Source organism: Aedes aegypti, chromosome 3 (genome assembly GCF_002204515.2).
Source record: "Aedes aegypti strain LVP_AGWG chromosome 3, AaegL5.0 Primary Assembly, whole genome shotgun sequence".
Classification (NCBI taxonomy): Eukaryota; Metazoa; Arthropoda; class Insecta; order Diptera; family Culicidae; genus Aedes; species Aedes aegypti.
Window position 1 is genome coordinate 114,446,881 of NC_035109.1, and position 129,414 is coordinate 114,576,294.

The 129,414-nt window shown below is 38.8% G+C and overlaps 1 protein-coding gene across 1 annotated transcript; it reads right to left on the reverse strand.

The window, feature by feature from the left end:
* Window positions 1-47,932: 47,932 nt before the first annotated feature.
* Window positions 47,933-112,831, reverse strand: LOC5567058 (odorant receptor coreceptor). Its single transcript, XM_021851217.1, has 9 exons — window positions 112,256-112,831; window positions 97,466-97,904; window positions 96,156-96,316; window positions 83,049-83,147; window positions 82,254-82,371; window positions 81,086-81,293; window positions 49,397-49,601; window positions 48,958-49,113; window positions 47,933-48,233 (listed from the first exon to the last, which is right to left on the reverse strand). The coding sequence occupies exons 2-9, from the start codon at window positions 97,902-97,904 to the stop codon at window positions 48,183-48,185; spliced, it is 1,437 nt and encodes a 478-aa protein (XP_021706909.1). The 5' UTR covers window positions 112,256-112,831; the 3' UTR covers window positions 47,933-48,182.
* Between the last annotated feature and the right edge of the window lie 16,583 nt (window positions 112,832-129,414).

Genomic DNA, 129,414 nt, shown 5'->3' on the forward strand with positions numbered 1-129,414 from the left:
ATTTTCAATATTGAAAACAAAACGGTACTTTGTGGACACTCCACACATTAGAATGGTACCCAATATTGTGGGTTGAAAAACCTTACGATCACACCTCACAGCTCCGTGAGTTGTAACATAAGGTATAATGATCGATGGAAATTCCCCTCCATGCTTGCCTTCATTTCTCATTTGTAGCTACTGTTGGAGGAAAACAATTTTTTCTGCTTGTTCGTTGTCCGTGGTTAAGTTTCCTGCACCTGTGGTAGCGCCACGGTCCACAGAGGTCCAGTTTTTCAGAAAGCTGGTCTAACGCTTTTTCATTTGGTCAATAACTTATGTTTACCTAGATTTAACATTTGCATACATAAATTTATTTTCAAGTGTCGTTAATTTTATTGAATTAACATTTATTATTGTATGTATATCCTAAAATTTAAAAATGGCTTCTTTGAAAGATATCTTGCTCAAGTACACTTTCAAGACTAATCAACACAACCACTTTTCATTGTAAAATATAGTAAAATATTAAAAATGTCGTATTTTTGCCATGTTTTATTTAAAAACGGACCACTAGGTGGTGCAATCATTGCCTTACTTACCCTCGCAAAATCCACTGGCATACATAGAGCCAAGCGTAACTTTGTGCGCAGCACTCAAATTGCAATGCGTGTTACGAAACCGGGTCATTTTTCGGCTTTTATTATATTTCTGTTTTACTATCACGGCACCACACCGTAATTAAAGTTGGTTTATGGTGATGTATTTCTTCGTTAACATCACCTGCGAAGACATAAGTAATACCCAGCAAGTGTGGGGAGTACTATTTGACGTTGAATTTAGCAATTGAAATTTGTGGAATTTATGAATAAATCAAAATGTAACCTCTTCAGCAACAGACAGCTCGTTAAAATCTGCAACTGAAATTGTTGAAAATCCAGCTCCAAATGCACTTTCACGTGCACTTGCCCAAAGAAGAGCACACGTGCCACAGCCGGCCAGTTTATTAAAATTCCAGCTCTGATTCCAGCACGTCAGAGAGATAGAGAAGAAAAAAAAGCGCAATCCCCAATATGGACCGATGAACGGCGAAAACGCAAAGTGCAACCACAGAAAGCCTGATGGTGTGTAATAAGGGAGGAAAATTGAGCTCCATTGCAATTCCAATAACATGCCAGCAAAAATCGGAAGCATCAACCCCCTCACCCGTTTATGCGCAGCAGGGTGGCCGAAAATTGCACATTTTCAGAAAATTGTAGGCTCAACCTGCAAATAGTAAATACAGAAGTGACAATAATGCTTTTGTATGGAGAAACTCTGAGAAATGAAGGCGGCAAAGGATGAACCACGAGCTTGTCCAGCTCTTCGACAAACCCAGTATCTAGAAGGTACCCAAAGCTGAAAGGATACGATGGGTAGGGCATGTTGCGAGAAAGCCGGAAAGCAACCCTGCAAAGATGGTGTTCGCTTCGGATCCGGTTGGTTCATGAAGGTGTGGAGCGCAGCGAGCTAGGTGGGCGGATCAAGTGCGTATCGATTTGGCGAGCGTGGGGCAGAACCAAGGATAGAGAGATGCGGCCACCAACCGAGAATTGTGGCATAAAATTGTTGATTCGGTGTTATCTGTCTAGATGTTTGCTAAACAAATTAAATTAAGTATTCAAAAAACCACTTTGTAAGATTGTTGTGAAAACACAGTGAATAGTTTTTCTCCATAGTTCCACACTAATTTATGTGTTTCAGGTTGATCCCCAAGTTATCCGACAAAGCGAAACTGTGAGACACCCTAACGTGTAGGTACCACAATGCACAATAAATGATTCGTTCCGATTGAATGGTTCAACGTTATTCTCGCTGTTGGCTTACCTACCAAACCATCCCGATAGTGTATTGTGCATACACCACCCGTACGGTCGTGACGAGCAACCACGGCTGATGATACAGAAAGCTCTTCAAGGAAAATAATGCAGCCACATTCGGGCTCCAACTGATGCACTTCGACCATTCGATCGGTTTTATTGCCAGCGCTTGTTATGGGCAGATTGAAAAATAATTGTTGCTGAAATGTTCACTTTACGTGCGTAGGAAGACATCAGTGCATATTATTCGAAGTTCAGTACAGTGCGTATCCGTCTGGTTAATTGATTTCTTAACTATCGTCAGAAAATATTTAATCGAAGCATAGTGTAAAGTGGGCAAAAGTAAGAATGGGGTATTAGTTTATTTTCAAGATTTCTAGCTCAATTAAAAACATTTATTATAAATGGCATGGTGGTTCAAATGCCTTTTAAGTAAGAAACTTGCACTCAAAATATTGTAGAAATCGAGTGAGGTTTGGAAAAGTGATGGCTATTTGTTGTTTTTATACGTGTAAATTGTAATTTTCGGTTGAACTTTCGTTGAATGGAACAAAATAATAATGAAATTATATTAGATTTTGTATGTACCGGCGTTTATAATAAGGATGCTTTACGCCGTATAAGTTTTTGCATAAAGGCTCCCCCAGATCTACGCGACTTTTTACGGCGACAGCGACAAAAAATCGTTGCGATTTCGTTGTTGTGTCGCTGCAAGCACTCTTCTATAGAACCATATTGGCTGACACGACGCGAGTCGCTGCGAAATCGCGTCGCTGTGGCTTAGACGCGCTCATCAAACAGTGCATGCAGCGAAACATCAGCGAAATCGCGACGATTTTTTGTCGCTGTCGCCGTAAAAAGTCGCTTAGATCTGGGGGAGCCTTAAATGCTTGGAAACCTTTTTTATCCCATAGTGGGGCAATAGTTCGGGCCATACCGTTAAGTCACCAGTCACTGTGCGGCCTCTATTTACGCTGCACATGTACAAATTCCTTCAGAATATTCATACAATTTTCACAAATTATTCTTTCGTCAGCAAAATGAGATAAAACTGAGGAAATGAAGTAGTTCTTTTCACAAAGCATATTATAAAACCTAGTTTATGTAGTCAAAATCATGTGAATTTTGTTTAATAATGGGATTTTTTAAATCTTTTAGTAGAAACGCCAAATAATCACATTTTTCATTTTAATGTTAGAGTATCAAGTTTTTCATAATTTCAGTAAGTATTCGCTGTAGATATTTTTAGTAAGATGTATTTCATCGTATGAAACATGAGATTTTGTGCAAATTAGATTTTTTATTGTGTATCAGTCGAAACAAAAATGCACGGTGAATGGACCCTTGTCAATATTTATGGTTCCTATTACCGTGCATTAGTTTAAAAGGCTTGAAATTATTGGGTAATATTGGATTTATTGTTATGTCGTGATTTAATTACTCCATGTTTAGTTTTTGAGTAAAATGGCTTGGACAATACAGTCAAACCTCCTATAACGATTTTAATGAACAAATAATGATTTAGCCATTTAATCAACACTCTATGGCTTTTATTGTAAAATAAGATTTGAATACCCTTAAAGAGTGCGCACACTAGTAGCAAAATAGTTGCTTCACCAACAACGTTTTTTCAAGATACAAAATTACATCATGACGGCAACTAAACGCACGGTAAATGGTGATATAGAACGGTACGAGGCGACCTTAACATGACATTTTTGAGTAATTTTTTGTGAGTAGTGTTTGATCCTTCGACCTTGTTGCTTGCTCCTGCGGGGGCGGGCGACGAGTGCAGGATCGAACATGTCGCGCGTCGTTCGCGTAGTAGTGGATAAGTGTCGCGAGTGTCAATAGTGTTTGATCTATTGATAGCGTCGCTTGCTCTTTAAGGGTGTCCACGATGAAATTGCCACACTATGAAATCGCTCTAACTTTTTAACCGTTGGGTAGAATTTAATGAAAATTTGGGTGGATTTAGTTCATAGTGCATTATTTACATCCTGCAAGTTTTAAAGTCCTGTGATCAAAACTCGCGGAAATGGAGTCGAAAGAACAGCTCGTGCGTGATAAAATCTTGCTCATTCATCACGAGAACAAGGATCTCTCGCATCGTTCCATCGCTAAATTGTTGGGAATCGTGAATTCTACGGTGTCTCGAGTGATTAAGCGGTTCGAGGAAGGATTGACCACCGATCGGAAGCCCAGAAGTGAAGGAAAAAGTGTTCCGTACAACACCAAAAATCACAACCGCGTAGTTGGGGCCTTCAACCGAAACCCGAACGCCTCCGATCGGGATGTGGCTAAGAACCTGCACCTGCACCTTGTCCAGAAGGCCAAAACTAAGGCTGGGCTTCGAACGTTCTAGGTACAAAAGGCCCCTAATCGCGACGAGAAGCAGAAAAAGTCCGCCAAAACTCGTGCCAGCAAGTTGTACCTCAACATGCTGACGAAAGTTGAATGCTGCATCATGGACGACGAAACATATGTGAAGGCCGACTTCAAACAGATCCCCGGCAACCTGTTTTTCACGGCCAAGGATAAGTTCAGCGTTCCGGAGCATGTCCGCACTCAGAAGATGTCCAAATTTTCGAAGAAATTCCTGGTTTGGCAAGCCATCTGCACGTGCGAGAAGCGGAGTGCACCTTTCGTGACCCAGGACACGATGAACGGACAGGTGTACATGAAAGAGTGCCTCCAGAAGCGGCTGCTTCCTCTCCTGAAGGCCCACAACGTCCCAACAATCTTCTGGTCGTATTTGGCCTCATGCCACTACTCCAAGGACGTGATATGCGGACAATAAGATCAATATCGTGCCGAAAATGATCAACCCTCCCAACACTCCGGAGCTCCGCCCCATCGAGAAGTACTGGGCGATTATGAAGCAGCACCTTCTTAAACGACCTAAGATAGTGAAGACAGTTGAAGAACTGAAGAAAGTATGGGTTCACATGCAAAAAACGGTTGATTCACAGGTTGTGCAGAATCTTATGGCTGGGGTTAAGGCCAAGGTGCGGGCATTTGCGTATGGACTGTAAATAAATTACGAATAAAATGGTAAAATTAAGTTTAATAGTTATTTTTCAATCTCTGAAAATTTGATGGCAATCGGATGAAAACTCGAATTTTGCGAATCAATTTTGTGTGTGGCAATTTCATCGTGGACACCCTTTACGGGGGCGAGTGATGAACACTTGTTCGGCGTACAATGCGATGCAGAGGTGTTCTCGGTCTCTAGTAACAACGGTTGTCTAACTAACATTCCTTTCCGCCCCCGATGACCGTATGGACGTGGCTGGTGCCGTAATTGACTTTAAAATTTTGAGAATGGTAAGCTAATCCCAAGCCCCATTCATTAAATCTCTGTGCAACTTCGATTGTTCTGGTCAATCACGGAGTAGCAACTACGAATTGCACGGTCATCTATGCTAATGCGCATGCTCATAATTTTTGAGTAATTTTTCGTTATGCATCACTAATTTAAAATCTTATCCTGAATAATGGTCTTGGAATGGCACGCTTCGTAGTACTATTCTAGTTTGCTTTTAATAATTTGGAAAAAAAATTAAATTGTTTGAAGTGTAGATTTTTTTAAATGCACGGAAAATGGTAGCTTGACGGTACAATGATGTTATCTCGATGAAAATTTTTTTTAGTTTATACTAAGTTTTTTTGAAAAACTGCTATTTATAAGTACACTACAATTTCAGGCAATTTGTGGATGAGAATTTAGTGTGCATATTTCTGGAAACATACGTTTATCATAAGTTTAAATAAGTTTATAAGTTCAAACTCTTGCTCCACATCAGATTTGAATTCTTGTTCCACCGGTTGGACAAAATTCCGTTCGAGACTATCCATTTTAAAACTGCTAGGTCGTTTTCCCCGGTGCTCAATTTTTTTGGTCCAAATGTACAATAGTTCCAAAATAATAGACCAATTAAAAATAGAACAAATTTTATCCTTTCTCCAGATGATTCTTCAGGAATTTCTCAAGGATCACTAGGGACATATTGCCAGGAAATAATTCAAAGATATTTTTAAAAACTTCTTTGGGTACTCCAGTGCTTCCTTGAAAGATTTCTTAAAAGATTTCAACAAGTAAAAATTAAGATATTTTCCACAAATACCTCCAAGAATACACGCAGAAACTCTTCACAGTTTCGACCAGAAAACTCATTTTTTCAAGAGACTCTTCCAAGGGTTCCTCTCAAAATCCTCTAGATTTTTTCCAAGGATTCCCTCAGGAATTTCACCATAAGCTACCTAATATATTTCTCACGGAATTTCTCTGAAATCATTTCGACAAGGAATAAGAGATATTTTTGAAAACTTCTTCCACATGGATTCCAGTATTCCTTTCGAGAATTTCTTTAAAGATTCCGCCAGGTATTTCTTCAGGAAACACTCCATTATACCTCCAGAAAATTACTTGAATGATTCCTGAAGAGAATGGTCTTGCTCAGAGTTTCTCCATGCTTTTTTAAAAAATTCTTCTAGGACTTCCTTCTCCAAGGATTTAATCAGATATTGCTTAAGGAATTTCACTCAAATCTTGCCATATAATTCCGCTAAAAATTGTATGAACTGTTGGCCACCAGTGATAACTTTAGTAACCCCACCAATAACCTCAGAAACTCCAATATAAGTTATTCCAGCAATTTCATCACGGATTCTTACAAAAATAACAAATGGAGTTTCTTTCAGAAACTCTATCAACAAAAACTCCATTAGTGCTGCTAGTAATTTCTCCAGGAATTCCGCTAAAATCTGTTCGAGAAAATTCGTCAGTAATTCCTTCAGCTATTCTTCCAGGAAAATTGCCAGACATTTCTGCACGAATCCCGCAAGGCATTCTTCCAGGAAGTCACTCAAAGATTCCTACAGTAATTCACACAAGGATTTCACTGTCAATTGTGTCAGGGATTCCTGCAGAAGTTTCACCAGATATTCCTGAAGAAATTCTACCAGGTTTTGCTCTAAAAATTAAACCAGAGATTACTTAAGATATTTTTCAGGAAATTTGTCAAGGTTTTCTTCAGTAAGTCTGCCATGGATTGGTCCAGTAGTTTTACCTGGGATCGCTTCAAGAATTCCATCAGTGATTTTTTTTTATTATTTATTCCCTGGTTTCCACAGGAGTTCCACAAAGGATTGTAACAGGAATTTTTCCATTGATTTTTTTTTGAAAATTCCAATAGGCATTGCTGCAGGAACAGCACCAGGGAGTCGTCCAGGGATGCGGCAAATGATTCCTTCGGAAATTTTACCATAAATGCTTCCAAGGGTTTCCACAAAATAGTTCTGTTAAGATTTTTCCAGTAATTGATTCCCTTCATATACCGCTCCTGGATATCTTCAACGGTCTTTACCAGAAATCTATCTTTGAATTTTTCAGGATTTTTCACAGCAACTTCTCTATGAATACCTTCAGCAATACTTTCAAGGGTACCTTCAGAACGTCATCTAAATTCTCTTCCTACTTTAATTCTTCGAGGGATTTCTATAGGCATTACTAATGGATTTTATCAGCATTTACCCCAAACATTCCTCCATAAATCCTCTACAGATTCCTACAGAAAATGTTCCACGCATTCTTCCAAGGACTTTCCAAAGTTTTCCTCTAGTTATTCATCTTGAGATTTTTTTCCAGAAATCTGTCCAGTTTGCTCCAGGCAATCCATCATGATTTCTTCAAAAGGATCTTAAACTACAGACTACATACCCGAGCAGACGTATATCAAAGTATCAGCATTTAAGATTAATAATTTACCATTTGGAACCCGGTGTTTACCAAGTGTTTAACTTAAAAGATTCTGCCAGCAAATCTTCAAGCTGTTACTTCTATAATCCTTCAAAAGTGTCTTCAAATTATTCTCCAAGTACTCCTTGTGAAATGAATTCCTGTAGAAAAATATTCGGGTATTTTCCAAGTTATTGTATTTCTAATCCAATCTAATCTAAGCGCTTGCACAGCCAATATTGAAAAGCATCCTGAAAATACTTAGATATGTTAAGGTTTTTTCTTGTCAGCATTTATATTTGCAGAATATCTGTGATATTATACAAATATTAAAATGGCCAGGCCCACTATGCAGACTTTGGGATTGGAGACAACTGAAAAATTAAGACGATCAGGTTATTCATGAATGAATAACATGATAGGCGAAAAATTTCAAGGAACAAACGGGGACAACCGTACCAACCGTTTCGATTCAGGGTTATAGGTAAGATCGTTGGGAGTGGCGTTGCTAATAAGCTTAATGCGCACTCTATTTTTGTATGTTCTCCTGTGACGGGACACAGGTATTTTCTCCTCATGTCCTGGCTCTAGAGCCTTGGCTTAAGCGCCTTTACTCGCTCTCTGAAACGGGAGGAAAACTTATTTCGACCCCATCTCGCTATACAATAACCGAAGCAGTTTGCTGTTAAAATTATCATAAATAACGAACATGATTTGAAACATCATGGTATACAGGGTAATTATAATAAATAAATCAAGAATAACGGGAATATGAATACATGGTTTAGCTCACCAAGTATGAGACCATGTGTGCAATGTGATCAAAAATTATAATATTGATGATTTGAAACGATCTTACTAAATTTCAGTTGTGTACCAACGATTGTATGTTTGTTCTCCTGGATCATGAATTCTGGTGAGTGGTTGTATGTTACACTTGAAGCAATAAACGGTAGCTTTACGGTGGCCAGTAAAGAACAAAATTTTCTTCCGTTTCTGGGAACCAATGGTGTAATTCTTCGTTTGCTTCCGTGCAATGGACCCGACAGTGCTTCGTCCCTTGGACAAAAGTCAAAAAATCAACTTTCATATTCGTCCGAATCAAGTAGGCCATGACGTTAACATATGTTTTGAGCGTGTAGTACAGATATTAGAAAGTTCGTGCAGTTTTCAGAACAAACCAAAACACCGCGTGTTGACAAGTTGTTTCATCGTTCTATATTATTCATTGTTTTCGTGTCAATCCAGTCCCTCTACAATTCGCTTTATTCCCATCCTTAATATATTTTCGAAATGAAAATCGTTATGAACCGTATTAAAACAAGTAAGTAGGAGTCATTCCATTCAATTTTCTGTGATATATTTTAACAATTGTTGAAAAAGATGCTTCTGAGCTACATGCTTTTCAATACAGAAGAAAATTAAAACACTTATCTTCTTTTTGCCCATACAAAAAAAAAGTACCTCAAAGTACCTTTCTGAAATCCACTTTAAAATATAATTTGGAGTATTTTTTATATTCTGGAAGTGATTCCAGCTGCATATGTTTGCCAATTATATTTCATCTTATGATTTTTAGGATATGCTGCCACAACCATCAATAAAGATTGTTTCGAGCAGTAGTTTTCCGCCGCTCCACCCAATCGGAAAAATCATGTTCTGAATTTCATGTACAGTTGTAATGGCACTGATTCTTTCTCCAAGGTATTTGAGAACGAGCTAAAGACGTTTTGCAAATTTTATTTTTGCAAAATAAACCAAAATTTTTGTGAAGCAAAACTTCGACTGGTTAGCAAAACCAGTTCAGCTCCCGCGCAATCAGGAAACTGGCGATGCAGATATTTCCAGCTCGGCTGCAAATGCTGGCATAGGGCCTCGCAAACCGTTCAATGAATGTTCAAGAAAAACTAAAAAAGGCCGTGTGGCAGATCTTATCAAAGAAAAGCTCGCATTCGCTGACAAATTATCAAATTCTTCGAGTGGGGTTCAAGTACAGGTCATGACTGCAGCACAGGCATAAGCTTTGAACATCGATTTAGATCTGTCGGAACGAAAGTACAATTTGCTTCGAACCACTTTGAACGAATTACATCCGAACTTGCTTCCTAGCCTTTATGCGTTAAAGCAAAAGAAACAAAAAATAATTCCGAAACCGATTTCTGCATCAGAAACAGCTGCTACAGTCGATCTACAACAGCTCATGAATTGTACTGCATCCAGTATCATGAAGGATTTCTCGTTGGAAGCTTCTACTACTGTAAATTTGGTTTTCAAGTGTGGCTTAAATGGAAGTTCAGGACACAGCATGTACAAACAAACATTTTCGGAAGCAGGAAAATCGGATGAAAGTTTGCTGACCGGAACCATTGCGTCGTTCCGTTGAAAATGATCGTAATAAAAGAAAATAAAACCCTCTGGTGAAACGACATTTCAATTTTCTTTTGTAGCATTAATTGAATTCTCGGATGATTAATAGCTCGTAAATAAATTGTGTTGCTAATAAAAAGAAACTTTATTCAACCTATGTATTTATTGGATTTCATTTTCTTCATTGGAATAATCCGTACTTCAATATTTTCATAAAAAGTTGGTTATTGAGACACTTTTATGGTTACGCATGCCACATACATCGTTCATGCAAACGACTCAAGTACTTTTTCATGCATTTTTATTTTGAACATTTTTTCCAAGCGAGCACTGTTCTATGGTGTCAAATGTAATATTTGACGTACAAGCCACTCATGCCATTACTGATGTAATATGTGTCATTTATGGCAATAATGAGTTTTTTTTGTGTATAACGAGATCCTTCTCAACATCGTAGGGCAAAACCGCATAAAACATCCCGTTATGACTTTTGTCCCCAAGGGCTAAAATATTAACGTCCCATAAAAAAATATAAAATTTCCATAAAAAATGCAAAATTTGCCAGCAAAGAAACAAGGGTAAAATCAACAGGAAAATTAAAAATTTACATAAAAAAATAAAGAAGTGCATAGAAAAAACAAAATTTTCCATAAATATAAAAATTTTGAGCAATAAATAGATTCAAAAGTGCAGTAGAACCGACAATAATCTCACTAAAAAATATCGAATTTACCATTTAAAAACCTCAAAATGTCCCTATTTTCTTCACAAAAAACAAGAAATAATTATAAATTTCCACAAAAAAAGCCAAAATTTGCAATAAATAAATAATAATTCGCCCACAATAAATCCAAAATTTCCATTCAAAAAATCAAAAAGAGCAATAGCAGTAAATGCAAAGTTGCAATAAACAAACCCAACTGAGCAATACAAAATGACAATCAATACATGAAAATGTTGTAGAAATTTCCAATATTTAAGTAAAACTTTCCATACAAAAAATCATCATTTTTTTTTATTTTACCCTTGTTTCTTTACTGGAAAATTTTGCATTTTTTATGGAAATTTTATATTTTTTTATGGAACGATTAATTGTCTGCCTGTCCCTAAGTGCCATACGTTCGAAGCACTATGCGACGCCTCCATGTACGGGTATTTTCCAAGTTATTGTATTTGTTCAGGAAGTCTTCCAGAAAGTTTTCCAGGAGTGAGGGGTTTCACATAGTTCCTCCTCTTGGGATGTCTTTAGCAAATCCGTCAAATTCTTTGAAAAATTTCCCTTAAGATTCTTTCAAGAATTCGTACAGTGATTTCTCTAGCATAGCTTAATGATTTCTTCCAGGTATTCTTTTTCATCGTTCAATTTTTTCCATTAGGAGTATAAAATTATCCAGAATTTTCTTTCGGTATTTTTCCAAAAATTACTCCTTGGATTCATTCAAGAATTTTCCAAATTATTTCGATTTTGTTTTAAAATATGTTTGAAAGATTATTTCCAGCAGTTTTTCTAGTAATAATGACAACGTATTAGATAAATATGCACATTAGGGGAATTCAAATTTTAAAGACGTTTGAAAATCCAATCTCCCATATGGGGATTTTTTTTATTTCCGTACGGGTTTGGGGCGAAAGGTCTCAGATTTTCATGAAATTTTTTCCACAGGCAGGGCTCATCAATATATGAATAAAAAAAATTAAGAAAAATTCAGGGTCGCCTATTTTTCCGGAAAACTCAGTTGGAAATGTTTTGTTTTCCCCTGACACTACTTTCTTCGAAAAATCATAACTCAAGAACGAAGCATCGTAGAAACAAAGTTTTTTTTTATGAAAATGAAAGCAAATTTTCTCAGGAATAAAAATATTAACTTTAAACAGTTTTCCACAAAATTTTCCACCGTAGAGAAAAGCCGGAAAAACTATGTTCCAATTAGTGGAAAACTTTCTAAAATATTTTTTTGAGAAGGTACCAATTCAAAAAAGATTGGGAATTTATCTATGCAACTGAAAATGACTATTCAGAGGCTGAAAAATTTCTTCAGGAAAGATTTTCTAACGTTGTTCCAATTCCAGGAACAACAAAATATCACTCATTTATACCAAAAGACGAACGAAGCATTTTTGCTAGTGAATTTTCAGATGCACATGAAAACCAAGCATGCTCTGTTCTTAATAATACAAAGAAACGAAAATCTTCTGGTGTTAGCAACCAAAGACAATCTTCCCGGTTGAAAAAATAGATAGTATTAAGATGAAAATGTAAGTTATATACTGAATAATTGAATAACTAAAATTGAAAAATAATAATAATAATCTTATTTGTTCCATAGAAAAGAAAGAATCCCTTTTCAGTGTAATGAAAAATTGAAGCAGAAACAGTTTTTTTTTTTCAGTTTTTCTTAGCGATGTAATTTTTTATGAAAAATATCATCCATTTCGACTTATACTTCATTTAAACCAATCCCATATTTTTTTTAGATGTTTTAGAAAATTTGCAATTGCTTTGATAAAAAATCTTTGTTCTTCCGATGCTTCGATTGAAATATGGGTTTTCAAAGAAAAGGCTTATATGGTCATTTTCCACAAAATTGGCCATAACTCAAAAACGAAAAAAAAGTACATTTCAAAAATTTCAGCGCTTAAAGCTTATGAAATAACCTTCTCAAAAATATATTTTTGAAAGTTTTCCACTAATTGGAACATATTTTTTCCGGCTTTTCTTTACGATTTTTTTCAACGGTGAAAAATGTTGTCGAAAACTGTTTCCAGTTAATATTTTTTTTTATTCCTGAGAAAATTTGCTTTCATTTTCATAAAAAAAACTTTGTTTCTACGATGTATAAAAAAAACTTTGTTTCTAGTAAGTAGTGTCAGGGGAAAACAAAAAAATTCTAACTGAGTATTCCTGGAAAATAAGCGACCCTGAATTTTTATCATTTTTTTTTTTTTGAAGAGCCCTGCCTGTGGAAAAAGTTTCATGAAAATCTGAGACACTTCGGCCCACTTTGTACAGAAATAAAAAAAATCCCCATACCCTTACCGTCTTTACCATAAAAATAGTGTTCTGTAAAATTTTCAGCTTTCTAGTGGTGATTCAAAGGTTATTTAAATTACTTTTGAGTAATTTTGAGAACTGTTCCAAATACGCTAGTACTGCAATGTAAGTAGCAACTTATCATCTATATTGAAAAAAAAAATCTTCAAACTTTAATGAAGGATGTTGCTGAACAAACAAATCCCTTTTGAGCTAATTCTGTTTGGGATTTTTGGGCATAATTGCAGGGCTATAATTCCATATTATGCTAAATTATAACTAACTAACTCACTAATATCTCTTCTGCTATCGGATTAAATTGCTCTCTTCAGCAAATTTCTTTATTGTAATTTGAAGAATGAATTTTTACTATGGGATAATAAGTTTGTACTAACGTGCTTGGAGCATATCAGAAAATTTCTTCATAGTTATCTCCATATAAACCTACATTGTCTTTGGGCCACCTTTAAATCACCACCTAGAAAGCTGAAAATTTCACAGAACACTATTTTTATGGTAAGGATGGCAAGGAACATAGACTGGATTCTCAAACATTTTTTAATTTTGAACCGCCCTAATGCACATCCGTTCGAGAAATTATAAATATTATGATGCAGAATTTTCTAAAGGAAACCTAGGAATAATCAACAACGGGAAACCCTGAAAAACCATAGGAAAAATTATTGATAAATTCCTGGAAATCACTAAGAAATCATTGGAAAAAAAATATTAAAAACAATGAACAAATATTTGTACAAGGAAAACATGAAGAAGACCCAGGAAAACTCTCTAGATGAGTCCCTAGAGGAGTTCTCCGAACAATCATTCCAAAGACAATTACAGAAAGAATGTATGTAGTCATCGTTACATAATTTCTTTGTGCAATCCGGAGAAAAAAATGAATAAATCACGAGAAGAATCTCTGCAGGATCTTCTTAAGTAAAATTCAAAAGTGATTTTTTGGAGAGAGTTTTGCGGCACTCTCCTGAAATTTTCTGGAGATATTAAATGAGATTTCTAGTTGAAACTCCCGGAGTAATTGCTGGAGGAATTTACGGGGGAATCCACAAAGGAGTTCTCTGAAGTTTTTCTAGTTGAAACTGAAAATTCTCACGTCATGCCCTTCTGGAACTGGTTTTGAAACATTCCGGAAATAAAATTCCTTGACTTCCCTGGGCATAGAGTATCAGAAGAAAGCTCTCAGTTAATATTTGTGGAAATGCTCATTGATCACTAAGCTGAGTAGCAGGCTCTGTTCCAGTGGGGACGTAATGTCACGGAGAAGAAGAAGAACACGGCATGATTGAAATATGCACCAACAAAGCTAGCGGCCACAACGTAACGGCCACACTTGCTGATCAAGCAGAATTTTTCGAATTACAGCACCCTGACTCAGCAACGAAATTGTTCGATTAGCAGCAATTAAGAGCGCCACTTTTTGAAGCTTCGTGAGAAACTCGAATAAAACTCATTCATTCGTGTCATTCATATCTTGACTCATACCAACTATTGCAGTTTGATAGAAGTGAATTTATTTTCACCCATCTCTTTTCATTGGATGTTTCTGGTGCATCTTTCGCTTTTTGCGACGCTCAGTCTCGAATCATTTCTTTTTGAATGAAAACAGGTGGAAAATCTGCACCACCAGTGATCCAATAAGCTCGATGAAATTTTATCATTTCGTGCCAACAATTATGTCGGTTCGGATGGCGTGTAGAGAGATGGGCTTTCACTTCGACGCGTTTTGGACGCCAGCAGTCGAGTCCAGCTTTGCTTTGTAAAAATTTTACACTTTGCGACTCCGAGCTCAATCAGCGGGATAAATGTTTATTGATTCGCATAAATTTTCGCCATCGCCTGAACAAACAGAGTGCCTAGCTAGAGCACTGAAAAGTTTTCGGTGTGAGTTATTTAAGGTGGATTGGGGCGTGGAATATCAGGCGATACTCATACGCCGGAACATGCATCGATACATAAACAAACTAAAACGCAATTCACAAAGTTAATTTTCTACCCTAACAAAAAGTTACTAATTGTGATTTTATTTTCTCAATTTGAAGCATTTTTTAAATTCACATACCATGCTCATTTCGAGGCCATCTGAAGCCTAGTAGTAATTTTCGCGGCTACAAAAAAAGCCATCTTGAAGGTGACTGAGTAAGATTCCCCCGTAAGTCCAAGATTTTTTTTAATCGGAAATTTCCTTGGCTTCCCAGGGCATAAAGTATCTTCGTGTCTACCATACGATATTCGAACACGTAAATGACAAATTTTGCAAAGAAAGCTATCAGCTAATTATTGTGGAAGTGCTTTGTCCCTGTAAGGATGAAATGCCAAGAAGAAGAATCAGAAGAACCATGCTTATTTGGAAGTTTATATAAAAGAGTAACATTCCTAATATCAGTCAAATCCGTGAATTTTGAGTATAATAGTATCATTAGCGGCTATTTCAAATTTTTGTGTACAAGGGAAGCCTTTTGAACAAAAATCTAAAATTTTGCGAAATATCCATTTTACATAGAAGAACAAACTATTACAATTTCAGGTCGATCGGAGAACACTTATACAGCTTGGTGTTGTGACTCTCGTGAACTGGCTATTAAGCTGTTTTTGAATGATACAATACAATATTTTATTGAAGGCATAAAAAGTTCTTCTTCTTTCTGGCGTTACGTCCCCACTGGGACAAAGCCTGCTTCTCAGCTTAGTGTTCTTATGAGCACTTCCACAGTTATTAACTGAGAGCTTACTTTGCCAATGACCATTTTTTACATGTGTATATCGTGTGGCAGGTACGAAGATACTCTATGCCCTGGGAAGTCGAGAAAATTTCCAACCCGAAAAGATCCTCGACCGGTGGGATTCGAACCCACGACCCTCAGCTTGGTCTTGCTGAATAGCTGCGCGTTTACCGCTACGGCTATCTGGGCATAAAAAGTTACAACTATTATTTATATCAATATATACATATCACAAAGCATCGCTCGTATCAAAATCAACATCCATTGCTGCAATTTTGAGTTGGAAACCTAAAATTTTCATAACCAACATTAGTCCATGTACCACAAGCCTCGCGTGATGAGCAGCATTGAAAATGTACCCCATAATTCATGTGATTGCCTGAGCGAGCACCAATTCCAAGGATGCTTTTTATTGCATTTCACTGAGAAAGCCAGCCAGTCTGCGCCGACCCGATATAGCTACGCACAACTCTTGCCGAGCGAGTCGTCGATACATATGTGGGTATCTACGCGCCACTAGTATCGTAGAGCGGGGTAACATTGATCGTAATGATATGAAGTTCATAATTTTTCGTTGAAATATCTTCAATGTATGAATGACGCTTCTATTTCTTATATCGCTAAGATCATACAAATTGAGGTTTTAACAAAATGTAGGAATAAATTTTTCAACTTTTTTAAACAATGATTTGAGTGATTTTGGATGACACTACCGAAGATTCATATCTCACATGAGTTATGTTCTTGTTAAAAAATATAAACTTACAAAATTTGTCAAATTGATTGATTATTTTTAAGAATTAAAAAAAACTTATTAATGTCACCCTGCATTACGGTAGTCACTTTTCAATTCGACACACGGTAGCTTATTCACGTGAATTTTACGCTCTTCCTCCGACTCGGCGTGGACGAATGCAACCACGCCACGCAGCCACCACAACACCGATCGCCATCGGGCTCGTTATGTTCATCCTGTTAATGAGATAATTATTGATACCAGAGTACCAGAGGCATTTGCTACGGTCTGCCAGATTTATGCCACGCGCCATGCCGCCCCAAGTGCTGTTTTCTGAGTTTTGCCGTTTCCAACGAGAGCGGCCAATTTCTCTGCGGTTTCGTCCATATGTGCGAAGAAGCATCTCTGCGTTTCCTTGCTCACCGATTGTTGTAGCTTGGTATATGCTGTTGTAGAAAGAGATCAACTCCACAACGTAATTTTGAAGTTTTTTAGGATCATCATTAACACTTTTGTTCAGAGAGTCTCACATATTCGTAGTAAGTGCAGTCGCTACCATATACGTAGTTAGTAGTCGTTACCTACGACACAGATTTGGGACTTATCTCTGACGCTTAGACTAGTTTGACACATCCTCCAAATATCGAGAGCTGCTCTGGTACATCCTAGCATGACTGGGGATAGCAAACTCTACAACCTCTCATCATGGGTGTAAATATCAAGCAGACCAAGGGAAGAGCCCAATTATCTAATGAATTTTATTCGAAACGCTTGTAGGATAGAAATGAGCTTTTTGTTAGTTGCTTCCATAATGCATGTACTTAATCATTTCAAGAATCTTATTTTTACTTTAACAAATATACAATGTTGCTCATATTGGCAACATGCATCACATGAACTAGAAAAATCAAAGGCCGATTTTTTAACTTTAACATAATCAACGTGCACACTCAGGAAGCACTGGCAATGACAAGGACGAATTTTACGTGCACCTCGAACGCGAGTACAACCGTTGCGCAAACCACGATGTCAAGAACATCGTAGGAGATTTGAACGCCCAGGTTGGCCAGGAGGAGGAGTTCAGACCGCTGTCAGCGCTCTCCGGTTGACGAATGAGAACGGCCTAAGACTCATAGATTTCACCGCCTCCAAGCTTATGACCATTCGTAGCACTTATTTCCAGCACAGCCTTCCGTATCGATACACCTGGTAAACACTTCAGCAGACAGAATCGCAAATCGCCAAGTTTTGGTCGATGGACTGCACTTCTCCGATATAACGTCGGATACGTGGAACTGAGCAACGCATGCCTCGAGCTGAAATGTGCTGGGATAAGGATGGGAGCATCATGACAGACGGACGCAAGGTAATCGAAAAGTGGAAGCAGCACTTCGATGAACGCTTGAATGGAGCAGAGAAGTGGACAGTGAAAACCAAGCAGCTCTCTCGATGGGGATGGCTCCAGAAGAAACTACGGATAAGAAAGATTCATCCCTACACCAAATGCACGATGAAAAAAAAAAAAAAAAATGCTCATTAGACTGGAAGTCTTCTACGGGCTATGCTCGAAGAGGACCTGCAAGCACTTGTGGTTTTCGAACGCCGAGTGCTTAGTACGATCTTCGGCGGCGTGCAGAAGAACGGTGTGTGGCGGCGAAGAATGAACCATGAGTTCGCTCAGCTCTACGGCGTACCCAGCATCCACAAGGTGGCCAAAGCTGGAAGGATACGCTGGGCAGGGCATGTTGCAAGAATGCCTGACAACAACCCTGCAGACATGGTGTTCGCTTCAAATCTGGTCGGAACAAGAAGGCCAAACTTTTCTTTGGCTTTGGATTCCCAAACTTTTTGGACTTTTGTCTCCTCGGAGCCAATATATTTGGAATCGCCTGGAATGGCTTAGAACGGTTCGAAATGACTTGAAAGGGCTTAAGCTACTTACAAGGCTTATAGCAACTTATTACGGCTAAACATGGCTCAAAATGGATTAAAACGACTTAAAACGTCTTAAAACGGCTTAATAAAGGCTTATAATGGCTTAGATAAGATCAAACAGCTTAGCCCTCTAATACCCAACCCCGCCTTTAGACAGGGTACGATTTTATTTTTGGCTTAAGCCTTAGCTTGTACCACACATATAAAAAAAATGTTTTATGACTTTTGCACTTTTTATGTATTTTTTTAAATATTTGAAAAATTGTACAAATGCCTGGGGTTCATTTAACGTGTTATACAAAAAATCATACCTCTTATATTTTTCTACAAATAACCTATCACAGAAAAAGAGCCTGGTGGTATTAAAATAATTTCAAACTTGTTTTTCCGGATGTTTGATTGTCCAGATCCGTGCTCTTGAAAATTTGAAGTTTGGCTTCGATTCGACTTCACCTTAAAATGGCTTAAAAGGGCTTAACACGACATAAAAGGGCTTGGCACGAATTGAAACGGATGAAAAATACTTAAAATGGATTAAACTGTCTTTAAATGACTTAAAATGGCTTTAAACGGCTTAATACAGCTTAAAATGACTTGAAAGGGCTTAAAAATGGCTTTAATGACTTAAAATACCACAAAACGGTTTAAATTGCCTTAAAACGGCTTAAGACAGTTTGAAATGGCTTGAAATAACTTTAAACGGCTAAAAACAAAATGGGTTCAAATAGCTTCAAGTGACTTAAGATGGCTTAAAATATCTCGAAAGGGCATGGGTTGAAATGGGTTAAAATTAATTAAATGGGTTAAAATGGCCTTAAATGGCTTCAAATGACTTCAAACGGCTTAAAATGGCTTAAAACAGCCTAACTTCCTTTTCCGGTAACGGTTGATTCAATTGGTTAAGAATTGACACTACGGCCTGCCTGTTCCGGTGGTAAAAACCCACCGCACCTAATTAATGTGATGCTGCTACATGCTTACCGTGCCCAGGATTAAGTGGTTAAGAGGAATCTAAATAAAACCTAACCACAAACGGAGCCTGTGGAAAACCAGGGCGCCCTTCACAGCATTGTGCCCTTCCTGTGCTTCACAGAGCAATGGTGCAGGTTTCTCTAGTCTTATTACAAGATATGAAGCAGAATGTTATTTGATTGGCTAATAGGATATATTCTAAATTTCTTCGATACAATGCAGTTTTCTCGTAATACTTCGTTATTTATTTTTGAAAAACTTTTGAACCTAAGTTGACATTTTGATCCATCTGGCAGGATCAAACATGTCGCGCGTCGGTCGATCAGTAGTGAAAAAAGTGCCGGGAAAGTTAGTTGTGTTTGATTCTTCGACCTTGACGCTTGCTCCTGCGAGGGCGGGCGATTGGGGCAGGATTAAACAAGTCGCGTGTTGTTCGCGTAATGAAATGAAAAAGCGCCGGATCGGATCGTTACTAGTGTTTGATCTATTGATCGCGTCGCTTGCTCTTGCGTGGGCGAGTAACAAACACTTGTTCGGCGTACAATGCGATTATCGAATTGTATCGCGAATCCGATTAAGCGTAATTATATCATGGATCGTATCACCAACTATTGGTGACTCCCAGATCTTTACCTCATCCCACTAACCCAATATCCTTTCCATGACAACTGTGGAGATGCAGAGGTGATCTCGGTCTCTAGTAACAACGGTTGTCGAACTAACATTCCTTCCCTTCCCCGATGACCGCAAGGACGTGGCCGGCGCCGTTATTGACATTCAAAATTTGAGCTCTCGATTTGTGCACATTGAAGAATGGTAAGCTAATCCCAAGCCCCATTCATTAATTCCCTGTGTAACTTCGATTCTTCTGGTCAATCACGGAGTAGCAACTGGGGATTTTTTTTATTTCCGTACAAAGTGGGCCGAAGGGTCTCAGATTTTCATGAAACTTTTTTTTCCACAGGCAGGGCTCATCAATATATTAATAAAAAAAATTGAGAAACATTCAGGGTCGCTTATTTTCCCGGAAAACTCAGTTGGAATTTATTTGTTTTTCTCTGACACTACTTAGTTTGAAAAATCATAACTCAAAAACGAAGCATCGTAGAAACAAAGTTTTTTTTTTATGAAAATGAAAGCAAATTTTCTCAGGAATAAAAAAAATAACTGGAAAAAGATTTCCACAAAATTTTCCACCGTTGAAAAAATTCGTAAAGACAAGCCGGAAAAACTATGCTCCAACTCGTGAAAAATTTTCAAACAAATAGATAATTTCATAAGCTTTAATCGCTGAAGTTTTTGAAATGGTATTTTTTTTTCGTTTTTGAGTTATGGCCAATTTTGTGGAAAATGACCATATAAGCCTTTTCTTTGAAAACCCATAATTCAATCGAGGCATCGAAAAAACAAAGATTTTTTATCAAAGCAATTGCAAATTTTCTAAAACATCTGAAAAAAAATATGGGATTGTTTTTAATGAAGTATAAGTCGGAATGGAAGGCATTTTTCATGAAAAATTACACCGCTAAGAAAAACTGAAAAAAAAAACTGTTTCTGCCTCAATTTTTCATTACACTGAAAAGGGATTCTTTCTTTTCTATGAAACAAATAAAGTTATTATTTTTTTTTTAATTTAATTTATTCAATTATTCAGTAGATAACTTACATTTCTGGTTAATCATAATCATGCACTTCATGCAGATTTTCATCTTTTCCGTAATCCACCGAAATCCATTCGAATGAAACTTGGTCATGGCTAATGGAGCGTAAATTTGTCCTTACTGATTTGTGGCCGTCCAGTCCGAAGGAGTTACAGCATAAATAATTGTATTCATAGTTTTGAACTTTGTCCATTTCAACAGTTTCGGTAATAACGAGAAATATACAGCTGACAACACTTGCACTTTCTCACTGCTTTTTGTTAGTTTTTTGGTGAACTTATGATTCTCAAGCCATTTCAACGCTTTAAACCAGAATTGGTAAATACCTTATTGCCATATTGTCTACCCATTGATTTAACTGTCAATTTTGTAGTTATCTAACAGGTAGCTGGAAAAAATTCCTACATTATGATTGAAGAAATCTTTTTTTCTATGCTGTTTCGTTCTTAAGTAGTTTTGTTAATAAACTTATAAATTTTAAAATAAGCTTTATAAACTTCTATATGTATAAAATTGTGAACAGCTCATCTTGGCAATATTTGATCATGTTTTAGGAACGAAAAATGAGCGTTTTTAAAAAATGTTTAGGATTGGATCTTATTGATCGCTCTTTTCAAATATACTTTGTTTGTAAGCTAGAATAGCCAATCGAGTTATCATTATTTATTTTCCTAATGGTGAAAAATGTCCTGGAAAACTTATTCCATTTCAAAAAATCTCAAAGTTTTGAGAAAATTTGATTCCGATTTGACAAAAAAAATATTTCTGTGACGCTTTTATCTTCAGTTATGATTTTCGAACGAAAAGACTTGTACGAGAAATCTGGGCATTTTTCACAAAACTATGACCAAACGCAGGAATTAAAAAGTAGTACATCTTAAAAATTTCAGTGATTGGAATTTATAAAATTCTGTTCTCAAAAATATTTCTTTGATAATCTTACACGAGTTGGAACATAGTTTTCCCGGCTTTTCTTTACAAATTTTCTCAACGATGGAAAATTTTGTGGAAAACTTTTTTCAGTTAACATTTTTTTCTATTCCTTAGAAAATTTGCTTTCATTTTCATAAAAAAAACTTTGTTTCTACGATGCTTCTTTCTTGAGCTATGATTTTTCAAAGAAAAGGCTCAAAATGGCACATTTGCACATTTTTTTTACAAAATTGGCCATAACTCAAAAACGAAAATAAATACCATTTCAAAAATTTCAGCGATTAAAGCTTATGAAATTACCTTTTAAAAAATATTTTTTTGAAAATTTTCCACGAGTTAGAGCATAGTTTTTCCGGCTTTTCTTTACGAATTTTCTCAACGGTGGAGAGTTTTGTGGAAAACTTTTTCCAGTTATTTTTTTTATTCCTGAGAAAATTTGCTTTCATTTTCATAAAAAAAACTTTGTTTCTACGATGCTTCTTTCTTGAGTTATGATTTTTAAAAGAAAAAGGTCCAAAATGGCACATTTACACATGTTTTACAAAATTGGCCATAACTCAACCTTTCAAGACAACTTTGAACAATCGTTCAGATTTGTCGTCATAACTAAAAAATTAGTGCATCTTCTCTTCAAGATGTTTGAGAAGAAGTTCGCGATCTTTAAGAGTTTCCGGCAAAACACGACAGCCTTCTTTCTTTGCGATTTGGAAGGAAACCTTGATTCCCCTAATGGAACTCAAGATCTCCTGCCTAAATCTCCCAAATTCGGAACAACTGACCACGATAGGCGGCACTCTTTGCTTCCTCACTTGAATCTAAGAGCCTAGGCTAGAGGCTGCTTCGATTTGGTGTTCGGAAAATTACTGATTGCTCATTTCGATACAATTATTCATTTCACCCTTGGCAGAAAGTTCGCATTCCGGAGAAACGTCCTCTCTTCCATTCTTGCCACATTTAGTGACAGTTTTAAATCCCACTTTTTTGGAAGGAAGTTGTGAATTCAGAGATTCATCCTTCCTTGTGTATGTTGTTGATACCATGTTTAGTGAATAAACGAAAGAAGACGTGACCTCCTAAGAGTTTTTTTTCCCAAGACGGAGTCCAAGAAGGATTACCACCGCTAGCTTTCGCCAACGGGTCCAACGAAAAATCGAAGGCACGGGTCCAAACAAGGATCGTAAAGGGATCAAAAGTAGAAAAAAAAGTACTGTTTTAGTAGCACTGAAACGTACCGTTTTTAATTTTAGCACTGAAAAGTACTGTTTTATTGCTTTAGGTAGTTTTTAAGAAAACTTCCAAGGGCAGAGAGAATTCGTGTACGCACAGCACGGAGGTACGATGCGCACTGAATTGCAAAACTAGTTTCTTACGAATATTTGACAAAGCTGCTAAGCCGCGAATTTGTGCCAAAAACAAATATTTCGTACAGTGAGTGAAATTATGTTGTACATTCGAAATCTTGGTTTACAAAATGGATATGAGAAGAAATTCAAAAATCTGTTTTTACTGAAAATAAAAGTAAAGGATTGTCATTTTTAGTGGAATTGCTTCAAATAAAATTGTAGAAAGAGCTGAAGTTCTGAAATCATAGATTCATTAAGAATAAAAAGCAATGTCGTCAAGTGGCCCTACTTTTCTCGACATATACCAGCCTCTAGTGCCTTGTTACATAAATATACAAACAAAACTTCATCAGTTAAGATTTGTGGCCACTAACAAAGACTTATTACTTAATGTAAGCTACAACATAAACCCATTTATTCCTAACCATCAAATACATCAGGAGGTATGAAAATCCACGCGTAGATAAATCGACCGCTTCGTAACGCTTCTCTGACGGTGGCCTCCGATGATGACTCATTGCGATAAGATGAGTTACGATACGCCGTGGGTGAGTCTACCTCTAACATCAAATGGAATCGATTGGATATGTATAATTATCTCCATTACTCCATGGCATGTGGCTTAGCTTTCGATTTTTGAGCGAAAAGTTGCGTAAAGAAATGAACCACAGCTGCTCAGATTGATTGATTGAGATGTAAACAGTTGTTTCTTCTTTCACCAAATTATATCTATACGTGTATATAAAATGTAAGTTGATTTGCAGAAGTAGACGTTGATGAGTTGGATAATTTTGATTATTCTCTATATACTTTATAAATGCATACATACTGACTTAGATTCGTACATTTAATCTGAAAAACAGTTTGTATAGATTAAGTTGCAGTTGTAGTTTGTATAGTTTCTGATAGAACCAATTAACAAATTCCATCTTGCAACTTGATAACAGTGTTCATAGCACTGGAGAATCCTTCAAAGTTGGAATGCTGTGCTCACGGGAAGTTTTACTGACTAAAGCCTGAATGAATCATTCATGCCCTATGGAAGACTGTTATTTTTGCGTTGTCTACCCAAATAAAATAATCAGTTTAATGCACACAACTTTCCAAAATTATAAATGCACTGCGAGAGGTCAGTGCATCCGATATCTCAGGCCCGTTGCAGCCCATCATCAATTAAGTAGAAATCTGAAAATTTCCCAATTGCTCAAAAGACTCGACCACTTTGCTGTGCAAAAAAGTTATCGAGCCGGAAACCTGCACCAAGCGCACCGTTCGTTGCGCTGCACAGTGGACCGCCTGTAGAAACAAACTACTACCAGTTCGTTTATTCAAGGCTCAATAGGATTTAACGTTATATGGAGCCGAAATTCATTTCTTGTTTAGTTTATGCAATTCATTAACCTTTTCAGTGTATAATTATTACGAGATACAGCCAGGGTACTCGTGGCAAATCAGGTTTAGCGGTTACAACTTTTTAAGGAAGGACATTATAGGGATTGGGATCAGGATTCTCTGTGGCTCATCCGGGAGTATAACAAGGTATCTGGGTTATTGTGTTATGGAATTAGTACCAGTTTCTTGCCAAATTTCGTCTGCCTGATGACCAGGATTACAATTTCTTACATTATTTTATTGTCAAATATAGCAAAGAGTGATTTTTGACCACTTCATAGAACAAATGGAACCATTGTGCACTATTGGCTGCTGGCTAGCCGGCTGCTAGTTGGCCTGCGTCTGGCCCCGCTATGACATGACGATTGTGACGTAAAGCTTGCGTCAGTGGCATCGTAGAGTGCATTTTCCATTCCACCCCGGCAGCAGGCAGTCTGGGCGATCATCACACCATCGCCATACAGTACAGTGCGCGAACGCGTATATCATTGTTACCGTCGCGTCGTTACTGAGTCAAATTCGCTGCTTTGGGTGAACCGATGACGGATGGATTTGATCCTCACGGTTTGATATGTTACACCACGCAGTGTTACAGTTTCGAACCATATTGTATCATCGAAATCGAGAGAAGGGAACTTCATCGTTCAAAAGTTCATTGGTGAAGCTGAAATTGAACATGGAATTATTTTTTAAATTTTTAACGTATTTTTTAAAGTAGAACGATCTCCTGAACATTTACCTATGGACAGGTAAATGTTCAGGTGGTCGTTCTACTTGCGTCCATAAAAACCAAAGTTACTACTCCTTGGTTGATCAAAACAATTGAAACTGCAAAAAATATTACAGGCGAAGCATAGGCGTATCACATTCAAATTACACTTTCAAAGGTTTTGAACCTTGTGGTGGTCACGTCCTTGGATTAGCAACAACGAGGCCTACATGCCCGTATTTGAGGGGAATCAGAGGTGGCATATGCCATGGGCCCCGATCAAAAGCGCCCCCGAGGATTCAGAGTCTACAATATTTTTTTTAAATAGCTCTAAATGTAAAAGTGACCCCACAAAGATGAACAATCATAAGTTCTATTCCTAGTTTGTGAATCACACAGTGTGGTTGTGATTAATTTGCTTTAAAAATCAAGAACATTATATCAAATCCTTTAGAATACTACTCTGATTTGATTTCACATACTATTGTAACTTTCTAGAGAAGAAGGGTTATCAATCTTACTACAAAACCTGTAGGGTACTGCCTGATTTATGAAATTTATTGGTTTTCCTATCAGAAATCTGGAATCCCTACCAAAAGTAATTGCAAAAAAGTCCATTAGCAAGAAACTTTCGCAGGAGTGTTCAATTCTTTTCTGCTGCAGCAGCGGCCATTCTATTTGCTCTGTGTAATAAAGCTGGCAGCACAATTTCATGCGTTATTATCAGTGACTCTGCCAGCGAGTTACAAGCATTAGAACAGTGGTCATCAAACTACGGGCCGCATTTGACCGTCAGAGAGGTTTAACGTTAGTGAAATGTGGCCCACATGATGTGATTTTGTAGTTTAAAGCAGCATGTCATTGAAATCATGACATAATATTACAAGAATGTTCTGTTTTTATCAACACGATCGTCGATTATCAGTTGACAGAAAAGGAACCGTGATAAAAAAGGAAACAAAAATTCAAGACAAAATATTTTACAAATCTGAATATAATCTGAATAATATAATTTATATAATCTGAATGCTAAAACTGTCAGCAGGAAAGTAAACATTTTGGTCAAATACTTGCATAGTATTGATATTTAGGGGCTGTGAGGATCCTTTCGATTGCTCATTCGTATAGTTTCGTAATGGAATTTGATTGCAATCTACAATCAATAAGTGTGATTTTGCGTTAAATCCTTAACAATTATAGTTTTACTTTTCGTCAGAATGTCAATAGATGTACCATTAGATGTTAAAACGATAATCACATAAATGTACTATGTACTGTACTTTGAGATTAGTTATATTTGTATAAATGACGAACGCTAAAGTGTGTCAAGCTGATCATTCTGATCATTATTTATTGTAAAGATAAGTCTTTACTTTTTATTTTTATTACTTTCATCGTCTTCTTCATAGCATTACATCCCAACTGGGAAGTCTTGCTTTACAGCTAATTGTTCTTTTAAATACTTGAAAGATTAACTGAGATGTTTCATTTCCACATGTACATTTGTTTGAATCTGAAAACATTCTCGCTTGGCCGCGATTTGAAACCCCCACTCAACGAGTAATACCTTAACCGATAACACAGCGGAACATTTTTTTCTCAAAAATTCTATTTGAATGTTTTTGGATGCTAATGATTGAGTATCAATGAAGTTTGTAATACTTTCGTGATACCACAAAAGGTACTCTTTGATTTTTTAGAAGACTGTAGTAACTGTCATTTAAAAGAAACAACTTATTTTGTATGTAATTGATATTAATTACGGCAATTTCGATCAAATTATGTCTTACACTAAAGTTTGGATCCTATTTTGCAAGCTCGATGGATTTAATTACAAAACAATTGAAAGAAAAAATCATAATTTAAATTTCATTGAAACATCAATAAAATCAGGATTTTCTATAACTTTGACAACCTGTAGCGAAAATTTGTGGCGTGCTATTAAATTTCTGTGAGTGGCATAAGATTTAACATTCTTAAATTTATTGGAAATAATTTGATCTTTGAGACACACGAAAAGGATATTTTGACTGTATATGTATATTTGAAAACTACTGAAAAACTAAACATTACATATACAGTCGACTCTCCACATCTCGATGTTCTACATTTTGATATCTCTCCCTATGTCCTTCATTCTACATACATTTTCACTCTCTATATCTCGATATCCTCCTTATCTCGATATCTCCCTATCTCGATGTGATTTTCGTTCCCAACTTTCTCTCTATATGTCGATATGCCTATTATCAAAGGTTACTAGACCCGATTTTAGAGATTCAGAACAATTTGCGAAGACGAAATGACATCTGTTTGTTTTCAATTTTCTTGGTAACGGAGTGATTTCCAATCTAGTATTCGTTAAAAAATTGTTCTACAGTTGTGTTCAGAATAATAGTAGTGAAAGCCGATTTTCATACAAAATGCTCAACTTTGGCATGCTGTAACTTTGTTTCCATACGAGCAATCGGCATGAAATTTTGGTAGTGAACTACAAATATGCTCAATTTCATGATCAAAAAATTTGAAAATTTTCACACTACCGGCTAAAAAGTTAAGCACCAGGTGAAATCGCTCAAAATAATAGTAGTTTTAATAATTTAAATATCTGCTGTATTTTGAGTTTTTGAATTTTTCTTTACACATCGTGTCAACCATTTCCACCCAAGCTTTAAATGTATAGGCAATACAATTTTTTACTAAATTGTTGCTGAACAAAAATTTACAAAAGAAAAACTACTATTATTTTGAGCGATTTCATCTGGTGCTTAACTTTTTAGCCGGTAGTGTGAAAATTTTCAAATTTTTTGATAATAAAATTGAGCATATTTGTAGTTCACTACCAAAATTTCATGCCGATTGCTCGTATGAAAACAAAGTTACAGCATGCCAAAGTTGAGCATTTTGTATGAAAATCGGCTTTCACTACTATTATTTTGAACACAACTGTATGTCTCGATCTCTCCCTATCTCGATGGTCCCTTCGATATCGAAATGTGGAGAGGCGACTGTACTTTGCAATCGGATTAAATGGACAAATTGATGTAAAGTTTGCGAAAAAGTTACATGTCTTCTAGGTGAGAATCGAACTCACGACTCCCTGTTTTCAAGAGGTTACCCCTACGCCACGAGGGGACTCATGGACGCAGAAGTTAAAGTGACACAGTTTGGAATCAACTTCTAAGATTGCACTGAAACTTCAAAGGCACAAATCTCACGAAGAAAGCATCCAACAACAGTGAACTTTTTATTTTGGCTTTGTGCACAAGCAGAAAGCTTAAAAAAAAGAAGATCAGAAACGTTTGCAAACTATTTCTCCAGTTTTGTGCCCTTGAAAACGTGAGTAGGGGCACAAGTCGGCCATTGTGACGGCCATCTTTGGAGTCCGAGATGTTTCACCTTAACCTGAATTCTATTTCAGCTCAATAATCACGTGGTCCTTTTTCGCAAAGCGCACCTCTTTCGGAAGAATTATATGCCCATCCAAACACAACGCTTTCTATAAATATCCAATGCCTAGCCCGAGAGCGCATTATTTTTAAGGTATTGAAATACCATACCACACTCGCCAACGACGTGCTGGCTGTGATTTCTATTGTGTGGGCTTCCAATGGGTCGCGACGTTCTCAAACGACCGGTTACGGAACATGAGTCCGCTGCTCGATAAATACTTATTTTAATAAATTGTTATTCAATTTATGCGTCCATGAGTTCTCTCGTGGCGGAGGGGTAACGCGCCTTATCTAGAGAAAAGGGAGTCATGAGTTCGATTGTCACCGAGAAAACGAGTAACTTTTTCGCAAACTTCACATCAATTTGTCCATTTAATCCGATTGCAAAGTATACACTCTTAAATTTACGGCTTCTTGGATGCACATAAAAGAAGCGCAACATTTGATATAAAATAAATAATTTGAAAATTTCAAATCACTTACCTTTATGTTGCGTTTGACTTAGAACTATAAAACATTGGCAACGGGCACCACATGCACGTTTTGTGGACTCTTGAATTCTTCGCTAGAGTAATGAAGTTTTGAAGTAGTTAAGTTTTTTTTTAGTTTTAGTTTGAAAGACGATTCTTAAATTATGGTGACAACTTCATTGTAAAATCATTAGCACTATTAATCACTGCACTGCTGGATGAAACTTGTAAACCTCCACATTCTCAAAGACACTCGAAAATTCTAGCTAACAATCGGCCGGCACATTTGAATAAAACACTTTTCCATATCCGTGCCAAATAATTCACAAAGTTCCTGAACACAAATGCACTTTCCGACAGAATCGAGCGATTGGTAAGATTATCGGTTGTTGAATTGGTAGGAAAACTTCAATTTACCTTTAACTAATTGGTATTGTTTTCTCGCTCAAAAACAGAAAAGAAATCTCGCGACGTTCACTCCGGCCATGTTTGAAAACAAACTCAAAGAATCGCATGATGCCGACACAAAGGCCTTCACCAAAGTCAAAGATCATGCAAATGTACGTCTTTTAAAATAGAAATCGCAGTTCAACGTTCATGTTTTACGGTTTGTAGTATGTGAGATTAGGAAAATGACACAAACGTTGTATGTTCTTGTAAAAATATACTGTTGGACGTAATTTTCGATTTCGTTTTAAGATTGTGTGTAGGTTGGCGATTTTGAACTATAAATCAAAAGAAACATAAAATTGCGTTGTAATTGCGATTGCGTCACAAAATATTGAAGTTCAAATTGAATAAGGTCAAATGTAAATTTGATTTTTTTTTCAAGAGTGTATGTAATGTTTAGTTTTTTGGTAGTTGTCAAACTTCCACTCGGCTGGTTAGCCGTAAACCACGAATCATTATTAATTCAGACATGTATTTTTGAACTAAAAACTTAACTAAAGTTCTTGTTGTTCATTCAGTAAAACTAATGTTGAATAGATTCATCGAAAATATAGAAATGCACATGCTCAGCAACAAGCATCCCTACATTGAAGCTTTTTGGTTCGAAAATGTTTTGTTAATAGTTTCAATAAATTAGTTGCATGAATAAGCCTATGCCAGCTCATATAGACTCCTCATAAATCTCTTGATTTCCAAGTAGAGAAGAGATGAGTGTCTACTAGAAGATCAGGATCCCAACCAATTTGGAATATGAACGAGTGTTATGTGGTAACGTCAGGTATCAACAACTCCTTAAATTTTCGATCAATTCAGCCCTATCCCCTCTTCCTCGATTTAAACTTATAGCATGGAGATTCCAAAAGTTTCAATAGATTGATATATTTATACTGATTATTATTTTGCAGGCTTCAAATTTATCCCTATCATTTATCATTATCACGTCTATCTTTTGATACTATCAAATGATACTATCCCTATGGGTAGTGATAGGGATACTATCACTTGTTGAAAAATGATGGATAGAAGATAGTCTATATTATCTCTATCAATTGATAGACGGATGGAGATACTATCAGCATTTTTCCATCACTGATGGATCAAGCATATCTTTATCATCTATCTTTGGGGAAAAAGATACTATCAGCAAATTTCCATAGCTATCCCTATCTATCCTATCATTGAAACAAACAGCGAAACCAAAATCTTGCGCATAATGGGAAAAAGCTAATAGAAATAACTCAAAGTATGTTCTCATGGGTATTTTCGGAACGGGCACGACGAGGGGATGACGGAAATCGATGTCCGACGCCATTTTGAAATCCAAGATGGCGGCCTCCGGATTAGTAAAATCATTGCAAACCCATGCAATATGGGTATTTTCGGAACGGGCACGATGAGGGGATAACGAAAATCGATGTCCGGCGCCATTTTGAAATCCAAGATGGCGGCCTCCGGATTAGTGAAATCATTGCAAACCCATGCAATATGGGTATTTTCGGAACGGGCACGATGAGGGGATGACGAAAATCGATGTCCGGCGCCATTTTGAAATCCAATATGGCAGCCTCCGGATTAGTGAAATCATTGCAAACCCATGCAATATGGGTATTTTCGGAACGGGCACTTCGAGGGGATGACGAAAATCGATGTCCGACGCCATTTTGAAATCCAAGATGGCGGCCTCCGGATAAGTAAAATCATTGAAAACCCATGCAATATGGGTATTTTCGGAACGGGCGCGTCGAGAAGATGACGAAAATCGATGTCCGACGCCATTTTGAAATCCAAGATGGCGGCCTCCGGATTAGTGAAATCATTGGAAACCCATGCAATATGGGTATTTTCGGAACGGGCACTTTGAGGGGATGACGAAAATCGATGTCCGACGCCATTTTGAAATCCAAGATGGCGGCCTGCGGATTAGTGAAATCATTGGAAACCCATGCAATATGGGTATTTTCGGAACGGGCACTTTGAGGGGATGACGAAAATCGATGTCCGACGCCATTTTGAAATCCAAGATGGCGGCCTCCGGATAAGTAAAATCATTGAAAACCCATGCAATATGGGTATTTTCGGAACGGGCGCGACGAGAAGATGACGAAAATCGATGTCCGACGCCATTTTGAAATCCAAGATGGCGGCCTCCGGATTAGTGAAATCATTGGAAACCCATGCAATATGGGTATTTTCGGAACGGGCACTTTGAGGGGATGACGAAAATCGATGTCCGACGCCATTTTGAAATCCAAGATGGCGGCCTGCGGATTAGTGAAATCATTGGAAACCCATGCAATATGGGTATTTTCGGAACGGGCACGATGAGGGGATGACGAAAATCGATGTCCGGCGCCATTTTGAAATCCAAGATGGCGGCCTCCGGATTAGTGAAATCATTGGAAACCCATGCAATATGGGTGTTTTCGGAACGGGCACGATGAGGGGATGACGGAAATCGATGTCCGACGCCATTTTGAAATCCAAGATGGCGGCCTCCGGATTAGTGAAATCATTGCAAACCCATGCAATATGGGTATTTTCAGAACGGGCACTTTGAGGGGATGACGAAAATCGATGTCCGACGCCATTTTGAAATCCAAGATGGCGGCCTCCGGATAAGTAAAATCATTGAAAACCCATGCAATATGGGTATTTTCGGAACGGGCGCGACGAGAAGATGACGAAAATCGATGTCCGACGCCATTTTGAAATCCAAGATGGCGGCCTCCGGATTAGTGAAATCATTGGAAACCCATGCAATATGGGTATTTTCGGAACGGACACGACGAGGGGATGACGAAAACCGATGTCCGACGCCATTTTGAAATCCAAGATGGCGGCCTGCGGATTAGTGAAATCATTGGAAACCCATGCAATTTGGGTATTTTCGGAACGGGCACAACGAGGGGACAACGAAAACCGATGTCCGACGCCATTTTGAAATCCAAGATGGCGGCCTGCGGATTAGTGAAATCATTGGAAACCCATGCAATATGGGTATTTTCGGAACGGGCGCGACGAGGGGATGACGAAAATCGATGTCCGACGCCATTTTGAAATCCAAGATGGCGGCCTGCGGATTAGTGAAATCATTGGAAACCCATGCAATATGGGTATTTTCGGAACGGGCACGATGAGGGGATGACGAAAATCGATGTCCGGCGCCATTTTGAAATCCAAGATGGCGGCCTCCGGATTAGTGAAATCATTGGAAACCCATGCAATATGGGTGTTTTCGGAACGGGCACGATGAGGGGATGACGGAAATCGATGTCCGACGCCATTTTGAAATCCAAGATGGCGGCCTCCGGATTAGTGAAATCATTGCAAACCCATGCAATATGGGTATTTTCAGAACGGGCACTTTGAGGGGATGACGAAAATCGATGTCCGACGCCATTTTGAAATCCAAGATGGCGGCCTCCGGATAAGTAAAATCATTGAAAACCCATGCAATATGGGTATTTTCGGAACGGGCGCGACGAGAAGATGACGAAAATCGATGTCCGACGCCATTTTGAAATCCAAGATGGCGGCCTCCGGATTAGTGAAATCATTGGAAACCCATGCAATATGGGTATTTTCGGAACGGACACGACGAGGGGATGACGAAAACCGATGTCCGACGCCATTTTGAAATCCAAGATGGCGGCCTGCGGATTAGTGAAATCATTGGAAACCCATGCAATTTGGGTATTTTCGGAACGGGCACAACGAGGGGACAACGAAAACCGATGTCCGACGCCATTTTGAAATCCAAGATGGCGGCCTGCGGATTAGTGAAATCATTGGAAACCCATGCAATATGGGTATTTTCGGAACGGGCGCGACGAGGGGATGACGAAAATCGATGTCCGACGCCATTTTGAAATCCAAGATGGTGGCCTCTGGATAAGTGAAATCATTGGAAACCCATGCAATATGAGTACAGTGGGATTCCGTTTTTGGCATGCTCCATTTTATGCTCCCCCCGATTTGTGCAACAAAATGGATCCGTTTTTGGCAACATTTTTAAATACCACTGAAATTTGTATTTTTTTGTAAATATCATTGTGTCTGTTGCTTTAGTCATTTGAAAAGCAAGTCAACTACTCACTGACTACATTCCAGAGCTCAATTTTCTCGATATTCCCCCAAATCTTACTAACCACTAAGGGCTCTCGTACGCGCCTATTTACTTCGGGATGGTCATTGGTCATGTATTCGCAGCGTTTTATGAGGCCATAACCCAAGTAACATTAGTAGCTGAACAATAGTTTATTAAACTGAAATTAGCTTAAGAGTGATCTGTTCAACTCTTATTCAGCAAAAATGTTTGTTGGGAAATCTCCACAAGTATCTCAATTAGAGAACAGTTATTTTTTCTTAGGCATTTATACTGAGTGACCAGCCTACTTGAGTCTGCCAGTAAGTCATACACTTATTAAAACCGCTTTGCTTCAGTTTTGGATCAGCTTGTTTGAACAAAGCATAAGCACTGACAAAAGAGCCACAGAAAGTCTATGACTCATACAGAGCTATAAATTTCGTCTCACCTTCCTAGTTCACTATTGTTATTATTATGGAATTGCATACATTGCGTATATAAAAACACCACTGTAAGAGAAACAAATAAAACAAAATGTCGTGTATCATAAGTTTCAAGGAATTTCATGAAATAAATTGCGTTATTCTAAAGAATTGCAAAAGTGTCAACATAAAATCCAAAAAAACCGTCTACATATTTTACTAAATTGTATTTCATTTTTCAAGAATTACAATGTGCCTTTTAATATTGCTGTGTGCGTTTGAAATGCAAATATCAAATGCGGGAACACCAAATGCGGTAAGATTTTTCACAAGAAATGCGATGTCAAAGATATATTTTTCTTGCTTGGGCGGTGGTGATTTATACAATCGTTGCTGGGTGTCCTTTGATTGTTTCGTGTTACCGCATTTGGAGGACGTTTAGTCAGGATTTGCATCTCAAATTCAAACAGCAATACCATTGCCATGATGACAAATGCGACCACAGTGCAAACAACACTTTATTCTGAATACAGTGAAACCTCCATGAGTCGATGCTCCATGACTCGATATCGACTCATGGAACCATACTGAAAACAAAATTTCATGGTTACTATGATGGTCCCCTCAATCAGCTTTCCAAAGCATTTGTTTCTACTTCTCGATATTTCCATGAGTCGATAGTCCCTACAGATATCGAATCATGGAGGTTTCACTGTATTATCACTAAACCGTGCGATAAATACGCTTGAGATTGTTTAAACTTTGTCTGTGGTATTAGTGTGTAAATTGATCTTTCTGCGTCAGCTATCTAGAACTACTTTCCCGCTTTGTTAGGAATTCTGTAAGACGTTAGATTGGTTAAAAGACGATCCAACATTGTATACAAGTTTTTTTGATCAAGGATATGGGCCTCATAAGATAATCATTATGTTTTAACGAGCTGGGTCAATAAGTTTCGTAACTATACTCCGAAGAATCCGGAGATTCGTGGTTTTAGGGGACTTCTCAGATATTTCAACGTATTCTTGAGGATTTCTGCAAATTCTTATCGGAAACTGAGGGTTTCTTGCAGGATCTTGAGATTGTATAAATGATTATTGGATATAATGTCCAAAATATGGTGATTCCTAACAAACTCTTAAGATTTCTAAAGCTTCCTGTGAATTCCTAGTACGATAATGTGGATTTCTAGTGGCATTTTGAGTATTTATTGCGAAATTTTGAGGATTTTTAAAAGGTTTCCAGAGAAATTTGGACAGTGCAATTGCTAAAATTATAAGCTTTCAAAATTTTCAATCAGAGAATTTAAGAATTTTCAGCAATATAGCATTAAAATCTTAAGCGAGATCCTGAGAATTTTAGGCGGAATCCTGCGGATTCCTCGCAAGATGCTTCAGAGTTCAAACGTGATCCTGTAGATTCCTTACGAGCACCCGAAGATTCTTATCAGGCTGTTCAGGTTTCATAGCAGGATTCTGTGGATTCTCGTTGATTTCATACGGTAGTTTCATAACATATATCATGCTCAATCAAAACTTATATCAAATAAACATGATAATTTGCTTGTTTGTGTATTCTGCAAAATTACATGCCTTATTTTGTTAAATTTTGCGCTAGGGCCTAAAAAATGAACAGTTTTTCAAAGTTCATTAAATAAAAAAATCATTCAGTTTTGTAATAGTCAGCGACATTGTTTTATAAGTACGTCTCTGTAAAAATATTAAAATACATTTCATTTATAGTATTCTTACACAGTTTTAAGGAAATGTACAGTTAATACAGAATAAAGGTCATTTATGCGATTATTGATTTTACATGACCCTCACATACAAATAGTGTGCACAAAGCTACTAAAATAATAATTGAAGAAATTTACGTGGTAAAAAGTATGTAGGACGTTTGTCACATTTAACATTACAGGGATTCATTACATAGTCCTTCTCAACGGAAATATGCTTCGAAATGAACCGTTCCGAAGTCTCGATGCCGTATGGTTCCATAAGGATGATGTAATAACACTTTAATGATGTTTTCAAAACAAAGAACTAAAAACTAAAATAAAAAAAATGGGTTTCGATTTTGGAACGATTTCCTTTTAAGCAACTGAAAATTTTGACTTCGTAGCCAAAACGGAATCCCACTGTACTTTCGGAACGGGCGCGACGAAGGGATGACGAAAATCGTCGGACATCGATTTTCGTCATTCCCTCGTCGCGCGTTCCGAAAATACCCATATTGCATGGGTTCCGAAAATAACCATATTGCATGGGTATCTTATGATTTTACTAACCCGGAGGCCGCCATCTTGGATTTCAAAATGGCGTAGGGCATCGATTTTCGTCATACCCTCGTTGTGCCCGTTCCGAAAATACCCATATTGCATGGGTTTGCAATGATTTCACTAATCCGGAGGCCGCCATCTTGGATTTCAAAATGGCGTCGGACATCGATTTTCGTCATCCCCTCGTCGTGCCCGTTCCGAAAATACCCATATTGCATGGGTTTCCAATGATTTCACTAATCCGGAGGCCGCCATCTTGGATTTCAAAATGGCGTCGGACATCGATTTTCGTCATCCCCTCGTCGTGCCCGTTCCGAAAATACCCATATTGCATGGGTTTCCAATGATTTCACTAATCCGGAGGCCGCCATCTTGGATTTCAAAATGGCGTCGGACATCGGTTTTCGTCATCCCCTCGTCGTGCCCGTTCCGAAAATACCCATATTGCATGGGTTTCCAATGATTTCACTAATCCGGAGGCCGCCATCTTGGATTTCAAAATGGCGCCGGACATCGATTTTCGTCATCCCCTCATCGTGCCCGTTCCGAAAATACCCATATTGCATGGGTTTCCAATGATTTCACTAATCCGGAGGCCGCCATCTTGGATTTCAAAATGGCGTCGGACATCGGTTTTCGTCATCCCCTCGTCGTGCCCGTTCCGAAAATACCCATATTGCATGGGTTTCCAATGATTTCACTAATCCGGAGGCCGCCATCTTGGATTTCAAAATGGCGTCGGACATCGATTTTCGTCATCCTCTCGTCGCGCCTGTTCCGAAAATACTCATATTGCATGGGATTCCAACAATTCTTACACTCCTGAAGCCGCTAAATATGGAATTTAGTTAATTTTCTATGCCCATAGTCCAACAATTTTTATTCTATTATATTATCAATTGATAGAGATAGAACCTCTATCATTATTAATTGAGAGATGTTTTACTGATAGTATCATGATGAGAAATTTTTGGGATAGGGATACTATCTCTCTATCCTCTATCTCTGATAGAAACCGTTCTCTCAGTGATACTATCAGAGATAGACAAGAAGTGATAGTATCATCTGGCTGAACTGATAGTATCAGTTGTCTATCAGATAGATGATAGTATCATCGTCTATCTGATAATTTTGATGCCTGTTATTTTGTATCTTTATTAAGGTGGTTTTCCGCTCTTGGCGAGTTAGCCACACTAAAATTCTACTGATTCACTTCCTATCCCCCTTGAAACATAACTCTTGCTAATATCTGTGAAATTCTTTCATGTTTGAAACAAAAAAGATAAAAGTTATGAAATTTTCTATGTCTACAATATAACGGGTCGATAACTAGTATTTTCAAATACGAAATAAACTCGATCTTGTACCGTATGCCGTTACCCAACCATTTATGGCACGTGAGATACTTGAGCAAAAGCGAAGTGTTTGAAAAAGTGTCAAACTAGGGTAACGAATTCAGTACTACAACAGGTACTCAGTTTGAGCTTCATTACAACGTCCTTGGGGTCTATTTTATAATTCGAGCAGATTCATGTGACTTATCTGAAGTACCGTTTTGCACCGAATTCCCGGACACTACGAAAGCCGGACGCCATGCACATTAAAAGCTTTTTCTGATAACTTGGAAGCCTTTTAGACGGTATGTAAATATTTGAGTTGATAGCAATAACTAAATACTTCACATAAAATATAAATGCAGCATAGTAGATGAATGAACTTAAGTAAAATAAATCTGAAACAAACACACGTTAAGAACAACAGTATTTTTAGCAGTTTTTAAATCGCATCGTAGGACTCAGCAGATCGACAGTTTTCAGTTCTTTTCTTCCCTGGAGCAATTGCAAATACATTTTTATGTGCCAAATGCAAGAATTGGCCTTTTTTATGTTGTGATACAGTGAAGAAAAACTTACAAAACTGTTGTTTTAATCGGAAAATGTTCATGTCCGGATTTCGAAGCACTGGTTCACGTTGGACATGTTGGAAACAAGTTATAAAATCTAATAAAAAGATTAAATGTGCGGCAAATATTTATAGAAGGAAGCTAACATGAGTGAGCATGGTGAATATTCGAGCTGTGTACGTATAAAACCACGAGAATCTCTTCCTTGGCTGATAAATGCCTTGTGGATACCAGTGATATTCTTGCACGATTGCTTCCCAAAACCCTTATGCGGTTATTCGTTTATAATAGCATGTATGTAATTAAAGAAATAAGTGGTAAATACCTAACAGAATAATGTATATAGGTAATTTCACGTTTGCTCGTTATCTTCGTACAAATTTGTCGAACCCTAGTCTCATGACGCACCGGAGTAGTTTGATCTACTATGCAACAAGCTGACGAGCAATTCATTGCTGGTCAATGAGATGGACAGCTTATTTTTTGAAAAAGTTACCTGTTTATAAATTTTAGCAAACATAACAAAAAAGTATATAAAATACAATACGTCACGAAAAATAGAACAAATTTAAATACTATGCTAAAACATTTAACACCGATAGCGATACCCCTTCACATTGAAATCTACCTTGGTGGTTTCCATTACTCAATCTTGAGCCAAATAGTCATGATGTTTTAATGTTTATTCTGGCCTTTCATTAAATAAAATAAGTTTTAATAGATAATCTCCTGAGATTTGATTTAAAATTCACATAAAACAATTTTCAAATGAGGAAATATTGATAAAATTAAAGTGTCCGGCTTTTGAAACAAAAGTGTCCGGAATTCGAAGCAGTATTAACTCTGTGTCTGGATTTCGCAGCAAGACATGTGTTGATTTTTTATTAAATTCGAACATTTTTGGCTTTAAATTCTGCAATTTACGATGCACTACAAGGAACGGAACACATTGATTGAAAGAGCAACGTACATAATATTTGAAAAATGTGCAAAATGTCATTGAAAGTAATGATTTCAAATATTTCAAGTGCTTAAGTGTCCGGATTTCGAAGCAAAACGGTAATTGTCGATCAAAGTAAGCATACATATTTCAGATGTCAACCGTCGACTCCCATAGTAATCCAGTAACATTGAATGATAACTATCAAAAACCTCAAGTGACAGAGCCGAGTCGAGCTAATGTTTTGGTCCACAGTGACTCCAGCTCGATTCGAATTGTAAAATAAGGCCCTTTATTTCGTCTTTGGTCTAGGGTTACAGCTTCTACTTCTATGACAGAATATTTTGAGTTCATTCCCTGGTCCATCCCATATAACGAAGAATTGAACAATGTCTGATCGAATATGTCTTTTACATTTCCATCGAACATTCTATGATGCCATGTCTTATAAGAAAAAGAAGGATATCTGCAGCTATTTTGGTACAAAACTTATATGGAATACGTATTTAATTGAACTACTGGGTCGTCCATAAACCACGTGATCATTATGGAAAGGAGGGAGTCTGGTCAACGACCACGGTTCATACAATTTTTTTTTTAATTTTTGTATGGACAAAAGACCACGAACGGGAAGGGGTCTGAATATCCAAAAAAAATGACATGTCGTTTATGGTAGGGGTCGTTTAATCAATCACACAATCTTCAACCCCAAAACCCTTATGCGGCTGTTGAAGGATGTGCCAATGTTGTCTAGCAGCTTTGCTTAAACACTTTGTTTGGGTAACGGTCGACAAGGAGGCAACCTTTATTGAATGGTATAGGACTTCTCAACACTCAACCCTGAAGCATTTGAAAAACATTTGGCTTGTTTCAAAATGAGACTTATAACTTTATGCTAAGTATTCAAAAATATAAAAATTTTCAATATATTTGTGTTGATAAAAACGGAATAATTTGTTGAAGAAATCGGAACGTGACAAACACGGAGCTTGACAGAAACGGAACATACCTGTACTGTCCATAAAGGCATAACTGTCCCATATGGAAAAAGTAGGCATTGAGAAAATAAAGCTTAAAGTTCGAAGTTTGTCTTCTCATACAAATGTTCATAATTTTCTAGTACATTTTTCATTTTCATTTAATACAACCGCATAGATATTTTATTTTGCTTCTATCAATAAGCAAAATATAAACTTGAACTCAATTCACGTTTAACAGTTGTTATTTGGGTTCAAAGTTCATATAGAGACTTTTTTTTTTAATTTGGGACTGCACCAACTTCATATTTTTTCACAACATTTTCAAACAAAGCGTGTTAATATTTATATGCATAGTATACATTAAAACATGGCTGTTGCGATGAAAAAAAGTGTTGGTTAGAAAATCCATATGGGACAGTTATGTTTTTATGAGCAGTGTATTAGCAATCCTACATGTTGAATAATTGAATGATTATCAGAAATCTATATCAAATTTTCTGTATTTGCTCAACTCTCAATTCCGTCTGTCTCAGAACTCCGTAGGATAGAATTCTTCTGAGCGTTAAAAAAATCATAATGTTTAAAAAATCGTCAATCAAAGCACATTTTACACATTTTACGAATCTAGTTAATCGATAGCAAATAAGTAATATTGAAATGCCATTCTTGATATCAAGTTGATTTAAAATGTTGTGTGTTCTTTGAAATTCTTGATTTAAACGCGTTTTGAGTACAGCCGACATTAAGCTCAAACGACAAAACTGGCGTTCAGAATCTTAATCTATCTTCAGATCATACCGATTTATTATCTACGAGATCACAAAAAGGAAGGGACAAAAGGTCGAAAATCTTTTTTCAAAGAAGGAAAAAATTCCCTCCAAAAAAATCATTCTCGACCTTTTGTCTTTCGACCTTTTGTCCTTTCGACGTTTTGTCTTTCGACTTTTTGTCCATAAACCGCTAATGTCATACTTCCCCGTGGAAAAAGTCATTGGAAAATATTTTTCTCGGTGACCTTTTCCGAATCACTATCGGATTGTTATATTTGCTGATGCTATATTTCGCATGGAAAGGTACTATAAGCTATTGAATTTTAAAAAAAAATGACATTTAACAGCACTGGTAACAAGTACCGTTTTATCTCAAATTCCGAACAGACTCATTCCGAACACTCGCTTTTTGTATAGCGATTTGATTGAAATATTTCGCTGAAATATGCCACCAAAATATCAGAAAATGGCAGTCATTTTCAACTCAATTTCAATGTACAGTTACCCCATAGTTATGGATCAACCTAGGATCGTTTTTCTGAATAAAATATGATTAAAAAACATGGTGAAGCTGTACAAAACAAAATTACCTCCCTGGCACTGCGGAATATGGTTGTTTTAGAGGACACCTCAAAAAACCCGATTATTTACGAAAAAGAATCGATTTCGATACAAATTGCAAACGATGTCCACCCCACAGAGGGGGGCCCAGATAGCCGTAGCGGTAAACGCGCAGCTATTCAGCAAGACCAAGCTGAGGGTCTTGCTGAATAGCTGAGGGTCGTGGGTTCGAATCCCATTGGTCGAGGATCTTTTCGGGTTGGAAATTTTCTCGACTTCCCAGTACATAGAGTATCTTCGTACCTGCCACACGATATACGCATGCAAAAATGGTCATTGGCATAGTAAGCTCTCAGTTATAACTGTGGAAGTGCTCATAATAAGAAGAAGAAGTCCACCCCACAGATGTGGATCAATGAGGGAGGAGGATCCGTATCATGGATCAAATCGGCTCGTATTATGGATCAAAACACTATAACAGCAATTTATCTGCGAGATAAACGAATGGTGTGCTAGTGAAAGCATACGTTTTGGCGTTTGTTTCGGAATCGTCTTATCTTTGATTCATAACTGTGGTATCGGTTTCAATGCCCCACAGTTATGAATCAACGCTTTTGGAAAAACGATTGACATTTAATTTCCTACGGACGGAAAAAATATGGTTAAGCATGTTACAATTGATTGCGATGCTGTACAGATTTATGGTTCACGTAGGTAAATTGTATTCTGCGTACTTGCAACTCCATTTGATGAGATATTCCCGTTTTAATTCAACTCTGATCCATATATGTGTGCTATCCATAACTGTGGGGTGACTGTATTCAAATCTATTTTATACCTCGGGAGTAGTGATGATTCTCTCTTTCGAGGTTAGTAAAACTGACTCAAATGAATTTATTTGCGAAAGTATTAAGTTGATTAAGTTGAATCTACTACGACAAAATTACAAATTCCTTCCACAGGTCCAGTGAAATCGATGTGCAGACGCTGCCGGGGTCCCTCAGCGCGTGCCCGTGGTTGTGTCTGAGCATGTGGCGCTGATTTAGCGGCGCTTGCGCAGCTGGAGCACCACCGAACGTAATCTGCTATATCGTTGTCCATTGTAGGCCAGAAAGCGATGGCACGAGCAATTGCTTTTTCTCGTTCGATGCCTGAATGCCCCTCGTGGATTTGCTTGAGCACCCGCTTCCGGTAACATACCGGAACTACGATACGATCCATCATCATAATGCAACCGTTGATAATGGAGTAGGAATTCTAACGGCCGAAGAACGTGCGGACCTCTACGTCGTCAATGCTTGCACAGCGTGCCGGCCAGGTGTCTTGAATGAACGAAATTACCTTCTGTAGCACGGTATCCTTCCGGGTGGCTATCTTCAGCATATCGTAGGTTTGTAGGTGACTGGCAAGTGTTGGAAATAGTCGTGGAAGCCGAAAATGACATCTTCTTCAACCCGTACCGCTGTGATGACTGCTTCTTCGTCGGGCGTCTGGTGGTTGCTGAATAAACGGGACAGCAAGTCGGCGTAACCAAAGTCTTGCGTGGCGACGTACTCGATGTTGAAGTCATATCCCAAAAGCGTTAATGCCCATCGCTGGAGTCGATTTGCGGAATGGACAGGAATGCCTTCTTGGAGCCGAACACTCGGACGGTTGATGGTCCGTTTGCAGTGTGAAACGTCGGCCCCACAGCATGCGATGAAACGTCGTGCAAGCAAAACCCAGTGCCAGTCCTTTTCGATCTGGCTGTAGTTCTGCTCTGCTGGGGACAACGATCGTGATACCGCCGATGCCAGTCTTGGAAGCGTCTCCCGTCACGATGATGAAATGCTCTGGGTTGTAGTGAGTGAGCAAAAGACCTGATTTCAGCACGCGCTGACACTCTTGGCGCCAGACGAATTTGGTATCCTTTTTGAGGAGGTTGTCTAACGGATGACGAACCTGATGCATCTCTCGAACGTACTTCCCGTAGAAGTTGACTGCACCCAGGAATGAGCGCAACGTCGGCATTTTTGATATTGCTGCAATTTTGACTGGATCCGGTTGGATACCTCATGCGCTAATGATGTTACCAAGGTACTTGAGCTCGTCTTGATAGAATCGGCATTTTTCCAATCGCAAATGGAAACCATACTCTTGCGTCTTGCTGTGCACCAGAATGTCGTCGAGAAAAACTTCCACGCCACGGATTCCGAATACCATTTTCGCCATTATCTGCTGGATCGTCCTGGGTGCTGACTTGATTCCCGGAGCAAATCGGTTGAATCGGAAAAGCCACAGCGGGTGTTGATTGTCAACAACTTTTTTCGATTCGTCGTCGACCTGCAGGTAGGCATCCGACAGATCGATGATGCTTGTTTGTTTGTTTGTTTAATTAACGACACTTTTCACGTTGAATGTGCATTCGTGTCGGATGTTTTTTAAAAATTCAATAATTGATTATTCTAAATACCTAATTCACAAATCATATGCAATTAAATTCAATCGTTAATTTTTCTACACTGCCTAGATCTCGTAACTCTCCAGCCTAAATCAGGAGACTCTTTTCTATCCCATTCATTGGCAGATTCTTGGATCGCACCGCATGTTTGTGTTCTTTCTTTCTCTTCGCTCGATGTTCTAGTCGACAGCCGCCGTTTCGTGATGGTTTCCAGTTCACTGTCTCATTCAATTTCGTCATTGGCGTAATCGATGATGCTGAAAACTCGACTACCAGACAGCCTGCTGAAAATCTCCTCCGGTGTTGGAAGAGGATGGTTCTTCGATTTGAGTGCCGCATTCAGCCCAGTGGATAATCGGCACAGATACGTACGCTTCTGCCACGTTTCTTGACTACGACGCACCCATCGTCGGAGAAATCCACCGTCGAGATGATGCCCGAATGTTCGAGCCGATCGTGCTCCTCGTCCACTTTTTGAATGGCGTGAAATCAAAGACAAATTAAAGACCTCCATGTCCCTTGCAGTTGCCTAAAATTTTATGGCTCACATGGTAATCTAGAATGCCGTGAAAAGTGTACTGTGATCTGTCAAACGTGGGTACCTTTTGCACTGCCGAGGGACCAAATGCAGTACTAGAAGTGGTACCCAAGCTGAGCCCGAGTGCGACGGACCTGGTGAAATGGAACCGGACGCTTCGGCCGGAACACTAGCTTGGATTGGAGCTTCAGCGACAGCGAAATCTTGGTTTTGGTGCAGTGACCCAAACTGTCCTGAAATACTTCGGGTCGTAAAATTGGAGTGATTCACCTGTTTCCAGTAGACATTAAGCGGCTTCGACCACATGTCGAATGCGTCCATCCAGTCCAGACCGATGATGTTCAGATGTCCAACGGATGTGATGTAACAGAACGTCACTTTCGTGTTGTTCCCGTTGGTCATCGGGCAGGTGAATTCGCCAATCATCTCGAATGGTTTCCCTGATGCTGTTGATGCTTCCAAACTAGTAACCCTTGCTGAAGGTTCTCCGATGCTTGCCCATGTTTGACGGCTGATGATGGTGATGTCAGAACCACAATCCAATTGCAGCTCAGCCGGTGTTTGATCGAAGATGACGGTAATGAACCGCCGCTGACAGCGGACCTGCTGCATGGTTTGAATGACCTTCGAGCTATACGGATTATTCTTCTTTCCCCCTGATTTCCTGTCGCCACTGGAATTCGTGGCTGGTGTTTTAGCGAAGCAACCACAGTAGCCTGTTTTTCCGCACTGCTCGCAGGTGTGCTTGGAAAAATGACAGTTCTTCACGAAATGCATCGCTCCACACTGCCAACAGGGAGATGGGGTGTCTTACTGTAAGCTGAAGATTTCACCTGGATGTTCGGGTGCTTCTTGGAGTCCCGAATCGCTTGGACCGATGAAGATGTCAGTTTCTTCTCAACCAACGCCGTGTCGTGCTTGAGATTCGACAGTCATTGGCACTCGGTGACCAGCCCCTCAAAGTTGATGTTTTCTGCTTGATCGGACTCGAGCTTCGATAGAAGTCGCGTCCTAACGTCGGCGTCCTTCGCTGCTTTGAGACCGCAGATGAACACCAGACTCTTGAATTGGTCGGTATTGAGTTTCTGTAGTTCAAAATCCTCGCATTGCCGGTTGACGACTCCTTCGTACGAAACAAAGTCGTCGGCTTCGCTCTTCTCGAGCTGGAGTCGGTCGTGTTGAACAAAGATTTCTGTTGACCGGAAATCTTCGTCAGCTTGGCCACAACCTCGTCGAAAGTGAAATCGCGTGGGTGAGATGGCAGCAGGTAGTTGAGAAATTTCTCGTGCACCAGGACGCTGGGACTGCGCAGCAAGAGCCTTACTTTCGCTGCATCGTCAAAATCTCTGCCATCCTGCCGGAATAGATCTTCATACTTGGAAAACCAGCGGTCGAACGTTAGCCTGTTTTCCGTGTCGAAATGGAACTCCTTGATGTTGGAAGCGAGCGATTCGAGAATCTTCTCTGGAGCGCTTCGCTGGGGTGGTGCCTCACGATTTCCGGTGAATTGTTCCAGAAGCATCATCAAACGGTTTTTCTGCTGAGCCATTTGACGCATCACCTCCGAAAGCGAAATTTCTCCTCCAACTACTCCATCCTCGGATTCGATTTGATTTGATCGGGCCATTCGGATCTTCAGGCTTGAAACTCTTCGCCAATATGTTACCTTCTCGAATATTCTTGAGGAATGAAAAGAGCTTGATGATTGAACGTATTTATTACTCGGAAGGTAAAACTGGAATCCAATAACTATCAAGTTTTTTTCACAGTTTTTCGGCATGGATACTACGATTGGTAACGATATGGTAACAAAAACAATACTAAACAAGTTTCAACATACAATTTTAACGGTACACCCAACAGCTAACAGTTAGACTTTGCAAAGAAATTAAAATATACAAGAATATCAGCATTTGAAGTCACCGTTGGCCTGAAGTGTTCGGAATATGAGTCAAAACGGTACGACGATACTCTACATTACGAAAAGTTCCTGGACCGACTGGGAATCAAATTCAGACACCTTCAGCATGATCTTGCTTTGTAGCCGCGGACTCTAACCACTCGGCTAAGGAAGTCCTCTGAAATAACGCGCTTTTTTGATTTTCCACCTACACTCCCGTGCATAAGTTTGGGTTCACCCCCTAAAAAACATGCAAAAGTGTTCTGGCCATATCTCTGTGATTACACGTCCAATTGAAACTCTCTAAGCCGCATTCGAAAGGCAAAGAGTTATTCTTACTTCGTATGTATTTTTCCAAAAACATTCTTTGAACTTTGTATACTAAATTTGTACTTAAAGTTGGGACATTTTTCAAAAAACACACTGAAAAATCATATCTAATTTCCTCAGCATTCAATTGACCAAAATTTTAAAACAAGGTGTCATTAGAATCGTAATCTTATATACTTTGAAGAGCACTCATTAAATTTTGGCGGAAAAATCTGAGAAGTATTCAAAATCAATAAAACAGTCAGTCAAGTCATCGTGCAAAAGTTTGGGTTCACCCCTCAGTGTATGGTGTATCGTGCAAAAATTTGGGTTCACCTGAACTTACTTAAATCTGTGAAATCTCAGACCAATCATGTACACGCCATTATTTGCGCTCAAAAAAGCTTTAAACTATTAAAATCGGTTGAAAAATGGCCGAGATATTGACAAAAATTATGTGCGTGCGGATCAGGTGAACCCAAACTTTTGCACGATTTGCATCATACTGAGAGATGAACCCAAACTTTTGCACGATGACTTGACTGACTGTTTCATTGATTTTGAATACTTTCCAGATTTGTCCGCCGAAATTTCGTGGTGTCTCTTCAAGGAATATAAGATTACGATTCTAATGACACTTTGATTTGAAATTTTGGTCAACCCAATGCTGAGGAAATTAGATATGATTTTTAAGGGTGTTTTTTGAAAAATGTCACAACTTTAATAAAAATTTAGTATACAAAATTTAAAAAAATGTTTTTGGAAAAATACATACGAAGTAAGAATAACTCTTTGCCTTTCGAATGCGGCTTAAAGAGTTTAAATTTGACGTGTAATCACAGAGATATGGACAGAACACTTTTGTATATGTTTGAGGGGGTGAACCCAAACTTTTGCACGGGAGTGACATATCTTGACTAATGACTTCTCAATCTACAAGGGCTTTTCATAAACCAAGTAAATCGTGTGGAAAACTAATTACAGTGAACAATCAGGGCATTCTCTCACTGTTATGAATAAGTTCTCGAGAGTTCATTGCATTCATCTTGAGCGTCTATTTCAGCTACATCAAAAATTCTTACTAAAATATTTAATATATCAACATCATTAGCCTCCGCTACTCAGTGTCGGAGGGTCTAGTCTAATTGTTCTTGTACTGATAATTTTTTTCTTCCTTATAAATCTACATATAAAAACGATTTCATGTCATGTATCGCCGTTCAGTTGCATTAGTATCAAAAATAGTACCGTATAGTTTTCAGCTTGTCCATAATTAACGAATTATTTCAACTGCACCAACACCATGAAGTAGGTGACGACCGCTCCCAGAACCTGTGGGGGAAAGGAAAACGGAAAGAAAACGACGAATCATTAATTATAGTTGACTCAGTTTCGTGGCTTTCTTATACAATCGGTCATGGGCGTAGCCAGAATAGCCGGAGGGGCAAGTGACTTAAAAAATTCACACTTTTCCAAAGTGGAGTCCAGTGGACGATTAGAAACAAGGCTTGGAAAAATCCGGATGAGACATTTTTTCTACAGATTCAATTGATTCGACATAGTAATTTCATACAGTTCATCGAAGAAATCTTCAAGATAGATTCCACCAAATCAAAAACGTCTCACGGTTTTTTGCAGACGACCATAAAATATGTTTTTGAAATATTTGAATCTCAAAAAAATTCCACAGAAATTCGTCACCGTATTTCTGTATTTTTTTTTTTTCAGAAAAACTTATTATATTGATTCAAAAATGCGGACTGTTGATAAAACCTTCTCATAATTTCTGATAAGATCTTTTTTAGGAAAATTATTGTTTGAGTAACTTCAAAAATTTCTCAGAAATATCAATCGTGATGCAATTATTTTGTAGATATAGACGATTTTGAAAATACAAACACAAAATTAATTCACCCAGCTTTTTTTCAAAAGGGAGGTGGAGGCAGGAGGACTCATGTCTCCTTTCTGGTTATGCCCATGCAATCGCTTTTATCGATCGATCCGACACTAATTTCCCCCCAGAAACCGAATCGAAAACGAAAAAAAAATCACTCACCGATGCGAACAGATCCAGTGAAACGGTGAAAAACTTGGCCCCGGATATGGTCATCGCTTTCTGACACTGCTGGCAAACGATTTGCACGAAAGTTTTGGCTTCCTCGGAACCGTCATACCAGTGGCACGAGTAGGCAGCCTCCATCACTGATGAACTCTGTTAGAGAAAAAAAAATGCACAATCAAATTGCTAGAGAGAACCAAACGTGGCACGGTGTGTCTGAAATCGTTAATTACAAAACATGTCCACCAATTTGGCACCTATTATTTGAAAGAATATCTTACAGAATAGCCGAAAACCTTCAAATCACTATAACTTTCGTTTCTCTCGTTGAAATGTTTTCATATTCACAGAGAATTGTAAATCCCGAATTAGAATATTTTTTTTCGTTAATAACGATTCCAGACACACCGCGCGTGGAAAAGCGAAACTCAATTACCTCTTCAATTAATCGATTGCCGAAAATGCAAAACAGGAACACCTGAGCCAGAGCATAGACCAGATAGCCGATCACGGTCAGTCCATAAACGTTGAGTGCATCGATTTTGGTTGCCTGGTAAGCCAACAGGGTCAGCTTGATGGTCGAGGTCAACATGTGAAGCAACAGGGCGGCTCCGTAAGTTTCACCGATGGCCGATACGAGGCTGAAATAGAGGGGAAGGGAGGGTTTTCAGGGAAATTAGTATCAATAATGGGGAACATAAGCGGTCGGCTATATTACGGTGTCGACATGATAGGGGATGAGTGATGGTTGAATAAATAATGAATTGCTTATGTGCGCATCTGTATACCGTATCGATTTCTTACTGGGATTTTGGACATCTGCTGTATACAATGACCTAAACTTGGATTGCTTAATAGTTCAAGACGCAGTGTATTCTATTGTATGAGTAAAACTTAAAAGCACTATTAAAGGTCTGAAAATGTAGATTTTTTTCAAATTTGATTCAATATTTTTCTACATATACGCATATTTCTAACATTGACTGGGGTGAGTGAAAGTTAGTCTCTAAAAAAAAACTGTCTCTTAAGAGATTTACCCAGCGGTTTGAATTAATCTTCACAGAATTCTCAATAAAAGGTTTCCAAAGAAGTCAACAAAAGATCTTAACGAAGGTCTGTACAGTGGTTATAACAGAATTTTTCATAGAGGTCTTTACAACGATCTCCGTCCCCAAACTATCTTGATTCTTGATACTTTATTTTGTTGATTCACTATTGTTTTTCCTAGTTCGTTTATTTGAGGCTCAATCGCGTTTAACGCTTTACGGAGCCGAAATTCATTTTTTGCATTATCTAAAATGTATTTACTTTTTCAGTTTCAAAGTTAGTACGGGATGGAGCCAGGGTACTCGTGGCAACTCGAGGTTAATGGTCACAATTTTTGAAAGGAAGCGAGTAATGGTTGGACATAAGTCTTGACATCACGCGAATGAAATCTCGACTTATGTCCAAACCTCTCCACCAGGCTCGCAAGGAAACTCTAGGAGTTATGGAATGTAACCACCGTCCCAGTTGGTCATTTAGCCAATCGCTTTTCCAACCATGAAGAGAACTTTGACGTTCAGCCAAACCTCTTTTTATGCCCCTAACTGGGGGAGCGCAAAAGGAGGGTGCGTAAGTTCGAATTTTGAGCGTAAAAAGAATTAGAGAAAAAAGAAGAGAGAAGTTTTGCGAAAAGGTGGGGTTTAACCGTGGTACTTCTCAAGGGTATCAATAGGGATGACGTAAACCATAGTCTGACGCCATTTTGAAATCCAAGATGGCGACTTCCGGTTTGGGAAAATCACTTGAAACCCACTAAATTTGGGTATTTTTGAAACGGATCGATGGGTAGATGACGGAAATCGATGTTCGACGCCATTTTGAATCCAAGATGGTGACTTCTGGTTTGTGGAAATCACTTGAAACCCATGAAATATGGGTATTTTTGGAACGTGACCGATGGGTAGATGACGGGAATCGGTCCCGTTCCAAAAATACCCATATTTAGTGGGTTTCAAGTGATTTTCCCAAACCGGAGGTCGCCATCTTGGATTCAAAATGGCGTCGGTCATCAATTTCCGTCAAAGAATTGTTCGTGTGCTACAATGGTAGTAGTTTCCGGGCAGTCGGAAAGTTCAACGCTCGTATGAGGTACAAGACGCACTATCAAAAAAAAAAAAATCGACGACGACCGGTACCCATTGCTGGGACGACAGACTATGTCCAGCTGGAATCTGAAGACTGATTGTTGCGCATTGACGGTTGCTGAGGACCACTCCAAGAAGCTAAAGACAATTTTGAGCGAGCAAGAAGCTGTTTTTACGGGAGAGCTTTGCTGTTTTTTTTTCCTTCTTAGCAATGGGGGGATAATCTGCTCAACAGACTCTGGACCGAGGTCCGGGAGTGTGGAGTTGGGGACCATTTACTACATGCAAGCAGTAAACAGGACTACACCCCCGACCCACTAAACCATTTCCATTGCCGCCAAACCCTTCGTCTCTCCGGGACCACCAAGAAGGCATTGCTTCGGAGAGGGGCTATTGCACATCGCATCCTCCAGGTTAGCTGCGTAGCCATGCAGCAACGAACATCGATGACACGCTTAGGGGGGTCCAACAAGGTAGCATGCTGGCGCTTTGCCAGCTTCCCAGGTGGTCCTCACCTCTCATTGTCCGCTGATGGCGGTCAGGGTCGACCACTACGCCCGCGCCCAGCTGCACCGCAGTGTATCAAGAACTGATACTGTGGGCTTCGCAATTTGACCTACTGAAGGCTCAGGCCCTATCAGCTAGCACCAGCTGGGATTGCTGACGAAGAGGCCTCCAACTGCCCCGAACAACCAGAGGCTCGTATCCAACCAAGTAGGCCGGCGCCACGACAGCAGGGCTACCAGGGTGTTCTCCCAGCGGCCACTTAATCGCTGTAAGGGTCAATTTCGACCGTAGGGCACCGGTATGATCTACGTAGCCGACTGCAAACCCTTGGACCACCTGTTGTTTAGCGTCTGCACTAGCCACTCCTCGAGTCCACTCGCCACCTCCTTTGTAGTTCCGAGACGATGTGGGTGATAGCCGATAAAACGGCATTCCAGCTTTGCTGTTTGAAAAATATGAAGGTTCATTTGCCATTGAAGGACGAAGCGGTGCCAAGATTTTGTAAACCCAGAAAGGTTCCATTATCTTTGAAGGAGAAGGTGGAAGTTGAGCTGGATCGTTTGGAGAGTACAGTCACCATTACCAAAGCATCCACGGCGGATGTGGAATGGGGAACATCGCTAGTACCTGTTCTGGAGAAGGATTCGTTGATTTGTCTTTGCGCTGTCAAAGTCAATCCGTTTTCGAATGACTACCATCATCCGTTACCCCTATCATCGTCGAGATTTTGGCGGTTTTGTAAGGAGGAAGCAACAGGAAGCTTTCAAAGAAGCTACGAAGCTCATTACCAGAGACAAGGTGCTGGTTCACTACAATCGAGATCTTCCAATCAAGTTGTACTGCGATGCGTCGAACGCTGGAAACGGAGCTCTTACTTACGTTGGGCCATATTTTTGACAAGATTATGAGATCCAGCACGTGAAAGATGTTAGCATTTGCGATAGCATAGCAATGTTCAGATTCCTTTTGCTAATTTAATCTAGACTGCTTTCAATAACAAGACTGGGGAGTGAATCTTGATCTAAGCTCAAACAAGAATACCAAAATAATGAACATCGCTATTCCCGGCCACGCCCATCTTTACCGTAACTTTGAACAGAGGAATGAAATGTTGATGTAGCACTTACTTAACGAAAGGTTTCCGACTCAGTGACACCCTCACTAGACCTGTTCATATTTTAAAAAATGTCTGGAAATCTACCGGTCAAGCAGTATTCGGAATTCTCATGTTAAGAACAATGTCTGGTCAAATTTTCAGCTCATTTGATAAAGATTTCAGTATGCTTCAAGTTGAAAATGTGTTTTTTTGGGTTATTTCAAGGTTTGGAAAATCATAACTAGCATGTGGAAAATCAAAACCACTTGCTTTTACCACTATTTGAAAGCTAATTATATTCTGTCAAAGTTTGTCGAACACGCTAATAAGATTAAATTGAGTTTTAACATTGTTTGATCCAAATTTGTTCTCCAAAGTACCCAGAAATTGCAGTTTTCTCAATATACATGGTATATAAAACACCCATTGACATTATTTTTCAGGCCCTAGTCAACGGGAATCAAACATAATACATTTATGAATTCATTGACCATCAACAGCTTACATGTTGCTTAAGGCAATAAACTACAATAAATGCCCAAAGATCGAACACCGCAGCGCAACCTGATGATACTTTAATCATGCATGACACATGTACCGAAAACGAATGAATTGAACAAGTTAGCATTGCTTTTTCTTTCCGAGTGATGATTGTTTTGATCGCATTTCACTGATCATTTAGAACGATTTGAAAACAATCATCATCATCGACTGAGAAAAAGCAGTGCTAACGTGTTCATTTTTTGTGTTCTTTGAAGCTCACGGTGATGCTCTTGGCTCACCCACAGTGGATTTACAAATGTGCTTCATAATTACCTATTTTTTACAACTTATCTTCGTAAGATAAATGGTTACTTTGAACGGGATTGACTTTAAGATATGCATAGACATCATGTCTGGAAATTAAAAATCCGAAATTTTCATGCGGGCATGCTTTTCAGTGAAAACACTTCTCGAAAAAAGAGATTTTCAAGAACCTCGAGATACAATCCTCAACCAAACTATGTTAAAACTTGCTCCAATCTTGAAATAGTGTTCGGCAAAAGCTCGTAGAATTGGATAAACTACTATGTAGGGGTATTTCCGATAAATTTCGATGTTTCGTTCGGTAGTTATGATTTTTCAAAGCATGAAAATAGCCCAAAAGCACATTATTGATTTGAAGCACACCTAAATTTACTCTAAATTGAGTGAAATTTTGGCCAGAAGTTCATTTCGCAATGAAAAATCAAAGTGTTGGTTGACTGGGGAGTTTCCAGACATTTTTGGAAATATGAATAGGTCTAACCCTCACCCTTAAAAGTACAATGGATCTGGGGTTGGGAAGGGTGTTAAGCCAAGATTCGCCTGAAAAGCTGGACTCAGAGGACGTGATGTTTAATAGTTTTAGATTTGATTTTTTGGATGCCAGCAATAAAAAGAAAGAAGTAATGTTTTATTTACATAATGAACAATATTGTCTCGCACGTAGAAAAAAAAGTCTTTAAAAAGTAAAAAGCAGAACCCCAAGGGAAGGGATTAGGGTCACCGGATTATTCCAAACACGACAAAGAAAAAAATCCGCAGCCGGAAAAAACTGTCTGAGCAACCGCAATGCATGACAAACTTTATGATAAGCAGCTGAAACGAGTGAATCGAACAAATGAGTATCACTACGAATAATCGAGGAAAAAAAAGTTCACGGAACACCGTTTGCTCCGTTACCTTCGACGGTCATGCAAAAGCTTACACAAATTTCAAATTTAAAGATCTTTTATCAACTAATACCATTAATTCCGGTTACCTTTAAAAGGAATTTTTAAGATCCAAAAAAACGTCGAAACTAATTGAATTGTGAAACACTGTTTTTTATTATTTCGGACACAACAATACATTTTGGACCCTCAAAGTATATATATATTGGACCCCCGGCATTTTTCATCGTTTGGCGACAAAGTCCACGACACTGGTTGTATAATATGCTTGCCTATAGTCTAATCATCGATTGACAATGGAAAACCTAAGAAATTCTACGCTTGTAATTCAGAAATATAAAAAAGTTTTTGTTTACATTTGAAAAACTTCTGACGGCTTCAATTGCTATGTGTAACGGATTGTAACAGTTGCATGGATGAACCGATTAAATTAAATTAATTTCAGATAAAATAAACACATTTTCTATGTGGGGACGGACCTGGTGTAGTGGTTAGAACACTCGCCTCTCACGCCGAGGACCTGGGATCGAATCCCATCCCCGACATAGTCACTTATGACGTAAAAAGTTATAGTGACGACTTCCTTCGGAAGGAAAGTAAAGCCGTTGGTCCCGAGATGAACTAGCCCAGGGCTAAAAATCTCGTTAATAAAGTCAAACCAACCAACCAACATTTTCTATGTACAAACAGTTGATGCAAGTGTCCTATCTTTCCAAATGGCATGCGAAATAAGTTGGTCTTTCGATTTAAACTGGGAAATTTGCAGGAAAATGGTCCAGGGGGTCCAAAATATATTGGTTACCCTAGTTGTAGTGTATTGGTATCACTGCAAACAGTATTCGTTGATACCGTGGTTACTGCCTGACTACTAACTAACAGGTTACTGCCGACATAACTAACTAAATGAAATGTTTAAAATGTATTAAGCTTATTTCCATGCACATCTTTGAAGCATCAAAATTTATTGAAATCTACATATTGCTGTAATAATAAAAGAATTTGGTTTATTTTTACAGTATTCTTTTTTTTACGTCATACCCGATTTTGGTTTTACACTGTTTACTTCGCAAGTAGAGTTTCCATGTCTATAACGGCTTAAGCCATTTATTTGTTGTACGGCCGTAAAAAAATGTTTCCATAATTTTTTTTTCCGCGAAAACCTTAATATTTCATGAGTTGTCGAGAAATTGTGTTACTTTTTGTGCACAGTTTTTGAAATTTTGAACTGAAAACTTTTTTTTTCATGGTACGCATTCCCCGTGCAAAAAAGGAATCGGGTGTACATTGAAATTCAAATATTTATTGTGTGATTCTGAAATTCCCGTCAGCCAGGGTAAGCTGAAAAGAAAGCTTTGTCCTAGTTAGAACATAATGCCAGATAGAAGAATAAAATATATGTAAACTAAATACGCACTGCCTATATTACTTAAGTATATTGAGTTAAAGTATTATGCCCAGATTTATTGTTAAACAGGCATTATTTATGATTACCAACTCAACTCGCGCTGCGCCCGACCATTATGCAAACAGCAGTACCGCATAGCATATTGCACGAGCTTTTTCATATCGGCTGAGCAACCAAAAGAAGCCCGCAACTGGCAGTGCACAGCAGTGCTGGCCCAGCATCTCACCACACCAAGCAGTCGTAGCATCAAGCACCACATCTTGGTTACCTCTACCGTAGCACGGGATTACGTTTTCTTTCATTTCGAGTGCTTCCCACCGTGATTTCCGACATCGACAAAACGTTTCGCGCCGTCAGACACCGCATGAAACGTGCTCTGTTTTTCTTGAAAAGCTTTTTTTTTGCCCACGCCGTAAATTGCATTTGAAAGATCCAAAGAATGTTACTTGAGGTTCACCGTTGCGGTTCTGTGGCTGTTTGCTTACAGGAACATTGTGCAATTCAAATCTGAAGATAGTTACGTATTCCTTGGGAGTGATAAATTAAAGCCTTTAAGTAGGTTGGTCTCTCTGAAGAGGAATCGAATTTGCATTGATAAAGGAGTGAGAGGTAAATATTTTTGCTCAATCTGTGGATTATTCACTGGATGTAGATGATCCTAGTCCTAGTACGTAGAGGTTAATAAATACAATAATATTGATAATAACTTTTGTCACTGAATATTACAATTTTTGAAGCCTTCAATACTAATAAATGCCCTGATTGGTTTTAAAATGAAAGTATTTTCAATCTGTTCCTGTTACACTCCATTCCCTGTGGAGTATTTAACTTTTCCCAACTTCCAATAGAAGGACCCATAAAATAGAACAATCAAAACAAGTCAAGGGCACTCGCTTTTCAAGTACGTCGATGTGAATTCCAAATGGCCTTCATTTGTGTTGTCGTTATTTGCTTTCCTCAGATGGGAATGCTCTTAAGTCTACGCCCACACTTACGGGATTTGCGTGTAGCAAAGCAAACACACCATATGCCGGCATGGCAACAACTCTGCCATCCCGAACAGGAAAGAAGCTGATTCTATTCTTTTGTCACCACCACTGAATAGACAGGAATCCCTTGCCGATTCCTCGACGTGTTCCCCCTCAAACATTTTTGCCCATCAGGACATCTCTTCAACGTCATCACCATCATCATCCAAGCTCTATGAATGATGTTTCTCGTGCTGGTCTCTTGAGGCCTCCCCGTATACGACTGGAAGCCATGTGCTGTATAGGGTAAGTATTTCAGTATTTGCCACCATAAGGTAAACATTTTTCATAAATCAGTAAAAATACTTTTGATAACTGAATGCGTTAAACGAACCCATGTTTAGTTGGAAAGACTTATCACAAATTTTGTTTTTGTACTGAACATTGGAATCATTATTCGCCATCCTGTTTCTGTTATTTCTTAGCAGATTTTGAACTATTTTGAAATATTGCCACATAGGTTTAACACAAGATTTAAGGAACACCAAATGTTTTATGCACATTTGTATCATAAAACGGTATATAACCAAGGGTGTTAAATACCGGTGCATCCACCCCTGCTGTAGATTTTCCTATGTAGCGATAAACAACGATTTCAAGAATGAAGAGGATTTTGTCATGGTGCAAGAAGCACGCATTTGGAGCTCTTTTTTACCCATCTTGACGACGAGTGAACTTGTATTGCAATGTGGGACTTGTGAGCTGGGGAAGACGCGTTCAAATGCTTTCACTGGAAAGATTTTTGTCTACAATGATTGATAATTTTATTTGACATTTATTCCAATGTTTCAACATTGGATATTATATGTATCTCATTAGTACTACACCTGGGTGGGAGCTTAAGGATCATTTCAAAAGTTTTATTTTGAAACCTCTGCTGCGCTTTCTTCCTGATACTGACATTTGGCTTAAAATGAACACAATGTGATTTATGATTTTTTTTTATGTAGCATGAGCCCTACCCGAGCAGAAGAAAATAACTTCTGAATACCAAACTAAGGTATTCCATACCAGATAATTTCCAATACTAACAACCTGAATTAGGTATGAATGAGCCCTGCATAAGAGGTAAAATACCTCAAATAATATCTCAAGCATATTCTACGAACACCAAACTGATAACTAGATCAGGTATTGTAATACCTAAATAATACTTGATGAATTTTCATATAAAAGTGAATTTTTTCAATAGTAGTTCAATACCTCCAGCAGACCTCAATAGCTGTTCAATACCTCAATGAAGTATTTTGAATTGTTTTAAACATTTTTTTCAATACCATAATAATACCAAATTGAGGTATTGACACCTGAACAATACCTAATTTTGGTATGATACCAAAATGGGGTATGCATAAGTTATTGGGGAGTTATTTGTTCCTCCTTGGGTAGCTACTTAACTTCATCTGACCAATTTATTGGAACTACTCTCATCGTGACAACATGTGTACCTGTTGGTTTCAAATAAAGAGCTTTTGGTTTATGAGGGAGAGTTTTGGAAGCATTTGGAAAAATCTTACGTTTTTGCAAGTATGAAAACAAATATTCAATTTTTTTTGTAATCCTGTACAGATGACAAACAGGCTTGTCGTTTGGCTGAGGGGCCTGTGTCATCCGCAAACGAAGATTTTCGACATCCCTTAGGTAACTCAGATAAGTCAGATGTGAAAATATTGTACAATGTTGGTCCTAAAATGCTGCCTTGAGGAACACCAGCTCTTACAGGAAACCTTTCAGACTTCGAGTTCTGATAATTAACCTGAACCGTACGATTTGACAGATAATGTTAGACAATTAATGGTTTTTAATTTGACAACCAAGTTTTCATTCCAAACACTGTCGTATGCTTTTTTTATGCCTAGAATAGCAAGACCAGCAAAAAAGCCTTCAGATTTGATGGATCGAATCAAATTTGTTACACGTTAAAGTTGATGAGTGGTCGAATGTCCATGGCGGAATCCGAACTGTTCATTGGTAAAAATTGAATTTTCGAATTCTGAATAACTCTTTTCAAAATGACCTGTTCAAAAAGTATACTGATGGGAGAAAGCAAGATGATTGGACGATAGGTGGAAGCTTCTTCCAGATTTTTGTCTGGTTTCTAAATTTGTACAACCTTAGCATTTTTCCATTTCTCAGGAAAATACAGTATGTCCTATACAAAAATGCGAAAATTGTTTGAACGTGAATATAGCATCCACAAGTGTCATTTTCGAGGGGCCCAAATAGCCGTAGCGGTAAACGCGCAGCTATTCAGCAAGACCAAGCTGAGGGTCGTGGGTTCGAATCCCACCGGTCGAGGATCTTTTCGGGTTGGAAATTTTCTCGACTTCCCAGGGCATAGAGTATCTTCGTACCTGCCACACGATATACGCATGCAAAAATGGAAGTGCTCATAAGAACACTAAGCTGAGAAGCTGGCTCTGTCCCAGTGGGGACGTAACGCCAGAAAAGAAGAAGAAGTGAGTGAATGTAATTTCTAATTACTGTAGTATATTCTGACATAACTTCGCTATCTAGGACAATTTTTGTCATATTTTTCTTACTGTTCTAAATAATGTAATGAAGCAAAGAAGTTCAAAGGTTTTGTCCACTCAAAGTTATAAATAGCGTCTGATTGTCGTTTACTCTGGTGATAAACTTTCCTCCCTCCTTCAAAAATCACAATGGATGAGAGGATGGAGGAGTTCTTGGAGAACGTGTTTTTCATAGTTACAATAAAATATTTTGCCAGGGTTATAGTTTTGAGGAGATTTGCGTCTTATAAGTTTGATATGCCTTTATTTTGTGTAAAAGTTCAATAATAAAAACAAATATTGAGGTTTTACATAATAACAGTTTTTTGAGGATGAATTTTGTTCCTTCGGTTAGAGACAACTTATGTCAATACTAGCTCACAGAGTCGCTTATCACACTTATATGAAGATTCAACCACGGCTCTCCAAATTGAGCCGTTTTTTCGAAAATATGTTTCAATTTCCAATTAAACAAATATGAACCAATTCTATCATTTGATATGGGCAAATGCTGGAGACAAGGAATGTGAAGAATCTCACGCCATCGTTGATGTTTTAAAAGCTTTCATCACAAAGATATCGAACCCGACGACCGCATGATTAAATCTAAAGGTATGCTTCCAATTCCTCTTCAGTAAAGTGAAAGTAACAGACAAAAATCATGTCCAAAGCAAAATGCTGAGTCTAAATAGATTGAACAATACAAATAATTAATAACATTCGCTCACATTTTCTTTGTAGAAACTACCATAAAACATGATATGACGATTTTCGCATTTTTTTATGGGCCATACTGTATACCAACTGGAAACATTTGTGAATTATATCAACTAACAATGATAAGTTACTTTCTGGAAGTTTCTTGATGAGGATGTAGAACATTCCATCACTGCCAGGGGCTTTCATATTTTTGAATTTTTTAATAATAGTTCTCACTTCTTCCAAATAAGTCTACCAGGAATTGTCAACAAAGTTGTATTGTTTGAGGATTCTATCGAAATCCTGAGTAGCTTTATTTTAAATTGGACTATTGATTCCTACATTAAAATTGTTCGCGCTTTAAATTTGTATAACTTTCTCGCAATTCATAAGGTATAATTTGTTTTTATCAATTGGCTTTTTAAGTATTTTTTATTTAAGATAAGTACTTTTGTTCCAATTAAGAAATTTTATTTTCAAATAATTGTTTTTTTTTTTAATTCAGAAAAACTATGTGTTTGGCTCGTCTCGTTTCCTCTCGTTCCGCCATCGCAATCGCTTCTTGGTTGTCTTAATAGAGCGGCACTGGAAACCGGTCAGCCAAATCGTCTCGCTCACGCAGGAACTCATGGCATTGTACTCGGCTTCGGTAGACGACATTGCCACAGTTGACACCTTTTATGATGACCAGGCAATAGTGTATAGATTTTTTATAGAGGTCAATGGGCGACCTCTGACGATTTTTCTTTGCAAACGTAAGTTTTCCCATAGTAAACCCCATACAAACTTTGAACGGCTGGCGCTAAAATATAGTTTCTCCGATTGGGCTGAAATTTTGCACAGTTGTTATGGGACCTAAATGCAATCCAAAAAGTGGACTGGAGCGAGAATCTAAATTTTTCATATAAGCGTGTCCCAGGCTACTGCACAACCGCTACCTCCTTGTCGATAAGAATATTTGCTACTAGAACCTGATTGGAACAATTTGCAACTTTCGAGCAGGCTGATCTCTCCACAGTGCACAGTGGTCCAGATAGCAAGTTTACGCGGACATGAACTTTTCGACGTCATTTTGTGGTATTAGAGTATAGGTTGCTTCCCAGAAGTGTCTCGAAATTAGTTGTACTACAATTCGAACGAAAGCGATTTTTTTCTGCACTAATCGCAATAATGTCCTATTCGCCAACTTTTTTATGTTAATAGATAGCAAGTTGGTATATTCAGCAAAGTTGTAGCATATTTTAATACAAAAAGCTTTGTAGAACAAACTTTTTCCCTACAACTTATACTTTTTGAGATAATTGACTTTTTATATAAAAATAATGAAGAAAATCATTTTTTCACTCATAAGTCATTTATTTACAAATTTTAGCAGCCTACTATGTTCTACAATGTTTTTGGTACTATTATATTCTACAACTTTGGTGATTATACCACAGTTGTGTTTCTTCTGGTTTTCTTATTGTAGGAGATATTAATTTAAAATCATACCGTATTACAGGCCAAATAACTCGCAAAGATGCACTTGAAAATGAACCTACCTGTCACACCGTGGCTCTACACCCCTTAAAGAGTATTTGAGTGAAATTTGGTGAATATATTATGTTTATATATATTTTTAAGACTATTTTCAATGACACAAAAGTCATGGCCGCCGCGATTCAGCATGCAATAATCAACACCTGTTTAGATTTTGTAGAGTGTACTATATTTGTTAAAAAGCATAATTTTCAAAACTTTTTCAATAATTCTTGCGCTTCTTCGTGCAATTCCGAATGCTTCTGAGCGATTCGACGATTTGTCAGTGAGATCACTGGATCTGATGTGAGTAGCAATCACAATTGTATTTTTTTGACATGGTCACTATGAATGATTTCAATACGACTTTAACTACTGTAATAATTACTGCTATACATAAATCAAAGTCTCAAGATAAATAAATTGAATGCCTCTCAACTCTTGCAACATATTACCATTTATGACTTTTAATACGCCCATATAGCCGTAGCGGTAAACGCGCAGCTATTCAGCATGACCAAGCTGAGGGTCGTAAGCTCTCAGTTAATAACTGTGGAAGTGCTCATAAGAACACTAAGCTGAGAAGCAGGCTCTGTCTCAGTGGGTACGTAACGCCAGAAAGAAGAAGAAGACTTTTAATACGGCATGATTTTAAATTAAAATCTTCTTTGGGACGTTACGTCAGGAAGAAGAAGAAGAAAACAATAAGAAAACGAGAAGAAATACAACTATGGTATATTCACCAAAGTTGTAGAATATAACAGTACCAAAAACTTTGTAGAACATAGTAGGCTGCTAAAATTTGTAAATAAATGACTTACGAGTGAAAAAATGATTTTCTTCATTTTTTTTCCATATATAAAGTCAATTATCTCAGAAAGTGTAAGAGATAGAGAAAAAGTTTGTTCTACAAAGTTTTTTGTATTAATATTAATTAATATGCTACAACTTTGCTGAATATACCAACTTGCTATCTATTAACATACAAAAGTTGGCGTATAGGACACTATTGCGATTAGTGCAGAAAAAAAATCCCTTTCGTACGAATTGTAGTACAACTAATTTCGAGACACTTCTGGGAAGCAACCTATACTCTAAAACCACAAAATGACGTCGAAAAGTTCATGTCCGCGTAAACTTGCTATCTGGACCATTGTGCAGTGGTAGCACTTACCGGCGAATTTTGATGATTGTCCCCGTGGATTTTCGGATCTGGCCACCAACGTCACTCCGCCAGACCCGCTCGCAGCACTCGAACCATTAGAGAAACGTAATCCGATAACAATTTTATTAGAAAATTTTACACCAACTTGTACTACTTCAGCCATTGCACAGTGGTTCCACCTAGAACACATGTCAGCCATTGGTACCTCGCGTACCTGCAGGAATAAAATAGACCCCTTTGTGCGGTCCTTAGCCTATTGCCCAGCAACTCCTATCCCTACCTCCTCGTGGTACTGGCCGGAATACGAGTAACCTTGGGGAAGATCGGGTAACCAACTCCCGGTGGGAACGTTGGTCCTATGTTAACAGGGAATTGGGGTTTGCTTTTGCTTTTGCGTCTCATATAAGGAGAGGCTCACAACAGCGTCTCTTCCCCATGTCAGTGGCGGCTGAGCATCGTCCGAGTGCCAGAGAAGGACTCTAAGCTAAACTGCGCACTATGGTCCTCCAAACATTTAGGGGGAATGGTCCTCCGGAAATCTAGGGGGTTGGTGTCAGGCCCTGCAAGCCAACCGTAAAAACACATCAGCGCAGGAACGTCAACGAGATAATACGGACAGGAACAATCGGCAAAGACCACAGCGACGAAAATGGACTAGCGATTGGAAACTCGGTACGTGGAACTGCAAATCTCTCAACTTCATTGGAAGTACTCGCATACTCTCCGATATACTGAAGACCCGCGGTTTCGGTATCGTAGCGCTGCAGGAGGTGTGCTGGACAGGAGCAATGCTGCAAATGTTAGAGGTAATCATACCATCTACCAGAACTGCGGCAACACACACGAGTTTGGAGCAGCTTTCATAGTGATGCAAAGGCATAGTGATATGCAAAGGCGCGTGATCTGGAGGTGGCCGATCAATGAACGAATGTGCAAGTTAAGAATCAATGGCCGATTCCTTAACTTCAGCGTTATCAACGTGCACAGCCCACACTCCGGAAGCATTGATGATGACAAGGACGCATTTTACGCGCAGCTCGAACGCGAGTACGACCGTTGCCCAAACCATGACGTCAAGATCATCATAGGAGATTTGAATGCTCAGGAGGAGGAGTTCAGACCGCCGATTGGAAAGTTCAGCGCCCACCGGCTGCCGAACTAGAACGGCCTACGACTGATAGATTTTGCCGCCTCCAAGAATATGGCCATTCGTAGCACCTATTTCCAGCACAGCCTCCCGTATCGGTACACCTGGAGATCTCCTCAGCAGACAGAATCGCAAATCGACCACGATTTGCTCGATGGACGGCACTTCTCCGACATAACCGACGTCAGAACCTATCGTGGCGCTAACATTGACTCCGACCACTACCTGGTGATGGTGGAACTGCGCCCAAAACTATCCTTCATCAACGATGTACGGTACCGACGCCCGCCTCGGTACAAGCTAGCGCGACTGAAACAACCGGATTTCGCCAATGCGTACGCGCAGCATCTTGAGGCAGCGTTGCCGGGTGAGGGCGAGCTCGATAGGGCCCCTTTTGAAGAGTGCTGGAGGACAGTCAAAGCAGCCGTTAACGACGCTGCCTAAAGCATTGTCGGATATGTGGAACGGAGCTCAAGAAATGATTGATTCTACGAGGAGTGCCAGGAGACTTTAGACGAGAAGAATGCAGCATGGTACGCGACAAAACGTGGAACGATACAGACTGAAGCGGAAACAGCAAACCCACCTATTCCGGGACAAAAAGTGCCGCCTGGAAGAGATGGAATGCCAAGAGATGGAGTTGCTGTATCGTTCTCAAGAAACGCGGAAGTTCTATCAGAAGCTCAACACATCCCGCAAAGGCTTCGTGCCGCGTGGTTTCATAGCCGAACTCATCAAGATGGGTCGGACAGGTTGGCCGCTTGTCTGCATCGACTGATAGTCAGAATCTGGAAAACAAAATAGCTACTGGAGGAGTGGAAGCAAGGCGTTATATGCCATATCTACAAAAAGGGCGACAAACTGGAGTGTGAAAATTATCGTATAATCACCATTCTAAACGCCGCCTACAAAGTGATATCCCAGATTCTCTTCCGTCATCAATCACCTATAGCAAACGAGTTTGTGGGAAGTTATCAAGCAGGTTTCATCGACGGCCGCTCGACAACGGACCAGATCTTTTCCGTGCGGCAAATCCTCCAGAAATGCCATGAGTACCAGGTCCCTACGCCTCATTTGTTGATCGATTTCAAGGCGGTATACGATAGTATCGTCCACGTAGAGCTATGGAAAATCAAGGACGAGAACTGCTTTCCCGGGAAGCTCACAAGATTGATCAGAGCAACGATGGACAGTGAGCAAAACTGCGTGAAGATCTCGGGCGAACACTACAGTTCGTTTGAGTCTCGGCGGGGACTACGACAGGTCGACGGACTTTCGTGCCTGTTGTTCAATTTTGCTCTTGAAGGTGTCATGCGGAGAGCCGGACTTAACAGTCGAGGCACGATTTTCACAAGATCCGGACAATTTGTTTGCTTTGCGGACGACATGGATATTATTGGGAGAAAATTTGAAACGGTGGCAGATTTATTCACCCACCTTAAACGTGAAGCAACAAGAGTCGGGCTAATGGTGAATGCGTAGAAAACAAAGTACATGCTGGTTGGCGTAACTGAGCGCGACAGGGCCCGCCTAGGAAGCAGTGTTACGATAGACGGGGATACCTTCGAGGTGGTGGACGAGTTCGTCTACCTCGGATCCTAATAACAATAACGTTAGCCATGAAATACGGAGGAACATCATAAGTGGAAGTCGTGCATACTATAGGCTCCAAAAGAAACTGCGGTCAAGAAAGATTCACCCCCGCATCAAATGCACGACCGGTGCTCATAAGACCGGTAGTTCTATATGGGCATTAGACGTGGACTATGCTCGAAGAGGACTTGCAAGCCCTTGGGGTTTTCGAACGCCGAGTGCTAAGGACGATCTTCGGCGGCGTGCAGGAGAACGGCGTGTGGCGGCGAAGGATGAACCACGAGCTCGCTCAGCTCTACGGTGAACCCAGTATCGTGAAGGTGCATAAAGCTGGAAGGATACGCTGGGCAGGGCATGTTGCAAGAATGCCGGACAACAACCCTGTAAAGATGATGATCGTTACGAATCCGGTCGGAACAAGAAGCCGTGGGGCGCAGCGAGCTAGGTGGATTGACCAGGTGCACCAGGACCTGGAGAGCGTGGGGCACAGTCGGGGATGGAGAGAAGCGGCCATGAACCGAGTGAATTGGCGAAATATTGTTGGCGAGGCTTTATCAAGATAATTGATTTAAAGCCAAATAAGTAAGTAATCTCCTAGAGTAACAACTGGAGAACTCGGTTGAAGGAATAGTAAAAAAATATCTGGAGGAAATCCTAGGATAGTTTAGGGGAAAATACAATTAAAATAATACCTTAGAAAATTACTGGAAATCAGGATCTTTTCGTAATGGAAATTTCCTTGACTTCCCTGGACATAGAGTATCACCGTACCTAACACACGATATACACTACCCGCCATAAGTATGGAATCGCATCATCTAGTATTGCAACACCTCAATTGAATATTGCAGCACCCCAAAAAGTTTAGCATCACCCGTAAGCTATTACACTAATGACGCAATATCTTGGAAACCTTACTTTCTAGAAAGCTGCGGTCTTCAGCAAAGTTGTTCAGAAGCCTTACGGCGTTCATCAGCTGACATTTTTAATGCGCCATTTTGCCGCTACGTGGCGCTAGTGTGCATGTAATTTGGTCATATTTTAGACGGCTCTGGCTCATGAACCTGACCACTTAGAATGTTCGTGTCTTCAGCAAAGTTGTTCAAAAGCTTAAAAGCAATGTGAAACAGCACTGATTGGTTAGCAATTTTGCCGCTACGTGGCGCTAGTGTGCATGTAAATTGGTCATATTTTAGACGGCTCTAGCTCATGAACCTGACAACTTAGAATGTTCATGTTTTCAGCAAAGTTGTTCAGAAGCTTAAAAGCAATCTGAGGCAGCACTGATTGGTTAGCAGTTTTGCCGCTACGTGGCGCTAGTGTGCATGTAAATTGGTCATATTTTAGACGGCTCTAGCTCATGAACCTGACCACTTAGAATGTTCGTGTCTTCAGCAAAGTTGTTCAGAAGCTTAAAAGCAATCTGAGGCAGCACTGATTGGTTAGCAGTTTTGCCGCTACGTGGCGCTAGTGTGCATGTAAATTGGTCATATTTTAGACGGCTCTAGCTCATGAACCTGACCACTTAGAATGTTCGTGTCTTCAGCAAAGTTGTTCAGAAGCTTAAAAGCAATCTGAGGCAGCACTGATTGGTTAGCAGTTTTGCCGCTACGTGGCGCTAGTGTGCATGTAAATTGGTCATATTTTAGACGGCTCTAGCTCATGAACCTGACAACTTAGAATGTTCATGTTTTCAGCAAAGTTGTTCAGAAGCTTAAAAGCAATCTGAGGCAGCACTGATTGGTTAGCAGTTTTGCCGCTACGTGGCGCTAGTGTGCATGTAAATTGGTCATATTTTAGACGGCTCTAGCTCATGAACCTGACCACTTAGAATGTTCGTGTCTTCAGCAAAGTTGTTCAGAAGCTTAAAAGCAATCCGAGGCAGCACTGATTGGTTAGCAGTTTTGCCGCTACGTGGCGCTAGTGTGCATGTAAATTGGTCATATTTTAGACGGCTCTAGCTCATGAACCTGACCACTTAGAATGTTCGTGTCTTCAGCAAAGTTGTTCAGAAGCTTAAAAGCAATCTGAGGCAGCACTGATTGGTAAGCAGTTTTGCCGCTACGTGGCGCTAGTGTGCATGTAAATTGGTCATATTTTAGACGGCTCTAGCTCATGAACCTGACCACTTAGAATGTTCGTGTCTTCAGCAAAGTTGTTCAGAAGCTTAAAAGCAATCTGAGGCAGCACTGATTGGTTAGCAGTTTTGCCGCTACGTGGCGCTAGTGTGCATGTAATTTGGTCATATTTTAGACGGCTCTGGCTCATGAACCTGACCACTTAGAATGTTCGTGTCTTCAGCAAAGTTGTTCAAAAGCTTAAAAGCAATGTGAAACAGCACTGATTGGTTAGCAATTTTGCCGCTACGTGGCGCTAGTGTGCATGTAAATTGGTCATATTTTAGACGGCTCTAGCTCATGAACCTGACAACTTAGAATGTTCATGTTTTCAGCAAAGTTGTTCAGAAGCTTAAAAGCAATCTGAGGCAGCACTGATTGGTTAGCAGTTTTGCCGCTACGTGGCGCTAGTGTGCATGTAAATTGGTCATATTTTAGACGGCTCTAGCTCATGAACCTGACCACTTAGAATGTTCGTGTCTTCAGCAAAGTTGTTCAGAAGCTTAAAAGCAATCTGAGGCAGCACTGATTGGTTAGCAGTTTTGCCGCTACGTGGCGCTAGTGTGCATGTAAATTGGTCATATTTTAGACGGCTCTAGCTCATGAACCTGACCACTTAGAATGTTCGTGTCTTCAGCAAAGTTGTTCAGAAGCTTAAAAGCAATCTGAGGCAGCACTGATTGGTTAGCAGTTTTGCCGCTACGTGGCGCTAGTGTGCATGTAAATTGGTCATATTTTAGACGGCTCTAGCTCATGAACCTGACAACTTAGAATGTTCATGTTTTCAGCAAAGTTGTTCAGAAGCTTAAAAGCAATCTGAGGCAGCACTGATTGGTTAGCAGTTTTGCCGCTACGTGGCGCTAGTGTGCATGTAAATTGGTCATATTTTAGACGGCTCTAGCTCATGAACCTGACCACTTAGAATGTTCGTGTCTTCAGCAAAGTTGTTCAGAAGCTTAAAAGCAATCTGAGGCAGCACTGATTGGTTAGCAGTTTTGCCGCTACGTGGCGCTAGTGTGCATGTAAATTGGTCATATTTTAGACGGCTCTAGCTCATGAACCTGACCACTTAGAATGCTCGTGTCTTCAGCAAAGTTGTTCAGAAGCTTAAAAGCAATCTGAGGCAGCACTGATTGGTAAGCAGTTTTGCCGCTACGTGGCGCTAGTGTGCATGTAAATTGGTCATATTTTAGACGGCTCTAGCTCATGAACCTGACCACTTAGAATGTTCGTGTCTTCAGCAAAGTTGTTCAGAAGCTTAAAAGCAATCTGAGGCAGCACTGATTGGTTAGCAGTTTTGCCGCTACGTGGCGCTAGTGTGCATGTAAATTGGTCATATTTTAGACGGCTCTAGCTCATGAACCTGACCACTTAGAATGTTCGTGTCTTCAGCAAAGTTGTTCAGAAGCTTAAAAGCAATCTGAGGCAGCACTGATTGGTTAGCAGTTTTGCCGCTACGTGGCGCTAGTGTGCATGTAAATTGGTCATATTTTAGACGGCTCTGGCTCATGAACCTGACCACTTAGAATGTTCGTGTCTTCAGCAAAGTTGGTCAGAAGCTTAAAAGCAATCGGAGACGGCACTGATTGGTTAGCATTTTTGATGAGGGTGGCTCTGCTTTTAGCGAAATGATGGATCCGAACCTTGAACTGAATGTTGGAAATAACTTTAAATTAAAACTGTGTACGATTCCTTAAGGCATTAAATATAGCCTATTTTAACAAAAAATGTCAAATTTTGTATTATTTTAACACATAGTAAACAATTATACAGTACTGACCCGATATTGTCAGCCCCCGATTTTGTCTGCCCCCGATGTCTACCCCCGATTTTGTCAGCTTTTTGACCCGATTTTGTCGGCTTGTTTTGAATTTATCAAAAAATTGTTTTCGCCATGTTCTACCATATTTTCATTAAAAATGATGATGATGTTTAATGTCATGCACGCATGGGCATAGCCAGAGGGGGCAATGGGAATGCCTCCTCCCCTTTGGACGATGCTAAAAACAATATTACGGGAATTCATCATGTGTTTGTATTTTTAAAAGATTGTCTCCAGCACTCATATTTATATAATTGTTGCATGATGATAGATTGGAAAACTTATGGAGTATTCCAAACAATCAGCTTTTTGAAAAACTTCTTGCCATAAATTTTTCGAAGGGTATATCAAATCTGTTGGGAAACTCAAAAAGGTTCTACAAAATTTATTGTCAGCAGAATATTATCATTAGAGTAATCGGACTCCTCGTATTTCCCACAGGAATTCCACTCGAGATATCATTCATAATCCTCCAGATATTTCTCCAACGTGTTTCTCCAATTATTCCTGAAATTATTCTATAAATCGTTCCTGGCTGTACCTCGAATTTCTCCAGAGATTCCTCAACAAGATATAAAGGTATTTTCTAGAGGTGATTCTAAAAATTCTTCCATAAAAACTCAATGTAATATGCTAAATATTAAACGAGTTATGCACAGCGATCTCAAGTATCATAAAACTGTGTTTCGTTACTTAGCAACTTGCTAGTTAAATCATTCTTAAAATTAAAAAAACGGGATTCATACAGCCGAGTTTATGACAAAAAAAAAACATGTGTGAAGGTTCATTCATGAATTACTCCGAGAATTTCTCTCAATACTATTTCAAAAATTAATCTATGGATTCCTGTTGAAACTTTTCTTTCAAAAATTTCTTAACAATAATTTCATAAATTGTTCCAGAAACATACTGGGTACACCGAAAGGGTTTTGCGTCTAAATTAAAATTGATTTTTGCTTGAACTTGAACTCGACCACAAACTTCACTCAAAATTCTAATAGAATATTTTTATTTTTCAAGTAATTACTTCAATAATTATCTTCTTTTAGTCCTTGTTGAATTCATTCCATTTTTATCTTCAGTATGTCTCGAGAGAAACTACAAAATTTGCTCACGAGATTTTCAGGAACTTGACTAGGAATTTCACCAAAATCATTTTGAAGCATTAAATCATCCCTTAGGTATAGGAATAATTTATGAGATTTATTCACAACTTCATGTGATGTAATTTATGAATACTTCTGCGCTAAACTAAAGAAAATTTCTTGGTTTTCATACAGTAAGAAATATTTTTACACACATTCCATTTCCAAACATTGAGTTTTAAAACAATGTTTAGGAAAAATTATGTGAAAACTCCGTATGAAACATTCTTTGAATTATACTAAAATGAATTCCAAGAAGAGCTTCGAGGCAATTATTTACGCTATGTATTTCGAAGGAGTTTTTAAATCAAGAGGAATTTTAATATGAACCTCTTTAGGAATTTCTGTGTTCTGTGAGAAATTTTTAGAAAATTCATCGATCATGTATAACTAGGAACTCAGGTTGATTCCATTTGTTTTACTGGACAAAGCAAAATTGCCGATCAAAGGAACCACAACGAATCGAATCTTTGGAATTTTTCCAATAGGTAAATCTGCAAGACTTTAAATAGACCCGTCACTCAACATTGAAATAAGACGCGTTTAGGATTTTACTTAGCTTACTATGAAAAAAATACGGTGGGTATCTTGTATAGTTTTATGTTTCATGCAAAAAGAGAGTAATGTATAATGATCGTTTTGTCGTGAAAATCGTGAATGAAATGTTAAGATTCGATCTTCTCAAGCCCCCCCCCCCCTGATGAAAAAACCTGGCTACGCCAATGGTCATCGACCCCTTAGGAACCGTTCAAATATTACGTAACGCAACAGGGGAGGGAGGGGGTCTTACATAGTGTTACGGTTCAAAGAAAAATTTAAAATTTTCTATACAAAAGTTGTTACGTGGAGGTAAAAATGGGTCTAAAATTGACAAATTTTGCGTTACGTAATTTTTTAATGAACTCTTAAAAGTCCATGCAAGTTCTTGACGCGGTTCACAAGCAATCATTAACACGTCGAAATTTGAAAAACAGGAACATAATAAAATGACCCGATTTTGTCAGGTTCCCCATTTTGTCAGCCTAAAATTCATCGAGGGGCTGACAAAATCGGGTCCTCACTGTATTATATTCCACAATGTTTTGAATTTTGTCTTAGTAAACAGTTTCGTAGAAAATGCCTTCTTCTAAATATTTGCTGAAGAAACGAACATTCTAGGTGGTCAAGATCATGTGCTAGAGCCCGCGAAAATATAACCAAATCTACCTGCACATCTGAGAGAGAAGAGACAGATGGCTAAGATTGCGAGTTCCCAAAAGACAAGGGAACCTGTCATTAACTGACAATCGAAAACCACACGTTTGAAGAGCAAAGCGTAAAATACCGTCAGAATTGAGGTAAAGGTAATTAAACTTTCTAGGTGTTTTTCGATGACTGCACATTTTAAAAAGTTGAATACTTAAATATAGTCGAGTGTTGGCAAACTGCTATTGATTTTTTTATTCATACCTTTTTCACATTGAACAACAATGAGTGAATGATAAGATCATTAGACCGTTGTGCACAACCCAAGAACTAAAGAAAGAAGTCTAAGAAGGCAAGATAACATGCCAACTGTCAGTAAGCTGTCTCCTCTCTCAGCTGTACGCTAGCACTACATAGCGGCAAAATTGCTAACCAATCAGTGCTGCCTCACATTGCTTTTAAGCTTCTGAACAACTTTGCTGAAGACACGAACAATCTAAGTGGTCAGGTTCATGAGCTAGAGCCTGCTAGAATATGATCAAATGACATGCACACTAGCGCCACGTAGCGGCAAAACTGCTAACCAATCAGTGCTGCCTCAGATTGCTTTTGAGCTTCTGAACAACTTTGCTGAAGACACGAACATTCTAAGTGGTCAGGTTCATGAGCTAGAGCTGTCTAAAATATGACCAATTTACATGCACACTAGCGCCACGTAGCGGCAAAATGGCGTATTAAAAATTTCAGCTGATGAACGCCGTAAGGCTTCTGAACAACTTTGCTGAAGACCGCAGCTTTCTAGAAAGTAAGGTTTCCAAGATATTGCGTCATTAGTGTAATAGCTTACGGGTGATGCTAAACTTTTTGGGGGGTGCTGCAATATTCAATTGAGGTGTTGCAATACTAGATGATGCGATTCCATACTTATGGCGGGTAGTGTATACGAATGCGAAAATAGCAAATTTGGCAAAGAAAGCTCTCAGTTAATAACCATCGAAGTGCTCATAAGAACACTAATCTGAGAAGCAGAATCTGTCCCAGTGAGGACGTAATGCCAAGAAGAAGATGAAGAAGATGCAAAGAGAATTCGTGTACACACAGTACGAAGGTACGATACGCACTGAAAACAATATTATAATTTCAACTGAACACACATTTTGTAAACTTCTCCCTTCTTCTATTCATGTGATAGCGTTGTTTTCCCGATCCGTCATTTCATTGAAACCCAACCCAAAACCCGCATCCGTAGCGCCCGTCTTTTGTGAAGCTTCCATCCACAGAATATGGTTCTAGCTTCTTGACAGGATCTTCCTGTTGGTGCCGTCTTTTTACCATGAAAACGTTGTGGAGAAGACTTCTGGTCGGTCGAAAAAAGGGGGGCGCACAGCAAGTGAAGGGGTGGTTAAGCTAGAAAGTTTCGTTTTTATTCTGTAGGTACTGTCAAGGTAGCAGCCGGCGACCAACAGACCGACTTACAGGACCGCCTACGAACTCAATGGCAAGCACAATGTGTCACCATGAAGAGCCATTATTCTCGTGAAGCGGAAAATTGAATACTTGTGCTGGATAAATTATGGGGTGCCGGGGAACTGTTGAAAGATTTGTTGCGTTGACCTTTTTGTGCTTTTCATGCTACCCGTCGATTCCGTTGTTTCCTTCCGCTCGTGGGAAAGCAGGATGTGTGAATGGTTGATCATGATGGATCGGGGAACTTTATATTGAATAGAACTTTTTAATGTAGGAAGAAATGGCTTTGCGTAAATTATACGTATGAGTTACAATGCTTATGGCATTGCGTGTATACGTGTTCCTTTCATTCAGTTTAGTTCGGGAATAAAACAAAGAAACTTCTTCTTCTTCTTTGCATTACGTCCTCACTAGGACAGAGCCTGCTTCTCAGGCCTAATAACTACAAAATATCAAAGCCTAGTGCGCCTTAGTGCACCCATATTGATCAAGCTTTAAAGTTCTTCTTCTCCTCCTTGGCATAACGTCCTCACTGGGACAGAGCCTGCTTCTCAGCTTAGTGTTCTTATGAGCACTTTCACAGTTATTAACTGAGAGCTTTCTTTGCCAAAATGCCATTTTCACATTCGTATATCGTGTGGCAGGTACCATGATACTTTATGCCCAAGGACAAATTGATAAGAAATTTGCGAAAAAGTTACACGCCTTCTTGGTGAGAATCGAACTCACGACTCTCTGTTTACTAGATAGGGCGCGTCACCCATGAATTTGATTTCAACTCAGTAATCACGTAGTCCCTTTCGCAAAGCGTACTTCTTGTTTGGAAGAATTATCTAGTGAACAGGCAATCGTGAGTTCGACTATCACTGAGAAAGTGTGTAACTTTTTCGCAAATTTCACATCTTTTTGTCTATTGAATTCAATTGCAAAGCATATGTTATGTTTAGTGTTTTGGTAGTTGTTGAAACTTCCACTCGGCTGGTTGACCGAAAATCCACGAATCATAATTAAAACTTATTTAACTGGCACTTTATTATCACCTAGTATTAATTCTAGTTAAATGCTGTTGTATGGAATCGGTGTCTATTTACCTGGATTTTACCAGTCCTAAAATCTTTCTTTTTCTGGGGAATGGGTTTCTTGGGAATGTCGTACATTCGTTCCGTGTGCTCAATCTGAGCAGCCAACTGAAGATAGTGTATATTGCCTTTCTTTTCACGAAAATGTTCATTATAAACAGGGATCCGAAAGCACTATAGGGGTTTCAAGTTTTGGAATAAAATATCGTACATAAATTTAGGATTGATTATTTAACAATAAAATGACGCAGAAAATCGATTTTTCATAGCAATCGAATAGTTTTGTGGAAAATAAAATTGAATATATTCTAATATCATATAATCAATATATTCTAATATCATAAACTTAACTAAGAATTGCTGAGTCCATTGCCGTTTTCGAAAAGATCATGGCACGTCTAGTTTTTGAGATATTGGCTGTTGAAAATGCAAAATTTGCCTATAGCAGACAACTTGCATGCAAGTTTGACAGCTTGTATAGCAATTTATTTGCTTTATTCGGCACAGAATTCAAACTTCATGTGTTAAACAACACTTGTCATAAGATATCATAATATTATCGGTGCTCAAAAGTTATTTTTTGATGGTTTATAAAAGTATTGTATTGTGCCATATAAGAGAAACGAAGAATTTTGTATGGAGACTGCAAGCATGTTGAAAAAATCGATTTAATCTAAAATAACCGTGCAATTTCAACTAAATTATGTCTGAAATGAAAGCTAAAGTCCTATTTTGCATGCTTGGTGGATAAGATCACAAAAAAAGTTTGATAAATCATACTTTAAACTTTATGTAAACATCAATAAAACCAGTGTTTTATTCAACTTTGGCGACCTGTAGCTGTAAATTGTTACGTGTTGGAATATTTCTGAGAACGGCATTAGATTCATCAACCCCAAATCTACCAGTGACGCATAATTTGGTTCTTGAGACAAGCAAAAATGTCATTTTTAATACGCTGTGTGATTGATAAAGAATCGGCATCCTAGTTTTTTTTTTCTTTTTTTGTTAAAAACGAGTTTTATTATTTAACCCGACGTTTTGACGCTGGTATGGCGTCTTCTTCTGGGGATACCAGCGTCGAAACGTCGGGTTAAATAATAAAACTTGTTTTTAACAAAAAAGACTGCGTTGCCGATATTTCATCAATCATTGAAAATACAGTCGAACTCTCAGCAGAAAAAAAGCTTTTTAAAATGATACCCTATTACCTAGAATACCTGAAGACCATCAACGCGAGTTTCAGTTCCTAAAATGATATTACACCCGATTCTGTTCTTGCACGGGGGATGCGTACCGTACAGAAAAAGTGTTCAGTTCAAAATCCCAAAAACCGTGTAAAAAGTAATACCATTTCTCGACGTTTCATGCATAAATAAGGTTTTGGCGAAAAAAAAAATGTATGGAAACATTTTTCACACAGCCGTGAAAAAATAAATTCGTACAAAAAGAGAATCGGATGTACCGTCAAACGGGGCTTCTTTTGACATTATTTCCACATTCTTTAACTTTGAGGATTTGTAACTCTTAGAATTATGGATAGATTTTGATAATTTTTGCCTATATTTGAGTTGTATATGTACGTAACAAATGTGCAAAATATGAGGCAAATCCATCAAGAAATAACAAAAATGCTTGAATAGCGAAAAAAGCGTGTCCTTCAAGACAAAAAAGGGGCTACTTTGGACATTTTCACAATTTGCTAATGAAATGATTTTTCCTTATAACTTTCAAATTGATTCAATAAATTGTCGTCCACTGGGATGTTATGGAACGTTTTTCATTGATATGCTTAATGTAGAAAATTGCAAAGCTAGAATTAATTACACATATATAACAAATTTCAACGATACATGCCATTCACTATTCTCAGTTTGCAGTATGAAACTTAAATTTTTAACTTCCTCTTAAATGGAACTATCAGTTACGAATGCTCAATTTTCAAGTTGACATAAACGAAAGACGTAACTACTAGGTACTGCGATGATAAATGGGTTATGTACAAAAACTCTTTTTTTTCTATTTTTACTGTTATATGAACGATATATTGAAGGATCACATTAATACCGGTAAAACTAATTTAATACCAGTAAGTAATTTTCATTAAAAACGCAATCTATGAAGTAAAGTTTAGCAAGATCGTAAAGAAGAAAGTTTGCTTTTGTAATATGCTTTTAGCTTCTTAGCAGTTTAGAGCTGGCTTAAGAGTAGTTTAATTTAGGCATTTGAAGGATGCAACTGTTCTGTACTATAAATTCATGTAAAATATGACGAAAAATAGTTTTTTAGAGATTATGCTGTGATTTTGGCATTGGTACGTATTGAAATATATGTGTTTTATGTCTATTTATTTTTATAGACATTTATTTTTTTTTTTTAAGTCGTAAAATACACAAACCAGAACATTATAATAAAATAAAAGTCGCAAAAATAAGACCTTTGATCAATTATTTTAATAAAACAACAATTTTAAGCAAAACAAATCACAAGATTTTCATGAAACATGACGATTCAACAGTTTTGTGATGCTCTCAATAAGCTTCCAAGACATGGGTAAAATTCAAACAATATTTGTATAGCAAATGTTTCATACCTTGTGAATATTTATTCGGGCTTTTTTGAAATGTTTTCTTGTTTATCCTGTTATTGTTGATGTTGTTCCAAGAAAAAATCATGCCTAGTGGTAGAGCATATATTGGTTAATAAAAGTGCTGAAGACACAAAATTGCTCAGATTAATATTTACGCTGCTAATAAATACAAAAGGTGAGTGTCCAAAGTAGCCCCTGGAGTCAAAAGTAGCCCCGTCCGACGGTACTTTGAATTGCATTATCACGGGACAATGTAATTTAAGTTAATAATATGTTCGAGGCAATAAGTAGCATTCAGCGTAATAGTGTGTTTAGGATGGTAACACTCGGGTTAATGAAATTCGGGTATATGTAATTCAGGGGGAAGATAATCTTCTTAAGAGAGCTTTGATTTTTAAGGAAGATATGTAACATTAAGCTCTGCAAGTGTTATAATTATAAATTCGATGAAACCAAATAATAACGCATTATTATTTATTTATTTATTTATTTATTTATTTATTTAGTTGGTGTTACATCAATTAATTTGATAAAACCTCGTTAACGATGTTACGCCAATTTACTCAGTCCAAGGCTGTGTCTCTCCAACCTCGATTTTGGCCCACGTTCTCCAGATCTTGTTGCACCTGATCAAGCCACCTCGCTCGCTGTGCTCCCCGCATTCTTGGGCCAACCGGATTCGACGCGAACACCATCTTTGCAGGATTGTTGTCCGGTAGTCTTGCAACATGCCCTGCCCAGCGCACCCTTCCGGCTTTCGCAACCTTCTGGATACTGGGTTCGCCGAAGAGCCTAGCGAGCTCGTGGTTCATTCTCCGCCGCCACACACCGTTCTCCTGCACTCCGCCAAAGATCGTCCTAAGCACCCTTCGTTCGAACACTCCAAGTGCTTGCAGGTCCTCTTCCAGCATGGTCCATGCTTCATGTCCATAGAGGACCACCGGTCTTATAAGCGTTTTGGTACATTTGGTGCGGGGGTGAATCTTTCTCGACCGCAGCTTCTTCTGGAGCCCATAGTAGGCGCGACTTCCACTGATGATGCGTCTCCGTATTTCACGACTAACGTTGTTATCAGCCGTTAACAAGGATCCGAGGTAGACGAACTCATCAACCACCTCAAAAGTATCCCCGTCTATCGTAACACTGCTTCCCAGGTGGGCTCTGTCGCGCTCGGTTCCGCCTATCAGCATGTACTTTGTTTTTGACGCATTCACCATTAGCCCGACTCTTGTTGCTTCGCGTTTTAGGCGGGTGAACAAATCTGCCACCGTTTCAAATTTTCTCCCAATAATATCCATATCATCCGCGAAGCAAACAAATTGGCTGGATCTTGTGAAAATCGTACCTCGGTTATTGAACCCGGCTCTCCGCATGACACCTTCTAGCGCGATATTGAACAGCAGGCACGAAAGTCCATCACCCTGTCGAAGTCCCTGGCGGGATTCGAACGAACTGGAATGTTCGCCCGAAATCTTCACGCTATTCTGCACACCATCGTTGCTCTTATTAGTCTTGTGAGCTTCCCGGGAAAGCTGTACTCGTCCATGATTTTGAGCTTCTCGTAGAACTTTTGCGTTTCTTGAGAACGATGCAGCTGTTCCATTTCTTCACATTCCGCTTTTTCCAGGCGGCGCTTTTTGTCCCGGAATAGGAGGGTTTGCTGCTTCCGTTTTCTTTTATATCGCTCCACGTTTTGTCGCGTTCCTTGCTGCAGCATTGCAGCCCGCGCTGCATCCTTCTCCTCCAAAACCTGCCTGCATTCTTCGTCGAACCAATCGTTACATGTCCTCCTTTCCACGTACCCGACGATGCTCTCGGCTGCGTTGTTGATGGCTGCTTTTATGTTGCTCCAGCAGTCCTCAAGAGGGGCTTCGTCAAGCTCGCCCTCTTCCGGCAACGCTACCTCGAGATGCTGCGCGTATGCGGCAGCGACGTTCGGTTGGGCCAGTCGCGCTAGGTTATACCGAGGCGGGCGTCGGTACCGTACATTGTTGATGACGGATAGTTTTTGGCGCAGTTTCACCATCACTAGATAGTGATCAGAGTCGATGTTAGCGCCACGATAGGTTCTGACGTCGGTAATATCGGAGAAGTGCCGTCCATCGATCAAAACGTGGTCGATTTGTGATTCCGTCTGCAGTGGTGATCTCCAGGTGTATCGATACGGGAGGCTGTGTGGGAAGTAGGTGCTGCGAATGGCCATGTTCTTGGAGGCGGCAAAATCTATCAGTCGTAGGCCGTTCTCGTTCGTCAGCCGGTGGGGGCTGAACCTTCCAATCGTCGGTCTGAACTCCTCCTCCTGGCCAACCTGAGCGTTCAAATCACCTATGATGATCTTGACGTCGTGGCTTGGGCAGCGGTCGTACTCGCGTTCGAGCTGCGCGTAAAATGCGTCCTTGTCATCATCAGTGCTTCCGGAGTGAGGGCTATGCACGTTTATGATGCTGACGTTGAAGAACCAGCCTTTGAGCCTCAACTTGCACATTCTTTCGTTGATCGGCCACCACCCGATCATACGCCTTTGCTTGCATATCACCCATCACTATGAAAGCTGTTCCTAGCTCACGTGTGTTGCCGCAGCTCTGGTAGATGGTATGATTACCACTAAACGTTCGCACCATCGAACCTGTTCAGCACACCTCCTGCAGCGCAACGATGTCGAAACCTTCCCTGTCAGCATACGACCAAAGTTCCCACCGGGGATTAGTTACCCGATCTTCCCTAAGGTTACTCGTACCCCGGCCAGTACCGCGAGGAGGTAGGGATAGGAGTTGCTGGGCAATAGGCTAAGGACCGCACAGAGGGGTCTATTTTATTCCTTCAGGTACGCGAGGTACCAATGGTACGCCATGCCCAGCCATTTACCAACCAAAAAAAAAACCAAAAAAAATAATAACGCATGTTTCTTACTTAACTTAAGCGTATTTCAGGTACAGAGTATATCTCTTCATGAGTTAGGTTGAGAATGGTTTGATTAATTTATATAATTCTTTTACTATTGCATTTATCAAGGGCTCTTACGTGTTTGTGTAATCAAAAAGACCGGGAAACTCAAAGGTAAAATTGTAGATATGTGAAAAATCTAAATATAGTAATGTATGCTACAAATGATCACAAAAGTATTGACAGTGGTCTAGAGTTCTATAGTTTGGACAAATTTCTTAGCAATTGAAGTATAAGTTCTGGGGCAGTTCAAAGTTAGTCGGAACAGCCAAGGGTGTATTATTTTATAAATATTAATAATGATACAAAAATGGCTTCGTAATGCCTTACGGAGCTATAGAAAACGACTGGTGAGCACAGATTTGATGGAGATTTTTTTCTGATAATAACGGCCAGGGGAGCACCGTGGTGGATAAATGCTATTTTATAATGTCACACTCCTGCCCATCATATAAACAGTTGTTGGGAAGCTGTAAGGAATTTAAAAGAAAGGCAATTCGATTGATTTGTTCTTTTTGCGAAACAATTCTAGTTAGTTTGGACCATTTCAAGACTTTGGACTCTCTCGAGGGGATGAGAATGGGCCAATTTTCAGACGGTTGTCATCCAACGGAAATTGGACGAATTTCAAATATTTATTAAGCATTTAAAGGTGCATCACTCATGAGAGAAATTATCCTATTCAGAGGAACATTTCAAGTCAAATTACGAGAATTGTTTTTAAATCAATCAGATATAACGCGTTTCTGGCCCAATGTCACCCCCAACGACGGTAGAAAACAAATTCGATTTCGTGTTTAACCCTTTCTTTCTCATAACTTTGATCGACTATTTCACGAAAAAAAAAGTTTTTATATAAAGCGCTTGAAAAAACAAATTGTGCAAATAGGCTGAATATGTTCCATATATATATTTTTCAATAGTAATTTGATTATTTATCAATAGATTTATTATGTATTGAAACACTAAGTTGACTGTTGGATCCATCTTATGAATATGGAGTCATATTACAGTAACTTTTACATAGTATTTATCTGATTGGGTTTGTCTCAAGTTCGTCGAAAATCGATAGCTCTGGAGCTATCGTGGGAAAGAGAATATTATAATAACTAATTGTTAACAATCTTACTTATCCCCGATTTTTTCATGTTAATTTTTCTTGAGGTGTAATCCGAAAAAAATTTGGACAATGAGTTGTGAGCGTAAAAGCTTTATTGTTTGTTTTGCGTTTGGGAAGATGATTTGTATGGTTCTTACTAATAAAACATTTGTTCTTTACTCACCGAACGACGTGCTTGTGCCTCTCCACCCAGTACTTGATCGCACTTCGGACCATCAGTTCCTGCTTCTTGGTTAGTCCATTTGGATTACCATTGATACCATTGTCACCGAACGTTTGCAAAGTGGATGGCGCCCTGAACTGTGCACCCCAGTCCGCTTTCGAGTTGTAGATACCGTTCAAGTCGAAATCTTTCGTGTCGGGATCTTTCTCTGTGGATTATTCGAAAATAATTAGGCGAAACAATTTTATCTACGTGAGTAAAAAGATCGTTGGAGATGCCGGGTATCGATCCCGGTGCCTCTCACATGCTAAGCGAGCGCTCTACCATTTGAGCTACACCCCCGTTGCGATGTTAGTCAATAGTTCGCCGGTAAAAAACTACACCACTGACCTACATCCTAGCATATAATTCGAGCCCTCGGATAAAAGATCAACGCGTCAATGCAGTTCTTTCCATGTCAGATGAAACGAACTGCCCCACTTTAATACACGACACGATTCCGAAAGCTCATGTTAACGAACGGCTTGTCGTTGCTGTTGCCACTTCCATTCACTACGGCTAAAAGATCTACCGCCCCGATACTATGTCGGGGTTTGTCCTACTAGCACTACACGACAGTGAAAGGAGACCGTGAATGAATGCACTGCACGTACAACGCCTTGCAAATATGTTGCGCTGTTGCGGTGCGTGAATTCCGAATCAATAATGGAAAGAAATAAAAGTTTATGAAATTTTATAATTAATTGTAATGTTCCGTAGTTCAATGATGGCTTCTAATGTATTGTCACCATGAAAAAATGCAACTAAGCAGTGATTTGTTTGGAACATTTATGTTTGATCTCCATTCCAAGTCACCGCGCTTACCCCACCCAATGAGGTGGATATTTTTGTCCACCATCACGCTAAAAGCATTGCTAGTCGCTGAAATCTCGTTCGAATCGGCTCTGTCTGCACTTGCACACCAATGTGTAGCAGTTGTGGAGGGAGAGCTCAGTCCTTTGGAGTCTATTTTTAAACCCTGTCATGTAGCTTTATTTTAAAACCACAGCAGTCGACTTTTCAACTTGGAGCTTTCAACGTTGACAAACGATCGAGCGGGAATGCAGCAATACGTATATGTAGTTAGTTACCTATTCCGTCAGCGGACAGCCATAGCAGACTCACTTACCTTCATTCAAAATCAGCTCCGATTTGGATCCGGCGGAAGCGACACGGAACAGGGCAGCCGAGTTTGGTCGGTAGGTGTCCAGCGTGGCGGAAAGTTCCATCAGGGGGCGCATTATACCCTATGGGAAGTGAAATGGACCCGACCACCATCACGACGAGTCAGAGATTGAGATTAATTTGCTCGGCGGGCGATCGGCCTGCCGTCGCGCCGTTTTGTTCAATTTTCTTTATACAGAGTTACAGTGTTGGACCATTATTTTGCAACCTTTTAGATTTTCCGTACACTATGGTCAACTAACTCTTCAACATCTGAGTAATTTATGGACTGATTTTAATGAAATTTTTAGAGCACGTCAGATATAACTTAAATTTCAACATATATTTTGTAATGATTTTTCCAATCTCGATTCAACAGCTACACAGATTTGTATAAAGTGATTTTTAGACAAATTTTAATTATATGTATAACTCAAAAATTATAGAAACAGTTTCATAAGATCGTTGGCTAGTTTGTAGATTATGGCAAGATAGACAAGATTGATAACATATAGTTTTTGTGTTTTTGTATTTTCAGATGAACCGCTTATATTTTTTTCAGAAAATTTACTTTAGTGTAATCGTTTTTACTTTTGAAACCGTGATTGCTCAAGAGTATATATTAATATTCAAGTTACGTCTGACGTGGTTTGAAAATTTCATTCAAATTGGTTCGTTAATAACTGACATTTAGCCAACCAAATTTGATCATTTTCTACGAAAAATTGAATAGGTTGCTAATATCCAATACTGTACGTACCTTCAAATGCTGCAGCTGTTCGCAAGTGAAGAGCAGCCAGGAGCAGAACATCACATCGGCGAGGTTGGCCTGGCACATCGAAAACAGCAGGAAATAAGCCTGTCAGGATGAAAGATTGAAAAATGTTAAATGTGGTCGAGCTGTTGGCCCGGGTCGACACTGGGGTGACGATTATTATGGCTGCTGGGTCACCGTGGAAGGGATGTAAAGGAAAATTGCCGCTTTGGGTGGGGATCTGTCCGACTCAATTCATTGTTACTGGAAGCGATGGTGAAATTTCATGCTTTGTGTCGTGACCTCATAACTTAAGCATGGCATCTTTTCAACTTTGGTCGGGATAATGTGACAGACAATGAGTGCTTCAATCGATAGAAAGTGGGTCCAAATTATAATGATATAACATTTTAAATAACTTGGTGGAAGAAACAAATGGAACATAATAAGAAGGTTTGCAATTCACTCATTATTTCAATCTACAAGAGATTAATTTTAGTAAATTATCTTTTTTTATTCCAAAATGTCATATATTGACTAGCGTTGGGCAGTTTCGAATCAATGTTCCAAACATCGATATTTTGTTTCGATTTATCAATTTTTTGGATCGATGTTAGAATCACTCAAAATCGAGTGAATCGATTTTTTTCGTTCGATGTTTTGTTTTGATTCAAACAGGGATGGGGTGCGACTCAAATCTCTTTCGGTGCTACACGCGCTGCTGCGAGATAGCACCCAAAATTCGAAAGAGACGTGCAGGAGTATTTTTCTCTGGACTGCACCCTGGCTGTGCTGACTCGCAATGTGTTTTGGGATGCATGGTATCGAGTTGTCTCATTTTCACTCTTTGCGTTCCGTACACGCGTAAACAAATTCACTTGAATTCATTTCATTAATATGTGACTGTCAAAACTCTTAAACACGTTGAAGATAATTCGTCACCACCTTATGTTTCTGACTTTACCAAATATGTCAAGATCCACAACAATAAGATTTTGCAAAGCACTTATTAAGCTTGTCCGCTTTCAAAGAATACTTTCTAGAGTGGATTTTGTGCTTTCACGAAAGAGACTGAAAGAGTAGAGAATGTGCTTTGCTTTGTCTCGCACAAAAACAAATTGTCTCCTGCGCCTTGCTTTGAGTTTACTCGCAAAGAATGGGAGACGCACAATCAATTTCTGAGTAGCACGCATATTTTTGGCACTACACTGAGTTTTCAGACATTCCCTGGATTCAAAAGTATGAAATTGATTAGAATTTCTCCATGAATCTTAAACCTAGTTTTAAGGCATTGAATGAACAATTTTTGATTTCAAACTTTATTTGATCCTAGGAATTAAATAATCAAATACAATAATTGGCATTTGGTCTTATATTGAGAGCTTTTTTTTTGTAAATTTTCATATGAGCTTGAAAATTGAATCGATTCAAAAACATCGATTAAAATGATTCGATTAAATCGGTGAATCCATTCGACTTATCGAATTTGAATCGATTCAGTAACATCGATGTTCTGGTTAAATTTGCTCAACGCTAATATTGACCTATGGCATAACATTCAAAACTTCTAGTACAATAATTGATCACTGCTAGCGTATGTCGGCTCACCGTATAACCATGTCCGAAAGAAATTGAAACTATTGAGAACCAGAGCTACATGTCCAAAGCCCTGACAAAGGTGGGTGGTTGTGATGGCAGAATGTCGGCATGAACGTGGCAGCTATCCAGGAAATACGCTGGCCGAAAACCGGAGAACGTGAACTCCGAGCGGTGAATCCCACCGCCAACACTTTATTCAAGTACCAAGTCTACTACAGCGTACAGTGGTTCCAGCTTCATAGGAGGGCGGTCATAAATACTAACATTGGTAAATTAGTCACAAATCCATGCAATTTGATATAAAGTCGCAATAGCTGTACAATGGACCGATGCACGAGTTCACTACTTGACGTTTTAGCGGTGCCGTGTTATTTATGTGATCATGGCAACGAGTGAATGTGGCACCGCTCAAACGTCAAATTCGTGAACTCGTGCATTGGTCCATTGAGACTTTTCACGTGTATTTTTGAAAAGCCTACTATTATTGGCCGCCCGTGGATGCTACTCCAGTATCGCCAGATCAGCTGCACTTACACAAGGAACCAACCGAATGACTGCTTGGGACTAACAGGCATCCACAGTGTGTAAGTGCTGGTGATCATCTATTTTTAGACGACAATGGTGCCTGCCACGTCAGAATGCAGACCAACGTGGGGAAGAGGAAGGAACTGATGGTGCATTATACTGGCTCCCACGTAGACCGTATATACTACTGCATCTACGCCAGTTCATGCGGGAATGTGTGGATTGGGGGAAAGGCATGGCAGAGAATTCGTTGTGGTTTGAGAATTGCTTTTGTGGTTAGCAGACTGCCTATGAATCAGGCGTAAGGAAAGGCATGCGCGTGGAAGAACGGGAATAAGGGAAACGGTTTCTTGTCCGCCTCTGGCTCTAGCGTTTGCTATGAACGAATAGTTTGAGTGTGATAGATTTAGAATGGCAGATAGAAGCAAGTGAGAGATATACAACTGGCTGGGCATGGCGTTCCATTGCTACCTCGCGTACCTGAAGGAATAAAATAGACCCCTCTGTGAGTCCTGTGCCTCTTGCCTAGCAACTCATATCCCTACCTCCTCGCGGTACTGGCCGGGATACGAGCAACCTTAGGGAAGATCGGGTAACCAACCCCCGGTGGGAACTTTGGTCGTATGCTGACAGGTAAGGGTTTGCTTTTGCTTCTGCAAACCTTGAGCGTCTGTACTCCATGTTAGGAGCGGCTCACAACAGCGTCTGTTCCTCATGTCAGGGGCGGCTGATCACCGTCCGAGTGCCAGAGAAGGACTCTAAGCTAAACTGTACACTATGGTCCTCCGAACATTTAGGGGGAATGGTCCTCCGGAAATCTAGGGGGTTGGTGTCAGGCCCTGCAAGCCAGTCGTAAAAATATCAAGCAACGAATAATCAACGAGAGAATACGAGCCGGGACAATCGGCAAAGACCACAGCGACGTAAAGGGACTAGCGATTGGAAGCTCGGTACGTGGAACTGTAAATCTCTCAACTTCATCGGGAGCACACGCATACTCGCCGACGTGTTGAAGGACCGCGGATTCGGCATCGTAGCGTTGCAGGAAGTGTGTTGGAAGGGATCAATGGTGCGAATGTTTAGAGGTAATCATACCATCTACCAGAGCTGCGGCAGTGCGGCTTTTATAGTGATGGGTGATATGCAGAGGCGCGTGATCGGGTGGTGGCCGATCAATGAGAGAATGTGCAAGTTGAGGATCAAAGGCCGGTTCTTCAACTTTAGCAAAATAAACGTGCACAGCCCTCACTCAGGAAGCACTGATGATGATAAAGACGCTTTTTACGCGCAGCTCGAACGCGAGTACGACAGCTGCCCAAGCCACGACGTCAAAATTATCATAGGAGATCTAAACGCTCAGGTTGGCCAGGAGGAGGAATTCAGACCGACGATTGGAAAGTTCAGCGCCCACCGGCTGACGAACGAAAACGGCCTACGAGTAATTGATTTTGCCGCCTCCAAGAATATGGCCATTCGTAGCACCTACTTCCAGCACAGCATTCCATACCGATACACCTGGAGATCACCACAGCAGACAGAATCGCAAATCGACCACGTTCTGATTGATGGTCGGCACTTCTCCGACATTATCTACGCCAGGACCTATCGTGGCGCTAACCTTACCACTACCTGATGATGGTCAAACTGAACCCAAAACTATCCGTCGTTAACAACGTACGGTACCGACGGCCGCCCCGGTATGACTTAGAGCGGCTCAAGCAACCGGATGTCGCAGCGGCATACGCGCAGCACCTCGAGGCTGCATTACCGGAAGAGGGTGAGCTGGACGAAGCCCATCTTGAGGACTGCTGGAGAACAGTAAAAGCAGCCATCAACGATGCAGCTGAGATCAACGTTGGGTACGTGGGACGGAGTTGACGGAACGATTGGTTCGACGAGTAGTGCCTGGAGGTTTTGGAGGAGAAGAATGCAGCGCGGGCGGTCATGCTGCAGCAAGGGACCCGGCAGAACGTGGAACGCTATAAACGGAAACGGCAACAGCAGACCCGCCTCTTTCGGGAGAAAAAGCGCCTCCTGGAGGAGACGAAGTGCGAGGAGATGGAACAGTTGTGCCGGTCTCAAGAAACGCGTAAGTTCTATCAGAAGCTCAACGCATCCCGCAACGGCTTCGTGCCGCGAGCCACGATGTGCAGGGATAAGGATGGGAGCATTCTGACGGACGAGCGTGATGTGATCGAAAGGTGGAAGCAGCACTTGGACGAGCACCTGAATGGCGCTGAGAGCACAGGCAATGAAGGACAGGACAACGGAGGAAATGCCTTCGTCAGTACTGCGGAAGATGGAAACCAAGTAGCAGTGTTACGATAGACGGGGATACGTTCGAGGTGGTCGACGAGTTCGTCTACCTTGGATCCTTGCTGACGGCTGACAATAGCGTTAGCCGTGAAATACGGAGGCGCATCATCAGTGGAAGTCGGGCCTACTATGGACTCCAGAAGAAGCTGCGGTCAAAAAAGATTCACGCCCGCACCAAATGTACCATGTACAAAACGCTCATAAGGCCGGTAGTCCTCTACGGGCATGAAACGTGGACGATGCTCGAGGAGGACCTGCAAGCACCTGGAGTCATCGAACGTCGGGTGCGTAGGACGATCTTTGGCGGTGTGCAGGAAAACGGTGTGTGGCGGCGAAGGATGAACCACAAGCTCGCCTAACTTTACGGCGAACCCAGTATCCAGAAGGTGGCCTAAGCTAGAAGGATACGATGGGCAGGGCATGTTGCAAGAATGCCGGACAGCAACCTTGCAAAGATAGTGTTCGCCTCGGATCCGGTTGCTATAAGAAGGCGTGGAGCGCAGCGAACTAGGTGGGTGGAACAAGTGGGCTTTGATTTTGCGAGTGTGGGGCAGAACCGAGGATGGAGAGATGCGGCCGCGAACCGAGTATTGTGACGTGAAATTGTTGATTGTTGATTCAGTGTTATCTGTTTAGATGTTAACTAAATAAATGCACGAATGTCACAAACGAGGTTGACACCTCGTCTGCAATCTGAACAGTTGATTTCGAACCATCCAGCGTAGCATGTATCAGACTTATTAGTTTCGCCGGATAAATAAAAAATAAAATAAAAATATGGACAAATGGTCGAGAGACAAAAGGTCGAATGGACAAAACGTCGAATATGATTTGCTTGGTTGGAGATTTTTCCTTCTTTAAAAATATCCTTACGTCCTTTTGTTCCTTCTTTTTTGTTCTTAGACCTTTTGTCCTTTCGACCTTTTGTCTTTGGACCTGCTATCCTTTGAACCTTTTGCCTTTAAACCTTTTGTCATAGATTCTCGCCGGAAAACCATGTCCAGACATTGTCTGCCACAGCTCATTTCTTTTCACTGTATCGTACGCCGACTTGAAATCAATAAACAGATGGTGAGTCTGCAGTTTATACTCCCGGAATGTATCTAGGATCATTCAAAAGATAAACATCTGGTCCGTCGTCGAACCCTTGCTAAAACCAGTCTCAGTCTGTTAAACAGAATGCGCGACAGTATTTTGTAGATTGGGTGTATGAGGCTTTTTTTTCCCGAAAGAGGCGGGTTTACTGTTGCCGTTTCCGTCTATAACGTTCCACGTTCTGCCAAGTCCCTTGCTATAGCCCGCGCTGCATTCTTCTCTTTCAGAATCTGCCTCGTTGAACCAATCGTTCCGTCGACTCCGTCCCACGTACCCGACGTTGCTCTCAGCTGCATTGTTAATGGCTGCTTTCACTGTTCTCCAGCAGTCCTCAGTCCAGCAGTCCTCCGCTTAACTTTCCAATAGTTGGTCTGAACTCCTCCTCCTGGCCAACCTGAGCGTTTATATCTCTTATGATGATTGCTTGGAAGATAGAATTACTTTCAAATTCATCACTCCAAGATTCCCGAACTTCGGTGGACTCTGGGTGGCGGCTGTTATGTCGATGAAGAACCATTTTCCCCGAACCGTGGAGACGTGATTCTCTACCAGGACAAATTGTTGGACCCTTCTGACTCTATTAGAAAGCTGCCTTAATTCTCGTCCTTTGAGTCAAAAAAAAAAAGGATTTGACACAGCTATCATCGGATCCAAACGATCTAGAGGTGCTCACACCTGGGCATTTCGTGGTCCATTGATCACTCACTGGCATCCCAGAACCCATTTTAGCTGACATACCGTCCAATCGACTGAACTGGTATCAATATACACAGGAGTACGTGCGTAGAATCTGGAGTCATTGGCAGTCTGAACACTTGTCCGGGCTGCAGCCTCGTACTCGGTTGGGCAAGCGAGTGATGCCTCTCCATACAAAAGATGGAAAAAAGTCTTGAAATAGATTTCTCATATTCTTAAAAAGTATCTTTACTCTAATTGACTAGATTGTACATGTTTTTCACTATTTACTATTTTTCATCATTGTATGATTAACACGTTTTTAGGCGGTTTCTTGATATATCAGAATTCTATAATAACAACATGTGATTTGGCTTCGTCAAGCTATACAGCACTTGAGCCCAGCTTGTGAATGGTTTGAAAATGGAATCCTTCAGTATCGTTATATTAGTATCTTATAAAATGATGTTTAAACATATATGCCTTTTGATTAGCACCCAAACAGAAGTATTCATACGCTCATTAAAATATAACCATACTCAGAATTGTCACATCCCACCGGTCGAGGATCTTTTCGGGTTGGAAATTTTCTCGACTTCCCAGGGCATAGAGTATCTTCGTACCTGCCACACGATATACACATGCAAAAAATGGTCATTGGCATAGTAAGCTCTCAGTTAATAACTGTGGAAGTGCTCATAAGAACACTAAGCTGAGAAGCAGGCTCTGTCCTAGTAGGGACGTAACGCCAGAAAGAAGAGAAGAGAATTGTCACATTCAATCCGATTAGTCGAAGGACAAAAAACCTAAGTTGCGCAAGTTTGCACAAGATGAGTGTATGCTTTACCGAAACTTAATTGAAAAATCTTTCATTTAAGACTAGTGTCATATGTGTGCGAGTATGTGCTCATATTTGAAAACTAAATTGAATTTCATTTGGATTTTCACATATTACAAAGGAGCAAAAAACACTTCAGCAACTTTTATTTTCACTCAATCTTTATGAAACCTTGGGAAAAATAACTATTTAATTATCGTTTAAGAATACAAAATTATTATGCGAATTACTAGTGTGTGTTTCGACTATTTTCCGCACTCGCATCACTGTGCGTTGGTAAAGGAAGACAATCTGCCTCCGCTAAAATAGAGCACCGGACATCACAAAGATTTACCGGGGAGACGACAATTACAACCGAATCGTCGATGGGCGGACGAAGGACGGATAATATCGCCTAACTACGTGCAAGATCTGCATGTAGCAAATCAACCCAAAGGTGGCGATGCCGCCAAACCTTAAGAAGGAAACTAGGATCATTCCACCTAATGCATTGTTCCACCAAAGGTCAAATGGCCTTCCATTGATGTAAGTCGTTGTGGTACATTATATTTAAAAAAAAGAAAAAATAATAGAGATTTTATCCCCCTGCGTCTACGATGTCGACGTGCACCAATCCATCACTACTAGAGTGATATGGCTAGAGATGCTAGTATTAGAAAGTCAGCAGAAATTAATAACGCCAAACAATTTTTCGACTGGGCTGTGTCGCAAAAGGTGAAAGACCAATTTAAAAAAGATTGAGAATTTATCTATGCAACTGAAAATGATCATTCAGCCAAGTCGGGGTTGGTGGTCTGATGGCTACCGCTTCTGCTTCATATGCAGAAGGTCATGGGTTCAATCCCAGGCCCGTCCCTTTCCTCGTACTTTGTAGTTGTATATCTCTCACTTGCTTCTATCTTTCATTCTAAATATATCACACTCAAACTATTCGTTCATAGCAAACGCTAGAACCAGAGACGGACAAGAAACCGTTTCCCTAACGCTTCCTACTTCCACGCGCACGCCTTACTTACGCCTGATACATAGGTAGTCTGCTAACCACAAAAGCAAACCTCTCTGCCATGCCTTTCCCCCAATCCATACACTCCCGCATGAACTGGCGTGGATGCAGTGGAATATACGGTCTACGTGGGAGCCAGTTCAATGCATCATCAATTCCTCCCCCTTCCCCTCATTGGTCTGCATTCTGACGTGGCAGGTGCCATTATTGCCTAAAAATAGAAGATCACCAGCACTTATACACTGAGGATGCCTGTTAGTCCCAAGCAGTCATTCGGTTGGTTCCTTGTGTAAGTGCAGCTGATCTGGCGATACTGGAGTGCATCCACGGGCGGCCAATCAAGCTCAAGCCAAGCTCAAGCTCAAGCAACTGAAAATGATCATTCAGCGGCTGAAAAATTTCTTCAGGAAAGATTTTTTAACCTTGTTCCAATTCCTGGAACAAAAAAATATCATTCATTTATACCAAAAGAAGAACGAAGCATTTTTGCTAGTGAATTCTCAGATGCACATGAAAACCAAGAAAATACAGCATGCTTTGTTCTTAATAATACAAAAAAAGAAAATCTTCTGGTGTTAGCAACCAAAGACAATCTTCCCGGTTGGAAAAATAAATAGTATTAAGATGAAAATGTGAGTTATATACTGAATAATTGAATGAATAAAATTTAAAAATAAAATAATACTAATCTTATTTGTTCCATAAAAAAGAAAGAACCCCTTTTCAGTGTAATGAAAAATTGAAGCAGAAACAGTTTTTTTTTCAGTTTTTCTTAGCGGTGTAATTTTTCATGAAAAATATCATCCATTCCGACTTATACTTCATTAAAACCAATCCCATATCTTTTTTTCAGATGTTAGAGAAAATTTGCAATTGCTCTGATAAAAAATCTTTGTTTTCCGATGCTTCGGTTGAAATATGGATTTTCAAAGAAAAGGCTTATATGGTCATTTTCCACAAAATAGGCTATAACTCAAAATCGAAAAAAAAAATACCATTTCAAAAATTTCAGCGATTCAAGCTTTTGAAATTACCTTGTCAAAAATATATTTTTGAAAGTTTTCCACTAATTGGAACACAGTTTTTCCGGCTTTTCTTTATGAATTTTCTCAACGATGGAAAATTTTGTGGAAAACTTTTCCCAGTTAATTTTTTTTTTTTATTCCTGAGAAAATTTGCTTTCATTTTCATAAAAAAAAACTTTGTTTCTATGATGCTTTGTTCTTGTGTTATGATTTTTCAAAGTAAGTAGTGTCAGGGGAAAACAAAAAATTTCCATCTGAGTTTTTCAGAAAAATAGGCGACCCTAAATTTTTCTCAATTTTTTTATTCATATATTGATGAGCCCTGACTGTGGAAAAAGTTTCATGAAAATCTGAGACCCTTCGGCCCAAACCCGTACGGAAATTTAAAAAAATCCCTATATGCACGAGTGGTTTAAAAAGTAATATTTTCATTACTGACAGATAATGTCGATGAGAACATTGTGCAAAATTTTATTGTAGGGATTAATCTGAAGGCACGGCAATTTGGATTTGGTAAACCAAAATTATAAATGTACATTTTTTTCCTTTCAATAGATGAATTAAGCTATCAAAAGAACATAAAAAGTTTTTTGTATTATGAGTTTTGACTGAAAGATACGATTTTTTCGTCGACCAATTTTTGCGCGTTCCAATCTTTATATTGTTTTTATAGACATGCAGAGAACTTAATATTATCATTAAAAAAAGTGTCGTAAATTCACAAACAAACAAACATCATTGTTTAAAAGATTGAAACAAAAACTCACTTTTTTGGGACTCTCAAATATGTTTTCGAATTATTTCCAATACTATCCCTATATTTTGATTGTACCCCGTTTGGCATAAAGTCGTTTGGCATAAGGTCGTTTGGCATAAAGCCGTTTGGCATAAAGCCGTTTGGCATAAAGTCGTTTGGCATAATGGTCGTTTGGCATAATGGCCGTTTGGCATAATGGTCATTTGGCATAATGGCCGTTTGGCATAATGATTTTTTTTTTTACTTATTCGTTTATTTACAGGTTCAAGCGCCATCAGGCATAACGGAGCCGAACTCATTTGAATTTTTATTACAATTCTGTTCATTTCTTACTATCTAATATTAGCTTTGGGGAACCGTAAAACTCGCGGTTTGGTCGAGGTTAGGGATAACAAATGTTGTAGGTAAGGATGGGGTAAGGGATCTTTCCGTTGACATTCAACAGCATAGTTTTCTAGCGGTTTTGCTACTGATCAACGTAGAGTGGACATAACGATAACCTGTAACGACACAAAAAAACGGGTTTCGGGAGGAAACGAGGCGACTAGTGAAACGACATGGGGGAAGGGATTAAACAGCGGCTTCAATTTTCTTCAAGAACTCGAAAACGAGTCTCATATAGTCGAGATCCCGCTTACCTAGCACATCTCTAATGTCTTCCTTTTCTGGTTTTCCTTGGACCTGAGGGTAGCACAAAAATTAGATCTGGCAATATCGTGTTCGCTGCATTCCCATAATATATGGTTGATATCTTGGTAGCCTGCACCACAGCTGCAATGATTGCTGCCTGTGAGCCCTATTCTGTAAAAGTGTGAGCCCAGTGAGTAGTGATTGGACATAAGTCGACACATTACCTTAATAAAGTCTCGACTTAAGTCCAACCCTTTGAACCACGGTTTCTTCATTACCTGTGGGAGAATAGAATGTAACCACCTTCCCAAGTCTCCACCATCCCATTTTTGTTGCAAAGAGATCAAGGCGTGCTGACGAGCGATTGAGAAAAATTCATTGAAGGCGATTTATCGGTCATAAATTTCGCCTTCCATAGCGCCCACCTTGGCGAGAGAGTCCGCTTTCTCATTGCCCTGAATCGAGCAATGTGAAGGGACCCAAACCAAGGTGATAGTATATGATTGATTTGATAGAGCACTCAGAGTGGCATAATGATTGAAATACATATCGGCATTTTTTAAGCTTTTACCGAGATCAACACCACCGAGTCCACAGCAAAAAAATTTGGTAGCTTCTAAACAAGCGTGGTGTTCGTTCAGAGATTATCCGAGCTAAGAATTTCAAAAATTGTTGTGACATTATAGAGCATTACTAAATAAAACTCGTGACGGGTCTCTACATCTCAGAACATAGAGTACCCTTGAGCTTGTTGCGATATACATATTTGAAAACAGTAAATTGGCAAGGAAAGTTCGCAGTTATTCATCAAGGGAACGCTCATAGAATATTTCGCTGCATATCAAGCTCTGTCCCAGTTTGGACGCAACACTCACTGAAAATTACTTGATAAAAGAATGATTTTTTTGCAAAATATCAAAAGCTCTAATCAAAAGATCTATTAATTCGACTTAATGCAAAAATAGCCTTTATACGAGAGCAGATTATTTTTCGTTTAAAATGTTTCAGACTCTAACGCAAAAACAAAATCTTTTCACAGCACAGCTCAAATGAACAACACATCTTTAAAAGAAAATATTTGTGGCAAAACTTTTCAACGGTTCAATATAAATTTTAATTTTGGAAGTGTACATCAAAAACACCGTCTATTATCGAGAAAAGGGAAAATTTGTGATTGAAATAATACATTTTCCAGCATATCTCGTAAGGAGATCACGCGTTTGCCCCAAAAAAAAAGTATATATTGAACATTGGCAGGTTCTGAAATAATTATAATTCTAACAAAACATTGATAATAAAAATGGTTCACAATAAGCTTTACTAAATAATAAAATTTGTAACAGTATAAACATAAAGAACGGTCTATTTTTAAAAGAAGGCAAAATTTACAATCAAACCAATACAAGTATTGACGCCAAAAATTATTGCGGCAATGACTGGTTCTCCCGAAAAGTGGTGACGAGACAGAACTATAAACAGTCAGAAGAAGGAAGTATTCTGTCATTCTCGGCTGTACACATGTTGGCAAAAATGCTGAAGACGGTAAAACTCGAAAGAACCGCCAATTAAATAAAGAAGGGTGCATATTAGATGGTCAGTTCGTTCACCCCCTGAAATGTATATAGTTACGACAATTATGGGTGCTAAAAATTTTCCGGGGAGTGGGCTAGTCGAGGAAACGGGATATTCGGGAAATGGCATTCGGGGAAACGACATTCGGGGAAAATTAGCTTAACCCATCAAAGTAACTGCAGTAATCGATTTCTCTTTTCGCTGATAATTTGAGCAGATCAATGTTATCGATTGCCGCCCTTTTGTCAGTTGTATACAAAAATACTTAAAAAATATAGCTCCAAAGAACAGCCTATGCATAAAATAAGGAGAAATTTATTGAAATTTAAAATCAACAGTTTTCATACCTATAATAATGGATACATCATATTCAGGGAAAAAAATAGAACAATTAATTGAAGGGTAAATTTGTGCTAAATACATAAAAATCTTCAGTGCAAAAATTTGTTCCAATAGCAAAACTCAAAAGAAGAATTAATATATGAAAGAAAGGTAATTTCTGGATAAATAATAAAATACTACTGGCAATAACTTTCCTAATATGCTTAAATTTATTCAAGAGCGAATGATTGTTGAAAAGAGTGCCATTTTGTATCAATTGACTCCAAAACAAGCCTTGTGTCATCAGAAAGATTCAATAGAAACGTAAAAACGAAAATTGAGAAATTCTTGGTTTCAGACTCATTATGCCAAACGACTATTATGCCAAACGACCATTATGCCAAACAACCATTATGCCAAACGACTTTATGCCAAATTACCATTATGCCAAACGACTTTATGCCAAACGGCTTTATGCTAAACGACTTTATGCCAAATGACCTACCACCCTATATTCTAATTTGTCATAGAAATTTCTTGGAGGTACGCGAGACATGCTTCTTTCATACTGGAAATTTGACAGAAACTCATCAAAGTTTCTACAATAGATTAGAAGAAGGAGAATAATAGTGACAAGTTTGGTCTTGGTAAATTCTGAACGGACAATCATTTAGTGAGAATTCACGTAGATCAATTTCATGTTTGCACTTTTCTCTGAACGACCAAATCGTTAAAAGTTAACCTTATTCCAACTTACCTGGTAGATGAAGGAGAAAAAGTACGGCACTCCGCTCATTGCATCCCACGGGTACCAAGCCTTGATGGGCAATCGGGGAATTTCCACCGTATACGTTTCATTAGTCTCTTTGTCGAATACATTTTTGACGCTATCGCCGAAGAATGTTATCGTGATCCATGCTGTTCCAGTTTTTGCACGTGTTGGGTAAGGGTTGGTACAAAAGAGAGCAGAAAAAACAAAAGACAAATCGTTATTAATCAAGCCACGTGACTTATATTTTTTCTCCCTTCGCCCCTGCACAATGGTTCGAATTGACAATTCAACAAGAAACAATTTTATTTCTCTGCTTTTGTTGATTTTAGGGAAGTTGTTTGTAATTGAGGATTGCATCTTTCTAGAAAAAAAAAAAATATGGAGTAAGGACCACCCTGTCACACTTTTTTCTAGAAAGGTGAAAACCTTAATTACCAACATATAGGTTTGAATTTTGAATCAAACTTTTTTGTTTAGGGTAGTGTGTGGTTGAGTTCTTCGGTATATTCTTTTGACCCAACTCCTCATTTGAGTTCAATAAATCGAATCCAAAAGTTTAACTTTCAAAATCTGTGTATTTTTGAACAACTTTATTTTTAAACGTATTACGTGAATGTGGGGCCTTCCTTAGTCCAGTGGTAATGTCTGCGGATACGAAGCAAAGCCATGCTGAATGTGTCTAGGTTCGATTCCTGGTCGGTCCAGGATCTTTCAGTAATGGAAATTTTCTTGACTTCCCTGGGCATAGAGTATAATTCTCGCATACTCTGAGATAACGCCCTAAAAGCCATTGGTAGCCACGTGTGTAGCTCGTTGTTTCTGAGCAAAAAAAAAAAGAATAAGCATCCAAACCAACATCACGGGCAGGTAGATAATGATCCTTACTTTCCCATAGCGTTGTTAAATAACATGAAAATCCATTCAAATGCTCAGAAACAACGAGCTACACACATGGTTACCAATGGCTTTTAGGGCGAGATCAGAAGTTATGCGAGAATTGTACCTACCACACGATATACGATTGCGAAAATGGCAATATTGGCGAAGAAAGCTCTCAGGTAGCAAGTATAATCCGCAAAATTGTTCATAATTACCTTTTTGTTAAGGTTTACTGAAAAACCTCCAACAAAAATGTTTTATTCAAAATTCAAACCTGAATAAGGGCCACCCTATCTATTTTTGTAAACCTTCTCTGAAGGCATCGATCGCGATCAACGAGGTAAAAAAACATCTTTTTTTCCCGCATAATTGTCAATTCGGGCCATAGTGCAGTGGTTTGACTTTCAAGCACTTACCGACGACGGATAGCACTGTAGTCACCATCACCATGACCAGCAGTTTTCGCATCTTAGCCAACGCAATCGAATGGTACCGAGCATCCGATTCGGCAAAAAGTGAATGACTGTTCGGTTGATTCCAGATGCCCAGCGTGCGGTAGAAATGTTCCGAGTTGACGGCGACGTAGATGAACTTGGTCACGGAATGGGTGAAAAACAGCGTCGTTATGGTGTTTGCCGTTAGCTCATTGACGTCCCCTGTATTCATCACCAGGTTGCCCATGATGGCAAAATACTGCAGCAGGATCATTATCAGGTTCCACCAGGAGTACAGCTTCCGAATCAGGACCGGCCCATTTACGTAACGGAAAAGAAAGTGACCGAAGCCTTGCATCAGCCGAATGTTCGGCATCAAGTCGAGCACCAGCCCATGGTATTTTGTCGGTTGGACGTTCATCTGCAGGGAGGGAAAGGGAGATAAACGTTACTATATTGAAAGTACAGCATTTTTTGCGTTCAAGGTAGGTGGGGTAAATAGTTACAGAAAAATCAACACTTAACTTCATCTTTACAATCAGTTAACGTGAATAATGTAATTCTAACTTTTTTTCCCGTGGATAACACATAACGGCCTAATATACTTCAAATCATTATTTCTGATTATGGGTGGTTCGAAAATTTTCGACAAATGATCCACTTGCACTCTCATGGTAGGGTGAATGGATAACCAGAAAAAAAAATCTTAAATCTGAAACAATTGATTTGATCAAAATATACGATAATATGTTTTCAATTGAAAAGTTTCTATACATATATATTTATATTATATTATATTTTGCTCTTTTGTCATTCAGCTTAGATAAACTTCCAAAAATTTCGCTTTAATCTAGCAAAATATGTTTTTAAATACATGAGAGACTGTAGAAACTTTAAGTTGGAATAATTGAAATTTCCTCTGGTCAGTTTGACAAATTTAAAATAGGAATGAAAGAAAGTTAAAGTAAAACAATTTTTGAGGATATTGAAACTTATTCCAATTTGCGTAAGCAGTCTGCCAATATATGATAATACTACTTGATCCACTTACCCCATCCCTTTAAAAATTACGGGGGAAGTACCACAATATGTGTGTATTAATTTATAAAAATTATGTTTTTATTGTAATTTATCTAATTGAAGTGCAATAATGATTAATTTATGATTGACAGTAAACAATTTCGAAATGAATTGATTCTTGTAATTAACAAAATTGCTTGTGTTAGTGTATGTAGAGTACTAGTTTTGCAATAGTTTCATTGTGACTATGGAAACATAATCTTAAAGGAAACGAAACGCTTGAAGGGGGAGTGGAGGTAGGCTTAAGCGTTCCGCCCTACACACATTTTTTAAAATTTCCATACTAAAAGCGTTACGGTGGAAAGAGGGGGGAGAGTGGTCAAATTTTAGCGTGACGTAATGAAAGGACGCTGTCTTGCTAGCAGCATCATTTATTCAATACAATTCAATTCATGGATATTTCTCGCGGAACATTACTAAAGGACCTATGTACAAATGAGAGATTCTCTCCTCTCTCGTTCTCTTTCGATTATAACAGTGGAATACTAATGATTTTGGGAAGTTTTTCACTATAGATCGAAAGTCAATTCCCTTGACTAGCGTTTCATACAAAAAACGCAACAGAAGAGGTTAATGTGACTCAGTTATTAATGAAAGAGAAAGTAAACAAAGAGAGCCTCTCAATGTTAGATAGGTCCTTTAGTAATGTTCCGCGAGATTTGTTGTTTTGTCAGTTTACAAAGTGTATCCTTAAATCTTCTATATAAATAAAAATGGAATGGTGTTTGTATGTCACAAAATGGCTTATGAACGAGTCAACGGATTTGAAAAATTCTTTCTATGTTTTGTTCGTCAAGGGTTTCGACGTGTTTGTGTATATTAAAATCCCAGGATATTCACCAAGAAAGTTGAAAAAACGAGAGTGAACGGAACTGTCATTTTGTATGGTACGACCCAGCATTTTTCAGCAGCCTACTTGATGGCAAGACAAAGTTTGCCGGGACCACTAGTTAACAATAGTTTATAATAGCACACATTCAGTTATTTGTAACTATGTATGTGCAAAAACTAATATTTAGTCAAATATATGAATCTTCATTTACCTATTCAGCCTTCGCGACTGCAGTTTCGATGATCACCAAAATTACACAATCATCTTTGAATCTTTGGGCTTCGTAGCCATGCGGTTAGTGTCTCCAGGCATTTAGCCGTATCGATCCAAGGAGTGTGGGTTCGATTCCCGCCTCAGACCGGAAAACTTTACGCCAGGAATGTTTTTCGACTGTGCCACTAGGCGTTGCATGCTAGTCCGTTGTCTAGTGTGGTGCTTCCTTCAAAGGGCAAAATGCCCACTGGAAGCATTGACGTGTTCGTGTCTTTTAAATCCCTTAAAAGGAGAATTTTGTCCACTGGCATGTCGTATAGATTATTGTTTAGATTGGAACTGACTCATTTTGCTTTTGTCTTTGTTTTTCTTTCATTTTCATCTTAGCTCATGATATTTTTGTCTTATTAAAAAAGTGTTGCTTAACTTAGCTGTGAATAGACGCGTCCGCTACCAGGATGCTCATTCCGTAGAACAAGATTTCGTACATATAACGCCAGTTTCAATTTACATGTGAAATATTATTGAAGTTTTAAACTTAATTTTATTTTGTGAAGTAATCGTTCTGCATTTGGTACCAAAATAGCCAGTACCGCATTAAAAAATCTTTAGTGTATGAAAGATATAAAACTGTTCTCAGTATACATTAGGGTCTCTTTCTCTATTTCTTTATTATTCCTTCTGTTCATAACAATAATTTCGATTTCTGTGTTAGTCAATTATAAATTTCGTCAAACTAAATTAACATATTTTTAATAGTTGGTTAACAACATCGTATTCATCATTTGTCGTAGCAAATCAGAATTTTTATAAGTGAATTGAGTTGACCTGACAATAAGATTAAACATAACTTTTGGTTTAAGTTTACCTCACACTTACTAATCCTAAAATAAATATACAAAGTTATCGTTGCAATAGACGATAACCATGTTGATTTTTTCAAAAATTTTAGACTATTTTATTCGTCAAATGCTTCAATGTTTCAATATTGAATATTCTGTGTATATCATTAGAAGGGATAATGTAAATTCGCAATTCGGACAATCAGACACCAATAAATGGCCAACACATGACAACATCAAAAGATAGTATATTTCCAAAGGCAAATCATTCTGAACTTATAATTCTTTACTTCTTCTTCTTCTTCTTCTTTCTGGCATTACGTCCCCACTGAGACTGCTTCTCAGCTTAGTGTTCTTATGAGCACTTCCACAGTTATTAACTGTGAGCTTTATATGCCAATGACCATTTTTACATATGTATATCGTGTGGCAGGTACGAAGATACTTTATGCCCTGGGAAGTCGAGAAAATTTCCAACCCGAAGAGATCATCGACCGGTGGGATTCGAACCCACGACCCTCAGCTTGGTTTTGCTGAATAGCTACGCGTTTACCGCTACGAATATCTGGGCCCCTTTACTTCTTCTTCTTTCTGGCGTTACGTCCCAACCGGGACAAAGCCTGCTTCTCAGATTAGAGTTCTTATGAGCACTTCCACAGTTATTAACTGAGAGCTTTCTTTGCCGATTGACCATTTTTGCATGTGTATATCGTGTGGCAGGTACGAAGATACTCTATGCCCTGGGAATCGAGAAAATTTCCTTTACGAAAAGATCCTCGACCAGCGGGATTCGAACCCACGACCCTCAGCATGGTCATGCTGAATAGCTGCGCGTTTACCGCTATGGCTATTTGGGCCCCTTTACTTATGTTATCAAAATAGACACATTTTGGCCTTCCAGAGGCTCCAGAATAGGTTCTGGAAGTCTTGGAAACTTGGTAAGGCTGGATAATCTAAAATTGCTTGTTCAATTAATTTTGATTGTGGTTTACGGCCAACCAGCCGAGTTGAAGTTTAACAACTACCGAAAAAATGAACATTACATATACTTTTCAATTGGATTAAATGGACAAATCTATGTGAAATTTGCGAAAAAGTTACACGTCTTCTCGGTGAGAATCGAACTCACGACTCAGGACTTTCGTGGTTTTGGGGTATCACGCCCTATATAGAGAACATTTAATTCAATTGTAATGTATATGTAATTTTTAATTTTTCGGAAGCTGTTAATCTAAAATTGGTCAAACATAATTTCAGATTGTTTCTTACAGTCTACATGGCGCACAGTTGGTCCAGGATACCCAGGAATCTCTGGTAGAGGGGCACGGCATCTTCAGAGAGTTGGCCACTTTTAGAACAATTCTGAAACCTTCCTTGCGACACACCGAACTTCATGGTTATGCAAAACAAGTTCAATAGTAAAAATTTGAATGGATACTGGTGACATTGGCCATCTACTGGTACATTTCTGGGATGTGGTGTCTTCAGGGAAGTGATTACTTTTAGAATAACACAATATTTTTTTTGCGTCACACCAAACTTCGTGAGTTTGCTAAACAAGTCAAAAGAAAAAAAACCAATGACTTCTGGCGACATTGGCCTATAAGGTTTCGTTCTACTTCGTCGTAAGCGCTATTATTCGTCGTATCAAACTTAAAATGTTCCACTACGGCGGATATTCCAACATACCTGTAACATAGATTCATTTTCCAAGTGTAATTTTGTGAAAGCTGTTATGGTTTCTACACGTGTACACTAAAAATGCAATAGAACTACTGTATTTCGTTAAACAACTTCAGTTCATTTATCCACTTTGCACTTTTTCACCGAAATCGCATAGACGAACACGATTTGAGAGAAATGTTCAACGATCGACACCAGTCACACCACTTTATGATAAAAGTTTCATCCCGCCCCCCTGTGTGACTTATTTTTTCTATGGAAAACCTTCGTACTTCTTCACTGAAGGATGTCATTCCAATCACACGCCGTAAAATTTCTATAATTCACCAAATTTTATGAAATTTCCTCAACGACCGCGGTTAATTGAGAATGTAAACAAAGTGCAATCCGTCGTAATGAGAAAAAATAAGCTTGTGCGCATCAATGTGTGTGCGATGCACGACGTAAAAATAGAGTTCCTCTTATTGTGTTGTTTTCGCTGCACTGTGAGCAAATGCCATAATTGTACGGTCAAAAGGAATTTGTTCGTTAATGTTTCTGAAACGCGTGTACTCTGGTTGACAGTTGCGTAAAAAGTGAAAGAGTGAAACATCTTCGCCTACTAGATCGTGTTGCCTAGTTGCGGTAGAGAGTAGACACATTAGAAATAGAGTGCTAATGTCACGAGTATTCACGTTGCAGTTAATCATTATTCTGCTCAGGTATTATGCGTTGGTACGCATAGATGTTACTTATAAATAATCTCAGACTTGGAAGCGATCAATCCTGAACATGCTCCCCCTCACCATTGTTTACTAGTAGATAAAATTCAGAATTAAACACTTTTTGTTAATAACATCGTTTAACTCGAAAAAGCCCATCATGTCCTAGTATAGGATTACTATTTTACTTTTTAATAAATAAACAAACATGTGGTTCAGTACTGCACTTTCTTTTCCATTCACGTTTGTATGTTGTTTAGATATTCTCGAATGCTGAAAAAACATTTGGAGAACACATTTGAAACTGTTCTCGACAATCTAAGCCGATAGCTCGTTTCTCTAAAAACTTTCTCCTACACACGTAAATGAATTAATCTGCTTTCATTTATGCGTTGCCTGCTTTCTCGGGAAGCTCATAAGACTTTTCAGAGCGACGATGGAAGTCCCGCCGGGGACTGCGACAAGTTGATGGACTTTCATGCCTGTTGTTCAATATTACTCTTCATGGTGTTTACGATGAGGCGGGCTGAATATCTAAGGTAGAATTTTCAAAAGATCCAGTCAATTTGTTTGCTTCGCTGATGATATGAAGATTGTCAGCCGAACATTTCAAAAGGTGGCAGACCTATACACCATTTTGAAACGTGAGGCATCAAAAGTCGCACTGGTGGTGGATGCGTTACAGATTTGGTTCATTCTACATAGTTGCGCGACATGGTTCGCTTAGGAAGCAGTGTGATGATAGACGGGGATACGTTCGAGATGGTCGACGAGTTTGTCTTCTTTGGATCTTTGCAATGTTAGCCGAGAAATACGGAGGCGCATCATCTGTGAAAGTCGTGCCTTCTATGGACTCCATAAAAAGCTACGGTAAACCAAGATTTCCGCACACCAAATGTACCATGCTCGAGGAGGACCTACAAGCTCTTGGGGTTTTTAAACGCCGGGTGCGTAGGATGATCTTCGGCGGCGTGTGGCAGCAAAGGATGAACCTTGAGTTCACCCGATTCTACGTTGCATCCAGTATCTTGAAGGTGGCCATATCTGACAGGATACGATAGGCCAGGCATTTGGAGCACAGCGAGCTAAGTGGGCTTATCAAGTACACAACTATATGGCGAGCGTGGTGCAGACCCAGTATGGAAAGATGCGACCATGAACCGATGAGCATTGCGGGGTGAAATTATTGATTCAGAGTTATGTATCTAACACTTCTTGGGAAAGTTTTTGCAATGCTTCAATCTCTCCAAATCACTATAACTATTGTCGGCACCACCGAATAGGGATTTTCTCATAAGTGTCCCATTAAGAACTGCGGGGGTAATCTTATGTACTATTATCGCAAACTCGAAACTAGTCGCACTTAGTACTATTATTGGTAACTCGAACTCAGTCGCATTAATTAATGATAAATCTGTTGAAATTGTTTGTTAAGTTTTGGCCACAGTTGACACACTATAATTCGATCGTCTGCATTCAAAAATGTTGATAGAGAAATCCTGTGAATGCAACTTTTTCATTTTTGATTACCGAATATAGTCGAGTGGTGCCGAAGCAGTGGATAACCCTACGTGTTGCTTGACAGTGTTCCTAAAGGTATTCAAATCTTTGTCTCGCTAAATAGTATTCCACCATTTTTCGTTAACCAATAAATTGAGGACAACCACAAATATCGTTACTAGTTATCTTTTACTAAATAGTCCGCTCAAGCTCTAAGAAAAACAATTAGTGTAAAGCAAACCATGTGTTCTTCATAGTCAATGCACTCTTAAGTATATTTCAAATATCTGGTTCTGCTTATCTAAGGTCGCCCCGGTAATCTGTGTCCTCTCTCCATCTTAACGATCCTGTCGATCACTCCGGAATGACTTTGATGTTTTGAGAGAGCTGTAACTACTCCTTGCTTTATATCAGTGCACGTGTTTTGTTGGGTGTGATATAGAATCATAATAAATACGCTTGTTTCATTTTGTAATGCCAGCAAACCTTTCGATCTCTCAGTGGAATAACTCTTTCTATTAGTTTCAAAGGATATTTAAGACAAATATCAAGATGAAAATAGCATCGCTTATTTCGAATGACGAATGTTTGAGGTAGTAGTTAACAAATATTTTTGGGTTGGACCTTTGTTATGAGTTTAACAAACAGAATTGCTGCTGTATCTTTTTCTTTACTTTTTTTTTTCACGGTATGTTGTCATCCTGATGTAAGGAAAAAGTTAGGTAACATAGAGTCCTTTGTCATAAACAACCATTTTGCAAATAAACGCACCTCTTGATATGTCATGAGGTTGCCCTAAATGACGTGTAATTGTCTGAGAAATTATGTATTTTTAATTACTTCCTTCATGTGAATGAATGAATGAATTTTCTTTATTAGAGAGACTTTCAGCCCTTGGCTGGTTCGTCTCTCCGTTCATGTTTAATTTACTTGTTTTCGATATCATAACCCTTGTTGTTATGTTGACCATACGACGTAATTAACTTCTTTTGGTATCAATACAATAGGAATGTTGACTCGCAAACGATCCAATAATGTTGTACTTTTTCACTGGGACAGAGCCTGCTTCTGAGCTTAGTGTTCTTATGAGCCCTGCTACAGTTATTAACTGAAAACTTTTGTTTGTTTAAGTTTTCATTCGAAGTTCGAATGCGTGTATCGTGTGGTAAGTACGATGATACTCTATGCCCAGGAAAGTGAGGCAAATTTCCTTTACGAGAAAATCCTGGACCGACCGGGAATCGAATCCACCCACCTTCAACATGGCTTTACTTTGTGATGATACTTTTATGATCATAAAAACTTAGGATAACTCAGCAACATTACTCAATCACATCACAAGCGGATATGCCATATACAACTCCCATTCTGGTATCATCGATCGCTGCCAGGCGCGAGCACTGGGTTACGTGTAATATGAAAAAGCATATCAGATTCTTTCCCGCTCCTTCCACATTTCCTAAGACCAAACAGTTTCCAATGTCTAAGCTTCCAATTCTAGCGTTAACAGTTGACTAATTTTCATGAATCAAATTGTAATATAATCAAAGCAACCTGTCAAGCCTTGTATCTTGTATCAGTAATAATTGTTCACAGCTCTTCTTTTTTTAACATCCAAAATGTCAAACTCTGCGGAAACTCCCAAGAGCAACTTTTCAGAGTACAGGGAAAGATCCGAAATATTCAAGACTGTTAATTTCATCAACATTCTTCGACTTTTCAATTTTATTTGTTTAATTGAGTTATTTAAGGTGTGTTCAAAACCTCAAGCTAGAACATGAGCGTTTTTTGGTCCGCATGACAATAGTAACCTCAAAATTAAACCAAGTTCAATCAAGGCACTCCGATTCTCATCTTGATTCCTTTTTGAAACAAATGGTTAGAATCTGAGAGAGACTCGCGAAGAGGAAAAATATCAACGTCATATGCAGCCCAGATTCCCCTCTCACGAAACGTCAAATGCAGCCCACCGTTTTTATGGCTGAAAAAGTGAAAAGTATTGTGTTCAAAGTAAACTGTTATTAAAAACCTCAGTCGGCGGAGCAGTTTTTTCCAAATTTGCTGATAAATCTAAGCAGAAGATTAATTATTTCTAATGTCTGCTACGTTTGCTGGCATGAAATTTCACTCAAACGGCTATTTATGATGCGATGTGATGCAAACTCAAACATTTTTTGCTGAGAGGTTCATGTGAGGATTTGAACAGCATGCGCATAATTGGTACAAACACAAAGTGGAATAAGAAAAAACTCAGCAATCACAGAAAAAGAAGACCGACTTCGCGAGTCTCGTCTCAGGTTAGAATTACACAGCGAATGACCCATGCATCAAGTCATTTCTATTTCAACCCATGTGTTGAATAATTTTGTCATATGAAAAGGCTCTCCTCATCTCAATCATTTCGACAATTTGAATTTCGTTAGTTACTCCCTCGTGTTGGAATATGTGTTTCTCTCATGACGTTCTGTTCATTTCAACTCGTGTTGAAATCCGGTATACGACCCAAGTGCCATTTTGAAGCCAATTCCGCAACTGAGAAAATATCACACTCGTTATCGACCCGAGCGTCGATTTCCAACCCAGGCGTTGGTTTCTTAAACTTGATCAATCAAATCGACCCAAGCGTCGATTCCCAACCCAGGCGTTGGATTCCAAAATTGATCAATCAAATCGACCCGAGCGTCGACTTCCAACCCAGGCGTTGGATTCACAACTTGATCAACCAAATCGACCCGAGCATCGATTTCCAACCCAGGCGTTGGATTCCCAAACTTGATCACTCAAATCGACCCGAGCGTCGACTTCCAACGCAGGCGTTGGATTCCCAAACTTGAACAACCAAATCGACCCGAGCGTCGATTTCCAACCCGGGCGTTGGATTCTTAAACTTATTTATTAAATCGACCCGAGCGTCGACTTCCAACCCAGGCGTTGGATTCAAAACTTGATCAACCAAATCGACCCGAGCATCGATTTCCAACCCAGGCGTTGGATTCCCAAACTTGATCACTCAAATCGACCCAAGCGTCGATTTCCAACCCAAGCGTTGGATTCCAAAATTGATCAATCAAATCGACCCGAGCGTCGATTTCCAACCCGGGCGTTGGATTCTTAAATTTATTTATTAAATCGACCCGAGCGTCGACTTCCAACCCAGGCGTTGGATTCTTAAACTTGATTTATTAAATCGACCCGAGCGTCGATTTCCAACCCAGGCGTTGGATTCTTAAACTTGATCAATCAAATCGACCCAAGCGTCGATTCCCAACCCAGGCGTTGGATTCCAAAATTGATCAATCAAATCGACCCGAGCGTCGACTTCCAACCCAGGCGTTGGATTCTTAAACTTGATTTATTAAATCGACCCGAGCGTCGACTTCCAACCCAGGCGTTGGATTCAAAACTTGATCAACCAAATCGACCCGAGCATCGATTTCCAACCCAGGCGTTGGATTCCCAAACTTGATCACTCAAATCGACCCAAGCGTCGATTTCCAACCCAAGCGTTGGATTCCAAAATTGATCAATCAAATCGACCCGAGCGTCGATTTCCAACCCGGGCGTTGGATTCTTAAATTTATTTATTAAATCGACCCGAGCGTCGACTTCCAACCCAGGCGTTGGATTCTTAAACTTGATTTATTAAATCGACCCGAGCATCGATTTCCAACCCAGGCGTTGGATTCCCAAACTTGATCACTCAAATCGACCCAAGCGTCGATCTCCAACCCAAGCGTTGGATTCCAAAATTGATCAATCAAATCGACCCGAGCGTCGACTTCCAACGCAGGCGTTGGATTCCCAAACTTGAACAACCAAATCGACCCGAGCGTCGATTTCCAACCCAGACGCTGGACTCAATCTCTCCTAAATGTGGGACAAGCTTAAAAAATGTGATAAGTTAACAAATTTACCTATATCTACGGAGCGAAGAAAAACCAATCCGGTTCGAAGGACCAAAATGTTCGTTAATGTTTCTGAAACGCGTGTACTCTGGTTGACAGTTGCGTAAAAAGTGAAAGAGTGAAACATCTTCGCCTACTAGATCGTGTTGCCTAGTTGCGGTAGAGAGTAGACACATTAGAAATAGAGTGCTAATGTCACGAGTATTCATGTTGCAGTTAATCATTATTCTGCTCAGGTATTATGCGTTGGTACGCATAGATGTTACTTATAAATAATCTCAGACTTGGAAGCGATCAATCCTGAACAGAATTGTTTTCATATGTTTGTGCTGAGTTTTGATGACGATCAATGTATTTAAAAGAAAAATAGTATATTCCATCATGCTGAAGGAATGAAAGAAGATGCCCGTATATCTATATATTCTAGTAAAATATTTTATTATAGCGATGTTATGTTGTGTTTTGACCATTCACTTTATCACAGTGAGCCGTAAGTTGTGAGCTGAATCTGGAAACCGATTGCGACAGAAATGAAAACGATACGACGGATGGAGAATACGGCAAGATGCATTTTCTTTGCATTATTTCCAAAATGAGATCAAGATTTATCAAAATCTTATTGTACAATGCTAAAGTCGTTTTGAGAAAGAATTGTTTGGCATCGGTTTGTATCAGCATCATTCACTGTAATACTTGGAAAATTACAGTTCTCACTGATCAACGCATACCGGATGCTACCATTCGGATGTAATGCCCGGGAGAACCGGCTATAGATTTGTTGGATACTAAATCGTTTCAATGCTGGAAGTAGAAATCAAACGTAATTATGCACTAAAACGCGTTCCCATAAGCTTAGCATAGATGTTCAGATACAAATTGGTCACTTTATCGTTAGTTTGAGACGTCTCGAGACTTGAAAATGGTCATTTGTAGGATTGATCAAATGCAAAACTCATAGTTATCCAATTCAATCGTTTTTCAAAAGGTTTACACAAATCATTTGAGTCCATTAAGAATTCGCGGTGAGGGTTTTAGAATTTTTGCTTTCACTCAGGCCTATACGGGTTAATACGATGGATACTAGCACATCACCCTACTTGTTAGCGAAATCATGAAGTTTGGTTGCGATAGCAAGGAAAGTTTCAGAGTTGTTCTAAAAGTGGCCACATCCTTAGGGTATCACATTCCTGAAATATGCCAATAGGTGGCCAATTACACCAGAAGTCATTGAAATGTCTTCTATTGAACTTTTTTTTACACAACCCTAAAGTTTGGGGAGTCGCAAAGAAGGTTTCAGAATAATTCCAAAAGTGGTCACTTGCCCGAGGGCACCACATCTTCTAAATAGTCACCAAAAGTTATTGAAATGTCTTCTTCTTCTTCTTGGCATTAACGTCCTCATTGGGACAGAGCCTGCTTCTCAGCTTAGTATTCTAATGAGTACTTCAACAGTTATTAGCTGACAGCTTTCTTTGCCAAAGTTGCCAGTTGCATTCGTACATCGTGTGGCAGGTCCGATGATACTCTATACCCAGGGACGTCAAGGAAATTTCCAATCCTGGACGACTGGGAATCGAACCCAGACACCGTCTGCATGGTTTTGCTTTGTAGTTGCGGACTCTAACTACACGGTTAAGGAAATGTCTTCTATTCTACTAGTTTTGCAAAATTATGAAGTTTGATGTGTCACAAGGAAGGTGTCCGATTTGTTCTAAGAGTGGCAACCTTTCTTATGATTCCACCCCCCTCTACCAGAAATTCCTAGGTGCCTGGACCAACTGTTTGCCCTCTAGACGATTAGAAACAATCTGAAATTATGTTTGACCAATTTAAGATTAGCCAGACAATCAAAACAAAATATATCAGTCACATAATAGGCTTTTAGAGCTATAGAAGAATCGATCATCCCTCACCAAGTTTACCCAGAAATAAACTTTTGACTGCAATTAGTCGTTCGATATGAGATGCCTTACTGTGCAAGAAATATAATTTTGAAGTGCCATTTCCAAATAACTATTATGGATTCAAAGATAATCTGATGTTTAAGATTCATAAAATTTATAAAAATATTCAGTTTTAAACCACTCAGATCATTTGTTATGAATATGTTTCTTATCAAATTCTTGTATAGTTTTGAGGAGTTTCACAGTTCTTAAATTGAGGACACTTATGAAATAGTTATGAAAATCCGTCAGATTTGTACTAAAATCGGAACATAAATTAAATTTATTCATTTCGCTTGTTTAGGGGTACAGGTCGGACTCAATTATCCGGAGTATCTTTTTTTTTCACTCCGGATAATCGAATCCTCCGGATAATCGAATCACTAAGAAAAAATTGAAATCTTCGATATAAGAACATAAATATTATCTTTTTTCGTTGTTTTTTTTCCTTTTTTTTCTCTTTATTAGTATCATTCCAAACATAACATTCATTTCTTATATCTAGGTGTTCTGTGTTATTAGACAACACTATCATCCTAATTTGGTAAAACTAATTTAAGATTTTAGTAACATTTTGTTAACAACATATTACATTTCATTTGCCGTAGCAGTTCAGATTTTTTACAGGTGAGTTGATTTCACCTGCTTATAGGAGAAAAAAAACGTTTTAAATTAACTTAACCTAACTAAACCTAAACATAAAACGCATTAATCGTGGCAGAAGAAGATTGCAACGATTTTTGCCTGATATTATTAATGATTTTATTTGACATTCATTCTAATGTTTCAACATTGGATATTCTATGTAACTCATTAGTACTATACCAGGAAGGAAGCCTAAGAATCATTTTCAAAATTTTATTTTGAATTCTCTGCAGAACTTTCTGAAAATTTGTTTGAATATCAAAAGCTTGTTCTTAAGACAAAGTTTTGATTTTCTATTGATAAGGGGATAGAGACATTTTACATATATATTACATTTGGCTTGAATGCCCTCAATGTGATTTTTGAAAGTTAAATTCTTATCTAGCATGAGCCCCAGATACTGAACTTCATCTGACCAATTTATTGGAACCCCTCTCATCGTGACAACATGTCTACTTGAAGGTTTCAAATAAAGAGCTTTTGGTTTATGTGGGAATATAATTAGTTGAGTTTTGGAAGCATTAGGAGAAATCTTCCATTTTTGCAAGTATTAAGAAAAAATATCCAAACTTTTTTGCAATCGACTACAGATAACACGCAGGCTTCGTCCTTTGGTGGAGAGGCCTGTGTCATCCGCAAACAAAGATTCTTGACATCCCTGAGGTAACTCAGGTAAGTCAGATGTGAAAATATTGTATAATATTGGTCCCAAAGTGCTGCCTTGAGGAACACCAGCTCTTACAGGAAGTCTTTCAGATTTAGAGTTCTGATAATTAACCTGAAGTGTACGATTTGACAGATAACTTTGAATTATTCTAAAACTGTATGTTGGAAAATTAAAGTTTTTTTTAATTTTACGATCAAACCTTCATGCCAAACACTGTCGAATGCTTTTTCTATGTCTAGAGGAGCAAGACCAGTAGAATAGCCTTCAGATTTGTTGGAACGGATCAAATTTGTTACACGTAAGAGTTGATGAGAGGTCGAATGTCCATGGCGGAATCCGAACCACCAAAAAAACGATCAATTGACAAAGCTGGTTCTCAATAAATAACTCTGGAGGAGCTGATAAGATTCCTAAGTTGTCCTCTGTCCCAGTTTCTCACTTCAGGACTTTATTTAACTATCTTCAAATGCAATAGTAAATTGCGTGAAAGTAGTATTGTGGAAAGATTTATTATATTAGACTACATTATTACCGGATTATATGAGTTGAAAGGCGTATAAATAGTAGAATTTTGGAACGTTGAGTCAGATCAAATCACTTTTAAATTGGTATCAGTCTGCTATCGGTTTGATGTGGAAATTAAAACAATTTTCCATTTTGTGGTCATACTTCGTTCAAGTAGAACACAAAATGTGAGTTAAATTTTTTTAGCTTGTCTTTGCTCGTAAATTTAAGGCTATTCTGTTACTTCTGTTACTTACCTTGAAGTTTAAAGTTATCGCTTAAAGTTCAATCCAGAAATCACAGTCCTCCCAGCGGAGAACAACTGCAACGAGTTATGGTAGCTTTCGTCTGAGGATTGTACAGCTTCAGACGAAATCCAGCTTGCACTGTAAATCCTTGCACACTGCCTGCACCATCGATCCTTGGGAAAAGATTTTTCAATTTTTTGCAATCACACACCCACTTTTCACTAGACGTTTATTGGATGAATTTTCCGACTATCTTTCACTTTACGGTCGTTCTTAGCCCCGTTCGCATCGTAGCAAAAAAAAATCTATCTCTGTGAAAGTATTTCTTATTCACTCAAGTATAAATCTGTTTTCACTTTTTGTTGCGCTTCGGTTTCACATTTTGAGAGATTTATTCTTCGATGTATTCTGTCACAATCCAGGGAAAAATGTTTTTTCAAACCAACGACAAGTCCTCCGAATAGGATTCTTTTTCAAGAAAACTATGACCCCACACGTTGAGACCACCCACAGGACAACAACACGTCTTTCGATCAGAACGTGTCGAATCCGATTGCCAGCACGCCTTAAAGTAAACTTTGCTAGGAGTAGTTACGACCCGAAGTGTTCTTGTCCTTGGTATACGTGGCCCAATACCATGGACATACGGGCCGAACTACTTTAAACTTGATTCTTCAACGTCTCGAGACGGCCTCCCATTGGCTGGTTTCCATAAACCATCAATTAGGGACACGGTTCGCCTTTTTTTTCATCGCCACCAGCTGTCTCTAAAGCATCCCCGTGAAGACTTTTTCCCACTGGCTCATCCGTAATACAATTTTAATATATCCTCGGACTGTTTTGTTCCGACACAACCCCCCAGTCAACCGGGGCTGAACTAGGGTGCCGATGACGATTACGGTGTCAAGGTGTTCCTCAGGTCATTATTATCAGAAAAATATCTCAAGCAAATTTGTAATTGCCAACTATTTTCAAGTTACGCCTTTCTGATGTTTTTTTTTTTCACAATTTCAAAGGAAATCAGAGATGTCTGTCCAAGCACGAGAGAGAAACTTAGTTATAGCAAATTTTGATATGGATAGCTAAACGAGATATTACCTTGATAGATTAAAGGAAGAAAAGATTGAAAATATCAAATTATGCTATGGTTCAGAGGTTCCAAGAACAAAATTTCGATATTATCTTTCATGTAAATAAAAAAGGACGACGTTTTTTTGATCGTCAAACAAATCTTCAGGTCAGCCATGTTGTATGCTGTACCAATATGGACTAGCTGTTGAAATACCAGGAGGAAAGCTCTGCAGAAGATACAACATAAAATTTTGAGAATGTTTCTGAAGTTCCCTAATGAGTTACATAGAATATCCAATGTTGAAACATTAGAACAAATATCGAATAAAATTATTTATAATTTGAGAAAAAAATGCTTACAATCTTCTATTGCCCCGATCAATCTGTGATATATTTAGGTAAAGTTAATTTGAAACGTTTTTTTTGTCTAATGAACAGATGAAACCAACTAATTTGTAAAAATTCTAAAATATGTTGTTAACAAAAAGTCAATTAAAACTTAATTTAGTTTTACCAAATTAGGAGGATAGTGTTGCCTTACACAGATCACCTAGATATATGAAATTAATGTAATATTTTTAAAGATACTAATAAAGAAATAAAAAAATGGTGAGCCGAGTGAGTATGTTTTCTAATAACAAAAGTCTGGTGGAAAACCGTGGGTGTAAAAGAAAGCTACATGATGTGGGGTGGTGTGCCCGCCGACTAGGTGGTTACAAGAGCTTGCCTTTTCCACGCTTTTTTATTTCAGCCACCCTCCCATCGTTTTAACACGGTTAATTTTTTAAGTAAACGGGCTGTTTCTCATTTGACATTGTAGCCGGCTCGGTGTTTGTCCACAACAGCCGTGGGGGATACGAGGGTTCTAGAAGACAACAATTTGGTGTACTATTTTTCTAAATTGGGACCTTTCCTAGCGGGAGTTTAATTGGATCACTTCCATTTGGACGGATGAAATGGGTGTCACCAGCTGTTGAATACATCGTGAAGAATGGATGAGAAGGGAAGCGTAAGTAAACTGTTATTGCGACAACGCTTTCAAAGATAGAATTACACATTTTTGGCGGCTTTCTTTTCCTGACATGATGTTTCACCATAGTTTTCTACGCAATGTTGTGTTCTATAAGAAACTAGGACACTAGCATGATTTTACTTGGAATCAACCCCTTTTTGGCTGCCAAGCGTTTTTTGAATTCCTTCGTCAGTACTATTTTAAACATTTATTCACTTCTTATATTTTGGTGTTTTGTGATAGGCAAAACTATCATCCTGATTTGGTAATACAAAACAAATCTTATATTTACATTTTGTTAATCACATATTACATTTTAATTAGCGTTGCAGTCCAGATTTTTTTATAGATTAGGTGAATTAACCAGCTTATAAGAGAATAAAAAAACATTTTAATTGACTTAACCGAAATATAGAAAACATTTATCAAAAGCAACAGAAGATGACAACGATTTTTATCTAAAATTAATAATAAACTATATTCGACATTCCGATTCCAACATTGTACATTCTATGTAACTCATTAATACTATACTAGGGAGGGAGTTTTATAATCATTTTCAAAAATCCTTTTTGAATTCTCTTCAAACCTTCGTACAGCACACAATATAGCTGGCCTAAAAATTTGTTCAAAAATCTAAAGCTTGTTCATTTTTTGTTAATTTGTGGATACAGACATTTTATATATTTGTAACATTTGGCTTGGATGCCCTTAATTTGATTTTTGATAGTTGAATTTTCAACAAGCATGAGCCCTAGATACTTAACTTCATCTGACCAATTTATTGGAACCTGTCTCATCGTGACAACATGTCTACTTGAAGGTTTCAAATAAAGAGCTTTTGGTTTATTTGGAAATATTTATTATTTTGCAAGTATGAAGACAAAATATCCACATCCAACTGTTTTGCAATCTACAACAGATGACACGCAGGCTTCGTCCTTTGGTGGAGAGGCCTGTGTAATCAGCAAACAACGATTTTTAAAATCCTTGAGGTAACTCAGTTAAGTCGGATGTGACAATATTGTATAATATTGATCCCAAAATGCTGCCTTGAGGAACACCAGCTTTACAGGAAGTCTTTCAGACATGGAGTTCGGATAATTAACTTAAAGTGTACGACTTGACAGATCACTTTGGATTATTCTAACAATGTATGTTGGAAGATTAAAGTTTTTTAATTTAACAAACAAGCCTTCATGCCTTCACTGTCGAATGCTTTTTCTATGTTTAGAAGAGCAAGACCAGTAGAATAGCTTCCAGATTTGTTAGAACGGATCAAATTTGTTACACGTAAAATTTGATGAGTGGTCGAATGCCCATGGCGGAATCCGAACTGTTCATTGGCAAACATTGAATTTTCATTATTGTGGACCATCATTCTTTTCAAAATTACCTTTTCAAAAAGTTTACTGGTGGGTGAAAGCAAACTGATTGGACGATAGCTAGAAGCTTCTGCAGGATTTTTGTCTGGTTTTAACCCAGTGAACCACGTATCGTATAAGAATGTGCGCCAAAAATCTCATATTCATACGTCAAAAATCAGAATCGCACAATATGCCAAACCCAAACGAATAAATGTTAACACAAATTGTATATAATTCTTCACTACGATTCATTGTCGACAAACTTTGTTGACAACAAACCATGCCGTAAATAGTATAATCTAGAATCGCGTCAAGTTATATAAACTGACAGATCATATATCAATGCAGACTAGCAAGAAATGGAATCGCAATAACTTTGCAAAATTTGCCACCCGACCCGAGGTTGGTATCTTCGGGCGGTGGGCTTCAAAGAACAACAAAGCGTATGTACTGTATAGCAAACTTCCTTTCATATTGGCAAATAATCACACCTCATTCATGAAGTGATCTGTAGTGTAGTGGTATGGTATCAGGTTAGGGATCCAAGGGTCCGGTGTTTGAGTCTCAGTGGAAACTTTTTTTTATTTTTATCGGAATTTTGTGACATTGTTTTGCTGACCAGGGAAAGTCTGAAAAAGTCGTGGGAAGTGCGTATATGGCCTCCACTTTGTTGTGTATATAGCGTTTTCGTGCATTTTATACGAGTGATTTAATTCATATAGAATGATGTATAGCAAAAAATATACCAGCCAAAATGTTGACTGGGAAAATTGGTACAACCTTAGCATTTTCCTATTTGTCAGGAAAGTATGCTAATTGAAAACATTTGTTAAATATATCAACTAAAAATGATAAGCAACTTTCTGGAAGTTTCTTGATAAGGATGTTGAAAATTCCATCATCGCCAGGAGCTTTCATATTTTTGATTTTTTTTTAATAATAGTTCTCACTTCATTCAAATAAGTCTCTCAGGAATTTTTGAAAACGTTCTCTTGATTGAGAATATTTTCGAAGTCCTGAGTAACTTGATTATTAGACTAGTCAGTCCTAAATTTTAAATTGTTCACGCTTTCAAACTGAATAGCAAGGTTTTTGAACTTTTCCGCAATTAATTTGTAATTATTTGTTACCTCTTTCAATGTCGGTATTGGCTTGATGATTTTTTTTTAAATTTTAGATAATTTCCAAAAGGACTTAGAGCCAGGGCTCAATTGAGAAATTATATTTTTTGTTTCCCAATTGTGAAAATCATTTTTTAATTTCCTTCTGCAGATCCTGCCATATAATTTTTATAGCTGGATCGCGTTGTGCGTTGAAATTGTCTTCTCCTCACGTTTTTAAGACGGATCAAGAGTGTAAGATCATCGTCCATAATCACGGATTCAAATTTTACTTCACATTTTGGAATTGCAATGCTTCTGGCTTCAACAGTGGAATTTGTTAAAGTTTCATGAGCATTGTCAATATCAAGTTTTGTTTGTAAAGAAATGTTAACATCAAGATTAGAATCAATAAATGTTTCATATATATTCCAGTCGGCTCGAAAATAATTAAAAGTGGAGCTGATAGGATTGAGAATCATTTCATGGGATATTTGAAACGTAACAGGGACATGATCAGAATCAAAATCAGCATGAGTAACTAATTGGCTACAAAGATGACTAGAGTCGGTTAAGACCAAGTCAATCGTAGATGGATTTCAAGAAGGGAAAAACACGTAAGGCTATCAGGGTATTGAATTGAGGAATATCCTGAAGAGCACTCATCAAATAAAATTCTGCCGTTAGAATTACTTTGAGAATCATTCCATGACCGATGTTTGGCATTAAAGTCAGCAATGATAAAATATTTTGATTTATTGCGAGTCAATTTTTGCAAGTCAGTTTAGAGTAAATTAACTTGATGCTCAGAGCATTGTAAACACAAAAAGGCAGCTATGAAATTATATTTACCAAGCTGTGTTTCAACAGAAACACCTTATGTTTCAAAATCTTTAGTTTCAAATGACCAAAAAAGATGATGTTTTATACGCCTATGAATGATGATTGCAACTCTCCACATGCCCCATCAAATCGATCATTACAATAAACAAAAAAGGATCTCTTTTGAGTTTGGATCCATGTTTTAAATATGTTTCAGTTATAACTGCTTTATGTATGTTATTAACTAATAGAAAATTGAACAGCTTGTCCTCTTTACCATTCAGAGAACGAGCATTCCAATGTTATGTATTCAAATTATTATTTGGATCCATTAGAAAAACGTAATCCAAAAACAATTTGATTAGAAAATTTTACACCAAAAATAATTAGAACGGTTACTTATAGTATGAAAAAGAGAGGAGGTCAAATTACCTGCTACAATATCAGCATATGGTTTTCCTTGGGTAAATCCATTTCAAATTAAAAGATTGGAATGGCTACCCGACGGAATAAAACTAGCTTGTGAATGAGAATGATTATAATCTTCCTGATAGGTTTGATTCATAATCAAACGATTGTTAACTGAAAAATGAGCCTTGTTCGATATTCTACCAAGGGAATCCCGGAAACAACCGTTATCGTAACGGACATTACCGTTCACCTGCATGGCACGAGACTCGACGACTCGGCTACGCGAAGGGCAATCCCAAAAGTTTGTCTTATGAGGGCCCCCGCAATTTGCGCATACACATTTTGTGGTATCATCCTGCACAGGACAGCATCCATGCGGCAATGTTTTGTTCCATGACCCTACTTTTGGCACCGACGGCACTGAGGTGGGTTCTGGAAATTTCCTTCAGGTTTCTGAAAATGTTCCCATGTTACACGAACATCGAACATAACTAGCATAAGACTTGTTTTTTTCTAAAGCTTTAATATTATTTAGATCTATTTTATTAAAGTGAACTAAATCATATTCTTGAGAAAGCCCTTTCCGAACAATGCCAGATGGGGCTTTCTTTTTTTTATAGTTATTACTTCGAGTGGATAAGTTCCAAATAAATAATTAATTCAATGTTTGCTCTTCAGGTGACTAATGGACCGATGGACGAGTTCACTATCTGACGTTTGAACGGTGCCGTGTTATTTACGCGACCATGGCAACGAGTGAATTCGGCACCGCTCAAACGTCAAATTAGTAAACTCGTGCATTGGTCCATGGACCGATGCACGAGTTCACTAATTTGACGTTTGAGCGGTGCCGAATTCATTGGTTTCCATGGCCACATAAATAACACGGCACCGCTAAAATGTCAAATAGTGAACTCGTGCATTGATCCATAGTCACTTGAGTGACTTTTCAAGGCGACTTTGATCAAACATTCAGTTTTGTCGTCATACGTAAAAATATTGTGCGTCTTCTCTTCAAGATGTTTGAGAAGAATTTCGAGATCTTCGAGAGTTTCCGGCAAAACGAAACAGTCTCCTTACGCACTTAAGTACGTATATTTTCACATTGATTTGCGAAAGAAAACTTCTAGGATTCTTTTATGAGTCTAGCACTCTTATCCCAGCGGTGCATATTAGGCCCTTTTCCCCTATCGAATCCTATATAAACATAACGACCCTATTCACCTTAGAATTGCTAAACGCCTGCTATTGATACAATCGTTAATGTAATTAGGACAATCTAGATTCTAGAACGACGACATCTATCGGTTTCAGTAGGAACATCTTGCCACGGTTCACAAGAAACCGTTTGCTAATTGCTCCCGATAAACCTGTGACGGTTTCGTAGACATCGTTCCGCGAAGGCCTGCTTTTGTTGGTTTAACTTATATTGCAGGGAGGTGACTTCCGCCCACGTGCCCACGATTTGAAATGTTCAATCAAAAGGAAAAACTGTTTCTCAATTGAAATGTTGCTTCATTTGTCTAGATGATCTTTTTTGAGATTAGAATTAAGGTTCACTGTATTTAGTTTTGGTTTAATATGTGCTGCAGGAGTTTTGAGCATAATGTGGCAATTTTCTTCATATTTTATCAAACACCGTTATTGTTGTGAATAAGCAATTTTAAAGTAAGTAAAGTGAAGTCCTGGAAACGTGCTGATCATTTCGATTGGAAGATACTGGCTTATCGCATTTCGAACTTCGTGAAAATCGGATTGCGGCAATGGTGTTCCACAAGATTTAATTAATTAACGCTCAAACTTCGCTGGGTGATAGATGAGGTGACAGAAAAAAAATGAATTAACTGTAATCGAAACGAATGGCAAACGCCTTGAAGCGATGTAAATAAGTTTTGAGAAGAGGGGTGGATAGAAGGAAGCTTTAAACATTTCAGATGATTTTGAGATTGCGTCTTGGCGTGGGTTAGAGAACACAATGCACATTTTCTTGAATTAATCTTGTTTAACTTCAAAAAGGGGCCTTCCTTAGCCGAGCGGTTGGAGTCCGTGGCTGTCTGGGTTCGATTCCCGGTCGGCCCGGGATCTTTTCGAAATGAAAATTTTCTAGACTTCCTAGGGCACATAGTATCATTATACTTGCCACACGATATACGGATGAGAAAATAGTAATTTTTGCAAAGAAAGCTCTCAGTTAATAACTGTGGAAATGCTCATTGATCACTAAGCTGAGAAGTAGGATCTGTTCCAGTGAGGACGTAATACCAAGAAGAACACGAAGATGGACAAAATATTTTTATATATTTTTTAAGGACTGACACAAAACTTTTGCGCTGGAGTGTATTTAACCAAACATGATGAGAAACAAGAAACCTTAAAAAAAATCCAAATTACTGTTGAAAACTACCACTTCAACGTTTTGTCCTTGTCGACCTTTTTGGGATTCAACTTTTTAGTATTCGACTTTTTGTTTTTTGACATTTTGTCCCCAGGCCTTTTTGAAGCTATTGTTTTTTTTTCTATTTTAATCGATATCTGTACAAAAATATCTATAGATAACATTCAGAAAAAAAAAACAGATGTTGTCTTCTTTTTCTTGTAATAACAATAGGCTTGTTTTCCCCGTTGGGCGTGGAACCTTTCCCGCATGTTTCTTGAATCATCATAAAAACCCGTTATCCCTGGCTTGATTTATCTCTATACCATCCTTTTTGCTACATCAACTCCAAAGAAATAAAATCATAAACATCCCAAGCAGCACATATTGTTACAAGTAGCTTACAGCAACGGCTACTTAACATATTCAAAAGTTACAATATGATACATTTGCAACATGGAAAAATACTGCTATGTAACCGAAAAAGCGCAAAAAGTCGAGCCTTATGTAACTTGTTTGTTCGTTACATAAGAAGTTTACGAGCGACTGCTATGTAATTTATTGATTACGCATGGGTTTTCCTGCGACAAAATAAATGAAACGGCGTTGAAGTTGTTGTTACTTTCTGACATTTTTGGAACCGAACAACCATTTTAGAATTGAATGTCAATAAAAGTAATACGTGTGATTTTCGAACGCGTTATTATTCACAAGTACATATTAAATTTTACATGCCGATTTGAATTTGTGGTGAAATCAATCATTTAACTTACTCAAAATTGACGCGCTCATAAAATAGGCAATAATTTTATATTGAATAACACATGCTACCTGGATTGTTGAGATATTATTCCATTAGAACTGACACTAAAAAATGGAAATTGGCACTGTTACTCAAATCAGCAGTGTTTTTGATTTTAATTTAATTGTTTGTGAAGATTGTGATTCCAAAATCACGTTGTTTCGTGTCCCGCAGTTGGATTTTCTGCGTTGCCTATCATAAATCGCCATTTAATTTCATCTTGCTGCAGAAACACTTCCGAATAACTGTTTGAGGACAACCAATCTAAAATGATGAAAACTATTGAAAAGCTGTTAGAGAGGCTGCAAATTGTAAATTCAACAATTTTAATTAATCACTGGAAAAATATCTATGAAAACAATAACTAGTCATAAAACAGTAAAGTTCTCATATCAAAATTCACAAAACGTATGAAATTTTTTGACATGTAGTGTTGACCACTGTCGGCAAGTTACTCGTTTGTTACACATTAGTTACCCTAAAAGCTTATGTTATTTTGAAACTGATGTGTAACTATACTGAAACTGCAAATAAATTACACAGCTGTCAATAGGGGAAGGGGTATTAAAATGAACACCTAAACGATATCGTCTTGCTTAAAATGGGAAAAACGATGAATTTGCGATAAATCATCAAATAATGTGCAAAAATCCCCTAAGCCAATTGACTGGAACCTTACAAAAGTATGAAAATTAAATGCTCCGTCCAAGAAAGCACATGGTTTGTGGCGTGCTCAAATGGCTCTAATAACTCGAAAGAAGGCAAATTCAAGCGTGTGCTATAATAAGGGCGCAAGTCGCATGATCGATTTCTCTTCATCGGTCCTCTATTCTGTGAATAAAGGTGACAAGATGCGGATTTGTAAACAATTTTTCACTACAAGACGCTAGGAAGTAATGCAAGCTTGCGTCCTGAGGTGAAACAACGAATTGAATTTAGAAATTGATCAATTTGTGCCAATATTAGGGACTGAGGGTAATATGCCCATGATAAGGAAAATAGCGATTTAGATTTGAAAAACATGCTTTTTTCATTATAATCGGATATACAAATAAGTTCTCTATCAAAACAACATCCATCCATATGAGTATTTCTAGGGTTAATAAATCAATAAAAAAATGCGTGCTTATGGGTCATCCATAAAACACGTAGTCATTTATTGGGGGAGGGGAGAGATTCTGCCCAAAGACCACGGTCCATACAAATTGTAAATCTTGTGTATGGACAAATGACTACTAAGGGGAAGGTGGGTCTAAAATTGGGAAGAAATAACCGCGTTTTAATGGTAGCTCCTTGTGCATTTCTGTGCTGTCACTTCAATAGGGCCTAAGTAACATGAGTGATTTCTTTTTATCGATTCTACATATATAATGCATACCTACAGGCGTTTGTTCTGATGTTATTGTTCAATAATAGATACATACTGATGCGAAAAAATAACATTTATAAGGTTCTAATTTGCGCGTTACTTAAGCGTGGCATTACGTTTGGTAGAATTTGAATTCAACAGTTGTTTTGGTGTTATGAAAAAGGGGTGTGAGGGTTTTGCCCCTACGAGTTGATTAAAGTTTAGGTCCTTTGATAAGTTTTGCAAGGACAAATTTAACATATTTATTGCACGTAATACAAACTATGACAGTGAATAAGTGGACCCTGTGGGAGTTGGAATCCCAGAACAAATTTCAACAAAGAAGACAGCCACTGATAGCTATCGTCTAAAAGTAATTAAGCATAACAAAACACAATCATTTACGGGATTGACTGTTTATCGAGAAACATCAAACACTTTAACGTTTAAGATGATTACGATATCGAAACTTCAACAGCCATTTTTCTTTTCAAAACTGAAAATGTGTTCACTGTGTTTCGGGTGGAGAATAAAATACAGTGAACACATGAATATATTCATGATTTTGAACGAAAAAACTGCTTTTAAAATTATAGAGTTGATTGCGGAACCTGCCCCCTTAAACGAATTCTCGTCATTCTGTGTCATCGGCTCAAAGTTTGGCGTTCCCCACAAAAGTAGAAAAGAGAACATTACAAATGTAACTCGATGTTCTATGATATGTCTACTTGCAGAAATTGTCCTTTATTTATTAATTTGTTTATTATTTATAACTAGTTCTATCGCACAACATCAGAGATGTTAATTAACGCAGCGACACGAATTAAGGCTAAGACAGCTAAATTTTCACATACTTTCATCGTCATTAAAATATTATGGATATGTTCATTTTATGTTGGTGGTAAAATACACAAGCAAAACAAAAAATTTTGAATTTTTTTATCACAGTCCTAAAAAAATCTATGAATGATTATAATTCCTTCGAAAACAGTTCTAAAGGTTTCTGCTTTGACATCATATCATTACGATATTCACCTCATTGAAACACCTCAACATCTCCGTGCCTAAAATTACATCAGTTTTAATTTCTGAACGTGGTTCTGACTTCAATTTATCTCCGTATTAACAAAACCACTCTTATTTATGCTCTAAATCATCCGTGCGTAATAAAAATTATTGAAATTTGTTGTTCATGCGTAACAAGTTCGGTGTTCATTTTACCATCCTGTTCATTTTTTCACCGCTTCCCCTATGACAAATGGTAAACAAACTTCATGCTGTTACACATGTGTGACTTAGCAATCTGTATGTAACCTAGCGTGTTATTTGTTTCTTTGCAACCACAGATTCAATTTCAATGTAACTTATTAATTTTGACAGCTCTAGGTTAAGTTACATGCAAGTAAAAATGCAACACCTATGTAATGTAAACAAAGCGTAAGTTACAATGTAATAGTTTAGTAACCAATAATTTATAAGATATGCTACAAATTATCTGAAATGCAACGGCAATGTAATTTGTTTTATTTTTCTAAAATATTGCATTTGTTACCAGTGCTACTTGGGATCCTCTCGGCACATTTTTCCCTCGCATATAATCCTTTTCTTTCCGCACATGCTTAACTGTCCACCCATCGACGGCCATCAAGAAATAGAGAGAAAAAAAAAGACGTACCGTAGATATATTATTTTTATCGCACTAGCCGGGCACGTTCCAAGTTCAGTGAGCTTTACCAGCGGCACCCAGAGATTGAGGGTATGCAATAAGCATTTTTTCCATGTAGATATAAAACGAAACGAAACACGGAATGCCTAGTATTGGTTACGTCGAAACGAAACAAAATATGTGATTCTTTAGAGAAAAAAGGTTATTAGAGGCTTCTTAAAGTTAACCAGGTGTTCTCAACGGGTTTCCAATCATTCTAAACGTATAAACAGCAATTCCCAGGTGTGGTGTTTTCGAAATTTTAAAAACGGCTCTTCAGAGACATGTAAAGAGTTACCAAAACCACCCCAAAAATTTTCACAGAGTGTTCAAGTGGTTTCAAGAGTTTTCCATCCATTGGGGTCGATTTAAAAGCAAAGCTTCGAAATAGAAAGCTCAGAAAATCCTTTTTTTAATTATGAGTCGTGGTTTACGACTATCCAACCGAGTGGCCGTTTCACAACTACCGAAAAGCTAAACATTACTTATACTTTGCAATTGGATTAAATGGACAAATTGATGTGAAGTTTTGCGAAAAAGTTTCACGTCTTCTCAGTGAGAATCGAACTCACGACTCCCTGATCTCTAGTTAGGGTGCGTTACCTCTACGCCATGAGAGGACTCATGAACGCAAAAGTTAACCTGAATTCGATTTCAGCTCAATAATCACGTGGTACTTTTTCGCAAAGTGCACCTCTTTCGGAAGAATTAGATGCCCATCCAAACAAAGCTCAGAAAACTTTTGTTTATGCACAGAAAGACATCGAAATTAATAAAAAAAAAAATCAATCTTTTCAACTACCATAAATCCTATGGAGTACAAAAAAAAATTATATATTTTGAGATTGTTTTAGCAAGATTACAACATTTATTGTTCTTACTGTACAATGCAAATTGTTTTGATTATCAAATAGAAACATTTCTATTCTTCATCAGATTATTTTATTGTTGCGTGGAAGTGCAATCCAACTGCAATTTTATCTTGTTATAAGCAAATTGCAAGAAATAATTTTAAGATAGATAGTTAACAATAATATACTAACTATTGAAATTATTCGATTGGAAGAAACGCAGTCCACTAAACAGCTCGATACTAAACAGGAAAACATAAATTTTATCACTTGTTTTAATTATGAATCGTGGTTTACGGCCACAACCAGCCGAGTGGAAGTTTAACAACTACCGAAAAGCTAAACATTACATATAATTTGCAATTGGATTAGATGGACAAATTGATGTGAAGATTTGCGAAAAAGTTACACGTCTTCTCAGTGAGAATCGAACTCACGACTCCCCGATCTCTAGTTGGGGCGCGTTAACCACTTCGCCATGAGAGGACTCATGAACGCAGAAGTTAACCTGAATTCGATTTCAGCTCAATAATCACGTGGTCCTCTTTCGCAAAGTGCACCTCTTTCGGAAGAATTAGATGCCCATCCAAACACAACGCTTTCTATATATATCCAATGCCTAGCCCGAGAGCGCATTATTTTTTAGATATAGGAATAGCACACTACACTAGCCAGCAACTGCGCTGGCTGAGGTTTCTATTGTGTGGGCTTCCAATGGGTCGCGACGTTCTCAAACGACCGGTTACGGAACATGAGTCCGTTGCTCAATAAATACTTGTTTTAATTATGAATCGTGGTTTACGGCCACAACCAGCCGAGTGGAAGTTTAACAACTACCGTTTGAGAACGTCGCGACCCATTGGAAGCCCACACAATAGAAACCTCAGCCAGCGCAGTTGCTGGCTAGTGTAGTGTGCTATTCCTATATCTAAAAAATAATGCGCTCTCGGGCTAGGCATTGGATATATATAGAAAGCGTTGTGTTTGGATGGGCATCTAATTCTTCCGAAAGAGGTGCACTTTGCGAAAGAGGACCACGTGATTATTGAGCTGAAATCGAATTCAGGTTAACTTCTGCGTTCATGAGTCCTCTCATGGCGAAGTGGTTAACGCGCCCCAACTAGAGATCGGGGAGTCGTGAGTTCGATTCTCACTGAGAAGACGTGTAACTTTTTCGCAAATCTTCACATCAATTTGTCCATCTAATCCAATTGCAAATTATATGTAATGTTTAGCTTTTCGGTAGTTGTTAAACTTCCACTCGGCTGGTTGTGGCCGTAAACCACGATTCATAATTAAAACAAGTATTTATTGAGCAACGGACTCATGTTCCGTAACCGGTCGTTTGAGAACGTCGCGACCCATTGGAAGCCCACACAATAGAAACCTCAGCCAGCGCAGTTGCTGGCTAGTGTAGTGTGCTATTCCTATATCTAAAAAATAATGCGCTCTCGGGCTAGGCATTGGATATATATAGAAAGCGTTGTGTTTGGATGGGCATCTAATTCTTCCGAAAGAGGTGCACTTTGCGAAAGAGGACCACGTGATTATTGAGCTGAAATCGAATTCAGGTTAACTTCTGCGTTCATGAGTCCTCTCATGGCGAAGTGGTTAACGCGCCCCAACTAGAGATCGGGGAGTCGTGAGTTCGATTCTCACTGAGAAGACGTGTAACTTTTTCGCAAATCTTCACATCAATTTGTCCATCTAATCCAATTGCAAATTATATGTAATGTTTAGCTTTTCGGTAGTTGTTAAACTTCCACTCGGCTGGTTGTGGCCGTAAACCACGATTCATAATTAAAACAAGTATTTATTGAGCAACGGACTCATGTTCCGTAACCGGTCGTTTGAGAACGTCGCGACCCATTGGAAGCCCACACAATAGAAACCTCAGCCAGCGCAGTTGCTGGCTAGTGTAGTGTGCTATTCCTATATCTAAAAAATAATGCGCTCTCGGGCTAGGCATTGGATATATATAGAAAGCGTTGTGTTTGGATGGGCATCTAATTCTTCCGAAAGAGGTGCACTTTGCGAAAGAGGACCACGTGATTATTGAGCTGAAATCGAATTCAGGTTAACTTCTGCGTTCATGAGTCCTCTCATGGCGAAGTGGTTAACGCGCCCCAACTAGAGATCGGGGAGTCGTGAGTTCGATTCTCACTGAGAAGACGTGTAACTTTTTCGCAAATCTTCACATCAATTTGTCCATCTAATCCAATTGCAAATTATATGTAATGTTTAGCTTTTCGGTAGTTGATAAATTTTATCATTATTTGATAAAAAATTTGTTTTATCGCATCCTCTTACACAGAGATCACACCCGGTCTGGACCTGGTGTCGGCGCGTCAATCCGACAAGACAACGGCAATAGAGAACTGACTGCCTCTTCATGTGCTCTGCTCAGCAGTAGTGTATCGCATGCTTTTCGCTTCGGCTAAGCCCTGAATGACGTGTGCGTGCGGCGTGTCTCGACTGACGGACGACTATGGTGAGGCGTTTGACACTTGGAAAATCGTGCCCGCCCTCAGCTGTTTTCTCACACACACACTTTGTTTGTACACAAAAAGGGAAAACCACCTCACGCAGAAACTCCGATGGGCGAATTTGCGGTTGAGAGTGGCAGCCGAATGCTCCGGGGTAGGCGAGAATGAGTGACCTGTTGGTCGATTTGAAGATCGACAGGATGCTCTCTTTGATGCTCAACGGTGCTCAGTGATTCTCATAAAAATTTCTTCAAGTAGATGCGGGTGTGATGCCAAATCTTTTGGAAATAGGATACAGAAATGTGTTTACGACTCGTTCATAAATAAAAAAAAATGTTGGGTGTCAAAGCGTATCGGATACAATATCAATATATGAAATTAGAGAAATAAGAATAGGAAAAGGAATAGGAATAGATATAGTAAAAGGAATATAAATAGGAATAGGCATAGTAATAAAAATACGAATAGGAATAGGAATAATAATATAAACAGGAACAGGAATAGGAATAGGAATAGGAATAGGAATAGGAACAGGAATAGGAATAGGTATAGGAATAAGAATGGGCTACTGCAAATCGTGAATCATGCTCAATTTAATATTTTTTGCAGATCAAAAAAAGCAAAGAGAGTTATTTGTACGATGGTGCTGAATGAAAATGACATTCAGAAATATACTGGAAAATTATGAACTTTTGTAGGAGAAGACAAACTTCAAACTTTGAGCACTTTTTTCTCAATGCCTACTTTTTTCATATGGACAGTACAGTGCTTGTTCTAATTTTGCACGGGTTTGTTCGAAAAGGCCCCTCCTGATGGCTAGAGAACCACAAGCATTAATGACGCTGTCGAATACATTTTCGGATAGGTACGTGTAACGCAGTCCAAGAAACGATTAGTTTGATGAGGAAGAAAATGCTGCAGCTCGGTACACAGCTGAACGTGGAACAATACAGACTGGAAGAAAACAAAAAAAAAAACAAAACAGTTTGAAAATTATCTTGTTTTCACTATGTCAAACACTGCCTACAAAGTATCGTCTATCACCTCTAGCAAACGAGTTCGAGGAAAGTCTTCAACGATCGCTTGACAATGGATAAGATCTTCTCCATGCCACAAATCCTCCATGAATGCCGCGATTTATCAATTTCAAGACACCATACGACAGTATTGATCACGCTATGTCTAAACCAACATATTAGGGGGATTAGGGGCATAATGAACACACGGGGCGAAATGGACACCCCCTCAATTTCTGAGAATATGCATACTTCATCAAAAGTTCATACACTGCATGAAATTTGTATTGCTTTTGAAATGTTTGACTGTAAAAAAGTTTATGGTTTGCTTCAATTGTCTTTTGAAATTTAACTTTAAGTTTTTCTCTGCTTTAAATTGGCATATAAGCAAGGGAGTGGGAGAATCTCTTTTTTGAGCAAAATAACAAATCCAGAAAGGTTCTTTTTAGCTCTTATGATAGAGAGAGAGCCCTTTTACACATCGGAACGACTGACAGACATTAAATATTTTGGAATCATTAAATTCCATGCAAGTGTTCAATTCGCCCCGATACCTTTTTGATAGCCTTATTTAAGACCTAATATTCAATCTCACTTTTGTGGCATATGGTATGATTTTCATTACCATGAATGAATGTAGTATGTCGTACTAACATGAAACTTGAAAACTAGCCGGTGGTAATTCGAAAAAAATGTCATTGTACGGTCTTAAAACAAGCATTTGCTTGATGTGTCCATTATGCCCCGAATTCCCCTATGTAAATTCAATGTACCTCGGATTTTGTTTTTCCGCTAGAGCTCGG

Bases quoted from the DNA above. Each gene is read 5' to 3' on its own strand.
- LOC5567058 (XM_021851217.1), bottom strand. From the start codon at position 97,904: ATGAACGTCCAACCGACAAAATACCATGGGCTGGTGCTCGACTTGATG. The intron at 81,294-82,253 runs GTAAGTGAGTCT...AATAATCCACAG, and splicing joins GGAGCTGATTTTGAATGAAG to AGAAAGATCCCGACACGAAA. The intron at 48,234-48,957 runs GTGAGTGATTTT...TTTCCCCCACAG, and splicing joins CACTGGATCTGTTCGCATCG to GTTCTGGGAGCGGTCGTCAC.